This window comes from Syngnathoides biaculeatus, chromosome 10 (assembly GCF_019802595.1).
Source record: "Syngnathoides biaculeatus isolate LvHL_M chromosome 10, ASM1980259v1, whole genome shotgun sequence".
Lineage (NCBI taxonomy): Eukaryota > Metazoa > Chordata > Actinopteri > Syngnathiformes > Syngnathidae > Syngnathoides > Syngnathoides biaculeatus.
This window is the reverse complement of record NC_084649.1, coordinates 8,344,507-8,459,073: the sequence shown is the minus strand read 5'-3', so window position 1 is coordinate 8,459,073 and position 114,567 is coordinate 8,344,507. Positions and strand designations below refer to the sequence as shown.

At 42.2% G+C, this 114,567-nt stretch overlaps 7 protein-coding genes and 1 long non-coding RNA gene across 28 annotated transcripts; 3 read left to right on the top strand and 5 right to left on the bottom strand.

The window, feature by feature from the left end:
• Positions 1–2,923: 2,923 nt before the first annotated feature.
• Positions 2,924–5,359, bottom strand: nudt2 (nudix (nucleoside diphosphate linked moiety X)-type motif 2). Of its 2 annotated transcripts, none has more exons than XM_061833262.1 (3): positions 5,223–5,359; positions 4,604–4,759; positions 2,924–3,724 (listed from the first exon to the last, which is right to left on the bottom strand). In XM_061833262.1, the coding sequence occupies exons 2-3, from the start codon at positions 4,728–4,730 to the stop codon at positions 3,402–3,404; spliced, it is 450 nt and encodes a 149-aa protein (XP_061689246.1). In that variant the 5' UTR covers positions 4,731–4,759; positions 5,223–5,359; the 3' UTR covers positions 2,924–3,401. The 2 variants fall into 2 exon arrangements, with proteins under 2 accessions (XP_061689246.1, XP_061689247.1); XM_061833263.1 differs by having other exon boundaries at positions 4,604–4,730; positions 5,223–5,347.
• Positions 4,768–10,237, top strand: rfesd (Rieske (Fe-S) domain containing). Of its 6 annotated transcripts, none has more exons than XM_061833258.1 (5): positions 5,285–5,342; positions 6,946–7,009; positions 8,516–8,681; positions 8,952–8,986; positions 9,129–10,237. In XM_061833258.1, the coding sequence occupies exons 3-5, from the start codon at positions 8,528–8,530 to the stop codon at positions 9,429–9,431; spliced, it is 492 nt and encodes a 163-aa protein (XP_061689242.1). In that variant the 5' UTR covers positions 5,285–5,342; positions 6,946–7,009; positions 8,516–8,527; the 3' UTR covers positions 9,432–10,237. The 6 variants fall into 6 exon arrangements, with proteins under 6 accessions (XP_061689244.1, XP_061689240.1, XP_061689242.1 ...); XM_061833259.1 differs by lacking the exon at positions 5,285–5,342 and adding an exon at positions 5,349–5,587; XM_061833260.1 differs by lacking the exons at positions 5,285–5,342; positions 6,946–7,009 and adding an exon at positions 4,768–5,281.
• A 4,185-nt stretch (positions 10,238–14,422) lies between these two features.
• Positions 14,423–45,056, top strand: rhobtb3 (Rho related BTB domain containing 3). Its single transcript, XM_061833215.1, has 13 exons — positions 14,423–14,765; positions 15,603–15,834; positions 17,829–18,021; positions 21,095–21,252; positions 21,421–21,529; positions 23,136–23,331; positions 23,426–23,622; positions 36,598–36,707; positions 38,002–38,107; positions 39,028–39,201; positions 43,226–43,392; positions 43,841–43,937; positions 44,938–45,056. Coding segments are annotated over exons 1-13 (1,860 nt in total). The 5' UTR covers positions 14,423–14,763.
• Positions 44,741–54,388, bottom strand: glrx (glutaredoxin (thioltransferase)). Of its 3 annotated transcripts, none has more exons than XM_061833211.1 (4): positions 54,263–54,388; positions 49,658–49,944; positions 47,370–47,501; positions 44,741–45,062 (listed from the first exon to the last, which is right to left on the bottom strand). In XM_061833211.1, exons 2-3 carry the CDS (start codon positions 49,862–49,864, stop codon positions 47,388–47,390), a joined length of 321 nt encoding a protein of 106 aa, XP_061689195.1. In that variant the 5' UTR covers positions 49,865–49,944; positions 54,263–54,388; the 3' UTR covers positions 44,741–45,062; positions 47,370–47,387. The 3 variants fall into 3 exon arrangements, with proteins under 3 accessions (XP_061689195.1, XP_061689198.1, XP_061689196.1); XM_061833214.1 differs by lacking the exon at positions 54,263–54,388 and adding an exon at positions 50,754–50,843; XM_061833212.1 differs by lacking the exon at positions 54,263–54,388 and adding an exon at positions 50,754–50,838 and having other exon boundaries at positions 49,658–49,899.
• A 1,382-nt stretch (positions 54,389–55,770) lies between these two features.
• LOC133507782 (methyltransferase-like protein 27) lies at positions 55,771–72,655 on the bottom strand. Of its 7 annotated transcripts, none has more exons than XM_061833205.1 (8): positions 72,550–72,655; positions 72,259–72,407; positions 68,894–69,095; positions 68,531–68,671; positions 66,025–66,153; positions 65,793–65,928; positions 56,345–56,437; positions 55,771–56,261 (listed from the first exon to the last, which is right to left on the bottom strand). In XM_061833205.1, exons 4-8 carry the CDS (start codon positions 68,651–68,653, stop codon positions 56,059–56,061), a joined length of 684 nt encoding a protein of 227 aa, XP_061689189.1. In that variant the 5' UTR covers positions 68,654–68,671; positions 68,894–69,095; positions 72,259–72,407; positions 72,550–72,655; the 3' UTR covers positions 55,771–56,058. The 7 variants fall into 7 exon arrangements, with proteins under 7 accessions (XP_061689189.1, XP_061689193.1, XP_061689191.1 ...); XM_061833209.1 differs by having other exon boundaries at positions 72,259–72,337; XM_061833207.1 differs by having other exon boundaries at positions 72,259–72,337; positions 72,462–72,640.
• Positions 72,656–84,723: 12,068 nt separating this feature from the next.
• Positions 84,724–104,754, bottom strand: ell2 (elongation factor for RNA polymerase II 2). Its single transcript, XM_061832461.1, has 12 exons — positions 104,509–104,754; positions 101,896–101,943; positions 98,897–99,021; positions 98,648–98,811; positions 94,838–95,097; positions 94,537–94,661; positions 91,962–92,034; positions 91,198–91,885; positions 90,066–90,129; positions 89,594–89,765; positions 89,454–89,498; positions 84,724–86,926 (listed from the first exon to the last, which is right to left on the bottom strand). Exons 1-12 carry the CDS (start codon positions 104,638–104,640, stop codon positions 86,810–86,812), a joined length of 2,013 nt encoding a protein of 670 aa, XP_061688445.1. The 5' UTR covers positions 104,641–104,754; the 3' UTR covers positions 84,724–86,809.
• On the top strand, positions 104,636–112,819 carry LOC133507455 (uncharacterized). Of its 2 annotated transcripts, XR_009796818.1 has the most exons (6): positions 104,636–104,767; positions 105,255–105,340; positions 110,375–110,585; positions 110,673–110,781; positions 112,254–112,319; positions 112,458–112,819. It is a non-coding gene; the product is annotated as an uncharacterized LOC133507455 (long non-coding RNA). The 2 variants fall into 2 exon arrangements; XR_009796817.1 differs by having other exon boundaries at positions 112,254–112,819.
• LOC133507454 (globoside alpha-1,3-N-acetylgalactosaminyltransferase 1-like) lies at positions 109,822–114,337 on the bottom strand. 6 transcript variants are annotated; one of them, XM_061832465.1, is made up of 4 exons: positions 114,228–114,337; positions 113,488–113,746; positions 112,842–112,904; positions 109,822–110,908 (listed from the first exon to the last, which is right to left on the bottom strand). In XM_061832465.1, exons 2-4 carry the CDS (start codon positions 113,519–113,521, stop codon positions 109,950–109,952), a joined length of 1,056 nt encoding a protein of 351 aa, XP_061688449.1. In that variant the 5' UTR covers positions 113,522–113,746; positions 114,228–114,337; the 3' UTR covers positions 109,822–109,949. The 6 variants fall into 6 exon arrangements, with proteins under 6 accessions (XP_061688449.1, XP_061688448.1, XP_061688450.1 ...); XM_061832464.1 differs by lacking the exon at positions 114,228–114,337 and adding an exon at positions 113,900–113,991 and having other exon boundaries at positions 113,488–113,783; XM_061832466.1 differs by lacking the exon at positions 114,228–114,337 and adding an exon at positions 113,900–113,918.
• Positions 114,338–114,567: the final 230 nt, after the last annotated feature.

Sequence of the window (114,567 nt, the reverse complement as noted above, 5' to 3'; positions counted from 1 at the left end):
GCTAAATAAGGTAACCAACGCAGTCAAATGAGCATTTTCTTTTCACCTGAGTATTTTTTAAAATTCAGTTTGTCATCATATTTTGCAGGTGTATTTAACGCGTAAGCTGATGAGTGTGATCAATTTTTGACCATTATCAAAGTTATAAGTTTCTCAAAAGTAATGCCTTGTCTGCCAATATAGTGAATCTTAGTATTTGATAAATGATGAAAATAATGGCCCAGTCATGTTCTCTCCAGCCGCTGTTTGTAGCTGCTTTTCTGTTGAACACCCCCATATCTCTCTATGTCACTTTTAATGTCCTCCTAAGTGTGTGCACGTGTTTATTTTTTTTCCAGGAATGAGCAAATCGACAAACTGATGGCAAACAACTAAGCCACAAACGAGGGCAGCCAGAAAGTTTCTCATAGCAGTATAGCTGCTCATGTGTTTTCGATGCAATCGACTAAACTGTGTTGTTGTGCCCTGTCCACAGCAGCATCCATCACCACTAATCCCTCAGAAGGGGTGAGTAAGATGAAGACTTTCTCTGCAGCTCTCTCTGCCTCTTAAACCTCAGGGCCTCAATGGACTTTCTCTGAGAGAGGAAAAAGCAACAAGAGACTCACAAGCTGGTCACCTCAAGTTTTCATTTTTAAGAGGGCAAATGGTAGCTTTCAATCCCACAATTTAAGTGTTTACAAGTGTTGATGTTAGTGCTAATTAAAGGTTGCTCCCCCTTCCCTACCCCCTCAAAATCAACCAAATCCTGTTATAAGCAGATGATGTTTTTTTCCTCCTGAGGCTGCTCACATGGTGTTATTATTGACATGACATGTTACATGTTTACACCCAAATGCTTTTGTGCTTCGATGCAATTTCAGTTACAATACAGCCAGCACCAGTACTGTGCTGTACTATAGTCCACTAAAACCTGTGAAACAGGACAGGAGTCAAAAAGCAGCGTAGCTTGCATTTCAATGAAAATGACAATGTGTGACATCTGTTCTTACATTTACAGGTTGTATTAAGTGGGTCAACATGATTTTGTCCATACCCCCATAGAACTGGTTCAGAGTTGCATCGCTTGGTAGGGTTTGCGCTCATTTTTTGTGTTTCCAGTGCAGAATATTTCAAGATGCATTCAGAGGCTGAGCATTGGGAGACATTGGGCACATCTGGCTGGATTTTATGCCAAGGAATTAAACTCATTTCATTTCTCAAGAGGAGCAACATATTTATAAGATGTTAAGAGACACATTGATTGAAAAGAGAAGCCAAAGGAGTGAGACTCACTAAGACATGAGGTAATCAAGCCCTAAGGTGGATCATGAATGGAACTGGTATCATGATACAATGGAAAAGAAGTAATACCCACCTGACATTCTGTTCTGTACTCTCCCAATGTGATTATATATACATATATATATTTTTCAATACATGATGAGCACATCTCGTATTTTATGTGGGTCTGTTGAATGTGAAGCTGAACTACCATAACTTGCACAGCCTGCTCCCGTCTTAAAAAGACTAAAGCAACTGTACAACTATGATCAAAGGTCAAGTGACCTATTTGGATGATAGGCTTGGGCTGATGTTTGGCATTTTCTTCGAGCCATAAACACTAACTGGCTCTTGGCAGTTTTTCTTTACTAATAGCCAAATATGTGAGTGGTTCAAGAAGACAGGACAATTTCTCAAAATTACACGAAAATGTTCAAAACTAAGTCAGCAATGCTGTCCTGACTGTATGACCCCATCGTTCTTCTTGTTTTTGTACTGATGTATAATTTAAGGGGCTACACGGTGAATGACTGGTTAGCACATCTGCCTCACACTTCTGAAGAACGGGGTTCAAATCCCGTCCCCGCCTGTGTCTAGTTTGCATTTTCTCCCCATGCCTGTGTCGGTGTTTTTTTTCTGGGTACTCCGGTTTCCCCCAAATCCCAAAAACATCCATGGTCAGCTGACTGTAAATTGTAAGTAGCTGGGATGGGCTCCTGCGTACCCGTGACCCTGGTGAGGACATGTGGTGCGGAAAATGGATGGATGAATGGATAATTAAAGGAATTCCCAAGCTCAATGGAAGAAATGAATCCCAAACTCCTTTTTCACAGAGAACTTAGTAATGAGTTTGGTTTTCCTCAATCTGACACCACACCTCATGATGTCACCTGGTCTCACACACACACACACACACACACACACACACCTATTGGACTGCACCTATTGATATTGAATGCTATATCTTTGGCCTTTTCTTTATTTTGTCCACTACTGTGTTGTTGCTATTGAGGACGCAAGTGTCATTGATAAAATATTTAACTAATCAAAATTCTAATGTTGTGTTTGGGCCATATAGTTCTGCATTAAGTGCACAAGTCATACAAATACACAACAGGAGTTGTTGATTTTTGAGGGGTTAAAATAGGGGTTGACTTGCAAAACGAAGCAGTTAGTGTGCTAACATATGGAATTCATCAATAAATATTTCCTATTGAACACTGTATGTAGTCATACGTAATGGTTTTAGTTTGTGCACTTTTTAAATATAATTAAATGGCTGGTAAACTCGGCAGCATGTAGTATTAGTAGTAGTAGTGGTTATTATGTCTTCCTCAGTGTAAATCTCTTGGGTTTGAATGTTAACTCAGGCACCTGTATGGAGTTTGAAGGTTCTCTCAGTGGTTGAGTAGGTTTTCTCTGGCTGCGCTAGCTTTCTCACACATTCCAATCACATTAAGTTGATTAAAGATGTAAATTGTCTATAACTGTGAATAGTTGTTTACACAGTGGCTGAAATAACTATTTAACAAGTGTCTATTTTTCTTAGGTAGGGTTACGGTTAGGTTAGGGTCCTTACGCTCTTCTTTTTGACCTGAAAATTTCACCAGATGTTGGGAACAACTCAAGTAATCAGTACATACAAAGAAAGTAGGACAAATATGATCAGAAATTAAGTTGTAATCATGTGAAATGACATGGAGGGAAAAGTATTGAACACATGAAGTAAGGGTGACACGGAAAGCCAAGACAACACTTAAAATCTATCAATAATATAATCACAGAATGTGTGCAAAATACTTGACTATTTTGCTTACAATGATCCAGACATATGACATGTCCCCTAAAAATATGTTGTCAAACAGCACAAGGAGGCATGCTCAGTAACCATTGTATTGTATTATGTTTTTCATTTCTTCATATTTATGGCCTTGAAGTGTTTCTCCAACAAATATCTACTGTAATTCTATCTTTATTACTTTGTTAATGTAGGTTAGTGATAAGACTACGGGGGATTCCGACTTACACATAAAATTGCTGTTGGAAACCAAAGACTCCCTCTATACTATTCACCTAACTCATTTCATTGAGAATATTGAGGAGGTACTTGACAATGCAATTCTAGAATTGCCCATGTGTCACTGCTTCTCCTGGCGTGCCTCCAAGTGTCTGCAGGCTGCTCTCAGAGTGTCTTGCATGTCTTTGTGTTGGGCCAAAGTGCAGGCATCCTCCAAGCGAGCCCAGCGATAGTTCTGGTGCTCATCCGACAGGGTGACCTCTGTCCCTGGGTCTCGGAGTTCGGCTAGCCAGTAGAGCACCTCCTTGGGTTGGCCTTTCACCTCATAGCGGAGCTCCTTCAAGAATCCATCGATGACCTGAAGGTCCTCTGCGCTAAGGCCTGCCTCTTCCTTTGTCTCTCTAAGAGCTGTGGTGAGGTCATCTTCCCCTGGGTCCGCATGGCCTGATGGTTGAACAGGTTATTTCAATTCAGGCAATGTGCATATATTCTAAAATTGAAACAATCCATTGGAATTAACTGGAAAATGGCAAATTAATGGAATTAATTTCAATCAGAAATATCAGGAATATTCGATATTGATTCCAGGATGAGGATTCACTGTTGAGTATGGACCGAAACAGTACCGACAATACTTGTGCTTTTGTTACATTTTAATTAACACAATTACCAATAATTGTGAATATCCATCCATCCATTTTCTGAGGTGCTTATCCCCAAAAGGGTCGCGGGATTGCTGGAGCCAATCCCAGCTATCATCAGGCAGGAGTCTTAGTAGTCTTATACCACCGGATGATTATATTTTGTATTCATTGCACGTAAAAGGTAGATTTCTAGTTACCTATCTTGCTAGCTACATTATCTGCATATATTCAAAATATGACGGAATTTCCATTTCACCTACCGAAGTTTGTCTTTGCCATGAACTGATTGCCAGTCAATCACAATTTATATATTTTCTTCGCACAAAATATATTTCAACCATTTTTGGGCGACACCTGGCACTAATATCTATTGAGCGATTCGACACCCGATGACAGCTGGGATAGGCTCCAGCACATCCTCCACTCTTGAGAGGATAAGCGGCTCAGAAAATGGATGGGTGGATGGAAAAAAGACACCTAAGAAGGTAAAAATATGTTCACCTGCAAAGGTTATCCTGCATTTTCGATTTATCCCGAAATTTCAACCTGAAGCTGAATATACAGTACTTTACTTTTGGTGAGAACAGGACATGCCTTGCCTCAATTAAGGTTGGAAAACATCACGACTACAGCACCAGTTCCATTTAAGAGGTTAAAAAAAAAACGCTCTGTTTGCTACCTTTAGGAGGGGTCCAGTGGTGCTGTCCGTATGAAGTCTGCAAGAGGAGGAACTCTATGTTGTCCGGTGGAGCAACACAACTTGCAAGACGTCGAAACACAATGAAACCACAGGCTCGCAGCGCCATCTTGTGTTAGCGAGGACACCCAAATAACGCTAGTAAGGACACGTATTAATTTTAATACTTCAAGCTACAGGGCAATATTACAATAACAACATGAAGCAGAACTGCAATAGAATATTCACACATGTTGAAAATAAAACGTTTTGACAAAGCATTCATTATTCTGTAAATGTATAGGTACAATTGTATTGACATTGGTCGGTCCCTGGAACATTTTGGCTGTGGTTATAGATGGCATGTGACTAGCAGAGCCCTGAAATAGATGAAAGCGTTAAGAGGTGGAATAAAATCACTGGATGATTATATTTTGTATTCGTTGCACGTAAAAGGTAGATTTCTAGTTACCTATCTTGCTAGTCACATTATCTGTAGCTTACAGTATTTAACGAGTTTTGTTTTTGTTTTTTGGGGGGTGGGGGGTTGTTCACATTGTGTATAATTTGTCATTAGTATGTAGCCACTAATATTCAAAATGTGACGGAATTTACAGCTCACCTACGGAAGTTTGTCAAATCGGAGCTTGTTTCCTAACGGCACTAAGACACTGAACACAGGTACCCACCAAAACCAGTCCGGGCTGATGTGAGAACAAACAGACCGTTCCTTAATTAATGGGTAACATTCGTTTAACTTGTTGTCCAATTTACTACTGAGTAAACTACTGCACGACAACATGGCATTAAGTCGGTTCTGTGCATACAGTGGTGTTTTAGGATAAATTTGACCCAGGACTTTTTACCTCTACAAAATATATAGCCTTAGAAATCTAATTAGGGTGATTAAGGCAGTCCACGAACAAGCATCAAGTCACTGACACTTTAACTTTATCATTAACTAAGAGTTCAGTTTGAATTGCAGAGGTAAACTTGATAGACTAACCCAATATCATAAAATATATCATTCTCTGTTATTTTATTTGACCGAGTTGTCTGCCCAGAGAAGCCAGTGTCGTTTCTGGGTGTTCTTGAAAATGACCTTCCCGTGCATGGTAGAGTTTTAACTTGCATTTGTAAATCTAGTGACAAACTACGTTAACTTATAATTGTTTTTTTAAGTGTTCTGGCGCCCACGTGGAAACATCCTTTACACTAATGATGCTAATTTTTAATGCAATCCTGCCTGAGGGATAAAACGTCATGAGGGTTCAGCGTTGGTTTTTGGCCTTGCCGCTTAAATCCAGTGATTTCTGAATCTTTTTATGATATCATGGATCGTAGATGACAAAATCCCATTATTCCTTGCAATTGTAAACATTAATCTTTAAATGTTGGATCATTTGCTTTTGCAGTTGTCGACAAAGTGGTGCACCTTGCCACACTTGTTAATAACTCTGGCTTTTTTGGATGCTCTTTTATACCCAATCATGACACTCATCGGTTTTCATTTAAGGTGTTAACCTGTGGAATGTTCCAAACCGGTGTCTTCTTTTGCTTCCGTCCCAGCTTTTTTGGGGGGAAAATGTTGGAGGCACCAAATATATATATATATATATATATATATATATATATATATATAAGTGAATATTTGCAAAACAGTACAAAAATAAATACATTAAAATGAAATCAAATACATACAATAGACATCAATTTAATGTAGGTTGAAAAGAATCTGCAAACAATTAATTTCCACCAGCATATGTAATGTTAGTCCCAGTAAACCTACAAACAACAATTTCAATGAGGTTGGGGCATTGTGTAAAAGATTAACAATGATAATGAATTTGCAAATATGCTCGCAAGCATGCTGGATCCTATCCCAGCTGACTCTGGAAGAGGGGTGGGATACACTCTGGAGTGGTCACCAGTCAATCGCAGTGCAAATATAAGCATCCAGTCGCACTCACTTTAACGCCTGCAGGCCTTTTATTCGATGAATCTACGATTCAGGTTTTTGGAATGTGGGAGGAAACCAGAATACCCAGAGAAAACAGTTCAGGTACTTGGGATAACGTACACATTCCACACAGTCGAGCCTGGATTAGATTAGATCCCAGGTCCTTGGAACAGTTAGACATATGTGCTAACCAGTCGACCACCGTGGCGCAATAATAGTAAAAATCATCATTATAGTATAACCTTTTGTCTAATTTTCACCTACAAATAAAACCGTGAAAGCAGTTGTGCATGGAGGAATCAAGAGAACGATGCAGTGTTGATAAGAGCCACTGAAAGCAGCTTGTGTTTTATGATAACAAAAATGAGGCCTCCTTCCCACACAGTATGGAGTTGTTAGTCATAAACTTGCTTGACTTGGCAACAGAGGCATAGCTGCTCACGTTAAAGGTAAGATGATGTCTTTTCATTTTCAAGCAATAGAAAAATGATAGATGATTGGTACAAATGTGTCACATATACGACAATGTATCCAGCATTTTTTAATGTATAATTTTCAGAAAAAATAACAGTATTTTCCAGAGATTGAGCCAATGAACTGGTAGTATTTTTTAGATATAATAAAAAGAAACATTATTTGTTCTTACTCTTTCCCTCATCTTGTGTGATTCCTCTCACATTTGGGCTGGAGGCTTCCTTACATCCCACTTTCACTCCTACTACAGTGCTTACTCAGCCTGCAATGAAGTGCTCATTATTCCATTACATGAATAATTTCTGGGGTCAGATTCCCCTGCATCAAGATATTTATTGGATGTAGTCACAAAGGTTGCACATAGAGATGAGTCTGACTGTATTTATGGCAGAAGAATGTAATGTATGTAATGTGGTTTACTTGTCTCTATAATGTGGGTCACAAACTGTGATCTCACTGTAGTCATTTTTTTTTTCTTCAGCAGCTCAGTCCTCCTTCAGTCTCCTCAATTATGTATTACAGTGAAGGTGGTGAACAGTCAGGGCCAGCAAGCCCTTCCATGCCAGAGTCACTGACTTACATTTACGACCCGAATTCTAATATTTGTGGCATTAAATTATATTACTCTCTTACCAACTGTATATTCTCTTCATTCACTTTACTTGTTCAGGGTTGAGGGTTTTCATAGTAATTTCATGGAGGCTTACCCAAAAGCAAGGCAAGGGAGAAGGAATAATATAGTGTAAACAAAATCTTATCTTTTTAAAAAGGCAAATAAGACGTGGAAAAATCAAACAAGTTTTGAAGCAAAGAAATGCCAGGAAACAAAACACTTACCGTTGCAGGCTACTTGTAAACAGGATCTGATGATGCCCACATTCCGTAAGACAAAAATGTAAAAAAACAGTCAATTTCCAGCAATCTTTCCAGGGCCTTTAGAATTAGCATTGTTGATTTGGTGTAACAAATGGCAACGGGACTTTTTCTTCAGCGAGTCAGATTTCATTTAATTTTGTCATCACAGGGTCCGCATCTGCCCCCTCATAAAATTGGCATTTTTCAGTCCACCGATTGGTTGGTCAGGCCAAAAGTTGTACAAACAAACTTCGACTAGCACTATATGCTCACATTAATACATTATATGGTAACGATTGTTCTCTCCAGAGAATACGAGGTATTTTTTTTTCTGGTTTTGTCATGTGAATGAATAAATGTTAATTCTGAACTGCTCCAGATGACATACGTGGGACATTTGCAGGGCCTTTCATTGTGCACTTGTGTAGTAGTAATATGATCTGGAGGCGGTTTTAAGACAATAGACAATTTGAAATCAATTAAGAACATTTTATGAAATATTATTTTGAATGTCAATGCCTCTGTTTTAGCCAACGAAGGCCATGTTAGCTTACACCGCTCACTGATGTAGTAGATGATGAAATGTGTGCAAGTAAATCCTGTTCTAAAATATGACGTTTACAAAGTTTCGCAGTGCCATGGAGCAGAAGGAGCCACCAGAGGGGCATCATTTTGTGGGGAAGAAAGACGCCTTGATCAAAGCAAAGCGCACCTTCAAAACACTGGGGGATCGGGATGTACTGCTCATCTATCATCAGGGACGCTTCTATGCTTTGGACTACTATTGCTATCGTGAGTGCACGTCTTGCAGTGCAGGGGTCTAACAAGTTGCTTGGAGGGATGTCATTCCAAATGAGATAATAAATGTCATTCATGGTCATCAGGCGAACAAAATCACAAATATTCACACTAGACTAGGATTGCTTGTTCTTACCCCGTTCACACACAAACGGTGAACTCTGTCATAGATGGTGTAACAGTGGGCTGATTTTTGTCTTTCCTAATGTGTTCATTTGAAAAACAAACATCTTCAATATACCCATTATGAATTCCCTCTGACAGATGCTGGTAGCAAGCTGGAGACTGGAGATATTGAGGTGAGGCTTGGAACTCATTTCAGAGAAAAGCAGAAAAAATGTTTTTTTTTTCTTTTTACTCCATTTGTCCCTCCGATGTGGATTATATATTACATTATATATTTGATAATTTCTTAGATGATAATGTTTTCTCTCCATACAGGAAATAGGTGGCAAGCTGTGCATAATTTGTCCCAAACACAAGTACAAGATTTCCCTTGCCGAAGGGGAGGGTTTATGCAAGAGTATTGACAAGACCCAAAAAAAAACAGCGCCCATATGGTACTCAAAAGGAGTGAAGCAGCGGGTCCACACAGTGACAGAGAACAACGGTGACGTCTATGTGGAGCTCTCTCACATGCCCCGATGGGTCGAGTCAGATTACTTCCAGGGAGAGGAGGGCAAGGAGAAAAGGGCCAAAGCTGAGGCCACGGCTGAGGCCAACGACGGGATGGACTCTTCCTAATGGATGAGAGAACATTCTAGAAGTTTCTTCTTGCCTCTTCTGACCACCTCTACACAGGGTTTGTGTTTGCATGGAGCGTATATAAAATAGCATCTTTGACCTTTACTTTTATTTCATTGGTCTACAGTATAAGTAGTATTTCACCTCTTGGAATTAAGGGACTTGGAATATAGACTACATTTTATACAGTATTGTACAAATCTCGGCACCATGAGCATTGTTTTTACAGTGACTATTTTGGACAGAACTAGTTTGTTTTGGCCACTGTATACAAAATTAAATATTCTGACATATTTTAGCATTATTCTGCAAAAAAAGGATGATAGATGAGATGAGGAAGAACCAATTAACCTTTGGTGAGAAAGCGGATAATGGTGCAGTTAAAGAAATGGGCTTTTACTATTTGAGTAACTATGGCATCAGTGCAACTGTCCACCCATCAGAATCCTCAGTTGCACTTCCTGTCTGCTTGTCATCTTCATTGAACCAGTTGGTAGTCAAAAGCTAACAGATGAAACAGAAAACATTAGTGAAGTGTTTTTGCTATGCCTTGGCGGGTTCTGCACTCTACTAACATTCTAGTTTTATGCTTATGGCATTGCTAAAACGTCACTAATGGTGGATTTTTCACAGTACAGTACTGTATATACATACGTGATAATGTATACAGTTAATTAATTTCTGATGTTCATGATGAATTGCATGCACTAATCACATTGTATGGTATATATATTACATGTTAAATTGCTTCAATCTCTGCAGACTAAAATTCTAATTAAAGAGTTGGTCAGAAACAACCAATTGATCACTGGCTCACTCGTCAAGGTTTCTGTTGGCGTCTTGGCAAAAATCAGGAAACTTGACACGACAGGGCTAATGTGCAAACCCCCCCCCCCCACCTATGAGGTAATAATCAAACGATTACTGTGTTTGCTTGGTAGATCAGAACTAGAATGATATAAAAAATTGGGTATTCACTATAATCACCTGCTGCTTCTGCTCTTATCCTGTTGTTGCATTGCAGGGTTCTTCACCAGACATTCACATCAATACCATTCTGATTTTCTACACAAATAACATGTTAATTACAGAATGAAAATTGTTGACTGATGATAAAAATAACCACAGTATTAAAGTCTGTTGTCATAGCTCAGTTTAGCCAACTGACTCAGACACAGAACTACATAACACAAACATGGCAACCCCCAGGGTTCAAATATTTCTTGAACTTTTGTATTATGCTAGAAGGTCCCCCCTGGAAAAAAAAGACTTGTGTGGTGTAACAGGTCAAATATAAAACTAATAACTCTTATATGGTTTGCTCTTCGGAACTAATAATGCTCAAAGTTTTAATTAATAATTAAAATACTAAAATATTGGCAGTTATTTTATGTTCGTCCTGTAGAAAATGTGAAGCTTGTCCGAATAATCAGCGTTCTATTTAAAGCACAGAAGCCACAATAGTTCATGCACCTGCAAAATCAAACAAGATCCATGGCAGAAGTTGCATCGAAAATCTGCTTCTATAACAATAATAATCCTCTAACAATGTCTATCATTGCCTGCATATTATTTTTTATATGCCAATTTGCATCAAAGGCCTTGTCTTATGTAACACTTAATAAAATAAAGATTTGTTTGGGCCCTGGGTTGAAAAGGGCATGTAGACGACAACAGTGAAAAAGTTCATGCATATTCAATATTAAAAATCTAATTATTGATTTGAAATTCAGCTATGGCTGTAATGTGTAGGTGGTCTTTTGATGTTAGCCAAGAGAGACATGAAAAGCTCACGTAATTGCAACATTTTGGTGGGCCAACATCATTGTCTCCATGTAGTACAGCAAGGAACACTACCAGGGCCTAATTTGACCTTTATGATTTTCTTCCTTTTTAAAAATGTACCACAAGCCCTGGAACTTATCCAAGAGAGATGTCCAAATATTATTATCACATTTGTAAGGTCCACGGGGCCCATTTTATCATTCCTCCTTTTATCAGATAATGGTCTGCACCCTTGTCATTCCTGTGACATTGTAAGTGTCGCATCTCTTTATTGAGTTTGCCAGGGGAATGTAAGTTAATGTACAGGGGACCATTTTAAAGGGATCATCTACAAACACAAAATTCAGAAATGAACATGTTAGAACATCTGTAATGAAAATATGTCAAATCTATTGAATGATTGTTTTATATTCTTTGTAGGTGGGCTTGGGTGAAGATTTTGGGGTCACCATGTCATTGTGCAACACATTGGCAGCTGATGGCCTCAAATGGATTGTTAATTTGAATTTCATTCAGTGTATTCAACCAGTGTAAGTGTGAGAGAGAAAGAGTTTGTGTGTGTGAGAGAATTGGCAAGTGTGAGGGTTTTTTGTGGAGAAACCTGAGAGGTATTTTTTGTGTGTGTGATGGTCAACATTTTTTGCTTGTGAGGTTTTGTGATTAATGAAAAAGCTGTTTTTGATGAGTGACATTTCGTTGAGTGTGTAAGTTTTTGTTGTTCTTCTTCTTCTTCTTCTTTGAGTCACTCGTGGCGCCTGAGGATGATCCTCAGAAATGGTAGACTCGCATGTAGGAGGCTTCGTAGTTCTCTGAAAGAGAATCCCAGTTGGCGGTGGTATTGGGCAGACTGGAGTGCAGAACATCTTTTTGGTGGGAGCAAAGGCCACATGGTTTGAATTGATGGAGAGGGCGGAGGGGTCTATGGCAGTGCGGTTGTCAAGGGATTGAAGGAGGGACTTACAGTCCGTGATGATGGAGGCTCAGGACTAGTTGTCATTCTGTCTGAGCCAAGTGATGGCCGCATTCAGTGCACCCTTTTCGGCCTGAAAGGAACTGCTAAAAGTCCTGATGGGTGCGTCCCTGGAGTGGATCAAGGAGTCGCCTCTGAAGACTACTAACCCAGCACCTTCGTTCTCCGTGCTGTTAGGGGTGGAGCCATCAGTGAAGACGAACAGGTCTGTTGGGCCGTGTGCCGCATGCGTTTCCATAGTTGCAACTAGTTGTTGGGAGGGGGATGCAGATTTGTGGATGGGCGTGAAATCGATGGGAGGTTCGGGAGGAGGGGGCCATGGAATATTGGGCTTATTTTCAGTTTCCATGTCTGCCAGGGTGAGGGTGAAGTTGGATAGGATAGGGGTGGTGAAACTTCTCCAGTCGCCACGTTTTAGGTGTTTTGGCAAGTGCGTCTGGTATAGTCCCCTTCTGTCATTGTCGTGGGAAAGGTGGGACCAGTCATCTGCCTTTTTAAGACAGGCCAAATTTTACCGGCAGGAGATTGGTGGTAATTGGGCTTTATGCAGGACAGCATCAATAGAAGTTGTTCGAAGTTGGCCCGTTATGGTGCGAGCTGTGTCTGACTGCGCCCTCTCCAGTTTCTGGATGTAGGAGGAGGAAATCCAGGGTGCCCAGGCAGGAGCTGCGTATTCTGCGAGCGATCTGATGGTCACAATGTATATCGTCCCCATATCCTGTGGCTGCCACCCCCAAGACGTACCCGTCAGTTGTCACAGGAGGTTGGAGCGCTGCTTCATGACTTAGCTCAAGTGCCTGACATGTTCGTTGGATCTGAGCTGGCGATCGTATTGAAGAAGAAGAAGAAATATGGGAGTGGGATTTATCTTGAGTCTTGAACCCGCAACGGTGATGTTTGGGCACTATGAGGATTCAGTAACATCCATCGTGAAGAAGACAACTTCCAACTTTGACATGTTGAGAGTGAGATGCTGAACATTGGTGAACTTTGACAGCCTCTGACTCCAGGCTTACCGCCGCTTCTTCCTTATTACGGCCGCTACAGACCAGTGCCAAGTCATCAGCGTAGGCAGAGACAAGGGTGGAGGACTCGAAGGAGTCTAGCAGATCGTTGATGTAAATTGTAAAGAAAAGTGGGACAAAACTGAGCATTGAGGGAGTCCTTCTTTGAAGGTTCGGCAGCGCCCTGTGGTACTACTAACCCTCACTCGCGCCATACGGTTGGTTAACCAGGCCTCGATCCACTCGACAAATCGAAGAGGCACGTCAATCATGTTGTTGTTATTGCATGTGAGAGAGCTCTTTTGTGTGTCTGTTGTTTAAGTGAATGTGAGAAGTTTTTGGTGAGTGTGTACATTTTCTTAGTAAATGTTTTTTCTTGCATGTTGTGTTTCTTGCATTTTTTTTTTGTGAGTCTTTTTTTGTGTGTGTTAGTGATTTTTGAGAGTGTGAAGGATTTTTGTGTGTGTGTGTGATTCTGAAAGTTTTTTGTAAGTGTGATTCTCGAGTGTGTCTACCCTGAGAATTTCTTTTTTGGTGTGGCCTGGATTTTTTTTTGTGGGGGAGTGAGAGTTTGTTTTTTTAATTTCTTGTGTAAGAGGTTTTTATTGAGAGTGAGAGGTTTCCAGTATATGTGAGGGACATTTTGATGAATATAAGTGAGGTATTTTGGTGTCTGTGTGAGTCAGTTGTGTGGGTAATTGACGATATTTGGTGCACGTGATGTTTGTGTGCGTGTGTTTTGCTTGAGAGTTTCTTTTGGGGGGGGGGGGAGTGTGAGACTTTTTGTATTTGTGAGGTGCTTATCAATTTTGGCACATACAACCGCTCATATTCAACAGCTGTGGTGAACCCGACCCTTTTCCCCATTAACCCCCCCCCCCGACTAAACCAGTAAATTAGCGCTCTGCACGTTTACGCCTGCATTTTGCTGAGTCAGGCGAGTCCTTTACGCCCCCCCCCCGCTCTCTCTCTCTCTCTCTCTCTCTCTCCTCCTCTCGTCTCTCTCTCTCTCTCTCTCTCTCTCTCTCTCTCTCTCTCTCGCTCTCTCTCTCTCTCTCTCTCTCTCTCTCTCTCTCTCTCTCTCATCGTCTCTCTCTCTCTCTCTTCTCTCTCTCTATCAGTCTCTCTTGTCTCGTCTCATCTCTCTCAGTCTCTCATCTCTCTCTCCTCTCTCTCTCTCAGTATTTTATTGCCAATAAGATTTTGTTGTAGCGTCCGACGTCATTAATGTGGTCTGGACAGCGGCGCGCGATGCTCCGCGGCGGCTAATTACGTTCACTACCCATCGGCAACTTGTGAATCGAGCTCATTGAGTGTTGTTCGTATTCCAACACGGGTGAGCCGTCTACTCGCGGTCGATCGCGCTCTCACTTTTATGAATGACTAGCGAGGCGGGGGAATGCCAGTTAGCGCGACCCGGCTCCACTGGGACCAGCCGCCGATGAGCGATTCACGGCGGAGCGGAGCCGCGGCTCACTGCGGAAAAAGACGAGCCTGACTGCCGCAGACTGGCGTGCGAACGCACCGTGAGGAGGACACGCTCGCGTAGAGCAGCGACGGCAACGTGACCACAATGTAAGTTGTTGTTGACTGCCTACAACTCATCAGAAAAGCGTCACGTAGTCCATAGGGACACAGACTTTTATACAAACATATTCATCTTTTCTCTTTGATGTGCAATATTAATTGCCTTCTTGTAGGCAAGTGCAACGGAATCAGTCTGAATTAGAGCCAATCTGTCATAATAATCCTCATCCTCATCATCATGGCATTTGTTATTGCTTTGACTCCATCTGAAGCGCCGAGGACATTTGAAGCTGTTTATACTTGCATTTCTCATGTTTAAATGTATGGCTAGCCCTATCGTCTGCTTTGTTAGTGGCTACAGTGTGAAGCGGAACTTTAATATTCAGGAATGGTAATAATCGCTCCACTCTATTACATAAATTACACTGCATTTAGTTATCATAATTCATAGAACTAGTTTTCAAAATTGTCACAAGCGTTCACAGGCCACATAAAATGACACAGGTGTCTGAATCTGGACCGCAGTCCCTAAGTTTGACACCTGTGCTACATTCACATTTGCACATTCCTGTAGTCCACACTCAAGCACACTTCTTTATGCTTGTTAATTTCTTGGTGTGCCTCTCGTGAATTTACACGTCATCAACAACACATGATTTTATTTGGTTTATCTTTGACAATACACCAATATAGGAAATGCTTTGGGACGAGTTGTGGTGATCATGGTTGCCAATAATTTAATTCAGAAAGGACTGTGCATAATACACTTCCCTATATGTGTGTAATAATGTTTCACTGGCATGAAGGATGAGGACAAGAAAAAGAAAGAGTGCCTTTTCTTTCTCAACTACTTCCTCATGGCACCTACTTCTCTCTCCCTCTCAGGTCCATTCACATTGTGGCTCTGGGCAGCGAGTGCCCTGGTGGAGTTGGCCAAGGGGAAGAGATCATGGGCCAGGGCCAGCTGCAGGGAGGCCTGCTGTGGAGCTACCTGGGCCATGGTGCACTGGTGGGCCCCAGTGATTTAGAGAGCAGCTCGCATAACCCAGCCTTCATGGAGTACACCTCACGTGTCTTTGGAGATGTCACCATTGTGGTCCAGGATTGTCCCAGCTGGGTAAGCCAAGTCTGCTTTTGGACTTTATTATGTTGAGGGGTATCATTTAAGTGTACGAGAAACACAGAGTGGAACCTTTTTGACAGAAATAGACTATTCAATTTCAGGGTCAAATGTCCGCCATCACTATAACATTTATAATTGTGCACGGAATCTTTGCAGGGGGCTGCATGTCCAGCAGGATGGCCCAAAGCCCCCTGTTCCATTCGACAAATTGTTTCTGGAAGGACATTTACATACGGTGGTCGTTGGATTTCAAATTATACATAACATTTGAAGAGATGGGCAGCACGGTGAATTGTTGTTGCCACGTCTGCCTCATGTGTACACTATGTAACGTATACACATATGCAGTATGCATAATAAGAAAGCCACTTATAAATGTTGTGGGGGAAAAAAACAAATCAACAATTCTGAATAGGTCATGAGGTGCATGCGTCAACAAAAAAACATTTTAATGCTTTTAAATTACAGAATACAACACTGCTAACTAGAAGGGTGTTCATGGAACACTGACTCCTCCCAAGGCCATAATGTCCTGAAAATGTATCGTCCTAATACTGTATATCCATTTTCATCATGTGCCTGAACTGGATGTGTCAGTAGACATTTGCATACTGTTACCAATGTTAATGTTGGCAAAATTGGAAAACTCAATGACAATCTTTGCAAAATTGGGTTATCAAGTTCGTCCTGCTGTTTTGTGGGGATTTGTTTACGTGCACGATACTGCTAATAAAGAGTGTGATAAAAAGATAATCACGTTTGAGGAAGTAATGCCAGTGTAATGAAACGTGTCGCCAAACTGATAGCTACTTTCAGCTGCTTGTTTGTCATAAGATGTTCAATCATTTTCTATTTTCAAGGCCAGTTTGTCTCCAAGCGCTGATTTCAAGTTTGCTCTTGTAATATCGGTCTGCTGTCCTCAAACTCCCCCCAAAAGAATGGAAGCATACTTGTTCTTAAAAGTAGATGAATTGGAGAATTGTTTTGATTTTGTAGCAATAATGTATGCACTCTATTGTACAGCCGTCTGAGCCTTGCTACTGTCTGTCACTCAACTTAACACTTCTTTGTTTTTATTCAAATGATTCCAAGTACTTTGTAAGTTTCAACAACTTTCGAATTTCAGGGTGTTTTCTCACTCAACACAAGTGGTTAGCATATCTACCTCACAGTTCTGAGGACCGGGGTTCAAATCCTGGTCCTGCTTGTGTGGTTTTTGTATATGCTCCCCGTGCTTGCATGGGTTTTCTCCGGGTTCTCTGGTTTCCTTTCCCATCCCCAAAACATGCGTGGTAGGTTAATTTGAAGAGAATAAATTGTCCATAAGTGTGTATGTGAGTAGAGATGATTTTTTGTTGACATGTGCTGTGCGATTGGCTGGTGACCTATTCGGGGTGTACCCCGGCCCTTGCCTGAAGATAGCTGGGATAGGTTGTAGCAAACCCACGGCCACAGCCCTAGTGAGGATAAGCAGTACATAAAATGTACAGAAGGGTGGATTTTTTTTGTCACTGCTGACATCACATAATGTAGACTGGTGTTCCCCAACCTAAGTCAAGACACATATATTACATTACAAAAAATCTCCCAGTACCAAACAAAAATTTCTCAAAATGTGAATACACGGGTCAATTATGTACCTTCTGCCATCTAATTGAAGAACATTCAATTATTCTTACTGTTAATATACCTTGCTGGTATAGATTGATGAACAAAGATAAGCACATTATTAATTAATAATAATTTTCTGATTATCTGCAAAACTGGATTTTCTGCGACACACCTGATGATCTTTCATGATACATTAATGTGCCATAGCACAGTAGTGGGGAATCACTGGTGTAACCCTTCAAAGACTTAGTAGACTAGGGTTACTGTATATTAATATGTTAAGACAACATTGTAAGGTGAAGGTTTATCCCAGGTTACATCCATGACAGTTGTTACTGCAAACTGTTGAGCAATCGGATCTCCTCTTTCCTCTCCAGGACTTGTTGGACAGTGACTGGGCCAGCGTACGTAAAGTTCTTGAGCAGGCGGACATTCTGGTCATCAAGTATTCAGTGACTGACAAACTGGCGTTCCAGCAAGTCAGGAATGGATATGCCCCGAGACTCCGCCCACTTCTTAGGCACTGGGGAGTGCCTGTTATCTTGGTGGCAGTTGGAGCTAGGCTGAATGGTGAGGACACGTGTGATTTTCTATCTATCTATCTATCTATCTATCTATCTATCTATCTATCTATCTATCTATCTATCTATCTATCTATCTATCTATCTATCTATCTATCTATCTATCTATCTATCTATCTATCTATCTATCTATCTATCTATCTATCTATCTATCTATCTATCTATCTATCTATCTATCTATCTATCTATCTATCTTTGGACTTTTGTGGGAGGGCCTCACAACGTTAGGCACAGCCTAATGCAATTACTAAATCCAGTATCAAATACAAATACAGGAGTACCAAACTTACGAGTTTTCAGATTTTTTTGAATAGCGTTGGTTTCCTAAATTTGGCTTCTGAATGCGCTTCAGATACACCAAGGGTGCCAGTGCCCAATGCCCTTTCAGCTGTTTATTGAATGATACAAAGAGACAAACACACAACTACAAAATGAGAACACTCATGAGCAGCTAAAACTCACATGCAAACGAAGGGAACCGGCCATGTTATGATGACACAATAATCAGGCCACACCCCTGAAAGGCCGCCATACCACACAAGAGCTATCATTGTTGTGACTGAATGATCGTCCTGTATTTAGACTCTCTGAAACTATTTTATTTCTTTACATTCTCCTTCATTAGTTTGTTTTTGGACAAGGGCGAAACAGTGGGTGACTAATTAGCATGTCTGGTTCACAGTTCTGAGGACCTGTGTCCAAATCTGACCCCGCCTGTGAAGAGTTTGCATGGTCCTCTCGTGCCTGCGTGGGTTTTCTCCGGATACTCCAGTTTCCTCCCACATTTCAAAACCACGCATTAATTAAAAAATGTCCATTGGCATGAATGTGAGTGCAACTGGTTGTATATGGCCTATCATAAAAAAGTCACAAACACACTTTTTGTGTGCGTGTGTGCGGGGGGGGGGGGATAATTACAAATTGTGTTCATGGTTACCGCTCCTGTAATACCTCTCTGATTGTGTCAATAAAACTATGCAGAGTATCTTTGTAATGTCAGATCTTTGGAAGGCTCTCTTAATTGTCATTAAATTGTTGTTCTCAATGTTGTGGCAAGCACATGTATATGCACAGCACATTGATCCTCATTCACTGAATTTTGTGCAAAAGAAAAAAGCCAATCAAATCCACATAGTTGTATTTTTAGCTTTTCTGCTCAACAGTCTTTGAAATCCTGTCAGTGCAGCATCGCGGAAAGATCAGAGCGTAAGTCGAGTTGTGCTAGTGGCGTTTGTGCGCGTGTGTTTGCGGTGTTGCATGAGGGCAGACAGAAGGGGGGGTTTGTGTTTTAGTTTGTTGCTGCTCTCGAACGTAGGTTCACGCTATTCCCTCACGACTGCAGAGAATGACGGCTGAGCTCAGATTGCTCGACTTAGCCCATCGCTGCAGTACGTGCATTAACGTGGCCATTAAAGCAGTCCCGAGTGCAGGGCCACACTATTCCGCCAAGGGCACACGCACGCTCTTGTGCACAAAAACACAACACTGATGTGCCAAGTCACTGCCTGACAGACGCTCGCACTCCTATTTTCACTCTGTCTCACCCAAGCACACACGCTCTTGGCTGAATGCCTGTAGGTTATTAGCAGTATGATTTATCAAATGTCTCAGCACTTAGCCGTGTCCCACTCATTCTCTCTTGCTCTGCTCTTTGTTCTGTCTCTCTGTGGCCCTTTTTCTTCCTGCAAGATAATCCCACTAATTTTCTGTCTGATTCTGTCTTTTCCTCCCATGTGCACATAGCTCAGCGTGGCTGGTTCCTGGCAGTATCACACTGCAGACAATGCATGGTTGAAAATTGCAGAGCATGGCAGGTGCCAGTCTTCATTCAATAAATGGAAGAAGCCATTCAATTTTTCTTTTATGCCCCTCCGTCTATGTCTGCATCGGCATTAGGGAAAAAAAAGGATGGGCCTTGCTCTGAGATATAATTGTATTTTTAATGTTGTCTTTTAATATCATAACCAGTAGATGGCATCTGAGTAGTTTTCAAGAGGGTTTTTTTAATTGAAAATATAGTAGGATATTGTGCAAAAATGTAATCACTGTATGAGTTTCAAGTGGTCTAATTTACAAAACAAGGCCAGCACCCATGCAAACTCCTGCAGCAGAAAATTTAAAAATGCTGCTAAAATGCTGTGGAATGCTTACTATACTATAACGTTGCCGCTATTTGTTTTTGCCATTTCTTTACAATGTGTGGAGTAAGGGCATATTTTCAAAATATCAATGAAAACCAAATCTTTTTTTGAGCACCTGCTTAAAAAGCCCTGATTTGTATTAATTCCATTGCGCTGGATTTTGTAAAATCCGAAAAGTCCAGGGTGTCACTTGTCACTCAAAGTCATCTGGGTTAAAGCTCCAATTTCCCCTTGAGGAGGATATGGTGTCTGGAAAATGGACAGATGGAAAAACATTATGAGAATAGGCTGTCAAGGTCATTCCTGTCAGGGCACAGTCTAACCAAACGTGTCAGGATGGTCAACTGGTCCAAGGTATTCTATTCAGGTTGCAGTCTCTACAGAGGTGTGAGTTTCAAATGGCACTTCTGCAAGGATAAAATGCATTTTTGAGCCATGATATTTCGACTATTTCCAAGATCAGACAAGATTAGGCGTTCTCTGAGCAGAATGACTATAAACCACATAGCACAGAGAAGTAAGTCATTGAACCAACCAGAAAAAATAATGATCTAAAGTTGTCATATCAAGCTGATGAAGTGACCCAAAGCAACCAGATGCACTGACTAACTAGTAGTGAATGAGTCCAGCGACCTCACTGATATTTGTGTTGTCAAAAAGGGAATTTGTCGGACATGCCAAAATGGACCTGACATGTCACAGGATTTTAGTTCCTATTTTTGTTTTGTATAAAAATGACATTTTGTTTTGACTATTACTACGTCATCTTTTGTGGCCTGAGTGACAATAAATGGAACTCAACGACCTGCAATGGGGTATGACATGTTATATTGCGCCTCAAATCATGCTTCCATTTGGCATACCACATACACGTTAATGTGATCGTTCTTGGCCACTAAGTGAAATGTCCTCCTTACACAGATGAGGGGCCTCCCTGTACATGTCCGCTGTGTGCGTCTGACTGGAGCAGCTGCGTGCCTCATAGTGAAGGTCTACAGCTGTCCCGGGACCTGGGGGCCACCTACCTGGAGTTACCCTCGCTTAACCATGTGTTCGTGGGTCGCTACTTTGGCAGCGTGGTACACACATGCATGCGCACACACACAGACACACACACCTCAGGCTTATTCATTTTCAAGATTGTACATCTTATGATGGGGGCAATTTGTTCCCAGAGCAAAGAACAGATGATGTAACAACTTATTTTTGTGCCTTGTTTTTGAATAAGTGTATCTTGTATTGTTCAGCTGGAATACTTCATGATCCAGTGTCTGAAACACAAAGCCAAAGAGAAGCCAGAAAAGAGGCGAGGAAATAAAGTGCACGAGCTTCACCCACCTCATTTGGAACAACCAGGTCAGAAGAATAATGTAGAATGTAAAACTAATAATGTAAATGACTAAGTCTGGGAAATGATTTGAGTCTTGGCTGTCACATTTTTTTGTATTATAAAAAATATATATGCTCCGTTCTGAATGTTTTCCCATTTCCAGTTGAATGACTAGATTGTCATCAATCTCACAGTGCTTTAAAAAGATACAATATGTGCTAAGGTTAGACTGGATCAATATTTCCTTTTCTGAATTGGAAATTAGAAGAGAGATGAAGCGTGAGGTAGACTGCATCTGATGTTTAAATCCATTTTGAGTCTGGACTGTTTTTATCACCAGACCGAGAAACAACAATTGAGCGTTTTGCTGTAAAGCTCCTGGAGATTAGGCAGGATTATTCATTCATCTTGTCTTTGACCAAATTGATTTAATCAGTGTTGGAATTTGTTTTGTTGTTGGCGATACACTTACATGTTGGCTTGTGTCTATTATACCTTTCACAGATAATGTTTCTACACCTAATTATGAAATTAATGGTTAGAGTTGGGCCGGATGTATTTGGACACTGGCACTTTTTATGATTAATTTAGGCGTTACACATTATCACCATCGATTTGAAAAAATAAATAAGTAACAGCAAGATGTGACTCACATGTATTGTATGTAGACTTTCAACTGTGCTACACTAGTAGTTTGACACTTTGGCGTATCATCATGAGCGTCAGAAGAAAGGTCTTCATTCACGATTATCTTTCAATGTTCATTGAATTTTTTTGTATTAAATGCCTTAAATTCTAAATACAATTGTATTTAGTGAAATACATATGAAATACTAGTGGTACTGGTACTCAGTATTGGTATTGGTATCGATGAGTACTCAACAGGGAATACTTGTACTCTACTCTTACCAGTCTAAGAAACGTGGTATCCAATAACCCCACTTTTTTACTGAAGACAACAAAAGGGAATTATAGTTGAAAAAATTTATTGCTTATTAATAAATCCTTTTATAAAAACAACAGATACTCTGGAGAAATTTGGCACATACTGTAATTGTCAAAAGTACCATGAATTGTGAGGTCCATAGAGCTATACTCTTCTAACAGTCTTATAAAACAGACTGTAGTTATCTAGTATCAATGCAAGAGAGCATACTTTTCACTGAAAATTAAAGGACTGAAGAAAAAAATGTATTGGATTGCTGCATTGAAGTAATAAACATTTCAATTACTCCACCAGCCATACATACATTTATCTGTCCACTTTGGTGCTGTGTTTGTAAATCTGACACAATAACTGACAGCTTGAAGTTCTTCAGGCTTGATGATTTATTGCTGCTTGTCACCTAAGTCTACATCTTATGGTGTCGGTTTGATTCAATGGATTACTCAAGTAAAGCCAAGAAGACAGTTTACGGAACATGAATTGAGACATAAAAAGGACTTATCAGTAAAATCGTGATCCTGTCCCTCTCATCACGTTCCCATTTTCTGTCCATTATGTTGCTTGGTGACCTTAAATGCACAGACAAAGTCAACAAATGCTATCTGATTCTTTTTCAAAACACATCTTGCTCCTACTCTTCCACTTCCCCACTCTTACCTGTTATGCTTCCACCTCCTTTTGCTCAGCTCGTCTTCCTCCAATTCGAGTGGAGGAGTCAAGCTTCTCCCAAGACATGCAGTGGTTGTTGGAACGTGGCGTGCAGTTTGCCGACGTGGCCTTCTATGCAGGGGACTCTGGCAAAGAACTGGGATGGGCACACGCATCTGTGCTCTGCGCTGTCAGCCCGTATTTCCGGCAGCTGCTCCTGGGGCCCAAGACCAGGTAGGATGTATATTAAGTTATCTAGCTGTTTCGCCATCTGTAGTTACCAGATGCTTACCTCCTTCTTTGTGCTGAATTTTGTCTGGTTTGACAGAGAACGGCCCCAGTCACGGTGTGTCTGTAGGGAGAGGGATGGCGCCCCCCACTCGTTGCTCTCCACCTGGGACGGCGGAATAATTGATGACATGCCTCGATCTGAGGGACATCTGGCTGGTCGGCTCTCTCGTCTGGTTGTGAAGGATCCCCTCTTATGCATGTGCTTATGGGAAACTCTCATGTTCATTTACCGAGGTAAAGTACCAGAATAGTTAAATATTGCTAAACTCTTACAATAACATGCACTGCTGTATAGACACAAAAATTTGGTCATGCAATAGTAGGGAAGGCTTTGACTTTCTTGTGAATTTAGATCACAAATGATGCAATACTAGGTGGAGTGTGGTAAATAAAAACAATATAAACAGAATAGAACACAAACCACAAAAAGTCCATTTCACAGGTTTCGCTTTTTCTTATTCTTTGAACACACTCATACACACGTTCCTGCTGTGTGTGTGAATGTCTTGAGAGGACCACATGCAGAGATGAAGCAGAGCGTAAAAGTGATGTCTTGACTTTATTTTTTCACTTACAGTGGAACCCCATTACTCAAAGGGGCTAGGGACTGGGGCCAGACCAGAAATAGCAAAAGTCTGTGGATAAATGTCACACATTGTTATTGCATTGAAATAAAATGAAAAAAGTTTTAATCCCAGAAATTCTTGCACAAGCGAGGATAAACTGCTAATAACCATTTTGGTGGTTGTTCTCCCTTCCCCCCACAAAAAAGTGACAAAAGGAAAAACAGTGAAGAAAAAAAAGTGAATAGGGGGGTCAATCCACCAATCCATTTTCTTTTGCTGCTTATCCTCACGAGGGTCACGGGGAGTGCTGGAGCCCATCCCAGCTGTCAAACGACTGGAGGCGGGGTACACCCTGAACTGGTTGCCACCCAATCGCAGGGCACATAGAGAGAAACAGTCCCATTCACAATCACACCTAGAAATTTAGAGTGTACAATTCATGTTGCATGTTTTTGGGATGTGACAGGAGACCGGAGTGCCTGGAGAAAACCCACGCAGGCACAGGGTGAACATGCAAACTCCACACAGGTGGGGCCAGGATTGAACCTGGGTCCTCAGAAGTGTGAGGCCAACGCTTTACCAGCTGCTCCACCGTGCCGCCATAGGCGGCCCAATGTGCTTGTTTTGTTTCTTCTTTGCTGTTAATCAGCTTAGCTAATCACAGACATGCTGTGTGTAATTTTTGCACTTCCTTCCATACAGGGATTCATAATCACACTTAGCTATAAATGAACAGAATAGAATGAATAAAATGGTAATTCACATCTTGGCCTCTATTTCCGTAGTTGGTGTACCTGCAGTGGAGCGTACAAACAGGCATTCACTGTATTTTAATTTTCATGTAATTTAGCAGACCATTCTGCCACAAGCCCCACCTGGAACCTGGCACCTTATGGGTAGGTGTCCAATGACGTCACCACCGTCCGAGGATTCCCTTAGACCAATCGGATAAATTGACGATAGAAAAAAACTTCACACTTCCTGTGTTCTCTGACCTCTATGACACACAAGATGGCGTAATTGGAAACCTATCCATTGTGTTGGAGGGAATTGTGTGTCCCGATGATCCTATGAGCTAAATGGTCAGGGGCTTCACGCCCCTGGTAAGCTCATTCATGAGAAGTAGGTCTTTGGTGAGGGACCAGACAAACCATGGATACAAAACTTCTATGATGAAAAACATAAATGGATTGAGGGACCCCACCTCAAGGGCGAGCCCTCGAGGTGGGGCTTGAAGGCAAGCGACAAGGTGGTCATTCCCATAGGCTCATCACCTGTGGGAGGGGCCATAGGGGTTGGGTGCAGTGCAAGATGGGTGGTGGCCGATCGCAGGAACCTTGGCGATCCAATCGCTGGCCGCAGAAGCTGGCTCTCCTTTAGAGAAAAGGTGAGAAGCTCTGTCATCCAACATTGGTTCTGAGTACAGCTGCTGGTCCTCTGCATAAAGAGGAGTCAGATGAGGTGGCCGGGACGTCCAATTCGGATGCCTCCTGGACACTTACCAGGTGAAGTATTCCGGGCACGTCTAGCCGGAAGGAGCACTTTTTCGAAGTGATATATATTTTCATTTTTGAGCCTGGTGCAGAATTTGTCGGTAACGCCCCTTGAGCACTCTGCCTTCTATACGCCTCATGTTGTTCCACCACCTCTGCATTTGCCTATGTATCCAGAGTATTCTCTCATTCTGTAATTTCCTGCCAACTGCCATCATACTTGTTCTGCTCTGTCTGGTCCAATTGGGATTCAAAGGAAACTCATCAGACTTAAAAAGTATGTAAATGAATAATATAATGTACTTTGGCAACAGACGTTACAGTAGTTATTGGGTGTGGTCCAATGTTTAATGTTATGCCAAGGGAACTTTGAGCCGAAGTCCGTCAAATTAGAGGAGTTTAATTGTGTGTTTATGCTTTACTTAGAGACCTAAACGTTTATCCTGTAACATTTTTAGCACCCTGTTCAGCTCGAACCAGGGGTCGGCAACCTTAAATGATCGAAGAACCATTTGGTCTGTTTCCCACAGGAAAAAAAAAAAAAACGAAACAAAAGACCGAGAGCCACAAAACCCATTTGTCATTAAAAGTGAGAATCACACTGGATGTGTCATTTTTAAACTCGTATGTATAAAAAAACCGTTGTAATGTATTTATAAAATCAACAAACTGCTACAGGAAAAACTAAATTAGATTTTTGCCCGTAACAAAAACATTTTGAAATCAGAAAAAAGATCCTTATTTGAATGAAAAAGTCAATGTATTTTTGAGTCCTTCTCTTATTCCCAAAACTAAAGCTAATCTTAAATTTAATTTTTATTTAAACCTGTATCCAAAAAATTAACAATTAATTATTAATTCTGTCTGTTGCTTTGTTCAGTCAACATTTTATAGTACATGGAGCACGTGTCCATATAATTTAAAAAGGACTCTTTCACCTCACTATGCAAAATATATCTTCACAAAATAATAGCCAATTGTCATGCTCCTGGATTCCAGCCCGAGCTGGGCGTTGCCAGCTAATCAGATGGCGCACACCTGTGCCTCATGACCACTGATTAGACCCAGTCCAAATAGGACCCAGGGGACGACTAGTCCTTTGGCAGATCGTTGCCTCTCATGCCTCGTTCCTGCACTACCGTATGGCTGACGTCTACCTTCTGTGTACCGACCTATACCTGTTCCCCGACCAACCTCGTAAGCCTGCCGCCACTGCTACTTCTGCTTGTTTGGACTGACTCACTGATTACCGACCTTGGAACAAATAAAGGCTTCCTCTGTACTGCCTGCTTGCTTCTGGAGTCGTGCATTTGGGTCCACCCTCGAGTCTTGTTCGTGACAGAACGATCTGGCCACAACATGGACCCAGCCGACTCGGAAGCTATCCGCCGTTCGCTGCAAGTTCAGGGGAGACACCTGGTCGAGCAGGAGGCTGCTCTCCAGGTTACTAATCGGAGGCTCAATGAGATTTGTGCCCGGCTGGAATTGTGGCTAGCCTCCCAAGCTAGCGCGGCTGCCACGCCAATGGTGGCCACTCCACCTGTTGTTCCGGTTCTGCCCGTTCCGCCCACCACAGAGTTCCCACGTGCCAGCACAACTGCCCTCTCCCGACCGGAATGTTTCTCAGGCGACTCAGGGAACGTCAAGCCCTTCCTCGCCCAGTGCGACCTCCATTTTGAACTGCAGGCATCCCCCTTCCCCATGGACCGCTTCTCGGATCGCCTTCGTCATTTCCCACATGACGGGAAGGGCGGAGGCATGGGCCACGGCAGAATGGAGTCGTAACTCGGAGACTTGTTGTTCCTGGACGGCATTCGTCTGTGCTCTTACCCAAGTGTTCCAAAGCGGCAGCTTCGCTCATGACGCTTCGCCAAGGCCATCGTCGCATCTCAGAATACGCAATCGAGTTTTGGATCCGGGCCGCCGAGAGCCGATGGAATGAGGAAGCCCTCCACGACGCCTTCTTCCAGGGACTTTCTCCGCAGGTCCGCGGCCTCCTCGTCGCCGTGGACCTCCATCCTTTGCTGGACGACCTCATCATGTTGGCCCTCAAGGTTGACCAGTGACTGGTCATGCAGGGGCAAATGGACGTGATGACCGGGGGAGAGACAGAGGTGCCAAGTCCGACCGCTTCCCGGCCGCCCACTCTTCCCTCCACGGCAGAACCCATGCAGGTGGAGGGTCTCGACGGGCCAGCGGAGGAGTGTCTGCACCGCCGACAGGAGGGGCGCTGTTTCTACTGCGGTCGTCTAGGACACTTAATCGCCCACTGCCTGGTTCGACCGAAGCGGCCCAAACTCAGGATCTCCACTCCGGTGAGTGTTTGGTATACCGTGGCAGAGTCAGGGCGGTCGCTTCTTCACCTCACCTTGGGAACAGACTCCCACTCATGTACTGTGACCGCGTTCGTCGTCTCCGGTTCGGATGCGAACCTGATTAATCCCCGCGTGGTCAAGGCGTTGGGTGCAGCGGCTCTGTAACGCCTACGCCGATAACTGCAAGTTCCTCTGCCGGGTAATGCACCGCACACAGACTTTGCGAATGGGCTTTCCGGACGCTCACACGGAGCGCATTAGCTTTCACGTTTTCAATGCACGTAGCAGTGAGATTTTCTTGGGGAGCCCGTGGCTCAAAGATCACAATCCGCACATTGATTGGGCCATGGGTCAGACAAAGGCATGGGGCGAAGATTGCCGCAAGCGGTGCTTCGCTGCCCGGGAGGATCCAAGTCGCGCCGGTATGGCTAAAAGAACTGAGTACCGTCTCGGAGCTAACCACGGTGCCCTTGAAGGACGTGTTCTCGGAAACTAAGGCGAAATCCCTGCCGCCGCATCGGCCGTATGACTGCGCCTTTGAGCTTCTCCCAGGCACTTCACCTCCGAGGGGCAAATTTATTTTCGTTAACAGGACCAGAGCACCAAGCCATGAGGAAGTATGTCGAGGAGTCGCTGGCTGCCAGTCTCATTCGCCCGTCGTCCTCACCGGCGGTGCGGGGTTCTTCTTCGTCAAGAAAAAGGACACTACGCTACGGCCCTGCATCGACTACCAAGGACTTAATGACATCACAGTTAAAAACAGGTATCCTCTGCCTCTGATCGCTACGGCATTTGAACTTCTTCAGGGAGCCCGGATCTTCCCCAAGTTGGACCTGCGCAGTGCTTACCATCTGGTGCGGATCCGGGAGGGAGATGTATGGAAGACGGCGTTCAACACCCCCACTGGACACTATGAGTATCAGGTGATGCCATTCGGACTAAGGAATGCCCCGGGCGTCTGTCAGAACTTTATCAACGACGTACTTCGGGAGTTTCTGGCTAAAAATGTATTTGTCCACCTCAATGACATCCTGATCTTTTCGTCCGACCTGACCTTCCACATCCGACCGGTTAGAGAGGTGCTCCACCGTCTGTTTTAGCATCAGCTGTTTGTTAAGATGGAAAAATGCGAATTCCATCGAGCTTCCATGTCCTTCATGGGGATTCATCCTGGCGGAGGGGGAGATACGAATGGATCCCGGGAAGGTCGACGCAGTGCTGCGGTGGCCCACTACTGCCAGCAGGAAGAACATGCAGAGGTTCATCGGCTTCGCAAACTTCTACAGGAAGTTTATATGAAACTTTAGCTCCGTTGCATCCCCACACAACACCTTCGAGTGGACCAGGACCTGTCAGGAGGCTTTCAACAAGCTCAAGGCAAGTTTCACCGCTGCGCCTATCCTCATAGTGCCGTACCCGGATCACCAGTTCGTGGTCGAGGTAGACTCATTGGACTTAGGGATTGGAGCCATTTTATCACAAAGGAGCTCCAAGGACGGAAGGATCCAACTGTGCGCCTTCCTGTCAAGGAAGCTGACCCCGGCAGAACGGAACTACGATGTAGGAGACCGCGAGCTGCTGGCGGTCAAGACGGCTATGGAGGAGTGGCGGCACTGGCTGGAGGGTTCGCAAGTCCCGTTTGTGGTCCTCACCAATCATAAGAACCTCGAATACCTGAGGACCGTGAAGCGGCTGAACGCCCATCAGGCCAGGTGGGCCCTATTCCCATTTCCATTTCACCTTGTCTTTCTGCCCAGGCTCCAAGAATGGCAAGCCGGACGCTCCGGCCAAGGGAACCACCCCACCCCTCCCCCCGCATGGTGGATGGCGGCCCGGTGTATACTGTGCGCAGGCTGATGTCTTTCCGCCGCAGAATAAAAAGGTCCAGTACTTGGTAGACTGGGAGGGATATGGCCTGTAGGAGCGCTGGTGGATCCCCTCCCGCTTCATTATGGACCCCTCCCTCATCAAGGACTTCCACGTGGTCCATCCTGACGCTCCTGGGCCGTGGGGAGCCAGCCGTTATGGGGGTGGGGGGGTGGCGTACTGTCATGCTCCTGGATTCCAGCCCGGGCTGGGCGTGGCCAGCTAATCATAAGGCGCACACCTGCACCTCATGACCACTGATTAGACCCAGTACATATAGGACCCGGGGGACGACAAATACTTCACCAGATCGTTGCCTCGTTCCCGCACTACCGTATGCCTGACGTGTACCGACCCACGCCGCAACCTCGTAAGCCTGCCGCTAATGCTATTTGTACTTGTTAGGACTGACTCACTGATTATCAACCTTGGAATGAATAAGGGCTTCCTCTGTACTGCCTGCTTGCCTCTGGAGTCGTGCATTTGGGTCTGCCCTCAAGTCTCGTTCGTGACACCAATAACATATTTATTGTACCCGGCTAATTTGATTTTTGCTCCTGACCCACAGCGCACATCACACAGGAGTGATCGATGTTCTTTTTTTTTTTTTTTTTTGTACAGCAGTTCATGTAGCAAGCAGCATCAAGCATTCAGTTTTCTCATATTTTTTTCTTTTCATGGTTTATCTACTGGGGGTCGAATTGCTCAATAGATTCTGACGTCAGGTGTCAGCCCAAATTGGTTGTGACATATATATAAACTGCGATTGGCTGGAAACCAGTTCAGAGTGTACCCTGCCTCCTGCCCGATGATAGCTGGGATTGGCTCTAGCATTCCTGTGACCCTTGTGAGGATAAGTGGCTCAGAAAATGGATGGATGAATATATATATAAGAATTTATCTTAATATTAGAAGAGCACCACAATCTTCAAATTTGAAATAACATTTAAAAAATGAACAAATTAAAATGATTCATTTTAATTAAATATTATTTTCCCAAAGTTACCAGAGAGGACAGCAAAAAATGAATGAACCAAATATGGCTCTGGTTGCGACCCCTGAGTTAGACAATGGATCTTTTTTTTTTTTCCAACAGGAAACATGCAAACAGCACCATAGTAATGTCTAGAAATATAACGTTTCCAGTACAATGTGCACTGTAATAATCCATTCCTCTTTTATGCATTATGAATGTCGTACTAACAGTTTTTATCTGAAAACACATAACATTGTGACTTTATTCTTATAAAAATCTATATGAAAAAAACCCTTACATACAGTGCATGTAAAAATTCTACATATCCCTGTTCAGTTGTCATGTTTATGTAGTATAAAAAAAAGACATGACATATAACCTGCACAACTCAATTGCAACTTTTCAGTCTTTTCGACAGGGCAAGTAAAAACAGACCACTCAAAGCATGTGGGCAGCACAATTGCGCAACTGGTTAGAGCGTTAGCCTCACAGTTCTGAGGACCGGGGTTCAAATCCCAGGCCTGCCTGTGTCGAGTTTGAATGTTCTCCCCGTGCCTGCATGGGTTTTCTCCAGGCACTCTGGTTTCCTCCCACATCCCAAAAACCTGCATTAATTGGAGACTCTAGGTTGCCTGCAGGTGTGATTGTGAACACGAATGGTTGTTCCTTTCGATGTGTCCTACGAATGGCTGGTAACGTGTTCAGGGTGTCTCCCGCCTTCTACCTGATGATAGGTGGGGAAGTTTCCAGCGCTCCCACGACCCTTGTGAGAATAATCAACTCAGAAATGGATGGATGGATGAAAGCATGTAGCTGCACAAGTGTGCACACCCTCTTATACCTGGGGCTGTATTCAGAATTAACCATTCACAGTGAAACTAATTGAATAGGAGTCAGTACACACCTGACAGTTGCCACTATTTTAACTGCTTATAGTAAGCCAAAATACATTTCGGCTTTCTTTTCCTTCCTTTTATTTTTTTCAAAGTTGCAGATGTGTGCGGAGTCCCATTTAGCATGGGTCTGAATGTGATTGGTTGATTTTGAATACACCCACGTCCCATGTATAAGTGGGTGTGCACACTTGTCTCGCTTGGTTGTTTTTACTTCTTCTTTTAAAATGATTACATTTTTTTAATCATGTTGTGAAGCAAAGAGGCTTATGGTGTAAACAAATTTCAAGTTATTTATATGGGTCTCATTTTTCTCTGTCCTGGCTTTCGGACAAGGGACGGTGGAGACTTTCTACATCCACTATCTAAATCACAAAATGTATTGATTTTTTTTTTGTGTGTGTGCTCAAAGTCATAACAAAGTGAGTTACTGTCACAACTCTTCAAATATACAAACTTTTCCCTGATAAAATACCAACTTAATTCCCAACATTATATCTTTATTATATAATTATGGCTCCTTACACACGAGCCTTGTAAGGTGGCTTTTTAAAATTGCATTTTCCTGACTCACTGTATTGTGTAATGTACCAATGTGGGAGGCTGACCAGTGAATTTACAGGCTTGAAGTAGTAAGTGAGGCATAAATGCAACGGAATGCAGCGGAGAGCGGAAAGTCGTTACCGGAATGTGAAATGTACCATCCGAGACTCACTCCCCGTTTGTGTTGAAAGCAATGTCGCTGTTCTGACACTGGCACCACCACACATCTAATTATTTGAATGCAAGAAGCTGGAACAGCTGAAAGGCACAGGCAACTGTTCCATTTCATGGAAAGACTTTTTTTCTCGTAATATTTCTCTTCTTTCTCATAATATTACAACTTTCATTCATGTCAAATTACAACTTTAGTAACATGTTATTCTTGGCCAATTATCTGTCTTTTCCTGATAAAATTATGTATATATTCTGGTAATACTTCAACTTTATGCTCCTATTTTTATTTATTTTTTACCTTTTGTCCTGTATGACACATTTAATTCATGTAAAATGACACCTTCTCTTGTAACATGACAGCTTTCTTCGCTTTGTTTTCCCTTGATACTCCTTCAAAGTCAATACATACAAATATCACATCTAAAGAGTATGTAAATTGAGCTATGTGCAGCCAAAGACTTCTCCACTGGTGCATTTCCTACAGCACATGAAGCCTCGCTTAACAAGCGTGTGATGTACTATGTGCCTCACGGAAATCTTCTCAGTGCAGCTTAAAGTCTGCAGTGCTGCGCTCACTCCGTTGCAGAGTGTGGTGCACTTCATCAAAGAGTGTCGTGCAAAAAAAAAAAAATCAGACATCTTATTTTCAGCCTTTCATGTGTTTCTCAGCGCAGTTTTGATGAACACGCAAACAAACGCTTACATTTACTATCAGGCTTGCAGGAGAAACACCAACACATAATCTGTGTGAGCGCTCAGCAGATTATAGCGTTAGACTGAGTTTGTTTGAGGGACTGCATAAAGAAGTGTTTTTTTTCCATTAAAGACAGGTGGGGGAGTGTGTGTTGTGGATTTTTCTCATGCGGCAGAGGACAAGGATGGCAGAGGAATGACAGAAAAGTTGTGAAGGCGGTAAGAAAAGAAAGGGGAGTGAGGGTGGAGGTATACATGGAGGATACTGTGATGAGTATGTGCTGTGCAGAATATGAATGTCACATTTCCATCAAACACTGCAAGGAGACAATCTTATGAGTTGTGCAAAACAAAAAAAAAGACTTAATGACTTAACCATTAACATGTTTCTTTCAAATTCAACCTCCACCCTCACATGTATTACTGTTTGTTTTTTGTTTCAATGGATAATGTCATGTACTATTTATGTACTCTGCATTACCCCAGGAAATAAGAAAGCACATGAGGATCTTTTATGTGATGTTCATTTGGTCGAAGGTGATAAACAATATTTCGCTTTTTGACAAGTCATTTTAACAGATTTCCCCCAACCCCGTGGAATAAAGATCATGTGTCTGTAAGGAAAAAAAAATCCCCCTCCCCTGAAATAATTTCACGCTCTGGTTTGTCGGTGTGTGCGTGTGTCTGTGTATGTGTCATAGAGGCCATGATTTTACTAGGTTGATGCTAACACTGTGGGACTGTGTCTCCTTTTGTAGTGTACTGCTGAGTTAACATGATTTGTCAATGGCTTATTTCACAAACATACATACATGGACACATCTATATCTATCTATCTATCTATCCATCTTCTTAACCGCATATCCTCACAAAGATCACGGAAGTGCTGGAAATTATCCCAGCTATCTTCAGGCACCCTGAAATGGTTGACAGCAATCACAGGACATAGGGTGTCCCCACAAAAATGTATACACACTTTAAATAATTGCAAACTAGGTGTTTATTATAATTTGTTTAGTGTTCAACATGTAAAAGAATTGACAAACATCATTGTATTGCTTCATCACCGCCTGTTCTCCAACAGATGGCAGTTCTGGTCCTGGTTCATTATTGCACGTTATCAAACAGTCAAAATATGAATTAAGGCAGTGAACAACAGTGTTGTTATTTTTTTTTAAGAAGCATGTTTGGGGAGTGTGGGAGGAAACTAGCGTACCTGGAGAAAACCCACACAAGCATGTAGAGAACATACAAACTTCACACAAGAGGACTGGAGCTGTGATTCGAATGAGAATCCCTCGACCATTAGCCAGATGTGGAAATCAGTATGTCATGATGCCTTCAAAAGTGTGTAATAATCTATTCCATTCATCCCGTTCCAATATCTAATCTGTCTGTGTTTAGGGGGATAATAAACAGCTAAAGTCAACAGTTTGTCATCCGTACAGGTTAATAGCAGTATAATTTGAATAACTGAAACTAAAATAAGAGAAAATGACTCATCCTCAGAGGACAGGTGACATTGGGGGAGCTCACGGCGCCAGCGCTAATGAATCATACCTTTTAACTTTTTTGACTTTCCTCGGAGTGTATGATGTCGACAATGTCAGAAATGTTCCAGGACTGGTGTCATGAAAGCTATACACTATCTCAAGTCCAAACTGCAAGTTTTCCCCTTCAAATGAATCCCAACCTTTTCTGCCACATCTTCATGCACTCATGCTAGGATTTTGATGTTGTCTACATCGTGAAAACGGGATTACTCGCTGGTTCTTGGGAAATAAGAAAACCACATGCTCCATCCAGCACGGTAATATTTTTCTTGGGCATAGCTTTTGAAAGCTCAGGACCTTTTGAGCAGGTGCACTGTTAATGGTGAAGCGGCCACGAGTTGTCTCGTTACAACTCTCGCTTGGTCTCACACACTGAACAAAGCAATCGCCTCACAACCTCTTTGTCAACGTGCTGGTTGGTCTTCTGACCCACACAGAAGAGAAAAACCCATAGTTTGTAATACTCATTTTGTGACTTTTTCGAAACACCTCAATAAATAAGACAACTGCTGCTGCTTCATCTTCGATGTATGCATTTGGAAATTACTTAGTGATGCAGTGAACGTGAACAGAATGGCACTATTCAACACACAAGCCACAGTCACCTTTTCCTATATAAATTCAGAAAAGCCAAGCTCGCTGGCGTACTCAGATGCACATACTCATAACAATATGGACAGGAACGAATTAAAGTAAAAAGCAACGTTTAGCTTGATGCTCTACAACTACAATACTTAAGTACAAAAGTGCACTGTAAAAAATTCTGGCCAGCCACAGGATCAGCCGGGCCTACTTCCCTTGATGCTTTGCGCTGCCAACAATTCTAAGACAATGAAGAAAAGTGCCTCATGCTTTTGCCAGGATATTGCTGGTTTACACCATATCTGCTTGGATTGTTGTTCATGTCACTCGAGCAGAGCCTTTTATAGGCTTATGCTCGTATAGCCTGTGGATGGTGACCGCAGGAGGATAAATAGAATATCCACACCTCCCTGAACTTCTTAACTACCACTTATTGACAATGAATTACATCTATCATGTATCATAATGCAGTCACTAATTCTTTCCTGCTTCGTAACCCTCACAATGAACAAAGGATTACTGTAAACTGAGATGACTTGACTAACAAATATGTGCTCACATTTTCCTTAAGTGCAAAACCAAACAAGACTTCAACAATTCTCGTGAGATGTGCATGTTAGTAATATATATATATATCAGTATGAACCCATTTGTTCCTCTTTTTAAAATTTATTTTTATTTTGTTTTAAATTTGTGGTTATTTCTTTCTTTTTAATTTAATGTATTATTTTTAAAAATATTCCTCTTAGTTTTCGCTCGCTGTCAAAGAAGAAGTTGCAGCTCTTGTGTAGGACCCCACCTATTATTCTGTGCACCATCGAGCAGATGATCTATGACGACATCCATGACAGGCTTAAGTCAACCTCATCGTGATCTAAAAAAATAATAATAATAAAGAGAGAAGCACTCAAAGGGGATATTTTTTATTCCTATTAACACAAGTCTTCATCTCTATTTGAAACATTACATATTCCTTCACATACTATTTGAAAAACTATGAAACAAGAATGATCGCTACAATGTACTGTTGTAATTGCAAAGACCATTTTTAATGCAGCATTTGGATTTGGATTAATCTGATTACACCAGTGACACTCAAAAGTGTAATAATACTATTTCCACTAGTGGTACACGTTCTCCCTCTAGTGGTATGCAAAAGGATCACTGTTTAAGAACGGTTCAGTTGTGTTTATCTTTTATGTTCAACACATTTGCATTTACTACTGTTCAAGAAGAGTTACGTATGTATTTCACCTTTACGTGTGATGAAAACCTAATTGAAAATTAACAATACAGTAAAGTGTTGATTTGAAACAACATTTCAAACAACATATGAAAGAAAGTAAAAAATAAATAAATAAACTGAAGCGATGATCATGGTCATCGGTCTTTCTGTAACACATTTTGAGTATTTTTTTTTGACAATCGATGTCAGGTATGTGGGTGGCCATTATAAACGCGCCTGCATCTGAGGACTTTGAGATGTATTTCAATAAACTACAGCATGCACTTTTTTTATGTCCACAGAATCAATCCATCTGTTGATGTCTTGTAGGTGCGTGGGAGTGGGAGCACCTCCAGGAGGCCTTAGAAGAGAAGCTGAAGAACTCGCTTGCAGTGGCTCAGCTTATGGAGCGAATACGATCGCTTATTGGCAGAGAAAGGGTGAGTTCAAAGTTTGTCTTTTTCACGTATTTACCTCACACTTACTGTGTAACCAGAACAGCAATATCTCTGCCCTCACCCAAGTTAAGTGTTAAGTACATCAATTCTAATCTGTGATGAGAAACCTGTTTTTAGATTCTATCAACATGTTTTTAACTTGGCCTTCATCAGTGAGATCTTGTTTTGACACAGTGCTGTTATAATTACCATGTTTACATAATTAGTCACCATAATCACCTCTCGGATACTGTGGGAATTTCAAGTAAATAAGTTATCCACTCATGGGAGCAAAAGTAGATTGGGCTTCAGGTCTTCATACAGGACAGGCATGAAGTTCATCAGCAGGATTTCTTCCCCTCAATTTAGAGGGGGATTAGGAGAGGTAGGAGGTAGCCTTTGCACCGGCCCATTTTAAAAACTGTGATTACATAAAGATGGATGTGTTTGGACTAGCTGAGACATTGTTTCAAAATGATGGGTCTCTCTAAATGTCCAGTCATAAAATGAAACCAAGATTCCCATCAAAATATACAAGTGTAATGTAACTCTGTATTTACATTATCGTTGATGTGACTTGTGTTTTTTTTCCTCTCTATTGGCACAATTTGGATATTTATTGTTTTTTTTTATTTACATACTAAATATTTATTTAATATTGTTAACTGCCTGTGTAATCATTGATATGTAATTTAGGCATCTGGACATGCAGATTTTTTTTTCCCCCTGAAATCCATCAGTGTAAGCAGACCTATTTTAGATATGTGTCAGTCCATGGAAATAAAAAGATTGAAAGTAAAGAAGAAGTTAGAACTTTGAAAGAGATTTTAAATCAGACTCGGGGGCTTGGACCGGCCATCTAATTAAATAAAAGCAGGGAGGGGCGTGAGACACCTCTCAGTTTGATGCAGTGCCCCTGCAGTGTTCCAAATTGCAAACTGATTGCTTAATGAATACCTCTCTGACAATGTCGTTTCAAGCTGATCTTGATTTACCTGATGTTGTCAGTGTATCTTTTATATTGCCAGCACTGGCATTTGTTAAACAGCTCAATGGACGGGATTTAAAAATAAGCACCAGGTTTCCAGCGCTATTCTAATGCGCTCGGCATTGCAATTCAACGGTGTCTGGTCAGCGCTACGTGAGACTATCACGAGTGCTATATGTATGCCGGTGGGGAAGTGGGGTAAATGTTCAGAATAGCAATTGCCGAGTAACAACTTGAGATCCAGCTCGAGTGTTAACCCACGGTTCACCTCCTTTGTCTTCATGGGTACATGTTTGTGTGCATGTGCAGGGCACCAGAGACACCCCGAGTGCACGCGTTGCCCAGCTTGGCCCCCAGACTCTCGTCAACCTCTTCAATTCCCCTCTTTATTCGGATGTCATCTTCATGGTGCAGGGTGGGTTGATGCTGTGATTAGCATTCACAAATAAATACACACGGGAGAAGAAGGTCACATTTTATCAGACTCGATTGAATTGTGAGCCTGCCAACAGGCCTGGCTATCCATAAGAAGATAAAAATAAGATAAAGCAGTTCAAAGGACAACTTGTGTTCCGTCCCACTTTGTTGTTTTTAAAAGACCCAAAGATAACAAGATGAGAAAAAGGACAGCAAGGTTCTCTTCTCATCGTACCCGGGAGTTGGAACCAGTTCAGGATTATTCTGTGAGAGTATTCTATTCATTTTTGCACGAATATTGCATGTTGAGTGCTGGCGGAGCTGTCTATGAATGGCACTCAGCAAAAAATGTCACCGCATGTGCGCAGGCGCCGTGGGTCGCTACTTCCCGGTGATTTCAATAACCCATTACGAAACCTCATCACTCAAATCTGAGCGCACTTTAATCTGCCAACCATGCCCATGAAACTCAAGGAAGTGTTTTTTTTTTTTTTTTTTTTTACAACACGGTATATTTAAAGTGCTTTATATAGGCTTAATGAGATTTACATTCCTCCTTTTGGAAGGCCAATCACGATTAAATATTGCAGATTCTCACTTACCCATTTGATATTCTGCAAAAGTTGAACTGAGGCGACTGGACTCTTTTTGTTTATTGAAGACAATTCACCTTTAATCCCAAAGGCGTTTTTCAACTTGTTTGGCTTTAGAACTGAAGAAAGCATTCAGATTCAAGGAGAAACGTCTTCAACAAACAATATGAATTCATTTTCCAAACAATATGAATTCATTTGCCTCGATTTAACCTTTGCGGATGAGCAAATGCTCATTTAAATCCTTGCTCATTATAAAATTCACACCACGGCTTCATAACACTTGGAGTGTATATTTAACGTGTGTATGATGTGTTTATTCAAGGGAGTGTATTGCCAGCCCACCGAGCAGTGCTGGTAGCACGCTGTGACGTCATGGCGGCCATGTTTAGCGGGAAGTATGCAGAGGCCCGGAGTCGCGTGGTGCCCATCCATGGCGTCTCTTCAGATACTTTTCTGTCATTCCTGGAGTACCTCTACACTGACTCTTGCTGTCCCGGTACGTTTACTGCTTGCAAACCACGTTTCTGTGAAAAAAAAAAAGAAAAAATGTCTTACCCGTCTGCCCTAATCAAATCCTCCAATTGCGTATGTATCATGGTCAAACCTTCACCCAATGTTTTATTCATTCAATGTCTCTTGGGCTCTTTGAATTGAAATAAGGGAGCGTAACGCATTTATAACTCAGCACTGATCGAGTCAAGGGCAAACATCCAAGTTGGCCAAATACGAATTTGATTCAGTGACAAATACAATGCCTTTATAAATACACACGTCCTGCATATCCTGAATGTTGCCAATAATATTCATGCAGTCACAAGAAATAAAAATAAAAAATTCCATTAGTTAGTTCGAGAGCAAAATGGGTCCATGCACCACCTCCGAAAAAAGTTCAGTTGGACTTTTTATTTATTTAATTTTTGATTAATTTTCTAATTTTTATTTTTTTTTAATTTTTGCCTTATCCTGCAACTAGACCCCCTGAATTTGTACAATTTTAAAAGCATAAAAAAAAAATCAATTCAAACATTCTTTGTCAAAACTGCAAATATACAGTACATCGTCAAAGTTATGTCAGTCTACAAAGGTATTATAATTTGCCACATACTTAGGTTTCACTTTTTATGAATTCAGCTGTTTGGGGTATTTATTTATGCATGGAATCGGTCTCTTGCTATTTGCTGAAAAACTCACACGTTCGATTTGCTATTTCTGAAACGCCCTGAGATGTCCAATTAGTACAGTAATTAGTGTCAAGCAAGTACTGTATGTTGAAGGGATACCATGCAACTGAGAGACAAGCTCTGTATATCGGGGAGGTGCCCAGTTTAGCCTGGGTTGTTCATGAAAGTTCCAGAGAGTCTTCACCACATGTACATCCATCCATTATCCAAGGCACTTATCCTCACAAGGGTCACAGGAGAGCTGGAGCCTAACCAGACTACATCCTGAACTGGTCGCCTGTCAGTTGCAGGGCACAAATTTACACCATCACTGAGCGGGAAACATCCCACGCTGCCCACACAAAAGTCAGGCGTGTGTACCAGTGCACCATCAGTGACTATTTGCATGTACAGTTCTTGTGCAGAAATGTAGATTAAAAAAACAAATCCAATAAATGTAAAACGTTTTTTAAGATGAATGTAAAGGAGTTTGAAATGGCATGAAACTGTTTGGTGATCATACTTTGTCATATATTTACAGTTTAAATTATCAATATAGGCAGTTCAAAAACATTTTAAGGGGGATGTCAATTACCCTTTCTTTCTTTGCTATTTGCGGACGGGCAAATAGCACATGTCTATCGTACAGTTTTTACACGTGTAATACAGTTAGGTTTATAATTTTTATGGGGTTAATAGTGATTTCATGACAGTGATGCTTTTCCCCTGAAATGGATGAATTCAATTTGTATTATTCCCTGAAGCGAAACAGATCAGAGCATTGTTCAATAACCTCAGAGGTACCATGATACATGGCGATGGGCTCAGATATGTTTGGAACAATTTTGGAAAACCAGCAGCCTATTAATAAGTAGGAAGGGCGGATGACAAATGACTTGAGAGTGCTGCTGCTTTGTTTTCCTGGAGGCTTCGCTGACTGAACGCAGCCTACAAGCCACAAGCACCAATGACAAGTTTTATCAACGGTTTGTGTCACTGCAGCATGCTGCCCGTGTCGCTCCCCAGGGGTGCAAAAAGAACAGCTTTTAATATGAAATTACATTTAGCCATGACAACATCCACCCGCAGCATCGCTACTTCATTTGCGCCATATCACAACTCCAGATGTGTTGTTGTTGTTCCTTTTTTTGGTCCCTCTTTCTCCATCTGCCACACTTTATTTAGCATTTCAAAGTAATTATAAACCATTATGCACTCCAGTGTTGATGCTGAGACCATAACGTGCTTACGATGACTTTAATAGGTTGTGCGCGACCGCTAAGTCATTCTCAACAATGTTACAAAAGCAATTTAACACAGTTGCTGCTGAAATAAAACAGTTAAAGAGGCAGTCAACATATCTCTGGGAACGTGACTTTGTGGTTGACTTGGCTTGGCACATCATTTTGAGTGACGTAAGTATTGTTGTTTAGCATCTGTGTGCTACCACGACTGCTGTCCCCCACCAACCAGACACTATAACAGTTGGGGCTTACCTAAGTTAATGTAAACCATCATATGATAATGCCGTGTGATGATTTGGGGGAGAAGTCAACAAGTATACAACAATCTGTAACTCCAACAGAAGCCAACGAAGATGCAGTTTTGTACAAGGTTAAGAAGGTTGGTTTCCAAATATAGAGTTTCATTATGAGTCATGAGAATTGAAGCGATAAAAAAAAAAAAAACTCCAGAGGCTGCAGCCGATCATAGTGTAACAGCCCTGAATTCAAGGACAAAGCAAGGGTACTTTGACAAGGAAGGGAGGGTACAATTTACATGACTCCCTTGTACCTTAAATTATCATTATTGAGTACATTCTGTGCACGTTGATAGGATAACATACAGTTTATTGATTTGCTATTTTACAATATAATCAGACCTGAAAGAAAAATTGTCTAAGGATACCTCTTGCCCACTGAGGCGCATTAAAATAAAGTAGACCACAGGGGATTTTTGAATGACAGTAGTCGGGTTATGTATATTAGGAGTTATTTTTAACATTGTGACATTATATTTTGGTGCTGCGTGCATGTCCGCGAGGTTGTCTTTTGACATCTTGGTAAGAGCAACAGGATATTTGTTGTCAGTAAATGAGACCTGACCTGCAAGCATAAAGTATGCAGCTATTGATCATTTTAGATATTCACCATTAAATCTGTATGCTTTTATTAAATACAACCCATTAAATGTTTTGACACACTGAGCAAACAAATGTTGTTTCTTCAAATGATTATAAAAGATGGGCATCGTATTTGACACACTTCTCAGCCACTTTACCTGTCTAAATAAAGGTTAAAACATTTGCACCCCCTGCTATTCTCAGATTTTTCTTTCTACTTCATTCTTTGTCGTTTTCTTGAGTAAATTTACATTTTACCTAAGGCCCACAGCCCATGAGGGGATCGAGTCTGGTGCTTGGGGGTCGAGACCACATTAACCATAATTTTTCAATGAAAGTCATTTTGTCCAAGGAATGTCGCACTTAAATGACTAGTTATCCCTCCATCCATTTTCTAAGTCGCTTATCCTCACAAGGGTCACGGGAGTGCTGGAGCCCATCCCAGCTGTCAACAGGCAGGAGGCAGAGTACACCCTGCACTGCTTGCCAGCCAATTGTAGGGCACATAGAGACAGACAACACTTGCACTCAGAATCACACCTACGGGCAATTTAGAGTGTCCAATTAATGTCACATTTTTTGGGATGTGGGAGGAAACTAGAGTGCCTGGAGTAAACCCATGCATGCACAGGGAGAATATGCAAACTCCACACAGGGAGGGCTGGTATTGAACCCGGGTCCTCAGAACTGTGAGGCCAACGTTTTACGGCTGCTCCGCCTTACGACTGTTGTCTGTTTCCATGTGGCCTGTGATTGGCTGGCAACCAGTTCAAGGCGTAGTCTGCCTTTTAGCCAAACTCAGCTTCGATAGGTTTCAGCGCTCTGCGACCCCAACCAGGATAAGCAGTATTGAAAATGGATGGATGGACCATTTGCCATCTTCCTGTCACTATATGTTGGTGACAAAAAATGTTTGGTTTCATCACTAATTCTCAGAATAATTAAATTAAATTTTGCAATTTCCCACGGTGCATTGGCGTACCAGACCACACCATACTGGTTGGGAATCACTATTTTAGTTGACAAAATGTAATGACGATGTATTTGATTACCTGATGTTCAACCTATATGTAAAACTATCGTAAAATGTGCCAATTTCTTCTCAATGACTGCTCCCGATTTGAAGAGAAAGGAACGCATTGGGCTTAATTGTGAGGTGTAAGCACCATGAGCAGTTATCTGCACTGACACTTAGCGTTGTGTTTTTATTCATTGATTTGTTTATTTTTTGTTGATAGCCAGCGTGTTGCAGGCCATGGCCGTGCTGGTGTGTGCAGAGATGTACCAGGTGAAACGGCTGCAGCATCTGTGCGAAGTGTGTGTGTGTGCGTACCTCCAGAGTATGCCCAGTAGAGAGCTGGCATCAACTGGCATCAGCGTCATCCGACTTCTCCGACAGGCAAAGGTCAGTGGTTGAATTTTGGGAGGATCAAAGTAATGGGTGACTTTGTTTTGAAATGCATTTGAAATTAATGTTTTGAAATTTGCTTTGCCGTTGACTTTTTGTAGTTCAACAAGGGTGGCAAAATTGCATGAGGCCCGCACTTGATTTTTAAGATAAACAGACAGGAGAAGGTCATTTGCTAAAGTTCAAATTGAATCATAATTCATTATCATTAAGGATTGTTATTATAAGTTATTTTGTATTCATAATAAATCAATTAACTAAGATCTAAATTTGTAAGAAACTACATGCATTTTAACAACTTTTAGCAGGTAAACCCCAACTAATTTAATACAACAAATATTAGAGGACTGTGTAAATGCTCAGTCGAATGAATTAAAAGGGGACCCCTGGTATGTGCTAAAGCACCATTTGAGGTAAAATTGCTGTTTCATCCGACCACTTACAGTGTCACAATGCAGAGCAGCTGTACGTGTGGCTCCTCCACTTCATCGCCAACAACTACCTGATCTTCAGTCACAAACCCGATTTCCTGGAGCTCTCAGGTCAGTGTGCATTACATGGGCACCAGTCATTTGGGGGGCAGTTGCATATTTCTGTTGATAGAAATGCAATGAGAACACTACAAAGTCGGTTTCAAATAAAAAAAAAAGAAAAATGTATCCTTAATGCTTTACAGAAAGCGAAGGGGAAAAAATAGGCTTTTGCGAAAATAGTAGTCTGCCTTTTTCAATACACAAATACTGTATTTACAGGATAAACACTTTAGCATTTCTCTTCCTGGGAATCATGTTGATACTCGTATTTAGTCAGATAATCGCTGTTCGCAAAAATTCACATGTGTGTTAAATGGAGTCTTCCAACTTCTGTGAAGCCCAGGACGACATTCCACAAATACCCCAGAACCTCTCTTTTGGATTTAGATCCGAGTACTGAGCTAGCCACTGTTAATCTTGCTGCTGTGAAACCAAAATGAGGCATGTAATAGTAAATAATAAATACTAATGCTTAATCATCTCCAAACCATATAATTATCATATTAGGACAAAAGTGAAGACAAAATAAATAAATAAATACTCAACGACCTAAAAGTTGGAAACAGTAGTGTACATACAATACTATATATCTGCTTATACATACTTACAAAAATATGGACATCTTGATTTTTGTACAGTAGTACATATGTATTTTAACATTTTAAGTAAGTTATATTCAAGTAAAAAGTCAAAATATATTATAGTATTAATAAACTACAAAAATGCATTTGTACTAATAAAAGGCTCCTCTTTTGTGGATGCATGAAAGCTCACCTTGAAAGCTGATTAATGAAATTAAAGACAAACTCCACTGTAGTCCCAGCGGTATATTTTATTATCATTCCTTATAGACATGAGGTGCATTTTTTTTTTTTTTTTTTTAATCTTTGGACGGGTACCGAAGGGCCCAAGATAAAGGCCAAGGTCAAGAGAGTGATTGAAGAAGTTCTGATACAGCAACACGGATGTGAGGTTGTATATAGTGTAGTAGTGTATGCGTGTGTTCCAGAAGAGGAGCGAGATCAGGTGGAGAGGCTGCGCTGGCCATCCAGAGGTTATCTGCAGGAGCTCAGCGAGTACCAGCAGCGGCGACGCAAACTACGCAAATCTCGATGCGTTGTCATGTGACGTCGCCTGGATGCGGAAAAAGACCAATCAACACGAAGAAAGGACATAAACACATTTTGAATCCCTTTACCGGAAGGAAGGCATCAGGAAGCGGTGACATTAACTGCTCGGGTTACAGAGGTGTGGGAAATATTGCAGATTGGAATCATTCGGAAATTAATTACAGAGAATTGACTTGAAAGTGAGGTCATTTCACGGAAAGGGAACATTTTGTTTTGTCGTAAGCAGACATCAAAGCAACAGCGATTGCCCTCCTTGCCCACATGTGAAAGTACCCTACTCTAGCCCAATCGGATTTCAGCTTGCGACACAAAGCCCTAAATAAAACAATACAAAATGAAATAAAAAAAAACTATACGATGAAAAAATAAAATATTGGGGCAGTTGAAATTCAAGGTACCACTGTACAGTGGATCCCCACATACTCACAGTTCTGCACCAGAAGATTCACTTACTGATTTTTTTTTTTTTTCCCCCCATTTTTTTCTTTCCCTGAAAATGCTTATTGGTAACGCATCCCTGCAAATGAAACATTTTCTGGGGTTAAACCAAATAAATAAATACTGTAGATTTTTTTTTTAGTACAACTAGGATAGGTTTACTTAGGATGCTAAACTGTATTTCTCCCCACTGTATTTCAGTTCCCCGCTTAAGAGCCAAATTTTTAAAATCCTAGTTTCTTCACATAAATTCCCCTGAAAAATTGAAAGTTTTGCAACCTTAAGCACTACAACATCCCTCTTAAACATGTGACTCCACACCTTTTGCATAAAGACTATTCTCTTCAGGGCAATCAAAAACTGAAGAAAAAAAAAATCCCTAAACAACAGAATGAATATAAAACAAATGCACCGTGGAACATGTATTCTATTTCAGGTCAGTGGATGCCTTGATGTGACACTCAAAACAGTGACATTGAATGGCTCCAAGTTGCGGACAACCAACGAACAAACCATGCAAATACGTACTGGACATCCCATCAGGATCATGTGTTTGCCCTTTTAAACACTTTCGGGTAATGACTTGATTGGACGTTGAACAAGCAGGGTGAAGCTTGTGGTTTCTTTTTGTACTTGACACCTGCCTGTCAGGATGTGTAGCTCCAATGTAGTGGACACAATTAAAACATTTGCATATCATGACTCTATCAGAGATAGAGCATCAACATGTCAACTGTCTCCATTTGAATTTCCTTCGACAGACACTAACATCCTGGAAAGATTGGGGAAGGCAAGGCGGTAAAGCTGCCAATCAGACAGCTGACACGTTCATAACCTAAACCAGGCACAACAAATTTTATCCATTTCATTTTTTGGTGCTCTTAATCATTGGATTATTTCTGATCAGAATTTCTCATATTAAATGATTACATGACATTGGATTCATTCACTTTGTAGTCTGTGTCAGTTGTGAATATTTCAAATTGGCTGAGAAATGTTTGATACACAGACAGCATGGTGGAAACTGCCTCACAGTTATGAGGACTCTGGTTCAAATCTGCCCTCGCCTACGTGGAGTTTGTGTTCTCCTTGTGCCTGCATGGGTTTTCTCTGGGTACTCCAGTTTACTTCCACATCCCAAAAACATACATGGTAGGATGACTCAAGACTCCAAAATTTTCCTTTTAGGTGTGAATGGTCGTTTGTCTACGTGTCCCTTGCAATTGGATAAGCGACTCGATCTGGGTGTACCCCAGCGCTTGCCCAAATGAATGCTCTGCATTTAGAGGGCCATGTGAGGGCATTCTTGTGTAAGCCTTGCAAACATTGTTGCAAATGTTATGCTAGTAGTAAGCAAAAATTGAATAGAGGCAACTGGTGGGAAGAATGTTCCATTTCTTTTCTGATGATATTTGCTACAGGATAGCATGGTGACTTAGTGGTTAACGCGCCTGCCTCAGAGTTCTGAGGCTGGGGTTCAATCCAGTCAAAGGTTCTGGGTTTTCATCTCAGCTCAGAAAGCCCCGTTCTCTCGGTGCTTGCGTGGGTTTTCACAGGCTACTCCAGTTTCCTCCCACATTCCAAAAACATACAAGTGAACTGAATACACTGAATTGTCAAAAGATGTGAACATGAATGTGACTGCTTGTCTATGTGTGTGCTGCGATTGGCTGGCGACCAGTCAATGGTGGACCTCGCCTCTTGCACATTTGAACCTCGGTCCTCAGAACTGTGAGGCTAACGGTCTAACCACTTGCACCACCGTGCCGCGAAAACTGGACATTACAACAATAAACATACAGTATATGATACTAAATATTTACATTATTGCGGGTTGGGAATCTTTTACTCACTTATTCATAGTTTTTATTACCTCATAGTTTAGCGCGGGTCACTGCAGAGCTCCAATGGACTGCAGCATTCCTTCCAGTTTGCCACTTTTATGCAGCGCTGCAACGTCACTGCCACCGCCGACACACTCCTCTCCAACGAACACCCGTGGCACCTAAATTCCAATGAACAGCACAAATGAGACGACAATATGGAAACTTGAAAAAATATATACATCACCTGCAGTTGACTTAACTAAGATATTACCGGTAAGTATACAAGGCTAACAAAACTACTAAAGTGGCCAAATAAACATTGGGTCAAACATGAGACAATGGCGGATTTTTAAAAAAATAATAATGTAACGTATTTCATGTAATTTACTCTTGAATCTCTTGCCATTGCTTTCTTCTTGTTTTACTTTATTTCACAATATTCATTTGGCTTTTATGGAAAGCAATTTAAGCATTTAGTTTATCCTACTACTGTTAAGAAATGCTCAAATGTCTTGATAGCGCAAATGTTTGAGCATTAACTCGATTTCTTGGATATCCAACTTAAAGGTCAAGTGTCATCCCTATAAACATTCTAAAATAGATATTGAAATGAAAAATACGTATAACATTATTCACTTCAATATCTATATGAAAAAATAAATAGCAGAGAGCGCGTTATCCTTGCGCAAAGTTGCGGAAGTGTCATTCAACATCCAAGTGGTCGCCATATTGGCTGCATCTCCTGCCCGTGACGTCACCCCGAACATTCACCATTGAAAACACGCTGTGGACCCTACTGTGGGAGACGAACACTCCTCTTCTGACACAGAAGCTCTTTTCAAAGAAGAGAACATCTCACAACCGTGTGAAGTTACCGGGGCAATATGACCCAATGGTTTCGAGCCATATTTAAATGATATGTGGATCACGGCCAAACCAACTCCCCGCCCGATCCACTTCCGCAACGGAGAAGAGGCACCGCTCGGCCTTGTCGACAAGCCCAATGGCAATTCACAAGGCGTATGGAGGCCGTACTTCAGTGGCTGCTGCGCGGAAGCCTTCCGATGCGCACGGCGACACATTTAGCACCCCTGATTTACAGATTACACCCCCCCAACCATTGTTTTTTTTTTTTTTTTTTTTTTTTTTTTTTAAATAGCTGTATACACACCTACCTGTCATTTGGAACCCACAAAGCTCTCGTCCTTTGCAACCCATTTTTCACGACGAACCGGATCTTTTGGAAGAGTATGAAGAGAGAATCCATTTTCCCAAGTGTTCGAGCAATAACCAGCAATGCAACGAGCTGGCATTTTGGCTAACACGAAGGAACAACGAGCTATCTTCCCGCAGGTAAAACTAATGGAAAGAAACGAGTCCGCTTGAGCGCGCTACTGCCTCCAATCTCACTTCCTGCTTCTTGTCGAAAACAAATCCCTCAAGAGGATTTTCATGGCGGGAGTTACAAAAAGCCATATACGTCAAAATCATGTTTTGTGGTGAATGAACGGATGGGTCCATACCGGCTGACATTTTTTCATTAATAACATACTAGAAATCATCCATTTCCTGACACTTGACCTTTAACATCCATGTACTAGGATGCTCTTTCTCCTCACTCATAGGACATACTAGTAGGACAACTACACGCTACTAATCAAGCATAACTGTGTGCTATTTGGCATCTACGGCTAATAGTTCTACTATCAAGGATATTGACGAAAAATCAAATGTAAAGGAGTCAATTCCTGAAAAAGCCACTGGAAGTGAGCTTTGGCCTCATTGACAAACTCTTGAAAAGCTGATTGAGACAAGAAAGTGGGAACATTTTTCAGAAAGTCACATGAACCCAAAGTGAACTATTAAAACCAGCGACGCAGCGTCAATTTGCATACACGCCACTGCTCTCGGTACCAAATGCGATTTATGATTTCTGGTCAATAACCGCAATTCTAATTTGAATCGAATTTGAAGTAATAAATGTTTTCACAGCGTTTTACGACAGCAAAGCACAAATACGACGTTACCTTTACGGCATGCATTATAGCTCATGTTAAAATTCTACTTTGGTATAAAAAGGGTACAAACCAGAGAGTAAAAAGATGGTGGGTGGGAAACTTACTCGTGTTGTACTGCAGCATCATAAATCGATTGTTGCCTCTCAAGCCACTTGAAAATACTGACTCACATCGTCGAGCGCAAAGGCATATTTTAACAATACAGTATGAGTTGTGCTGGCAAAATGTAGACAGAATTGAAATGCAAACTGCTGGCACGTCACGTATCCTTCGAGGAAGCTTGTCACGGTGCCGACGGAGTTTGAGGTCGTACTCACGGTGCGGGCGCCGGTGAGCTCCAGGAAGTAGTCCTGCATGCTGCCCATGTCTGGCCGAACGCTGATGTCAACACACTCCAGATGGCCCGGCTTGAATTTGTACTTCGACAAAACGTCTTTGGCCGTGACACAGTACGGACATGTGGGCTTGATGAACAAGACCACTTTGTCTCCTTTGATTTTAGCCTGGACGAATTGCTGAGCCATCTTCCGATTAATGGTCGACAGGGAGGGAGAGGAGGCTGTATGTCAGAAACACAAGGAAGGGTCTCCGGTAATTGGAGCCGCTGTAGTACGACATACATGACGACAACACACAGTCAGTCAAGTGAGCCATAAATCATTGTGGTAACAGTCACGTAGCCGATAATCTGGTAATTATGGAATATTTGTATTTATTTATAGCAGTTAGAGTGTCTAATACAAAAACAGTCCAGTGCAATGACCATTGTGCAAAGGGTGTTGAGACTTCAAGGAATGTATGCAGTTTAAAGGACCACTGTCATCAAATGTATGATTTTTAGAATGTTATTAATGAAAAAATGGCAGCCGACATGGACCCATGCGTTATTTCAACACAAAACATGATTTTGACGTATACAGTTTTTTGTAACTCCCGCCATGAAAATCCTCTCGAGGGATTTGTTTTCGAGAAGAAGCAGGAAGTGACGTACAGGACAGGACCTCCCTCAAGTGGACTGTTTGTTTCCATTAATTTTAACTCCGGGAAGGTAGCTCATTGTTCCTTCCTGTTAGCCAAAATGCTGGCTCTTTGCATTGCTGGACTTTGCTTGAACACTCGGGAGGATGGATTTACTCTTCATAAGCTTGCAAGAGACCCGGTTGGTCGTAAAAAATGGATTGCACGGGTGCACAGGACCAGGGCTTTGTAGGTTCCAAATGACAGGTAGGTGTGCATACAGCTACTGAAAAAAAAATAATAGTTTGGGGCGTGTCATGAACGGGGCTCGAGGGTGGACCCAAATGCACGACTCCAGAGACAAGCAGACAGTGCAGAGGAAACCTTTATTCGGTCCAAGGTCTGGGATCAGGCAGACAGTCCAAACAATCAGAAGTAATAGTACGGCATGCTTACGAGGGTGGTCAGTGGACAGGCGTGGGTCGGTACGCGGAGAGCAGAAGTCAGGCAAACACGAGTGCAGGAACGAGGCATCAAGGACGACGATCTGGCAGAGGACAAGTCGTCCCCCGGGTCCTATATATACTGGGTGGCATCAGCTGGGACAAGGTGCAGGTGTGCGCTGACTAATTGGCTAGCCACGCCCAGCCTGGGCAGGAAGCCAGGAGCATGACAGGGCGGACCACGTATTTGGTCTCTCATAACGTAACAAAGATCCGCGTAGATATGACAGGTGTACTAAATGTGTCGAAGTGCGTGTCGGACGGCGTCGGGCTGCTGCGTCGCTTCGCCAGCGAAGGCTGCGCATTGGGCTCATGGACAGCAGCGGCTCTGAACAAAGCTCCAAACAATGCCGAACTAAGTCGTGTGCGACGACAATGCCGTAAGGTGCCGCGGCTCGACGGTGTTGTTCATCGCGGCGGCGGGTATGAACAATGCCCTAAAGCAGCCCAGCTCGGCCCTGTGATAAGCCATCTCGGTGCTGAAAATGAGCCACTCCGGCTGAGGCGCCGCGTTCGCCGGTCATGGCTTCGGCGAAGGCTGCGCGTCAAGCTTGCGGACGGCAGCGGCTCTGAAGAACGCGGCCAACAATGCCTCACTCAGCCGCATTCGACGACAACGCAGTAAAGAGCCCCGGCTCGACAGTGTTGTTCATTGCGTACTGTAGCAGCTATGAACAACCCCCTAAGGCAGCATGGCTCGGCTCTGTGGTAAGCCACCTCGGCGCCGAAAATGAGCCACACCGGCCAGCTGCGATGAGCTGCGATGGCTCATCTCCGCTGCGGAAGTGGATCGGACGGGGAGGCGGTTTGGCCATGATCGCGTACCATCTGAATATGGCTCGAAACAATAATGTAATATTGCCCCAGTAACTTCACTCGGTTTTGTGATGTCTTCTTTTCGAAAAGAGCTTCGTGTCAGAAGGGGCATGTTCACCTCCCATAGTAGGGTCCACCGCGTGTTTTCATTGGAGAATGTCCGGGTGATGTCACGGACGGAGGATAAAGCCAATATGACGACCACTTTGATGTCGTAGAATGACACTTCTGGAACTTTGCGCATGGATGACGTGCTCTCCGCTCATATTTATTTTTTCCTATAAACATTGAAGTGAATAATGTTATATGTATTTTTTATTACAATATCTATTTTAGAATGTTTATAGGGATGACACTTGGCCTTTAAAGGTCTACCGACATCCCTAGATACATTGTAAAATTTATGTTATGAAACTTTCATATAATATTATTCACTTCAATGTCTATACGAGAAAAAAAAATGAGCGAAGAGTGTGTCATTGATGCGAAAAGTTGCGAAAGTCTCACTCAACATCCCAGTTGAAGCTATCTTACCTGCAACGTCATTTACAGATTTCACACTTGGACAGTTGCCATTGAGGAGTCGCTGTGCCTCCTGCTATGGGAGATGAACAAGAGATTTTCAGATTTTTCCGACGCCCCTTTTGACACGGAAGCTCTTTTCAAAGAAGAGAACATCTCAGAATCGAGTGAAGTGACCGGGACAATATTACCCTATTGTTTCGAGCCACATTTAGATGTTATGCGGATCACTTCTAACTAACAACAGACTCCCTGACAGTATGTATGACAGTATGTAACGTACTCAGGAGCACCCATTCTGGGCGAAGTAACTACTTCAGAGGTGGCCAGACACCGATGGTCGTTGAGGAGGTGAGAGCTCCTTTCTCCTGCACGCAGCCAATCCACCTCCCTGCCCGATCCACCTCCGCAGCGGCGATTAACAACGCCGGCCCGGCAGCGATGACGATGAACACTGGCCCGCACACATCAACACATTTACCACCCCTGACTTACAGTACGTACTTCATTACGTTATTATGAGGCGGATCTTTTGTTAGCTTCTGAGAGAAGGATTACATTGCCCCTCCCCCAACTATTATTTTTTCAAATATCTCTATACACACCTACCTGTCATTTAGAACCCACAAAGCTCTCGTCCTTTGCGCCTGTGGAATCCATTTTTCACGACGAACCGGGTCTTTTGGAAAAGTGTGATGAGTGAATCCATCCTCCCGAGTGTTCCAGCAAAATCCAGAAATACAACGAGAAGGCATTTTGGCTAGCACGCAGGAAAATCAGTTACTTTCCCGCCGTTAAAACTGGAATAAACACGAACCCTCCAGTGTGGACGTCTGGATAAACCATCACTTCCTGCTTCTTCTCCAAAACAAATGCCTCGAGAGGATTTTCATGGCAGTAGTTGCAAAAATCCGTATGGGTTGTTTTCACTGACGTCACATTTTTTGCTGAATTACCCATACACCACTGTGCGCCGCAATTTAACCTCTCTACATAATGTATACCAGTGTTGTAGACTCCGGAATGCTCTCCATTACTGTTTGTGTTTTTGTGTTTCGGGACTCGAAGTACACAAGAGAGGACTTGCCAACCATCAGAGAGCCTTCTTCTGACTTTTCTTGTCAACTCTTGCCAATTCGCTGAAGCGTTTCCCAAGTTGGTAGTCAGCGCGCTCTTCAAAGCCTCATGACGAAGAGGTTTGCGATCTGGTACACAAGTCTGGCTGCGTAAGCAGGGACATCGTCTAACGCTTCTGACGAAAGACTTTGGATGTGCTGCGGCTCTGTGCTTCACGCAGACTTGGCTTTGTGCACGAGTGCCCGATGAGTGACTGACGCTGCTATCACGCTGCCTGGCTTCAACCTCAATGTGCTTGTGGTGTCGCTGAGCTAACAAGCTTAATCAATACTCTTTTCAGAAGGCCAACATTACAGTTAAGATCCTTTTTCGAAAGATTCGAGAATTTTGTGAAATACTGGATTTGTTTATGTCATGGTCCTGCCGGTCTAGCCCTGGCTGGGCGGGTTCCAGCACACCGGCGCTGATTAGGAGGCGCACACCTGCGCCTCATCCTCGTTGATTATTCCCTGTATTTATAGGGCCCAGGGGACGACTGGTCTCCGCCAGATCGTCGCAACTCATGCCCCATTCCTGCACTCCCGTATCTCTGATCATAAACCCTTGTGTACCGACCTCCGCCTGTTTTCCGATCAGCCCCGTAAGCCTGACGCCTTTGACACTCCTGCTTTCTCTGATTAATCTCCCGTGTACCGACCCCTGCCTGCCCACAGACCTGCTCTCTACACCCGACGTCCTGACTACCGCTGCTCCACTTGACTTGTCTGCCTGATCCCCGACTTTGGACCGAATAAACACTTTTCCGGTACTACCTTTGCGTCTCTGGAGTCCTGCATTTGGGTCCTCCCTCCGTACCAATGGGTCGTGACAGTTTATTCTTTTGTCTTTCTGCCATTGTCATCAAATTTTAAACAAATAATAATTTAATAATAATCATTTGCTTGTGATGAACTAATATTCAGGTTTTACTTTTTGAAAAAAAAGGAATAAATGGAGTTTGCCTCGATATAAAAACTTAATATTCAAAAAATATATATGGGCACTTACCTGCATGCTAACACGGAAAACGAAAGGCGGTGGAATATCCTTTTATATCAACGAGGAAGGGTGCATGGACGTTACAATTTTCGTTAGCTACAACAACCTAACTATAAAAAATAAGACTGAATTTAACATTTACGAAGTGCCTTGAGCAGCTCCTGCTCCTCCTTTGTGATTTCTGCCACAAAGAGTAAAAGATCAAGGGCACAATACTGCGCCTTTGTTACGCAGTACTGAGTCCCATGATGGGTGTATGCCAGTTAGCCTAGTAGTCAGTCTGGGGTTGATGTGCTGTCGGTCGCGTCTTCAATAAATGCAGTTAGAAACATAATGTTGTCCACCTTGCGTATGTATGAGTAACGGAGCTCAGGGATCAAAAACGTCTGCGGTTCGAGGCAGCACAATGGGTGACGTTACGTGAAAATAACCCATACGACAACATTGTAATGTGTGGTGAAAAAAACGAATGGGTCCATTCCAGCTGGATGGTGAGACTACCAAAGTCAGTGCCCGGGTAATGTATAATACAGAATAATAATTGGCTCAGGAGAAAGTGACAATAAACTCAAAATGGATGACATGAGCCTGTGCCCAGAGTTCTAAAAGTTCTGGATGTTGTAGAGCTGTTCTGGTTGACACGCCTTTCCAGCATCATATGAACTTCGGGGACAGTGCCTCTTGATTGGCAGACCAGGCGGCAGTCCCACTTTAAAGAATGGGCAGTGGATGATGTGTTCCACATCTATTGCTATTCAGAATGGAACACGAGACCGACATGCGGATCAGTACGTGTGCAGTGATGCGGACATTTTATTTATTCCATTGTGATTGAAAAAAAAAGAGAGATAAGCTGAAAAGTGAAGCTTTCAATTTACTGGTCAATCTCCGTTCCGACCCTCGTCTATGATCATGAGCTGTGGGTCATGACTGAAATTACAATATCCCGGATACAAGCAGGCGAAATGAGTTTTCTCAGCAGGGTGTCTGTGTTCTCCCTAGGAGGGGGTGAGAAGCTCGCCTATCTGGGATGGGGTCAGAGCAGAGCGGCTGCTCCTCCACATTGAGAGGAGCTAGATGATGGCTGGGACATCTGATTTGGATTCTTTCTGAACACCTCCCTGCTGGGGTGTTCTGGACATGTCCCACGAGAAAGAGACCCCGGGGACAACCCGGGACACGTTGGAGAGAGTACCTCTCTCGGCTGGCCTGGGAACACCTCAGGATCACCCCTGGAAGAGCTTGATGAAGTGGCTGGGGAAAGGGAAGTCTTAGCATCCCTGCTCAAGTTATTGCCTCTGCCACCCAACCTCAGATAAGCGGCGGAAGATGGATGGATGGAGTTTTTTTGACGGTCTAGTTTGTATTTGATCGTTGGATGGTGGGCATGTAGGGTACAGTACAGTTGAAGACAGTGGGGTAAAGTAGAGTGGAGTAGAGGGGACACTGCCGTGAAGTAAAGATCACCTAAACCTGCATACGTCCTGTCAGTCACACCTTGCTGGTCTCAAAGGGCTGCAACAAGCATTGCACTTTTCCACTCATCAACATTCATCTACATTATGTATGAACATTTCACATTAATATACAGAAAGAACATAAATCATGAAAAGAAGACTTATGAAGACATTGCTCCATTTTACACAAATGCAGGACAACCTGAATTCACTGAAATTAGATTTATTTACGTGCTTCATCATAGTCAGGGTTTCTTCAAGAGACACAGCCCTCAAACAAGTACCATGTAAGTTTAGTGTACTGTCCTGTTCAAGCCAGAATGTACCAGTGCAGTGTACCGGAGTGTTTTAGAGCTTTTGAAATAGATACACACATCCAGGGATGTATCCCCTCTCGTGCTCGGTAAGCCCTAGCTGCCACTCTTTCACGTAGGTCACGTTGACGCAGCGCCAAAGTCCCGCATCCTCCATATGCTTTATCTCGCTCTCCAAGGATGCCCTGTAGTTGATGTTCTCACGGTCACACTTGCCGGTCATGCAGATGAGGCCTCCTGTGCGGTCACAGGTCCAGCTGAGATGTGAACATGACAACCCATAGCGTGAAACATGACAAAGGCGTGAAAGGTACCCTCACCCTGCTTAGCGGCCCGGCACAGTTCCCGGATCACATACGCCGGAAGGTGACTTGAACTCAGCGCACCTGCGATAATCACGATTTCATATTCACCTGGAGGGGGAAACGATCACAAAATGAATAACTACACAAGGTAACCTACTCCATCTCTTTGTCCCTGTTCATTATGGGTAGGGATGGGCGAATTCCGATACTGGCCACCAATACTAGGAGCCCTCGTTAAGTTTTCAAATGACACTTCAAATTAAGGCACAAAAAAGCCAAACCTTTCTGACACTCTGTGGAAAAACAAATGACCCCTTATACCTAACAATGATTTGTACCACCCTTGGCAGCAATAACTGGCTGAGAAAGGCCGTGGGATTTCCAAGAAGGAAGCACGGTGAGGCAACTGGTCAGGCTGTCTGCCTCACACTTCTGAGGACCTGGGTTCAAATCTCGGCCCCGCCTGTGTGGAGCTTGCATGTTCTCCCTGTGCCTACATGGGGTTTCTCAGGGTCCTCTGGTTTTCTCCCACGTCCCAAAAACATGCATTAATTAAAAAGTCTAAATTGCATATGGGAGTGAATGTAAGTGAGAGTGCGTGTTTAATATGTGCCCTGCAATTGGCTGGCAACCAGTTTAGGGTGTACCCCGCCTCCTGCCCGTTGACAGCTGGGATAGGCTCCAGCACTCCCTGCGAACCTCGTGAGAATAAACGGTGAAGAAAATGGATGGATGGATGGATGGATGGATGGATGGATACTGAATACGTTTCATGTCATCATTCGCCAATCTGATTAACAACATCATTGATAGGCTCTGCACAAGACATTTAAATCCGTGTCGCTGTCACGTTTGAATCCAAATGCTAATTTGGCTGGCAACCATTTCAGCGTGTACGCTGCCTCTTAACACTCCTGTGACCCTTGCGAGGATAAGCGGCTCTGAAAATGGATGGATGGATTTCCAAGAACGTCTGGGAAATGGGCCCCTCCCTTTCCGGGTTTCCGCAATTGTCATTTGTTTGTTTTTTTTCTGCTGTTTTCTGAAATGTTAAATATCAACTGACATCCATATATACATTTGAAAATAGATATTATTATGAAAACTACTTTTGATATGATTTATTTCAATTTCTATATGAAAAAAAAATGAGCGCAGAGTGTGACATTCATGCTCAAAGTTCCGAAAGTCTCACTCGACATCCCAGTGGCAGCCATATTGCCTGCAACGTCATTTGCAGATGTCACACTGGGACAGTCGCCATTGAGAAGATGGTGTGCCACCTGCTGTGCCAGATGAAAAAGAGGAGATTTTCGGAATTTTCCGAGGCTCCTTCTGAGACTGAAGCTATTTTTTGAAGAAGAGAACATCTCAGAAGCAAGTGAAGTGACCGGGGCGATTTTACCTTATCGTTTTGAGCCATATTAGACGATATGCGGATCACTTCTCACTGACAACAGACTCCCTGACAGATGGGCTAGGAGGACGAGGAGGACAAGGAATCCGATCAACTATTCAAAATGACTTGTGTATGTAGTGTACTCAGGAGGACCCATGCCGGGCGAAGTAACTACTTCAGGGGTGCCCAGAAACCGGTGCCCGGTGTGGGGGAGAGCTCCTTTCTCCTCCCCGCCATTGATGTGACAGCACAGGTCAGCCAGCCTTCCAGCCCGACCCACCTCTGCGTCGGGGGAAACGGTAGCTAACTGCGGCGACCAGCGATATGATGTGGATATTTTGTTACATTCTGAGAGAAGGATTACGTCGTCGGATGTGGACTAATCTTTTTATTCATCCTGCTGCTATCGGAAAAGTACACAGATACTACCTATATAAGGCGGATATTTTGTTACGTTCTGAGAGAAGGATTGAATCGTTGCACGCGGACGGAGCTTTTTATTATTGCTGCTTTCGAAGAACTTGTTTGAGTTTGGTGACTGTACATCTAGTTAGCTAGTTAGCTCATGTTACACACTACTAAACTGTCTTTATACTTTTATTGTATTGTGTGTGTGTGTGTGTGTGTGTGTGTGTGTGTGTGTGTGTGTGTGATTAAACTTAAACGCAATACAAGTGCTTTGTTATATGTTTCCCGGTTTGACCAAGGGGATTTATTCTAAATTCACACGTAACATAAGCTATAAACTGTGAGAAAAAATTAGTCCCCCCCCAACTAATATTTTTTATCTCCATACAACCCTACCTCTATACACACCTACCTGAACTGGGTGTTTTGGAAAAGTGTGAAGAGTGAATCCATCCTCCTGAGTGTTTGAGCAAAATCCAGCAATACGATGAGCCGGCATTTTAGCTAACACGCTGAAAAATTATTTTTCGCCAGTACAATATGGATAAACCAATGTAAACACGAGACCCCGCTACTGCAAAAAATGTCACTTCCTGGTTGTTCTCCAACACAATTGACCTCTCCGTAGAAAATGCGTCATCCGCGTCGCTGACCAATCAGAGGCCAGAGATCTGCATAAACTACACCCCTTTTTTGCATCCGCTGTTCCCCCAGACAACGTTGCATGGTCCACTATAGCTTTTGTTAGCGTTTTATCGCGTATTTGGGTTCTTTAACAATAGATATGGTTAAGAGGTGTAGTCACGGACTTTGTAATAGTGACGACAGGTATCCTGAAAGGCTAGTTGGTGGAGTTCAATTCATACCCTTTCCAAAACCGAAGACCCAGTACGAAAAATGTCTTCGATGGATCAAACTTTGTGGAAGACCGCATCGTCAACTGAATCCATCTAATATCAACCGGAACAGAAGACCGAGTACGAAAAATGTCTTCAATGGATCAAACTTTGTGGAAGATCGCATGATCAACTGAATCCATCTAAAATCAACCGGAACAGATATGTTTGCACGAAGGTAAGCCCTATATTTGATTTTCAATACGTCTCATATAAATGAATTAGCAGTTCTTCGCTTGCATTACATCGCTACGTGTGAATGATTGACACACTTGATCTGTGTTGAGCGATATTTTGCGATGATCTGACTGCACAAACGTGTCTCTTTGTTGCCGGCTACCAAGCTACCCTAAACCGGACTATGTTTGCACCAAGGTATGCCCTATATTTGATTTTCAATACATGTCTCATATAAATGAATTAGCAGTTCTTCGCTTGCATAATATAGCTACGTGTGAATGATTGACACAATTGATCTGTGTTGAGTGAGATTTTGCGAGGACCTGACTGCACAAACGTGTCTCTTTGTTCGCGGCTAGTGAGCTAAGCTAAACCGGACTTCTTTCTTCTTCTTTTCCTTTCGGCTTGTCCCGTTAGGGGTCGCCACAGCGTGTCATCTTTTGCCATCTTAGCCTATCTCCTGCATCTTCCTCTCGAACCCCAACTGCCCTCATGTCTTCCCTCACCACATCCATAAACCTTCTCTTTGGTCTTCCTCTCGCCCTTTTGCCTGGGAGCTCCATCCTCAGCATCCTTCTCCCAATATACTCACTCTCTCGCCTCTGAACATGTCCAAACCATCGAAGTCTGCTCTCTCGAATCTTGTCTCCAAAACATCCAGCTTTGGCTGTCCCTCGAATGAGCTCATTTCTAATCCTATCCAACCTGGTCACTCCGAGCGAGAACCTCAACATCTTCATTTCTGCCACCTCCAGTTCTGCTTCCTGTTGTTTCTTCAGTGCCACCGTCTCTAATCCGTACATCATGGCCGGCCTCACCACTGTTTTGTAAACTTTGCCCTTCATCCTAGCAGACACTCTTCTGTCACATAACACACCAGACACCTTTCGCCAGCTGTTCCAACCTGCTTGGACCCGTTTCTTCACTTCCTGACCACACTCTCCATGCTCTGTATTGTTGACCCCAAGTATTTGAAGTCGTCCACCCTCGCTATCTCTTCTCCCTGTAGCCTCACTCTTCCCCCTCCACTTTTCTCATTCACGCACATATATTCTGTTTTACTTCGGCTAATCTTCATTCCTCTCCTTTCCAGTGCATGTCTCCATCTTTCCAATTGTTCCTCTGCATGCTCCCTGCTTTCACTGCATATGACAATATCATCTGCGAACATCATGGTCCAAGGGGATTCCAGTCTAACCTCATCTGTCAGCCTATCCATTACCACTGCAAACAGGAAGGGGCTCAGAGCTGATCCCTGATGCAGTCCCACCTCCACCTTAAATTCCTCTGTCACACCTAAGGCACACCTCACCATTGTTCTGCTACCATCATACATGTCCTGTACTATTTTAACATACTTCTCTGCCACACCAGACTTACGCATGCAGTACCACAGTTCCTCTCTTGGTACTCTGTCATAGGCTTTCTCTAGATCCACAAAGACACAATGTAGCTCCTTCTGACCTTCTCTGTACTTTTCCACGAGCATCCTCAAGGCAAATAATGCATCTGTGGTACTCTTTCTAGGCATGAAACCATACTGTTGCTCGCAGATACTTACTTCTGTCCTGAGTCTAGCCTCCACTACTCTTTCCCATAACTTCATTGTGTGGCTCATCAACTTTATTCCTCTATAGTTCCCACAGCTCTGAACATCCCCTTTGTTCTTAAAAATGGGAACTAGAACACTTTTCCTCCATTCTTCAGGCATCTTTTCGCCCGCTAGTATTCTGTTGAATAAGTTGGTCAAAAACTCCACAGCCATCTCTCCAAATTGCTTCCATACCTCTACCGGTATGTCATCAGGACCAACTGCCTTCCCATTTTTCATCCTTTGTAATGCCTTTCTGACTTCCCCCTTAGTAATCATTTCCACTTCCTGGTCCTTCACTCTTGCCTCTTCAACTCTTCCTTCTCTGTCATTTTCTTCATTCATCAACTTCTCAAAGTATTCTTTCCATCTATTTAGCACACTACCGGCACCAGTCAACACATTTCCATCTCTATCCTTAATCACCCTTACCTGCTGCACATCTTTCCCATCTCTATCCCTCTGTCTGGCCACCTGTAGAGATCCTTTTCTCCTTCTTTCGTGTCCAACCTGGTGTACATGTCTTCATATGCCTCTTGTTTAGCCTTTGCCACCTCTACCTTTGCCCTACGTCGCATCTCGATGTACTCCTTTCGCCTCTCCTCAGTCCTCTCAGTATCCCACTTCTTCTTCGCTAATCTCTTTCCTTGTATGACTCCCTGTATTTTGGGGTTCCACCACCAAGTCTCCTTCTCCCCTTTCCTACCAGATGACACACCAAGTACTCTCCTGCCTGTCTCTCTGATCACCTTGGCTGTCGTCGTCCAGTCTTCCGGGAGCTTCGGTTGTCCATCGAGAGCCTGTCTCACCTCTTTCCGGAAGGCCGCACAACATTCTTCCTTTCTCAGCTTCCACCACATGGTTCTCTGCTCTACCTTTGTCTTCTTAATCTTCCTACCCACCACCAGAATCATCCTACAAACTACCATCCTATGCTGTCGAGCTACACTCTCCCCTACCACTACTTTACAGTCAGTAACCTCCTTCAGATTACATCGTCTGCACAAAATATAATCTACCTGCGTGGTTCTACCTCCGCTCTTGTAGGTCACTATATGTTCCTCCCTCTTCTGGAAATAAGTGTTCACTACAGCCATCTCCATCCTTTTTGCAAAGTCCACCACCATCTGCCCTTCAAAGTTCCTTTCATGGATGCCGTACTTACCCATCACTTCTTCATCGCCCCTGTTTCCTTTACCAATATGTCCATTACAATCTGCACCAATCACAACTCTCTCGCTGTCTGGGATGCTCAGAACTACTTCATCTAGTTCCTTCCAGAATTTCTCTTTCAACTCTAGGTCACATCCTACCTGTGGTGCATAGCCGCTAACCACATTATACATAACACCCTCAATTTCAAATTTTAGTCTCATCACTCGATCTGATACTCTTTTCACCTCCAAGACATTCTTAGCCAGCTCTTCCTTTAAAATAACCCCTACTCCATTTCTCTTCCCATCTACTCCGTGGTAGAATAATTTAAACCCTGCTCCCAAACTTCTAGCCTTACTACCTTTCCACCTGCTCTCTTGGATGCACAGAATATCAACCTTTCTCCTAATCATCATGTCAACCAACTCCTGTGCTTTTCCTGTCATAGTCCCAACATTCAAAGTCCCTACACTCAGTTGTAGGCTCTGTGCATTCCTCTTTTTCTTCTGACGCTGGATCCGGTTTCCTCCTCTTCTTTGTCTTCGACCCACAGTAGCTGAATTTCCACCGACGCCCTGCAGGTTAGCAGTGCCGGGGGCGGGCGTTGTTAACCCGGGCCACGACCAATGCGGTATGGGATTCTTTAGATGAACGCTCATATTTCTTTGGCACAGTTTTTATGCCGGATGCCCTTCCTGATGCAACCTTCTGCATTTGTCTGGGCTTGGGACCGTCCTACAGATTGCACTGGTTTGTGCCCCCATAGGGCTGCATTAAGCTAAACCGGACTAGCGAGTCCTAAAAGCCTTCGACGTGCACCGAGACACCAAGACTGAAGGAAGGATGTTTGAGGACACTATAAAGTAGTGATTGTCGTACTCGGTCGGGACTTACGTAGGTTCGGCACTAATTCAAGAATAATTATTGAGGGGCGCGCGTGATATTACACAAAGAAAATGAGAGAAACAACTCAAAAATCAAGCCTCGCCTTCTTTTCCTTCATACAGCGGTTCACGAACGACTATACAGATACACATACAGATTCTGCACACAAGTGTGACAGATAACACGAAAATAGGAAACTGTCAATGACGAATTCGTCTTTGGGTTATAATATATTATATTATGTGGCTTCTTGGTCTTCCTCTGACTTCGGAAAGATCTCACACTAATATCAATGGTTTCTCCGTCGATATGCATGTAAATACCATTGAAATACCCCTCGCTGAAATACTTGAAGCCCTTCTGTCTGCTTTTCAACGATATTTCACTATTCGCTAAGAATGCGAGTGAGAAATCAGCTGGTAAATCGGACAATTTCGCTCTAGTCTTTTCTTCCTGCACCGCCATTTTTGCTAATTGTTTGTCTGAGGTTAGCGCACGTGGGGTGACGTAACTTCAGGAGGCGTGGTTAAGTGCCCTGTACGGAGGGGTCAATTGCCCCGTGGTGAGAGATGGAAAAATCCATATACGACAACATCATGACGTGTGGTGAAAAAACGGATGGGTCCATTCCAGCTGCCTTTTTCTATTAAAAACATACTAAGAATCCTGATTTGTGTGTCAGTAGCCCTTTAAGGTGGTTCATGTTTTGTTTTTGTGTTCTAAAATTTCCAAGTGTTTCGAGTTTTCTTTTTTGTTTTCTGAAATGTTAGTGTTACACAATTTGATAACAAATAATAATGAAATTTATCAAGGCTTTATAAAAACACACTTGAACTTATTAAAAAGACTTAACCTGGAGTGTGTCATAAATCTGTCTACAATTGAACCAGAAAGGAATACTGTATAAACTAATTTGTACTCGTATGCAAGTTGTAAGTGAACAGACCTGAATTAATGCACAGCTGTTATCAATGTGGAAACAATCTGAATTAGAATCAGATTTTATGGCCAAGTATGTAACAACGCAGACGGAATTTATCCCGGCAGTGGTGGGAAGTTGTCAAACAAAGCACTGAACAACTGAAAGTATAGGAAAACTGAACGTATAGGAAAACTAACTAACTAACTAACTAACTGACGCTGCTTTCTCATCTTGCTGTCAATGATTGGGAATTGTATACCATTACTTTGAGGACACGCAAAGAACACAAGCCCGCTCGTACACGTCTCCAGATAAAAGGCAGGTTTATTTGTCACTCCTACTTGCGACTGACTGTAAAATTGATAAGTAACAAGAGGGGCTAAAGAATCATTTACAACAGGGGTGTCATAATGGTTTCTCTCAGAGGGCCATTATGACTGTGAAACGCTAAAAATCTTTGGCCCATCATATTTACACAATCAATACATCAACTAGTTTTGGAATCAGAAACCTAGGGTAATGGGTTTTTCAACTACTGTTGATGTTTGGTAAAACAAAAATGTCTCAACGTCATCATTTATGTTGTGACAATTTTAAATTTTGGTACAGATTTTAACAAAAATCCTGGAGGTTGACACACATGATTTGCCTTTTCGTCATGTGGCGGGCCGGATCTGGCCCCCCCGGGCATTGAGTTTGACACCTGTGATTTACAAAGTGTTACAAATTCCACTGAAGTTGGGACATCTTGTGATACAAATAAAAACAGAATACAATGATTTGCAAATCATTTTCAATGTATAATTAATTGAATACAGGCCCCATAGCTCAGTGGTTAGAGCATTGGTTTGGTAAACCAGGGGTTGTGACTTTGTATCCTGATGGGGCCTCCACTCCCCAAGAGGGGTTGTGTCAGGAAGGGCGTCCGGCATAAAAACTGTGCCAAACAAATATGAGCGTTCATCTGAGATGTCAGGCTGTGGCGACCCCTAACGGGACAAGCGGAAAGAAACTTACTGCACATTACTAATGTTGAAACTGAAAAACTTTGGTTTTAGCAAATAATGTAATTTACTAACTTTTATGGCAGCAACACGTTCCAAAAAAAATGGGACAGTTTCATGTTTACTTCTGTGTTACATCACCTTTTCTTATTCCAACATTCAATAAACGCTTGGGAAGTGAGGAGCCTAATTTTTGAAGGTTTCCCCATTCTTGCTTGATGTACTGCTTCAGCTGTTCAACAGTCTGATGTCTCCATGGTTATATTTTACGCTTCATAATGCGCCACACATTTTTAATGCGAGATAGGTCTGGACTGCAGGCAAACAAACCCATGTTGTTTCAACATATGCAGAATTTGGTTTGGCATTGTCTTGCTGAAATATGATGGGGCATCAATGAAAGAGCAGTTGCTTGGATGGCAGCATATGTTTCACACGCTTGTTCAAAAAAGAGGTGAACCCAGCCCAATGGTGGGGGATTAACATTTTCCGCTGGGAGGGGGAGGGGAATGCTAAGTCTGAAGATTGTAAACAATCTGCACCCCCAGCCCCCAGTTTAAAAACCACTGACCAAGCCCCATCCAATTAACCTGCTCACCTGTGGGATGTTCCCAATAGTTTTTTGATAAGCATTCCTCAACTTTATCAGCCTTTTTTGTCACCTGTCTTAGCTTTTTCGGAATGTCTGCAGCGATAAAAGTTCATGAGTATTTGCAAAGAACAATGAAGTTTCGCAGCTCGAACGTGAAAAATATCTTGTCTTTGTAGTGTATTCAATTAAATATAGGTTGAACATGATATGCACTGCGTACGGATTTTATTTATGTTAAACCAACACCCCAAGTTCATTTTAATGGATAGGTTTCCAATGACGTCGCCACCACGCTTAGACCAATCTGATAAATTAACGATGATGATGCGTCACATCACTGCGCATTGACTTATATTGTACGTGAGAAGTTGACAGATATGAACCACTTTTCGGGTTTTCCCATTTCCCCGGGCATCAGCGAATGTGCATACCTGACGGGACAGGAAGCGGCTGTTCTCCTAGCACGGCCATCTTGAGCTCCCGGTACAGCCCGGTGTGTCGGGCCCGCTGCAGCATCCCCTCGCTGCAGTCCACGCCCACAAAGTGCTGGAATCCCTCCCGCTTCATCTGCACCACACACGTGCTAAGTGTTTAGCCAGCTCACATACAAGCAAGCATGACACTCATTCTGACGGATTGATTTCCTTAAATGCCGGCGCCCACCATCTTGGCCACCCAGCCCGTGCCACAGGCCACGTCCAACACCACTGCTGTTTGCCGCTCGCCGGTGAAGTGAGCAGAGACATGTTCTGCTGCCATAATGGGTGCACGGAACCCAATAAGTTCCATATCCTGTTGAGTGGGCCCGCAAAACAGCGATTAGAGAACCGCTGTGTCATGCAGGACAGTCAAAAATTGTGAGGAACTGACACCCGCATAAAACTTTTTCAGTTTACTTTCAGTCTAAACCAGGGCTGGGCAAGCCATGGCCCACGGACCACATCCGACCTGCCAAAGATAGGTAAAGAATCACTCGAGTCATACTAAAATCGTGACTACATTGGTTGGTCCTTGTCCGAAATGCTTAATAGTTCCACTAGGCATTGGTCCACTGATACATTCAGTTGACTTGTTGGCTCCATCAAGCTGTGATTGTCAACTCTCACTGGAGCGGTTCGCAGCAGAGTTTGAAGCGGCTGGGATGAGAATCAGCGCCTCTAAATCTGAGACCATGGTTTAGAGTGAAGTGCACTCTCCAGGTCGGGGATGAAATCCTGCCCCAAGTGGAGGAGGAGTCTAAATCTTTAGAGAATTGGACTGGGAATAGCATGCTTGTTTATGTTTAGGTGCTTGCTGTACCATGTTGTTGTGTCAATTCTGGATTAAGTTGCTGCTTTAACACTAATATTTCAGTTATTGGTTCATGTTGATGTAACTGTAACTTGTGTGGCATACATTACTAAATAATGGTGGCTATGCTAATGCTTTTTTTGGGGGGGTTTTGTTTTGTAGTGTATAAGTGATATCACTGCCACGTTACAGCTCCATTTCTGAGAATTACCACAACAAAACCAAAACTAGACTTTGATGCACTGGCAAATAAATAAATAAGTAAGTAAGTAAATAAATAAATAAATTAATTAAAATTGATCAACAAAACAACCCAGTACCCATTATGAGTAAATCCAAGTATTCACACCAAAATGCCTTTTTTGTTGTTGTTGTTCATTGTTCATATGTAACCATCTGCTTGTGACTCAGCCAGCCTGTCAAATTTCAAAAGTGATGTGGCCCCTCAGCCAAAAAGTTTGCACACCCCTGTGTTAGAAGGTCTCCCAAAAAGTGACTCATGTGGTGTTATGGGTCAAATATAAGACTACTAACTCTTATATGGTTTGCTCTTTGGAACTAATTAAGCTCAAAGTTTTAATAATTCATCCACCCATCCATTATCCAAGCTACTCATCCTCACAAGGAGCCTATCCCAGCTAGCTTCGGGCGAAAGGCAGACTACACCCTGAAGTGGTCGCAGGGCAGATATCAGCACCATCACTGATCGGGAATCGATCCCACGCTGCCCGCAGCAAAGTCAGGCGTGTAAAACACTACACCATCACTGACTACTTTTAATAATTACGGTGATAAAATATTAAGTGATTTTATTATCACCCAAAAATAGAATGGTCTCTTTTATCATTTAAAAAATGTTAAGCTTGTCAAAACAATCAGGGTTTCAGTTAAAACACGCCAGCCAAAATAGTTTGTGCACCTTCAAAATCAAACAAGAGCCATTACAGAAGTTGTATTGAAATGTCTGCTTCTACAACAAAAATAATTCTCTCCCAATATGTCTATCATTGGGCTTACTGTTTATTGCAGGGTTCGTATTATACGATGCACATTCTATGACCTCATATGCACTAAATAATAAATTATCAATTCAAGATAATAATGTGCCTGCATATTTTTTTTTATTTGATGGGCTAATCTGCATCAAAGGCCTTGGTTTATGCAACATTTAATAAAATGAAGATTTATTTGGGCCCTGTGTTGTAAAGGACAAGTAGTTTATTGCTTCTTCCAGGGTCCATGTTATACTATTTATGATATCGTGCACAAGGGGATATCTTTGCTTGTCGCCTATGACGTGTTCACTTGCGAGCTGCCTCAAGCAACTGACCTGGACATTTACTAAAATGTTCAAAATAATATTTAAATAGGCCATACTTGCTGTATATAAAGGGAAAACATGGTGCTACAGTTGTATTGTAGTAGTTATTCAGCCAATAATATTAATACTGCACATTCTATGGCCTAATTTGCCATAATAAATTATCTTGAAAGGATATAAACGTGCTTGCATATTTTGTTATATTTGATAGGCCAATCTAGATCAAGTGATTTTGCTTATGTAACATCCATCCATCCATTTTCTTTGCCGATTATCCTCATAAGGGTCGTGGGGAGTGAACAAGAGCCTAATTTGACCTTTTCTTCTGTTTGTTTTTGAACAGACTCAGGAGAGCCAAAACATCCACGCGCTGCCAAGACACTCCAGAGGTTCTGCAAACAACCCCGGCTAAAAGTGGCCCTCCCCGATATATACAGTGAAAAGAAAAACCTGACTGGAATCCTGCCCTCATATCAAAAATATGCACAGGGTGTTTGACCAATGTACAAGATCTCATTCAGGACTTTTTCAAGGAAGTGTGATGCCGCTCGTGATGACCTGCTCGTAGTTTTGGGCCCATTGATTGTAGTACTGCATCGTGTCCGTCGGCGTGCCGTCATTACGCATGGACAAGATGGCCTCTTTTGCCATTTCGAACGTGCGGGTCTCCGTGGACGACATGCTGCACGTGCTTGTATGCTGAGACCAGAAGGCAAAGAAACAGAACCAGTGATATCAACTTGAGGACGGAAAGATGCACAACCATGTTCCAACCAACACTTTTTCATAGTCTCGAAATCGATTCCATATGTGACACATTGCTGCAGAGAAAACATGAAAAATACAACAACTACAAAATCTGTCGCAAAGTAATCTTTGTGCAGGGTTGCTTTGACAAAGTCCAAACCTTTTGTCCTTTACCTTGGCAAGGAAAACGAAGAACGTCAAAATTCCAGGGGAGTCACTCCTCGGGATCTGTATTTACTGTGCCGTCAATGCAGCACGAGTTTGAACCCAGCATGAAGAGGCGTAGTCTGCAAGGCCGGCCTCCGGGGGCAGGGGGCAAGAGGCGGTCCCCATCTGTTGCAGAGTCACCTTGCCCTACACCTCAGGGAAGAACATCCTGCAATCAAATCGTAAAACCATTGGTGCCGCCCGCTGGCGCCACCGTTACGTTTCCGTCTTGAAAACAATAAAAACAATCATAACCTCAATCCAAGCGATGAGGTTTTGTCACTTGGCAGGTCACATCACGACAGGGAAGGGATTTGAGTTCCCACTTGTTTCTGTCATCAAAAGAGCCCTCCAGTGCAAAAGAAGGCCAAATATCATGGTAATCCTTTTGTGTAAAGAATGTGTTTGAGCTCACAGGCTTGAATCCAAGTAAGTATATGTACAGTACACTGATGTCGGCTGAGCAGACGCCCTCTTACCCGGACTGGTCCTCTTTTCTCTCCGGCCTAAGTTTCAAACTGCTCAGTGATTCTCCAAGTACATTTGTACTATGACCCCCATTAGGTGTTGCAACAGCAAGTTTCATGCATAACTTGCTTGGTAGTGACGATATAAAATGTCATATTTGAAATTGTGTAGCATTCCATCATATCAATTAAAATCAATATTTATGTATTTATTTTTGCAGGCATATGTAAATGGTTCCGGCCCAGTGGATGACTTGGTTAAAGGACAGGTGTCAAAACTCAAGGCCTGGGGTCCAGATCCAGCCTGTCACATGATTTTATCTGGCCCGCCCCCAAAAATGTATTCACTGAAGACTCTAAATTTCCCTGAGGTGTGATTGTGAGCACGATTAGTTGTTTCTATGTCCCCTGTGAATGGCTGGCAATTTTTGGCATGCACAGCGATGTCATCTTTTTCCTGCTGGGTCCTGTTCAGGTCGGTCACAATGAACGTTTGAGGCCAGGCGAGTGCGAGGAAGTGGGAGTGCAGTAAGGTCAAAAAAGGTCAACTTTCCATCCCTCCATTTTCCAAGTCGCTTATCCTCACGAGGATGTCCAACCAACATCGAGGAGATTGCGCTACATTACCGTAAGCCCGAACATCTGTATAAAAAGTGACTACAGATAGGTAAATGACAGCAAAGCTTCCGAGCTTGCATCAGTCTTCCTGAAGTGTGATAATTGGAAATGCTGCGTCGGAGGTTGTCAAAACACAGGTGTCACTTGACCTATGTAAGCGTCATCATTAAAAAATGTAAAAGTGAAAATGACCAATTACAGTAGTAACTGTGTATAACATGCGTTGACATAATACCCCTCAGGTCACAGTACTTCATACCATGCCGTTCATAATCTCCACATGTACGACGGAGGTGCCAAAAGGTACTGCAGTCTAAGGGGATGAGCATATTTTTGACAATTCTGCTGCAGAATTCTCAAATTGCTTTTCTATCCTTGATCACCCTTACAGGAAGCAGACAAATAAGATTTTCTTTAAGGAATAAAAATTGTCAGCGTTGAGAAATTTAATTAGAATGCTAAACAGTATTTCATGTATATAACACAATGATACAAAGCAGTTTGTTCACACACACACACCACACACACACACACACACACACACACCACACACACACACACACACACACGTTTTTGCTACTTTGTGTGGACTATGACTCTCTGAGTTCATTGTGAGGACCACCACTTCCACTATAGCTGGAATGATGCAACTCACATAGCCATCAGTAGAGGGGTTTAGAGAGCCAGAATATCACTTTAGATTGCAAAACACTCCAACTAAAAACCCAACTAAAAGCCAATCTTATTTTTATGTAGTTGTGTGGACTTGGCCCCTTGTTGCTAGGCAGATTTGATGACACACGTTTGATTTTAAAATTTCTCTCTCAATATTATTCAAACAAAAGACACTGTATTGCTCATATTTTGGAGACTTATTTCAGCAACATATAGTGCAGCTAAATTAAATACCATGTGTTTTTTTTAATTCACCATTGTAAGTTTCCCCTATTTTAAAATGAAAGTGAGATGTAAGACTTGATAGCAGAATACCTTTTTTAATACAAGTGTAGTATTTAGAATCCATTGTTGTTTAAAAAATATATATATGTCTACTTTCCCCTTTTTTGTGACATTATTGAATTGTGAATTTGATTTTGAATATCCCTCCAATCATGATTGCAGAGAATTGGCTCTGCATCTACAGTGCCGTGAAAAACTATTTGCCCCCTCAAGATTTCAGTTTTTTTGTTTTTTTTCAAACACAAAGGTTTAAAATCATGAAACCAATTTTAATATAACTCAGAGACAACCCAAAGAAATACAAAATGCATTTGTCAAATGACATCTTAATTTATTATAACTCTATGCTCCTAGTTGTCACAATCCTTTTGCTTCATAACTACAAGGCTTCTAATGACATTTCTTTCTGGGAAAAAATATGTGATCCGGACCTGAAACAGAAATCAGAAATGAAGAAATGTACTGGCATCCACACTGAAAATTGTTTTGTGTTATATAAACAGTAAAAGTATGAGAATTCTGCTGTGCTATATACATAGGAAAAACAATCTTATAAAGTGAATTTATCCTAATTCGAGTGAAAATATTTTACTCCACTTACTTTTAGTCATTTTGCCATTTTACACCTAAGTTTTCTGAAAAGAAAGATCTTAGTCTTTCTCTTCTGTTTTATGTAGAGAAGTTAAACCTTTCTTAAAATAAGTACTGTAACTATTTTTCCAATAAGAAGTAATGACAAACAATTCATTGAGTAAGATTTTGTGTCTTTTCAGTGACTTCAACTCACGGTTTTTGACACAAATTATTTTCAGGGAGGTTCTAAAGAGACTTGGTAACAGAATTATAGACACACTACTGCGATATCCTCTTGACAGTAGTACAGAACTGCCAACCTCAAAGTTCAATACAAATCACAAAATCACTGGAAAAAAAAAAACCATCCAAATGTCCAGATTTTTTAAATCATGGCAAGCTGTATTAGAACAAAAATAAGTCTGAATACTCTTCAATTGCACAAAACTATTACAGTAAACCTCTCTACTTTGCGCATCACCTATAACGGATTCAATGCATCGCGAATATCTGACACGTTTAATTAACTATTGAAAAATTGTTAAAAAAAAAATTAAAAACTTCACACATTTAGCGTGTTTTATGTCCTCAGAATGAAAGTGGGGGAAAAAATAGAAAGGTTTGCTGACTTTAGCAACAGTTTCATTCTGCCTGAAAATCCCACGGACAATTAAAAACTAACCCTAGTATGATGAAATATCAAATATGTCTTACCTCGATTAGATGTAAGTTGTTTTCATTCGTTTTTCTTCCAGATCGCCACATAAATAGCTTTTCACAAGCCTCGTCGGTTCTGCAGCAAGCATGATTGTGTTTTAGACGATGCATTCATTTCCACCAAGGAATTTCAGAGCACCGCAAACCTCATGTTGAAGGAAAATTTAGATAATTCGACGGTTGAGATTCAAAAATATTACCTCAGGCAAAACAAACATATATAGTTGACACCAACATTACCAACTTGAACAATCGTTCATTTTAGTATAAATAAACATGGTGACTTACATGTCAATCCATGTAGTTCTGTAACTTCCGTACTAATTAAAAGCAACGTCTCATGCAGGTGCATTCCCCACCCCCACAAGTGTCGACCAACTTCCAAAAGCAGTCACAGCAACTCTCCCCTCCCCCACTTTAGTTTGATGACTGCACAGAAATTAACCAACAGGTTGCATGTAACAGAAATATAGTTTGAGCAATGTACTGAACCTCACAGTTTAGTGTCACCCTCATGTGATTAAAAAAATTAATAAAAATAACTCTTTAAGTAGTCATATGAATTCCCGAGAATATTAGTTCAACATTTGAAATCACTCTGCCTCATTTAATTAAAAGCAGGATTGTTAACTGTTTGGCATACATCCACTGTGGTATGACTGATTGTCGTGCTTCGTACCTTTTTTTAAATTTTATTTTATTGTTTTTTTTTTATTTCCAACATTCTACAGTCCTCGAGTCTGAGCTGAAAAGGGGAAAATATTGTTTGGTCAATCTGCTGCTTCCACCTCATCATAAATTATTGCCCCCACTCTCCACCCCCACCGCGCAGTATAACTTTGTATTCCATAACATTTAAATAAATAAAACCTTATTGCTTTGCATCAATGTTAAGCTTAAAATACGATAAATTTATTTAGCTTGCTACTAAGTAGTTTTATTTTAAGGACGAGTATTTATGCTACAGGTGGAGCAGCTGTAATGTGCTGGCCTCACAGTTCTGAGGACCGTGGTTCAGATCCTGGCGTCGCCCTGTGTGGAGTCTGCATGTTCTCTCCATGCCTGCGTGGCTTTTCTCTGGGCGTTACAGTTTCCTCACACATCCCAAAAACATGCATTATGGTAATTTGACAGGTGTGATTATGAGTGCGATTGTTCCGTGTCTCAATGTGCCCTGCGATTGGCTGGAAACCAATTCAGCGTGTACCCTGCCTCCTGCCCAATGGCAGCTGGGATAGGCCCCAGCACTCCCGTGACCCTTGTGAGGATAAGTGGTGAGGAAAATGGATGGATGGATGGATGGATGGATGGATGGATGGATGGATGGATGGATGGATGGATGATGGATGGATGGATGGATATTGCTACATAGCATTTGCGGTTCAGCCACCAGACAACCTAAGCAGCAATTATTCAATTAATCTATAATGATTTTTAAATATTGACCATGAGTAGTGTGATTTCCAATTTCAGTCTGCATCAAGTAGTTTGCAATGGTCTTGAGAGAGCCATTTTCTCTTACATATGAAATGTGTCTTGACTTCCACCTTGGCAAGGAGACCTTTTTGTAGGCCATCATTTAAGACTGAACCAACTAATATTCATTTGCACTGACAAGGGGCTGCATTGCTGTTTGATTATTGGTGGATTTTAGGTGTTGTATTGGGTTTACATGCTTTTTTGCACCTCCTTTTCTTTAATGTGTTCAATAACTTTTGCCTGCATCATTTCACATTATCATACACAACTTCTTTTCTGGTCTTATTCTACTTTCTTTGTATGTATGTATTACTTGGGTTGTTCCAAACAGGTAAAAAAAAAATCTCAGGTCAATAGCACCCTTAGTAGTATATTTTGTGAAGAAAATGGTCAACTTTAATATTTCTTTCAGATGTCTTTCTTTCTCTAAACCCTCGTTTATCTACCTTTTCTTAAAAGACGTCGACGGACGGCCGATGAATGTACTGCTTGATCGATGGCTCGATATCTCGGATGGTTTTGCGCAACGCTCTGGGGCATGAGTCTTGCTTTGTCATCTCGTGATTAGGATGTTCGGCGAGGTAGCACTGAAGCGCGTATTCTTTCTTGAGCATCACATTGTGCTCGCACATCCGGAAGGAGTTTCAGCTATGTTTCGGGTTTCGCCTCGGCGTGTAGGCGATAGATGGAAGCCATTTTGTGGCAGCCTGTGGTGGCTCGAAGGGCAGTGTTATGAGCTGCTTGGAAGGAGTCCCAGGGAGTTGGCTTCAGGTTGGGAGTCCTTAGTCTGGCCCCACTTGGTGCCGGCAAAGCGTATTGAGTTTGGAGCGCATGATTTTTGTGTGTTCATGTAAAAGTCAACGAGGGATCGAAGGTGACGCCAAGGACTTTTGGATTACGGATGGTAGTAATCCGATTGCCTCCAATTTGGATGTTCAGTCTCATTGTCTGTTCGGCGTTCTAGGTGGTGAACAGCTTCTTGAAGCCACACTGGTGACTGGCAGTTGTCAGCGACTCACTCAGGGCGGGGAGGATTAGAAGCTCAAGCGTATTGGCCAGCAGAGACAACGGACTGATTGGTCGATAGAACTTGCCGTCACTGATAGCTGGTTTGGGAAGCGGCATGATACAGCTGACAGCTGTGTTTTCATATGGTTGAAATGTCCAGGGTGGCCAATGTAATTTTGGAGATGTCGGTGAGGTATTGGATAGCCTTCGGTCCAAGGTGGTTCATCATCACCGGGCATATGCCATCAGACCCCAGTGTCTTGGAGTTTTTGGACGCTTTGATGGCCGCTCGGACTTGCGGCGTTGTGAAGCGAGGATGGTTTTCGCACGGCATTCCATGGAGGGAGTGCAACGAATGGAACGGTTGGAAGGTGGATGTTCAACGAATTGTCGATTGAAACGTTGACATGCGTCTCAGTCGTTTTTTTGATTGGACCCCGTTAAATTCGATGGCAGCGTTGTCTGGCCGTTTGGTTGGATTGCTCAAGGTTCTGATGGTAGGCCGGTGCTTTTTAGAACCCTGGAGGCTGGATTTTTCGATTCGTTCAATCCACTGATTTTGCTGGTGCTCGGACACCAGACGGTTAATCTGGCATTTGATGTTAGGAAGTCGAGCATCGGATGGGTCCGCTTGCCAGATGGTCTCATGTTCATCGGCAAGAAAGGCTGTTGAGGCAGGGTAGTTTAGGCGGACCTTTGGTCTACGGCTGGAAGGAACGTATCGTTTGGCCGCTTGATTCACCATGGTACGGAAATGTTTTTCACCGGAAAAACATTGGTAGGGGTATCTTCCAGGCTGGCTTCGATGAAAGCCATAAAATCATCCCATTTCGCCTTTTTTAAAGTTGAGGTAGGTACTTTTTTCCGACACGACGAATTCCTCTGATCTTTCCAGCGTGATCATTATAGGGAAATGATCACAGGCCAGCGAAGTCTTAATTGACCACAAGCAGTTGGCTAAGAGGTCGGAGGTAGCGAGACTAATGTCGAGGGAGCTAACGGAGTGTGCCGTGAGTCGAGTGGCGGAGTCGTTGAGAATTCCGAACGTTGATGAGTCGATTTCATCAGGAAGGTCGTCTCCACGCCGGGTAGTGACCGTTCAGGTCACCAAGGACCAGGTTGTGGTCGCCGGCCGATTGGTGCGGAGAAGCCAGCCGGACAGGAAGATGCCGACGGGACGTAATAGTTAAAAATAGCTACTTTGAACAACCCGGACGGCCAGACATTGTTGATCGATAACGGGGATGTTTGTGGGAGGTGGCTGGACGACACGATAGTTCACGCTACGATGGATGATAAACGCTAGGCCCCCTCCAGCATCCTGGTTGCGGTCGTTTCGTAGAATGGTATAGTCGCTGATCTTGTGTAGATTTGACCGCTGAGTTCGCTTGGTTTCTTGGACAGCGGCAAAGAGGATACCAATACAAATGAAAACAGTATCTCTAAAATCCTCTTCCAGTAACATCCTCAAACACTGACCAAAACAAATGGAACATTGGGTTGAGAATTATTCCCACCTCTACACTAGGGAGGCCATTGTTTCAGATGATGCCCTCAATGCTGTTGATCATCTGCCTATGCAAGAGGAGTTGGACAGCGAACCAATCCTCGAAGAACTGCAAGACAACATGGACTCCCTCACCACTGGTAAAGCCCCAGGGAAAGACACTATCCTAACCAAGGTCCTGATGTGTTACAAAATGCCCTGGCTGAAGAGCTGCACCATCTCCTCTGCCTGTGCTTGGAGGGTGGGGGAAGTTCCACAAGACATGAGGGATGCCAACATCATCACCTAAGACAAAAACAAAGATGACATGTATGACTGTCACAACTACCGTGGCAGCTCTCTCTTGACCATTGTTGGGAAGCTGTTTGTTACAGTTGCTCTGAAGAGTTTCGAGGTACTTGCAGAGCAAATCTACCCCGAATCTCAGTATGGTTTGCGTCCCAACAGATTCATCATCGATGTGGTCTTCTCCCTCAGACAGCTGCAGGAGAAATGCAAAGAGCAAACACTGGCACTCTTTGTACCTTCATAAACCTGATGAAGGCCTTACAGTCAGCAGGGATGGTATCTCAAGATCCTGCCAAAAATATGGTCCCCACCTGGGCTGCTATTAATCATTAAATTCTTCCATAATTACATGAATGTATGACTATAGTCGTCTTCGATAGCTCAATCTCGGAGTTTTAAGATCAAGAGCGGTGCGAAACAGGGCTGTGTCCTCGTTCCAACTCTGTTCAGAATATTTTTGGGTGTCCTGTTGAAGTACGCCTTTGGATAAGCTACTGAGGGCATCTATATTTGAACTAGATCAGACAGCAAACTCTATAACCTCTCTCGGCTCAAGGCCAAATCCAAGGTCCAGTAGAAATGTCTCCGTGATCGTCTTTTTGTGGACGACGCAGCAATCACGACCCACACAGCGGAAGAGCTTCAATTGCTCATGGACTGCCTCATCTACACACACGAGGCTTTTGGGTTGACAATCAGCCGTAAGAAAACGCAAGTCATGGAGCAGGATATAGGCTCTCCACCCGAAATTAGACTCTCTAACAAAGCAATGCTGTTCACGACTTTGAATATCTAGGTCCTTCCATCTCTGACTCTCTCTCTAGACCCAGGGATAGAGAGATGCATCTGCAAAGCTGTTACTACAATGGCTAGACTAAACAAGAGAGCTTGGAGAAACACCAACTTGACAGAGCACACTCAAGTCCAAGCCAGTGTCGTGAGCACTCTCCTCTATGGAAGTGAGGCAGACAATGACAACCAAACAGGAGCACAAGCTTAGTGCCTTCCACATGTCCTGTCTCCAAAGACATCCTGTGCATCACCTGCCAAGACAAGGTGACAAACACCAGTGTACTGGATGGAGCCATGGTTCCCAGCATGTACAATCTGCCTAAGCAGAAGCGCATGGAGGACAGAGGAATTCTAAAGGACCTACTCAATAGCGACCTGGCACAAGAACCCGCCCCTCAGCCAGACCCAAACTCTGCTTCAAGGATGTCTACAAGAGAGACCTGAAACCCCTTGAAATTAATTTAGACACCTGGGAGGCCACTGCCACTGACCTTTAAGACTTAGGAAGGTCACACACAATCGAAATTCAGAACACTAACCAAGCATAATGTGTTGATGAACATTCTCACATTTGAACCCTCTTTCGAAATACGTTAATGAGATATTGGAAATTAAGTCTCAAAATGGGGCCTTACGGGGGTGACCTTTCACACGTAGGAAGGTCATACATCTTTGAAATTTGGAACCCTCACTGCGCGTAACATGTGGATGCACAGCATCAAATTTCAGTCCCTTGCTCAATGCGTTCATGAGTTATTGGAAATTACCCATCAAAATTGGGCCCAGTTGAAATGACCTTTTATACTTGGGAAGGTCACAGGCATTTGAAATCCAAACCCCTTGCCACACATGATATGTCGATGCACAGTCTCAGATTACAACTCTCTAACTGAATGTGTTCATGCGATTTTGGGAAATAAGCGTAAAAATAGGGGCTAGTGGCTAGTTAGCGGCGATCTTTTTGAAGGTCTCAGACATTCAAAGCTTGCCACATTCCGCATCCCTGTTGTTCAATGGAAAGTCTCCAATTTCAACCCTTAAACACAATGTCTTTGTGAGGTATGAGAAGTTAAGCATGAAAATGTGGCCTGGTGCTTATTGGGGGTACCTTTCAAACTCGGAAGATTGCATGAGTTTGAAAAATGCCACACTTGCTGTGCATGGTGTGTGGATGTGAAGTCTCAAATTCCAGCCATCTTGCTCAATCCGTTCATGAGCAACTGGGAATTACATGTCAAAATATGGCATAGCGTCAGTGACCTTTCATACTCGGCAAGGTCACACACGTTCGCAATTCGGAACATTAATCGTGCATGATGTTTCGATGCACAATCTCCATTTTCAGGCCTCTCGCTCAATGCATTCAGAACATATTGAGAATTACGCTTAAAAAGCAGGCCTAGTGACGTTGACCTTCATACTTAGGCAGGTCACACGCATTCGCAATTTGGAACATTAATTGTGGATGATGTGTCAATGCACAATCTCCATTTTCAGGCCTCTTGCTCAATGCGTTCATGAGGTATTGAGAATTACGCTTAAAAAAAGGCCTTCGTGCCGGTGACCTTTCACACTTGACAAGGTTACACACATTTGCCATTCGAAACACTCATTGCGCATGATATGTCGATGCACAATCTCAACTTTCTGGCCTCTAGCTCAATGCGTACATGAGATATTGAGAATTACGCTTAAAAAAAGCCCGAGTGCCGGTGACCTTTCATAGTGGTGACCTTTCACACTTGACAAGGTCATATGCGTTTGCAATTCAGAACAGTCATTGCGCACGATGTGTCGATGCACAATCTCAATTTTCTGTCCTCTCCCTTGATGCGTTCATGAGATATTGAGAATTACGCCTAAAAAAACAGGCCTTGTGATGTTGACCTTTATACTTGGCAAAGTCACACGCATTTGCAATTGGGAACACTCATCGTGCCTGATGTGTCAATGTACAATCTCAATTTTATGGCCTCGAGCTCAATGCGTTCACGAGATATTGAGAATTATGCTTAAAAAAACAGGCCTAGTGACGTTTACCTTCATATTCAGGAAGGTCACGCGCGTTAGCAATTCGGAACACTCAATGCGCATGATGTGTCGATGCACAATCTCCATTTTCAGTCCTCTATCTCAATACATTCGTGAGCTATTGAGAATTAGGCTTAAAAAAGACCTTAGTGCCAGTGACCTTTCATACTTGTCAAGGTCACACGCGTTTGCAATCCGGAACAATCATCGCGCATAATGTATCGATGCACAATCTCAATTTTCTGGCCTCTATCTCAATACGTTCATGAGATATTGAGAATTACGCTTAAAAAAATAGGCCTAGTGATGTTGGCCTTCATACTTGGCAAGGTCACACGCATTTGCAATTCGGACCACTCATCGTGCTTGATTTGTCGATGCACAATCTCAATTTTATGGCCTCTATCTCAATACGTTGATGAGATATTGAGAATTATGCTTAAAAAACAGGCCTAGTGACGTTGACCTTTATACTGAGGAAGGTCACGCGCACTTGCAATTCGGAACACTCAATGCCCATAATGTGTCGATGCCCAATCTCCATTTTCAGGCCTCTACCTCAATACGTTCATGAGATATTGAGAATTACGCTTAAAAAAATAGGCCTAGTGATGTTGGCCTTCATACTTGGCAAGGTCACACGCATTTGAAATTCGGAACACTCATCGTGCTTGATTTGTCAATGCACAATCTCAATTTTATGGCCTCTATCTCAATACATTCATGAGATATTGAGAATTATGCTTAAAAAACAGGCCTCGTGACATTGACCTTCATACTTAGGCAGGTCACACGCTTTCGCAATTCAGAACATTAATTGTTGATGATTGGTCAATGCACAATCTCCATTTTCAGACCTCTATCTCAATACATTCATGAGCTCTTGATAATTCCGCTAAAAAAAAGGCCTTATTGCTGCTGACCTTTCATGGCTGTGACCTTTCATACTTGGCAAAGTCACACGCGTTTGCAATCCGGAACACTCAATGCACATGATGTGTTGATGCACAATCTCAATTTTCTGGCCTCTATCTCAATGCGTACATAAGATATTGAGAATTACGCTTAAAAAAATGGGTACAGATAGCTACCCAAAACATCACAATATGTCCCAAATAATACTGTGTAAAAAATAAGTGCAAATGAGAAAAGTGGAGAAGTGTCAACACCTTTGTCCTCTCTCATCAGAGGTCCTGTTACAAGCAAGTTCATACACAAGTATTACTGAACCACCTTTTTTTTCTTATACTTTAAAAGCCTTTACGATCATAGTGCATCTCCATTTTATTCCAGGCTAACTCAAAGGTGTCTTACTTTTAATAGGAGCTACAGCATCCATGACATTTTACATTTCCTTGTTTGTGATACAGCTGTGGTCTGCATAAATTTAGCGCTGGGCCTCTTATTTTAGTATGTTTAACTTAGACACACAGGGTGGCTGAATATTTGAGAGAATCTGAAATTTAAATTAAAGAACACAAAGAATTATATCATAATAATTTTAATTTAAAAGAAGACAAACGCAAAGAACACAAATGGCAAAGTTTTAAATGTCAACAGATAAATTGGCACCATTCTTAGAGATTACTCGGTCTAATATGTGACTTTGAAAGAGGGTTGTGGTTTTTCCGTCTTCTTCTTCTTCTTTTCCTTTCGGCTTGTCCCGTTAGGGGTCGCCACAGCGTGTCATCTTTTGCCATCTTAGCCTATCTCCTGCATCTTCCTCTCTAACCCCAACTGCCCTCATGTCTTCCCTCACCACATCCATAAACCTTCTCTTTGGTCTTCCTCTCGCTCTTTTGCCTGGGAGCTCCATCCTCAGCATCCTTCTACAATATACTCACTCTCTCGCCTCTGAACATGTCCAAACCATCGAAGTCTGCTCTCTCGAATCTTGTCTCCAAAACATCCAGCTTTGGCTGTCCCTCTAATGAGCTCATTTCTAATCCTATCCAACCTGGTCACTCCGAGCGAGAACATCAACATCTTCATTTCTGCCACCTCCAGTTCAGCTTCCTGTTGTTTCTTCAGTGCCACCGTCTCTAATCCGTACATCATGGCCGGCCTCACCACTGTTTTGTAAACTTTGCCCTTCATCCTAGCAGACACTCTTCTGTCACATAACACACCAGACACCTTTCGCCAGCTGTTCCAACCTCCTTGGACCACGTTTCTTCACTTCCTGACCACACTCTCCATTGCTCTGTATTGTTGACCCCAAGTATTTGAAGTCGTCCACCCTCGCTATCTCTTCTCCCTGTAGCCTCACTCTTCCCCCTCTACTTTTCTCATTCACGCACATATATTCTGTTTTACTTCGGCTAATCTTCATTCCTCTCCTTTCCAGTGCATGTCTCCATCTTTCCAATTGTTCCTCTGCATGCTCCCTGCTTTCACTGCAGATGACAATATCATCTGCGAACATCATGGTCCAAGGGGATTCCAGTCTAACCTCATCTGTCAGCCTATCCATTACCACTGCAAACAGGAAGGGGCTCAGAGCTGATCCCTGATGCAGTCCCACCTCCACCTTAAATTTTTCTGTCACACCTAAGGCACACCTCACCATTGTTCTGCTGCCATCATACATGTCCTGTACTATTTTAACATACTTCTCTGCCACACCAGACTTACGCATGCAGTACCACAGTTCCTCTCTTGGTACTCTGTCATAGGCTTTCTCTAGATCCACAAAGACACAATGTAGCTCCTTCTGACCTTCTCTGTACTTTTCCACGAGCATCCTCAAGGCAAATAATGCATCTGTGGTACTCTTTCTAGGCATGAAACCATACTGTTGCTCGCAGATCCTTACATCTGTCCTGAGTCTAGCCTCCACTACTCTTTCCCATAACTTCATTGTGTGGCTCATCAACTTTATTTCCTTTATAGTTCCCACAGCTCTGAACATCCCCTTTGTTCTTAAAAATGGGAACTAGAACACTTTTCCTCCATTCTTCAGGCATCTTTTCGCCCGCTAGTATTCTGTTGAATAAGTTGGTCAAAAACTCCACAGCCATCTCTCCAAATTGCTTCCATACCTCTACCGGTATGTCATCAGGACCAACTGCCTTCCCATTTTTCATCCTTTGTAATGCCTTTCTGACTTCCCCCTTAGTAATCATTTCCACTTCCTGGTCCTTCACTCTTGCCTCTTCAACTCTTCCTTCTCTCACATTTTCTTCATTCATCAACTTCTCAAAGTATTCTTTCCATCTATTTAGCACACTACCGGTACCAGTCAACACATTTCCATCTCTATCCTTAATCACCCTAACCTTCTGCACATCCTTCCCATCTCTATCCCTCTGTCTGGCCAACCTGTAGAGATCCTTTTCTCCTTCTTTCGTGTCCAACCTGGTGTACATGTCTTCATATGCCTCTTGTTTAGCCTTTGCCACCTCTACCTTTGCCCTACGTCGCATCTCGATGTACTCCTTTCGCCTCTTCTCAGTCCTCTCAGTATCCCACTTCTTCTTCGCTAATCTCTTTCCTTGTATGACTCCCTGTATTTTGGGGTTCCACCACCAAGTCTCCTTCTCCCCTTTCCTACCAGATGACACACCAAGTACTCTCCTGCCTGTCTCTCTGATCACCTTGGCTGTCGTCGTCCAGTCTTCCGGGAACTTCGGTTGTCCATCGAGAGCCTGTCTCACCTCTTTCCGGAAGGCCGCACAACATTCTTCCTTTCTCAGCTTCCACCACATGGTTCTCTGCTCTACCTTTGTCTTCTTAATCTTCCTACCCACCACCAGAATCATCCTACATACTACCATCCTATGCTGTCGAGCTACACTCTCCCCTACCACTACTTTACAGTCACTAACCTCCTTCAGATTACATCGTCTGCACAAAATATAATCTACCTGCGTGGTTCTACCTCCGCTCTTGTAGGTCACTATATGTTCCTCCCTCTTCTGCAAATAAGTGTTCACTACAGCCATCTCCATCCTTTTTGCAAAGTCCACCACCATCTGCCCTTCAAAGTTCCTTTCCTGGATGCCGTACTTACCCATCACTTCTTCATCGCCCCTGTTTCCTTTACCAATATGTCCATTACAATCTGCACCAATCTCAACTCTCTCGCTGTCTGGGATGCTCAGAACTACTTCATCTAGTTCCTTCCAGAATTTCTCTTTCAACTCTAGGTCACATCCTACCTGTGGTGCATAGCCGCTAACCACATTATACATAACACCCTCAATTTCAAATTTTAGTCTCATCACTCGATCTGATACTCTTTTCACCTCCAAGACATTCTTAGCCAGCTCTTCCTTTAAAATAACCCCTACTCCATTTCTCTTCCCATCTATTCCGTGGTAGAATAATTTAAACCCTGCTCCCAAACTTCTAGCCTTACTACCTTTCCACCTGCTCTCTTGGATGCACAGAATATCAACCTTTCTCCTAATCATCATGTCAACCAACTCCTGAGCTTTTCCTGTCATAGTCCCAACATTCAAAGTCCCTACACTCAGTTGTAGGCTCTGTGCATTCCTTTTTTTCTTCTGACGCTGGATCCGGTTTCCTCCTCTTCTTTGTCTTCGACCCACAGTAGCTGAATTTCCACTGACGCCCTGCAGGTTAGCAGTGCCGGGGGCGGGCGTTGTTAACCCGGGCCACGACCGATCCGGTATGGGATTCTTTAGATGAACGCTCATATTTGTTTGGCACAGTTTTTACGCCGGATGCCCTTCCTGACGCAACCCTCTGCATTTATCCGGGCTTGGGACCGGCCTACAGATTGCACTGGTTTGTGCCCCCATAAGGCTGCATTTGTGGTTTTTCCATCTATCTATATTGTATTTAATGACTCACATTAGCAATATTATTATATAGTAATATTATATTAAGTAATAAATCAGTAATATGACTAATTTATAAGATAAATTATATTACTTGACAAATGCTTTATTTACAGCTTTTATTCAGTTGAATTGTGCAGTCTGCCCCATTTCCTCGTTGTGGAGCATCAATTCTATGGGGCTTTGAGGTCACATGACTGAAACAGCCAATCAGAAAATTCCCTTGCCTTGAATTTTCGCCTGTAGTACCCACAAGTGGCACAGGGGACATGTGTGTACTCATAGGTTCTGAGGTTTCTAGCTCCCTGAGGACATTCTTTGAAACTTTTACAAAACATTTATTAGGACTAATGGAGCTAATTTAAGCATTATCTTTGCGAGGACCATCCAAAATGTCCTCACAAAAAAGGTGTTTTGCCAAGGGTTGGTCCACACAAGGAAAGCAATATAAGTGCGCACACACACACACACACACACACACACACACACACACACACACACACACACACACACACACAGAATTTCAAATCATACACGATGGAAGACACTACCTGTTGGTAAAACCAAGTGGAGTTTATTGAAACATCTCATACATTTTCATTTGGGCATGATCAAAGTTTGCATCCAATCCACTTGATTTTTTTGTTTGCAATCCATGGCTGAATACTGCCAGGGCAATTCTGTTATTACTTTTAAGACTTGCTCAATCCCTCTTCAAACAAGAGGTAATGAGAACATTTCAAGCACATTTTTTTTAAATGAGTGACAGCATATTTCTTTGGTTCCTGGGGTGACATAACTGTACAGGATGTAAATGCCCTTGCCTTCTGCATAGTTTCTGGTGTCAAACAAGTCCATATTGACAACTCCAAAATAAAAGTGGCGACTTTGGCCCCTAAAAAATGAACTCGTGAATTGTGACCGCAAACCAACTATTTTATTATTTTATTTTTTTTTGGGGCGGGGGGAAATGGATTTGTCCCAACATGACTTATAATTGGGGTAATGAGCTTGGGGTTAGTTCTAAGAGGGTATTTTGAGTTTGCCTTTATCATCTGCGGCCAGGAGCGGCAGCAGATGGTGTAAATTGATGACAATTCTATGGGGCCATGCTTATAAAATGCTACTTTCAATTTGCAGCACTAAAGGGGGTGCAGCCCAAAAGGATTTTGTTTTTTTTCGTGGGGGTCCAAATCCTTGGCCTGTGACAAAATAACCTCTCCAGCCATCCAATTCCCAATCAGAAATGCTACTCCGTGTAAGTGTACCAGAGAAGTATTTAATTAAGATAACACAGGTTTTGTAAACAATGTTTCCCTTGTTAACATAAAGACTCAAAAATATACTTTTATATTGAATACCACTTTTAAGCATCAATGCTCTGCAGAACTCAAAATGATCAAATACATTTTGATCTAATAAGACATTTGTCCCCTGGTGAATGACCTTGGTGAAGAATGACTACACAGCAGAAGAAGCAAATCAGAACTGACAAACATCTCATTTGGTCGATTCTGAGTGCTCCGGCTGGTCAAACACAATAGCAGCTTTTTTTTCTTATTATTTTCAGTTTGTTTCTTTTTTTTTTTTTTCCTCCAGAATTTTCTTTTTCTCTCAACCTCACACAATCATTCAAACGCACTCCCATACAATTTGTAACACACGTATCACATCTCTGTTTTCTGCTTAAACACACACGCCGCATGCACTGACACACACACACACACACACACACACACACACACACTTTTTTTTCCCCTAGGCAGCTGTTGTTCCTTTGTATAGACTTTGCACCAAAAGGATGGACCTCCACTAAAATCGAGTGGAAACACCTTAAGGCACCATTGACATCAACACTCTTGGTGCAGGGGAAACGCTGGCCCCTAGGAGAGGTTTACATGTAATTCCCTCAACATGACCATTACAACAGTTTACAATCCATCGACACATCGGCTCACTAATTTCCCCTATGGCACAGCCTTGCTGTTGGTTCTCGTGCTCGACCCTGCGTCACGTGGCCTCCACCAGCACGAGAGGTCAGCAATGGTGCAGGAGACATTTTTGCCAAAAGATTTCTGGCTCTTATGTGCAAAATGGCTTGACAATGTCAAAACCCTTAAGGCCAATAAGTTTTTTTATTTTGCGTTGTTTACCGAAAGTTAAACCAACAGCGGACTCTTTTGCACGACAAGTCCCAAAATAAATAGATCTTATTTTTCTTAAATACAATAGTTCCTTTTATGCTCAAAAATACTAATTCCTGCAAGATAAAGTCTTTCAAACGCTAAAATGAGATGTAAAGTCCACCAAAACCAATTTGCTCTTTGTGTAGGCCCCCAGGTATAGAAAAATCCCAAATGCCTTAGAGAGAAAAACGGGGTGGGGAAAAAAAAAAAGTAGGGGTGGTGGAGCCAAAACTGGGGTAAAGTAAGTCAATGCGGGATTCAGAACATTTCAGGCCGTATGCAGCCTGTGGAATAAAAAAAATGGAAAAGGAAGGAATGAAAGAAGGAAGGTGTAATAAGGGCAAATAAGGAAAGGGGTAATCGGCAGCAACTGCAGGGGTGTTGGTAAAGTCTGTTGGACCTGCCCCCACTCCTCGTTGGACAATACTGATCAGTGATGTGGCGGAGGATTCTTAGCACCAGGTATGGGCTTGGCGCTGGTCAAAATCTGCTATCAGCCGCTTGATGTGTGCCAGCTTGTTGTGCAGATACTCACAGCGCTGTTTGTCGCCGTGGTAGTTAGGGCTGTGCTGGAATCACAACAGACACATCATGTTAGACCAGAAGAAGCAGTGCAAGGGAAAACAAGGAAAACTGACAGAATATTGCACTGCACTTCAAAGGAAATGATACTCGACACTACGGATATGTACTGTATGTAAACTTTGGACCTCGAAGAAAATAATTATTGCGGCATTTAACAAAATTAATTTTGGTGATCCTGACAGACCTGAAACATAAGAGGGTTTGTCTGATTTGACGTCAGACAGTGAGTCAAAAAAATGTAATGTGTTCTTGCACAGTGTAAGTACATTTCTGGCTTCAACTGTACATCTAATATTGTAATCTACTGTAACATGATCCAATATTAACATTCACTGACAAAATGAAAAGCCTTAATATGATAATTCATGTCATATGAACTGTAACTTGAAATTGAAATGAATTTGAGGTTAATCTGATATTTAATGGTGTTTTGAGTATATATCTCCCCCCAATCGGCAACTATGAATTTTCATGGGCGCTGCCATTTTGGCAAGTCACATGACCGACTTGCGCAGATGTGACGTATTCTATGGGCAAACAAAGAAATCGAACCCGATTTGTAGTGTCATCACATGTAGTTACGCGCGAATTTAGACTAACGTCTCCTTTGCTCAAACCAGCAAAATGCGACAAGGCAGTTGTATTGCGTTTAACAATTTAATCCCACACACAACCATACAACACAAACAATAAAATAACAAAAACAAAATAGAAGTTCAAAGACAAGAGTAGTCGAGCCAAAATGACGACTAGTCGCCAATGTTGAACGAATGTTCCCAAACAGGCAAACATTCTCTCCAGCGAATATTTCAAGTGAGCGAATGTTCCACAAATGCCCAAACGTTCAAAGACGAAAGACCGCAGGTGTCCGTAGAGTTTGTCCCAACCAGTGTACTTTGTCCCAAAGTAGCAGTGCGGTGTGAATACGCCCCATTGACGGTCTTTCTCGTCCTTATATAGGCACTCGTCGGAACAGTCCAGAATTACGCATAACAAAGGATCCGCGTCATAACTTAAAAGTATTGATTGATTTGCTGAGCAGGACAAAGGGACACAACAGCCACTACTGCCGGAAAGAACACCAGTCAGCGATGCTAGTTTTGCATGTAATAGTAGTAGTTGAAGTACAAAGTGACGTAGGGCAAGTTATGCATCTAAACTGGTTCAACATATCACACACAAATAAGTTGCTCAATACTGAATTTTTTTTATGCCTTCACTATGATCATGTCAACACTCCTGACTTCCACCAAGCCAAAAAGATCACTTCATTATCAGTTGGACCCCACCCACCCTGTTGGCTGGAACAACCTTTCCCACAATATAAGGCCTTCCTCCGTCTTCCCGATCAACCGATGCTGCTATTTCTTCATCAGATGAGGATACATCTGAGAAATCAGCCCTGTGATTGCGTAGGAACTGATCTGTAACCAAGCCTTTGTTTATGCACATGATACATCACTTCCTGTTTTTTTTTTTCAGTAATGTGATCTGGTAAGAATAGTCAAAATGTCGCTGATCATACACAAATGTGATTACTTGGATAAAAGCGCATTTAATAATAAATATAAGCGCCCTGGTGCGCTATTTATTTGCAATTTTTTTACTAGAATTTTTCTGAATATGCTTACATTTATACTGGATTAACAAGATAATCGCCATTTCGTCGAGGTAAGCAATGACCGGAGCTTTCCTTTAGGTATAAATGTGTACAACCCCCCCAACAATAACAACAACAGGCAGCATGGTGGCGCAGCTGGTAAAGTGTTGGCCTCACAGTTCTGAGGTCCCGGGTTTGATCCCGGCCCCACCTATGTGGAGATTGCATGTTCTCCCCGTGCCAGCGTGGGTTTCCTCCGGGCACGCCGGTTTCCTCCCACATCCCAGAAACTTGCAACATTAATTGGACACTCTAAAATTGCCCCTAGGCATTATTGTGAGTGCGGCTGTTTGTCTCCATGTGCCCTGTAATTGGCTGGCAACCAGTTCAGGGTGACCCCCCCCTCTTTCCCGTTGACAGCTGGAATAGACTCCAGCACTCCCCGCAACCCTCGTGAGGATAAGCAGAAAAGAAAATGGATGGATGCATGGATAACAACAACTGCCAAGAATTTAAATAATGTGCAGCAGTACACATAATGCTAAATAGTAAAAGTTGCACCTACAACAAATAGTGTCACATGCTCAATGTACATTATAGTTAAAGTTCTCAGAATGTGTGCTTCCTAGAATATAAAGACACCATCCTGCAATAATGCGGGAACATCTTTAATAATGCGCAGCCAGTACGTTTAGAAAATTTAATTAGCAGCCGGTAAGACGCCATACATTTCTAATATAGCTGAGAGATTTTACGTACTTCGGCTGGTGGAGCCGTATGCTAAGTGTTAGAAAGAAAAAGAGGAGTCTCGTGGTGGTGAGGAGCTTTTTTGTTTTCAGTGGAAAATTATATTGAAAGAACGGAAGGTGATGAAAAATATGACTGAGAGAAGTTACAACGTGGCGGCTTACTTGTTTCATCTTTTTGTACTCTTTCAAGACTTCCTCTTGCACCTTCTAGAAAATGCAATAAAAAGCAACCATGAGCACTCACGTGAGCTAGTTGTATGATTCTGTGTACATCAACCAGTAGTATTTCACAAAAAGATCACCTGATACTCTTTGGTGCCTGGTGCCAGCTTCCGGCACTGTGAATCCAGCTGCGTGAAGCGGCGTGTTATGTTCTCCACACGGGCGTGCAGCAGACGGTATTCGTCGTACTCAGCGTTGAAGTCGTTCTTGTAGTGCTGCCTCTGGTCTGTTGACACCAGTGCTGTGTACTTCCTAAAACCCCCAATAAGATGGGCTGCTGTCATAGTTTCTGTGTTTCACTTGAAGGCAGGGATTCGAATTGCACGGGAGAACTATGTGTATATGTAAAGTAATGTGGAATTAAACGTGGCAAGATTTCTCCTCCTCCTAAATATTCGAGAGATTGGTGGAGACTGAGTCCAGACACCTTGAATTAGTGGTAGCCTGGTGCTGAAAGAAGAAATGGAACTTAAGGCTCCATCTTTCCATTTAGTCCTTAAAACATGCATGCTGCTTTCATCTGAATGGACCATTTTCTGTCAGGGAACTTACGTTTCATAGTCAGGCGCCTCGATTGTGGATGTGAATACAGTAGGAGTCTTCTTTTCTGAGTAATCTGAGAGGGAAGCACACACTGTTAATGTCTTGAACGTGTACTACTTCACACCCGTTTTGTTACAATACTGGCCTGGACTCTTTGTAGTAGTAGGAGAGAAAAGCACGTTTTATTACTTTACACTTGACTTGTTGGCATAAAAGTCTTTGGTTGTCATCATAAATGTGAGCAATGATTATACTTTACTAAATGATCCAACTTCCTAATGAATTAGTATTAAGAAAAAAACAACAACAACAACAAAAAAAAGACTCAGGTGGCTAACCATTAGAATGGTTTCACTTTCCAAACTCTAGTACGACCGTGTTTCTGATCCACACTGGCACTCTCACAACCACATCAATAGCTCAGTTTACCTGGGCTGACCTCAAGCTGGTCTCGTTTATGAGGATCTCATTATTTATCTTTAATTAAATTCACTTGAGAGATTTGGACTGTGGAGGACACGAGAATGACTATTTCAGTGTGTGGATCCAATTTATATGAAGCAGAGTTGTTCATGACAAAATATTTGGGACACATGAGTATATTCGGCGGTACATCTTGGTATCATCCTAATGTAATTATTAAATTTTAAAAAAATGTACGCTTGTATCATCCATCCATAATAGAATGCATGTTAAGAGTCCTTTAACAAATGTTTATAATGAAAAAGTGGTTGAGGGGCAATCAATTATACAGTACTTTGGGTTGCAATTACAATTTTAAATATACATATAAATACAGTATAGATCCATCTAAAATTTTATTTTGACGCAGAATTTGAGGATGTTCATAATTTTGCTTTTTTCATGTTGTTTTACTGGCAAAAGCCTGGGGTTTACAGACCTTTATAAAATGTTAACCTCAGATATTGGCACAAAGGTAGTGTGATTCTGTTATTATTCGTATGCTCTGAGACAGCACTGAGCCACAAGTCAGGATTTTGAACGAAACTTTCCATTTAAGCATAGCGTAAAGAACTTCGAATAAATGTAACTCGGTGGAGAATGCACAGGAAAAGGAGGTCACGGATGAACATTTAAGGTATGGAATGTAATTCAATTTGGAAAGTAATCAGAAACACACCTCCATATGTGTGAGCATTCTTGTCGGTAACTTCTCTTCTATCGTCCTCAACATTCTGCCTTTTTTTAGATTTGCGATTCTCCTTAGCCTGCTCAACTACACTTTGAGTACTGTTGTTGCCCCTTTCTATCTGTTTCCCTTTGTCCCGCTGGCGATCCTTATCTTTGTGCTTTTTGGACTTCTTCTTGAACTTCCTGTTGTCACTGGTGGACAAGGCAGAGTTGCTGATCACAGTGGAGGTAACAGTGACTGACGTACAGGGTGGAGGGCTCGTTGAAGCAACTGGTGTGGCCACTGGGATTGGTCGCTGATAATGCTGCTGCGAGGCTCGATCAGATGACAAGGAACTTGGTGAAGTGTCCCGGCAGGAGGAACTCTGGTCCACGGGCAAGTCCTGGGTGCCGCATCCTTCGGGCGTGCAGGGGGAATTCGAGCTGGAGGCTGGGCTAGGCTGCTGGTGAGAGGGTGCTGGAGGATGAGAGGGAACTGGAAGGTGGCTGGGAGGACCCAAGATGACATTGGAAGGGAGAGAAGAGCATTTTGCGCTGGGGTTTCCATCATCCTCACGGCGGTCTGAGGATGATGACGACAACGATAAAGATGTGGCTGGCCCGCGATTGCTGAGGTGGGAGATGCGGGCTTTCTTTGGCGCCAAAGGATCGATGAAGTCAAAATCTGGCTGGCGCTTCTGCAGGAGGGAAACATGTTTTAGAAGGATGGACGTACGTGTGTGTTTGAGTACCGTGTTTGTATGTAAAAGGTACCCGAGGGGATGAAGGTAAACTGTCTTTGGGAGAGCTGTTAGAGGAGTGCGCCTCAGTAGGAAGACCTAGTTTGCTGTTGAAGAAGGACAATGTCAACATGTGACACACACAAAAAAAAAAAGAATCATCTTGATTGTTATGAACATGCATGCACGCACATGTGTACTCTGCATTTTATCCATCAGGTGTGAACACACACACACACCACACACACACACACACACACACACACCACACACACACACACACCACACACACACACACACACACACACACACACGACCAGTTGAGGCGCCCTTAGACTGGGTATCAGTGTCTTGCTCAAGGACACCACAGCAGTGAGTCCTGAGGATGGTCAAGGTGTTGAACCCAGGCCCCCCACGGTGGCAGGGGATGATCTTAATTGGGCCACGGCTGCCCAAATTTTAGAATACATTTATTACCCCAACAGAGTAACTAGACTACAATTACATGTGGGTCAATAGTTTCCGCAAAAAACATGACTGTATGCTGATGATTCCATGCTTTGCTGTTCAACTATTTGCATACATTGTGCGGATGCTAGTATATGTACTCATGCTGTGAATTTAGAAAAAAAGCACACAAAAAAATATCTTGCAACAAGAAAAAAATAATGCAGAAGCAAATTACCGCAGTAGTTTAATATTACAGAACTGTGAAATGTCCTTAAAATAAAATAACCCCTAACCCTAAGCCCTTTATTCAGCTATTTGCTTATAGAAAAAGCAAATGACAATGAGATGATTCAAATATGTTATTCCCTCAACCATTTTTAAAACAAAACCCACACAAGGAAGAACAGCTTATCAAACAATGTTGTGACAGAAGGCGTGGGTAAGCTTTTGTAAATCATTTGCCATGCACACACCGCAGCCTCGTTGGCACAGCTGGCACCCACACAAACTCATTTCCCTGGGGGGATTATTTACCTCTAGTTCGCTAGAAAAGGTAAAAAGAAGGAATTGTAAAGCTCTCTAGACGAAATTAGGCTTAATGTATGTAACAGTAGTGTCCTAAGTGGACTGAAACCAGCCAAAACTGGGTTTCGAACACACAAAGCCACCGTCCTCATGAGGTAGCAGCAAATGCACTAACAGGAAGGATAAAAGAAAAGCTGCCAGTAGCCTCTTTAACGCATCAGTGAGTGAAAATCGAACTCATCCAACACTTTATAGCATGCCTCAGTTTCATGTCAGTGGGGGTGTGGCTTTGGTCAAACACTCTCACGGGGGAGCAGGCAGTGAAATGAGGCGACATTTAATACTTGCTAGCAGTTTGCAAACTGCAAACTACACCTCTAACATGATACAATGAGTCGTCAAAATGTATGGTTTGCTTGGTTGACGTGTCTGTTGTTGAAAGTGTAACATTACACGCCCTCCAGTTTTCTCACAAACTTCACTCAAAGATGATTAGACGGACATGACAAAATATTTGCAGCTTTTAAGCATATGTCAGGGTCACAAGTGTCCAATTTGTTGAGAAATCCATGCGTTTGCACAGCATATGCAGCATGGGCACCATCTTGCAAATGGTACCTCCATAATTGCCTTCCACTGGGATCCTTACTTCTCCCACGTGTAAAAAGATTTCATGTTGTTCATATCTTTGAGAGAATTAAAGACACTAGTCCATTTTATAGCTGAGTACATTAGTTTAAACATGTTGCTGTGGGCACCCTAAGTTTGTCCTTTTCAATGTACCCGTAGCTCACCACTTCTCTCCCCGTCCCCAAGTAGGATCTGTTGCATTCATCCACGGCATCTTCTTTTCCTTTCGGCTTGTCCCGTAAGGGGTTGCCACAGCGTGTCATCTTTTTCCATCTAAGTCTATCTCGTGAATCCTGCTCTTTAACACCCACTGTCCTCATGTCCTTCCTCACAACATCCATCAACCTTTTCTTTGGTCTTCCTCTCGCTCTTTTGGCTGGCAGCTCCATCCTCAGCACCCTTCTACCAGTATACTGACTCTCTCGCCTCTGAACATGTCCAAACCATCTAAGTTTGCTCTCTCTCACCTTGTCTCCAAAACATCCAACATTCATCCACGGCATACTATACATGAAATGCAGGCGACGCATTGTTTCCAGTGTCCTCAATGATAGTTATCATAAACAAAGATAATTATATAACACTCAACTGCTCCATGTGCTGTATAGTTTACCGTAACGTCATCGCTAATCTTATTAGCATGTCTGGTTTATAACCCTATGCTAGCACTTCGGTAGCAGACAGCATTCATTCAATTATCTGTTTTTACATAAGAGTTTTACAGTAAATTACAGCTAGGCGTGTCACTTCAGACTTTATGTTCTTATTTGGAGAATGTGAGGCTATCTTTCAAACTATTCACAGTACAATTGTGATGAGCGGAGTGATGTGCGTAGTCCATGTTGGTTACCTTTTGTCTTTTACATCGTAGGACCTTGTGATGTGACTAATACACATATATCGAATGTCTCGATCATGGTCAAACAATATAGTGCAGCCTGATTTCAGTTTACAACTAGTTTAAATTGGTCCTTGTTCTTAAGTGTAAATGTGCAAGAAATTACCGGGCCATGATACGCTCCACTTGGGTCTTCTCATCTTCAGAGTAGCCAGGCCAGTCTCTCTGGACATCGCGGTAAACAAAGTCCTTCAGTGAATATGTATTGTCTTTGGGGTTAAGGTTTGCCACCTGTTTTGAAAAGACAGAGACAGTTTCAAGTTCAGCTATGACTGACTTGTAAACTGTGCAAACTGTTAAATTGCTCATATCCTGTGGTGTACACACATCTGTGCATGCAAAATACTGTTCAAATAACTGAGGTAAAAGTAAAAGAGTGGTTCAAAAACCATGACACTTTTCAACACCTGTTGCAGAGTGGTCCCCAGGGAGTTGCGGTCCTTGTGGTTTATTCCATCTCGCTGCAAACGGCCAAGGACTTCCAGCTTTTTGTAGGGCCTTAGCGCCAACAGGTGAACGACACGGTCCCGAAATGGCCGCTGAGATACAGGGTTGTTGGAAAGGCACTTGCGGATAGTATTGGCTGGGTTGATAGGTGTTGATCGCTTGCGCTCCGGGACAACCTCAGGTGTGGACAGTGCTGGTTTACGGACATGTACTTGCTTTCCTAGAGACAGAGGGAGGTTAATGTTAACCACAAACAGTAGCAAGCTGCTCTACATGTTATGTATGACATTGGCTATTTATGGTTATGGATGACCTTTCTCGGTTATTAGCTTGTCTCCATTACTGTAGCTGTGAAAGTATATAGTCAAAATCCAAAACTTATTTACTGAAACCAGCAAATCTTTCAACTTCCATCAAGCCTAAAACCTGGAATTAAGAAAAAGATCTTCTGTCAGCCGTTTAATCCCAAGGTCCAAATAAATCACCAATCCATTTTATCAACCTTTTCTTTCCCCGTTTCTCTTACCTAATTATTGCAAATCTATCATGACCACCCCAACAAAAAACCCAGAGCAGTTTAACCTTAACAGATTGCATTAACTGTTTTTTAAAGTGTAATTCCAATGAAGTTGGGATGTTGGGTAAAATGTAAATAAAAACATTTACAAATACTTAAAGCTATTTTCAATTCAATACACTACAAAGATAAGACAGTCAATATACAAATGATTTTTTTTTTTCTTGCAAATATCACATTTTGTATTTGAAGCCTGGAGCACGTTCCCAAAAAGTTGGGACCGGAGCAACAAAATAATGAGAAAGTTCAGGAATGCTAATTTAAAAAAACAAAAACAAAAAACACTGTTTGGAAAATTATTTTTAAAAGTTCTATTCGTGCCCATCGGCAATCTGTGAAGGCCGAGTTAACTCTGAAAAGGTACATATCCTGTAGATTTTCAAACAACATATGCTACCATCCAATGAACCCCTTTTTCAGGAACATGCCTGCTTATGGCAGCTAAACTAAGCCAAGTCACACTGTGCATATGTTGAAAAACAGCATAGTGTCGTAGTAAAAGTACAAGTGCAGCCATGTCTCCCATCAAAGAGTTGCAGCACATTATGGAGCAAAAAATATGACAATGGAGATCCCTGATTGTTGAGCAAGTGAAGTTGTACATAAAGAAAGAACAGGAAAGAATTTCACCAACTTAAACAATTATTGTCTTCAGTTCCCAGACGCTTGAGTGTTGTTAAAAGGAAAGACGATGTAAAACAGTGGTAAACATGTCCCAGTGCTAGCTTTTTTGGAATGTGTTGCAAGCATCAAATCCAAAATGTATTTACAATACAAAAAAATAAATAAAATCCATTTGAAAATGAAATGTCTTTGCATTCTATTCGACAGAATATAGGTTGAAAGGTATTGGCAAAAGCATCGCAATTTTATTGGAATTGGAGTTTGTAATTTGGAAGTAAATAATGAGCTTCACTTAGTGTATTAATGTAGGCACGGTCATTTTTGTTATTTAGGCCTGCTCGAAGTCATTTGATTCAACCCGCAAAGAAAACTGAAGACAAATCCTGTACAACGTCAACAAAATATTTTCATGCTTTCGTTTTCTATTCCACAATTGTTATTGTGCATACAAACGTCACATGCATTTGTTACCATCAAACGGCAAACTCACTCCTGGTGTTTCAGTCCGTGTTATTAGTCATTATTGTCGACCACAACATATAACATAACTAACAGTCACAGAAATATACACCCTACACATGAGGGTTGTTAGAGTGTTGTCAGTGCACAATACTCATGTCGTCGGATCTGCTGTAATGTAATAGACGGAATTAACTTATATTAAAAGTGACCAGCAGAGGGACCTGCTGGGACATGCACAAAAGATCGAAAGATTGTACACATGCTGCACTTCCTATTTCGCTCTTCAGAATGAAACTAGGCAGGCACACGCAGCTGTGGAAGTGTTTGAGATGAGTCAGGGATACAGTAAATGAGAGTGACTGTGTTTGCAAGCAATGCAGTTCTTGATTGTAAAAATTGATTACTAGGACAATTATTTGATCAGAATACTTTCATTAAAACACTGTACAACCACATTATGATAATATGGAATATATTTGTTTTGAAATATGCAAAGAGATACATTATTTTGTTAATATACTAAGAGCTGCAAGGGACACATAGTTATAAATGTCCTTTCATCAGCATTCCTGTCATTTTATTTTGTGTTTTTGTCTGGACATTGAGAAAAGTCCTGTATTTGTTTTATTTACTCATTAAAAAAAATAACACCATCCAAGCAACAAGGTTTCCCTCATGTTTTCGAGATTTTGAGGTGAAAGCTGTAGCTGGCTAGTAGTGCGGCCTGAATGGGGGGCAACATGGTGAAGTTAAATTCCAATATTTTAAGGGAACTACCACTAGTTCCTTTTTAGACCAGTAAACACAGTTCAAAATTCCAAATTATAAACTCTGAACTGTAGTAGTTCATTTTACGAACTATGAACTCTGTAGCAGTTAACGTAGAAAATGAACTTTCCCAACACCGATCCTGTACCACTATCATACAAACTACATTATAGGTTAAAAAAAAAAATCCAATATTGTGCAGCCATACTACTACACACAGTAGGTTTACACTGTGTGTGCAGATGACAATGTGTCAATCTGCATCTTAAAGCACGTCGACGGAACAGCCTTTAAATGATTAAGATTGACCTTAATTTCATTGGCTATGATTGTTTACTGTTAACATGCCTGAGACTGTAATGTCAAGAATGTGATGAGGAAAAGCGACGCCAATCACACCTGCACAACCAGCCAAACTCTGTACGAGTTGAATGTCTTCTAAAAGGTTAACACAATGTTGGTCCCTTTGCTCACTGGCAACTATTTCGAGTTTTGCTCAGAATTTTGAAAACTTTCAAAACTATCACTGATGGCAACCAGTGATACAATGTAATGGGTATGAGAATTTTTTGACAGTGGAAATTGCCTTTTGTGGAAATTGTATGATTCACGCGCAACATACTGTAGCGTCAATGTCTTCTTTAGTGTATACCGGTGAAGTTATTCTTTATAAATGGCAGCGAAGAGTGCGTAATTGCAAAGGATGAAGCTTTAAGTAAAACTAGAGGTTAAAATTATTGAGTTAATTGATTATAATGTCTTTGGTAAGATGTACACGTGAATGCCTCAACAAGGGTCAGTGGCAAGACAAAAAAACGTTTCACTGTTATGTTAAAATTCTGGATATATGAATAGAAAAGGAAACTGAATTAACTTTGAGCAATATGTTATTTGCACTACCTGTGCCAAAGTCAAATGACTAGGGTTTACGAGAGCAACACGCAAAGTAAGACTATAAAAATTAATCTATTCATCTTTAATCAGGTAAACAGAACACTTGCTGGGACAGGGTTGAAGCCTTGGAGAGAACCATTAAGAATATACTTTGTTTATAATGGATAAGTTCTTTAAAAAAAATAAAAAATAAAAACGAAAAGTGGCATTTGGCCGGTGTTGTCGGTAAAACACAAATGGCTTCATTTAACTTTGGCCCTCATCAGTCTGATTGTTAATCGGGAAAAGACTGAGATGATAGAATGGCTGAGTCAAGAGCCATAAGGGCTTTGAATGGCATCAGGTGGTCAGCTTACCTATTCAGTCCCTAAAAAGGGGCGGTTTTAAACATAGTGGAGAGCAGATAATTGGCTGTGGAGTCAATCTGACATCTGAAGGACCTTACCTCTGTACTGGCCACCAGGTTTGATGACTTTGGTCCCACGTTCACGTGTATCCTCCACAGCCTGTGTCATCCGTTCCCGGGTCACCTGGTAGGAGTCATTCGTCGCGCATATTGTGACCTTGTCCTGTACCGTCGCTAACAATGCCAAGTGAGAGGCCCCTGAGCTGGAGACAATGAGGCACACAAGGTAAATGGGAACGAGCCACTGGCAAAGTGCTGTTGGACAAGAAGAGTCAATTCTGCAGTTACCTGGAAACATACTGACGGATGCAATCAAAGCTTCCCTGAGGGTTGTCTTTGCCAACATTGGACAGATAGAAATCAAAATTGTGGGTGGCATCAGCGGAAGAATCTGTCCGGGGTATTTTAATGCGCTGAAAGAATACACACGGACGAAAACACACAATATATAATCAGAAAGTCTAACATGATCTAGAACAGTGGTTTTCAACCTTTATTGAGCCAAGGCACATATTTTATATTTGAAAAATCTCACAGAACACCTAGAAAATTAAAATGCTACGGAAAAATGGATACAGCCTTGAATTATGTACTTTCTGCCATCTAATTGAAGAGCATTTATTTGTTCTGCCCATCACTTAACAGCGCTGGCATGGACAGATGAACAAAGATCCATTATATTTCATAAAAAATAATTTTCTGACCAATTCAGTGATTTTTCCCACAGCACACCTAAACTGTTCTCAAAACAGACTAACTTGAGACGACAGACTGGTTAAGAATCACTGATCTTGAGTGCCTATGACTATTCTCATTCATACAAGTTATTTCATTCTCTGGGGATTGAATTGATCAAAATGGACTGCCCAGTTGTGATTGAATCAGTGCCTCGAGAATGATACAGTGTCGTATGGAGGATTGCAATTTATTTGTAAGAAGACATTGAAAAAATACGCAAAATGATGTTTACTCTGCCTGGGAAAGGTTACTGAATGGCTGTTTCTGTTGCCCTTCTTGTTACTCCACCTAGTCAAGAATTTAAGGATGCACCCACTCTTGGCCAGTTTTCCTATCATACTGAAGCACGGTTACGCCAGCCTGTACTCACACTGAGTTGCACTCATCCATGCCGAAGCCCATTAACGTCAGTCATGACTCATCACTTTGTGATACACCCTAACATTACTGAAACTTTCGCAGTAAGTGGTTATTAATAACTGGGAGGAGAATTGACTATACAACAGTGGGCGTAAAAGTGTTAAGTTCACCAGTTCCAATAGTGCAGGAGCCAGAGAACTTTACCATGCTTCAGCATTGTATCAAGAGCTCACAATAAAAATGGGAAGAGCCCATCTAGAATCATGAAAGGTTATAATGCACACTTCAATTCCTGTTAGCTCAACATTGTATTGTTTTGATTGGGAATGGTGAATTTCAAGGATAATTGTATTTTTATTGTTAAAATATCAGCCAAATGTCTAATTTAGCAAAAAAGAAAAAAATAATTTTATATTTAATATATATTCATTCAAAATTGCATTTGCTCGTGGGGACTGAGGCCAATTGCTGCTTTCTCCAAAACAAATTTGGGTGTTTTGGTATATGTTAAAAAAAAAAAAAAAAAAAAAAAAACCACTCACATTGTCACAGTGTATTCGGTGCAGATGATTTATGTCAACATCTGAAAGTTGTTAGCTGTGTGGCTCAGTGATTTCAACGTCTGTTTATCTTGTTTTTTGGGAGCTAATTCATTTTCTATGAAAGTTTAAAAGACACGTCTCTGCAACATCGCATGGACATAGGAGACTGTGCCTTTGGACTGGCAGACCGAGGTGATGGTTCCGCTTTTTAAGGAGGACCTGAGGGTGTGGTCCAACTACTGGAGGATCACATGCATCAGTGTTCCCGGTAAAGTCCATTCGTGGGTGCTAGAGAGGAGGGTCTGTCAGAAAGTTAAAGCTCAGATTCAGGAGGAGAATTGTGGTTTTAGTCCTGGATAAGGCAAAGTGGACTAGCTCTACATTCTCATCAAGGTCCACAATAGTGCATGGAAGTTTGCCCAACCAGTCTACATGTGCTTTGTGGACTTTGAGAAGACATTTGACCCAAGTTCCTTGGGGGAGTCCTGTGGGGGGTTCGGGAGTATCCGGTGATCCCTGATATGGGCTGTTTCGTACCTGTACTACCGGCAGTAAGTGGGAGTAGTTTCCGGTAACGATTGGACTCTGCCAAGACTCCCCTTTCTCACACATTCTGTTGTTCATAGCTTTTATGGACAGAATTTTTAGGTACATCCAAGATGTTGAAGGGGATCAGGCTAGGTGAACTCAGTATTCTCTGCTTTTTGCAGATGATGTGATTCTGATGGCCTCATCAATCGACAATCTCAAACTCAAACTCTTGCTGAAACAATTTGCAAACATGTGTGAAGCCGGTGAGACAGGAACCAGTACCTTCGAATCTGAAACCATGGCTCTCGATCAGATAAGGGTGGAGTGCCCTCTCCACGTTGGGAATGAGCTCTTGTTCCTAGTGGAGGAGTTCAAGTATATGTCTCAGGGTCATGTGAGGGAAGAATGGCGGTGTAGATCGACAGGCAAATTTGTGCAGCGTCTGCAGTGTATTGGTCTATTATGGTGAAGGAGCTGAGATGAAAGACAAAGCTCTCTATTTACTGCTCAATCTACGTTCCTTTCCTCACCTACAGTATGTTCATGAGTTGTGGGTCATGACAGAAAGAACAAGAACACAGCTACAAGCCAATAAAATGAGTTTCCTCTGCAGGGTGTCCAGGCTCCTAATTTTTGCTAGGTTGAGAATTATTGTCATCAGAGAGAGGCTCAGAGTCAAATTGCTCCTGCTCCGCATAGAGTGGAACCAGATGATGTGGCTCGGGTATCTCAAAAGTATGGGTATTGGACACTTTCCTGTTGAAGGCTTGTGGGAACGTTTCCCCGGGAGGAGGCCCAGGGGACAATGCAGGAGGAAGAGACTAACACCTCGGGATCTCTCCGGAAATTGAGAGACTACTGAAGATCTGAAGTATGATCTAATTTTTAGGGTATTCATCCCACAAAGTTTCTTAAAAAGATGCTGTATGAATACTTCATGAGTACAAACTTCTTAAATTACTGACCACTAAAATAGCATAGATAGTGCAGAAACAGACGAAGTTAAAGTACCCGATTAACTTGACTAGGTAAGAGAATAAATTACAAGAAGTGCTGTCTCTGGTTCTACAAATTACTTCAAAATACAATGTACTCTAAATGCCAATATATTCTTACCCCTTGGACTCCTTTGAATTGTATTGTTGGCTGCAAAGAGGATACATTCTGCAAAATGAAGAAAAAAAAAGCACTTTAATACAGTGCACCATCACACAAATATAAAATATAGTTGGCAGAGCCTTTCGAGTCAGGTTAATTTGGGACCCCTTGTCACAAATGTAAAAATCTAGGAAAACCTGCAACAGATTTGAATGACACGAAGGAATGAAAATATCTTGACGCAGCAGCAGAACCTCAGGGGCCTGTTGCACCAAGAAGACCATGTAGACTGGCCAAACAGCAATGAAACTTATTTGTGGATATTCTGCATTTTAGAGAATAAACCACGATACCGATTGCTTTAGGGTGTCAAAGCAAGGAGCTGTACTGACTTGACAGGGGCTATTTTTGAAAAGCTTGTTGTTTTATGTAGGTTTTCATGTGTAATTGGACTGGCGTCGACTGCCACAAATATGCAGAGGCTTTACTGCTGCATTATAGTAGGGGTTAGGACAAAGACACATTGGTCCAATGCTCTCTCAGAGCTGAGCAAAGACTTCTAAAATGGTTATGTCAGCCAATTTGAGTGGCATCTGCATTTTATTATAAACCATACAATGGGATAAGTAAAGACAAAAGAATTCTTTAAGTGGGACAGAATGATCCCTGTCATGGTTCTTAAACTTATTCTCCCTACCCACTGAATGACTCTCTTCCTCTCACCTTTCCCCAATATTAAACACACCAACCAGTACTGATCACATTTGAGATCACCACAGAAAGGCAAAGATAGCCAGCCTCCGCAGCACGGAGACTAGTTCAGCTACAACGCACATTGCCCAGAGGGCAAAAAACAAAAAGCAGGCAGGTTTGGCTGCTCAGTCAGCAAGAGATGGCAACCTTCTCCAACACAGTATGCACCCCAACGTCACAACATCCATTTAGCTTGAAAAGAAATCCTTCAACTTAATGACGTTGTTTGCCATTTTCTCACATCTGAATGCATGTTCAGTTGTTTCACCTCCAATGTTTGGCCAAGAGTACAAAATCCATCTTGTGTCTCGTGTGACATTCATGAGTGCCATAAAGATCACTAGTGAGATCTCTGAACACTATACTCACCTTGGGCCCATCGGCCGTGAGGGGGACGAGGCTGTGTCAGTGTTATGTAACAATTGTTGTTGGCAAATGTGAGGTCATGAAGACTCCAGGCATTTACAACTCTGATTCTCCAGCTTAGATCACCTCCCGTACCTTGGTGAGGTAACACCATGGGTGCATGGTTCAAGATTAGTAAGTTAAATATATCTAGTTATGCAGTCTCCTAATAGCACACCAAGTTTTCCCAAAATAGCACACCAAATTAACAGACTCGTACATCTGCCAAAATCCAGGGTGATACCAAGTACACCAGCTAAATATTCATTCATATCCAGAACTGCTTATCCTCAGAAGGGTCACCTGCATGCTGGAGTCTATCCCAGCTGTCTTTGGGCGAGAGGCAGAGTACACCCTGAACTGGATGCCAGGCAATCGCAACCATTATAACCATTTGTATTTAGATACACAGCTACAGGCAATTTAGATTATTCAATTAACCTACCATGCATATTTGTGTGACGTGGGAGGGAACCGGAGTACCTGGAGAAAAGCCACACAGGCAAAGGGAGGACAAACACGCAAACCCCCCCCCACCCCCCCACAGGTCAGGCCAGATTTGAACCTGGGTCCTGAGAACTATGAGGCGGACATGCTAAAAATATGCACCTTATTGTGAACTAAATGTTCAATAAGACAGGTGGAGAGCTAATGGTAACATACAAATATTAGTATTCTCCTGACATGCAAAGGAATTTCAATGACTCAGCACACACAGCAAAATGAAACAGTTTTCCAAGTAAACACCAGCAGCACTTGCTCATACATGTTCGTAATCTTCCCCCCCAAAAAAAATAATAATAAATGGTAGCTTGTCAGATTGTACTATTTGAAAAAAATATGGTGGATATGTTGGCAATGAGCAGCTTGGCTCTCCAGTTTATTACGCTTTTTTTTTTTTAATCTTAACTATATAAACATAGTGTTCGGTTAAAACTTTGGCCCCTACGAAAAACTGGTTTGACACAGTCATGATTGAAAGAGCAGTAATTTACATTTTACCTTAATTAATCGACATATTTTAACCTCTGCACACCAATAAGTAAACTAAATGAACGGGTAGTCTTCTTTTCAAGCGACGTTTAATGGTGACGCCCTTGTGTTAATGACATTCTACCTTTTCTAAGCTAATAAAGGCACATTATGAGAAAATGGAGCACACAGCAGTAAAACGTCTCACTAACAGACTGCTATCGAAAGTTTTTCGGAATGTCATCGTTTACAACAGATTTACTCGGTTATGCAACGTTTGTCAGTTCATAAAACGCATTCGGCACAAACGTATAAAGCCCGAATCCTCGTCCCCTGCTATTTAATTTATCGACAGTCGCCCAAAAATGTCGAATTTGGAGCGTTTTTTTCCTGGTTGCCAGCAAGTGAGCTAACGTAAGCTTTAGCAATGCGTGGCAGTTGGGCTTCCCAGCTAAGTGTCATTTCAGTGCCATTTTCAGTCGAAGCGGAGACTCTACTCACCGTACAATTTTGGTAACTCTCAATAGCTCTCAGTGCTGTCTCGGTCAATTTGACGTGCAGAACGGTGACTCTGTCTGCGCTGTGTTGGCCACAGTTTAATCCGTACCTCCCATCCTCGGAGAGCGCCGCCATGTTTACCAGCCCTCCACCATCGTCCCTCTGAGGCACCAGCTTTCAGCAGCACCGGCTCCCCTCTCAGCCCTTAGCGGCCCGGGGAGGGACTACAATAGCTCCTCACAGGCCTGGCTCCTCTCGATTGGTTAGTTCTTCGCTCTTGCAGCCAGACTAGCGCTTGTGCTTTTCCCGATTCTGTTCTGTATTATTAATGTGAGCACTTGGTGAACAAAACCGTCATTTACTGTATGTGTGATAGGTCACCTGTCTTTGGAGCCTATTTCAAATAGATTGAAATGGAAACGAAATCATTTCCATGTCCAGTACCAGTGTATACATTCATTCCAAAATATACATACAGTACATCTTGGTAAACCTGGCTCTGCCTGCAGTGTTTTGCTGACATGGCAGAACTGTTTATAGCCTATTGGGGCTGCTTCATTGTAGCCTCTGCACTCAATAGGCCAGACTGCTATTTGTCTAGCAGCCTTTGTAAAAAAGAGCAATTATTGAAATACCCTGCCATTGAAATATGCACTATATTGGATTTTGTTTTCACTATACTGTATAACAAGTCAAGCATTAGTTGGACTAATTTGATGTGATATTTGTACACCCACTATGCTTCACAGATGATGCGATATGATGATGTGCTTTCCATTAGTGACATGTCATAATATGAGGTATGCACAATGGGCACCAGACCGCTCCCAGGCAAGTGAGTTGCAACTTCATTATCTGCTAGTAGCAGCCCCCCAATGCGAGAGATTAGGGGAGCATGTTTTGGTGTGTCATAGCTTCAGGCAGGGTGTGGAAAGACCTCTGAGAATCCAACAGATTAACATGGATCTTCACCCCACCCAACCCAAAACTAGTAACACACACACACACACACACACGTTTATTTCCATCACTCAAAGGATTTCACTTACATGGACTCATACCTACAGTGTAACCCAATCACACTCCCTGTGGTATTTGAAGATTTAGACCTGCACACTGTTCTTAAAGCCAGTGTTGCAATGTTAGTAGTTTGTAAATGTGTTGATTGTATAGTCTTATTGAATGGCAAAATCTTACAGAGTAAACAATTAATTAATGAAACCAATTTAAACACTGCTAATGTGCACAAATCTCGTACTGTATCACTTTATTCACTTCAGCAAATCCTTCATCAAGCATCCACTAAACTGACGTGAATACGTCCTAATTTGAAATGTTTAATTCCAGGGGTCTTTTGTTTTGTCTCAGAGGTTGCCTGCTTTGCAAACCATTAAATTGGTCTCATTGATTTTAAAGTGTTTATATTTACAGAAGCCCGAGGTGTCACCTGATAGAAGCTTAGCAGTACAGCAGAAGTTAAAATGACTCTGTTTAAGGTTAAGCATGAAGAAGAGAAAGGGTATTGGTAATTTCGCTGTGATGTTGAGCATTTAACAAAGAGTGAGTCCTTTGGTTTCAAATGTAGCTCAAGTATTTGTTCAAAAGCTCTGTATGTCAGGATTTTATGATTCATAATGCAAACTTACCCTGGCTCAGCACAAGCAGATTTTTCAGTGTTGCTATTCAAACAGAACTAAGAAGCCATTGGTCTTTCTTTTGAAATATGCATCAGTGCAAGTCCTTAGCTTTCATGTAAAATGTGTATTTGTATACAAAAATGCGAATGGACAAACTTCTCTAATAATGAACACTGGTGGTTGCTCTAGGTAAACACTCATCTTTTGTCAACGCTTACTGTGTGAAGGAACGAAAATACATATTCCCTAAATATAAATACTTGACTAGTTTTCACATTACATTTTCTGTTCAAAGTACAAGAATAATATATTGTATATTTTCTCCTTAACGGAATTTGTTTTTTAAACAAAAAGTTATATACAATACTTATCACGAACAATATTAGGTTCACCTGCATAATCTATTAAGAGTAAATAAAAGTGGTGTATCAATTTTCATTTATAAAGGCTGCAATGCTCAGTTTTTGTTTAAATAAAGTTTTGTTCTTGTGGTGTATTTAAAATAGTAACCCAAATAAAAGAAACACCACTCAGTATCATGCAGTGCAATTTTAACTAGATTGATAATTACTGTTCAGATAATTTCTCTCATCACCAGCTAATTACAACTTACTATGGTAGATCTTTTTTGAAAAACTGTTGCCTGCTCGAACCTTTGCGACTGCTAGAAGTGCTGTGAGTGTGAACCAGTCGGGAAGGTAAACAATAAGCTGAACCTTCCTTAAAAGCAGTAAGAAAGACAAGAAAATCCAACAAGGAGTTCTCAGAAACTGTAGGGTAAAATATTCACATCGTCATAATTCCAGGATTCAAAGGGAAGACTCAATGTTTTGATCCTTGTTTCCATAGTAGGTGTGTGATTTCAGCTCCTGCAACTGTGTCAGGCACATGTTTTTGGTTACAATGGATTAAAAAAAAAAAAAAACTAAACTAAACACCTATGTTAAAATGCAAGCTTTTTGTGAAATAAAAAAAAGGTACACCAAGATAAACCAGTTATTTTTTTTTTAATTCACGTGAATGATTATATAACCTGTTTAACTCAATAGAATGTTTTTTTAAGCTTATCAAGAGGGGAAGTTCAAATAAACACCGGTAATAATGTGGTTGTACAAGTGTTGATGGCTTCCTATAGCTGGGATGTGACTTAAAAATTAACCAAGACAATCCAAACTTATATGATTGTCAGCACACACCTGCCACCATATTAAGTGCCTCTTATTAGCCCCAAATAAAGTTTAGCTGTTGTAGCATGCTTTTGAACTTTTTTTTTTTTTTTGCTTAGAAGCCCAAAGGTTTTGTGTAACAAAATCCCCCATAAACACGTGGGAAAATGTGTTATGGTCTGGTGAAACCAAAGTTGAACTTTTTGGTCATAACTCCTATAGGTAAGTTTGCCACAAACACGATGTTGCTCGTTACCAAAACAACGCTGTACCGACATTGTACCGTAGTGGTGACAGCATCATGCATTGGCACTGTTTTTCTTCAGCTGGTACTGTGGCATGAGAGAAGTTGGAAGGAGCTATGAACCCTTCGAAATAGTGTTCAGTGTGATTACAAAACCTTCAAACTTCAGTTATCAAGCAAAGCAAATGTCAGGAAAAGCCAACTAGAACCACTAAACCTTGTTTGGGTTAATCGGGAGGCACTTAAAGTAGTGTGAGGTCTCTGCTGACTCCTAAAAAACATCACTGAAGTTTTAATGTGATTCTCAGGTTTATGAGGGTGTGCACTGTTGTGAAAGCGCATTAATTTTATTTCCACTGTCGAAACTATATATTTTTTAAAAATCAAGTGAGTTGGTCAGGTTAAATGTCATATGTGTGCTAAAATAAGTTTGGATTTTATTTTTTACATCACAAAAAGCCTGGTGTGTAGGGGTGTGTAGACTTCGTGTCCAGTGTGGCTCTAGATTTGGGCAGGCATTTGTTATGTATTTGGAAATGTACAGATAGGGTTTTCTTTTTATTTTATTCTTTTTATTTAGATTAAATTATTCATCTTTCTAGGAGCCCTGGTGGCGCACCTTCTTAGAGCGATGGCCTCACAGTTCTCAGGACAAGGGTTCAAATCCTGACCCTGAATTTGGATGGATAGTCATCTTTTGTAATGTAACACTGAACTCATTCATACATTCTTTTTCAGTATTTCATATCCATTCAGCTGGATCCTATCTACCAGCTGACCTCAGTTGAAAAGGTATATCTTGGACTGGTTACCAGTGAAATGCGGGGAACATATACAAAAATAACCACAGTCCATTAACACCGTTAACTGACTCCAACATCTATATTTTTGATTGTGCCAGGAATCTGGAGTGCTCATAGACAACCCACGCAAGCACAAATGCCACACAGAAAGGTCTTAGACAAGATTTGAACACAAAACCTCAGAACTGTGAGGGAGACTTATTAACTATATGCACAAATTTATCTTTTTATTGTTTGCTCCATTTATTTCAGTCAAGCCTAGTTATTTATATGCGCGCCTTTCCGTTTTTGTCTTGAATGAATGAAGTGTATTTGCAATCATGATTTGTGTCAAATAGCCTCACTCTGCATTGTGTCATAAGCTACTGCCAATTGGTTCTTTGAGCACAGGAAAAGCACACGACATGGATTAAATCAATAATTCTTTAAACTGCTTTGCATTATGTCATGAAAGGGTGTACTCAGTATGGATCAGGTAGTCTGAAAGGCATAAAACACCCAGTGTGTGACAAATGGGAATCAGGTTCTTAGAGTGATCTGAAGTTCACCTCTAACTTCACTCCACGTGGCGATCTGGCCCCGAGGACACATTCTCTTGGCAGTGAGAAGGAGCCATCTGCTCTGTTTAAACCCTCCCATTATGACTGTAACACACATGGAAACAAATGCAGATAGGATGGATGTGTGTGGGGGAGAAAGAAGAGAATGTATTTCTCTATCAACAGCATTTGCCTTTTTCTTCAGTTTCAACAAAAGGGCGAACATAGTTTAATGAAAAATTCCTCACCAGTAACACCATCATAGCAAATAGTTTTTGCTGCAGTCAAAATACAGCAGCTGATAAGCGCGTGTAGCCTGGAAGATCGGCATCGCAGCGTGTCTATTCCCCCCGTCTGCCTCCCACTTTGTATTTAAAGACCTTGAAACAGCACTGCTTCTAGTTAATGATTGTCCATTGAGGGGAAAAGTGTGCACTGACACTGTTGACTCTTATCGCTGCTTGCCACAAAGCCAGGAGAAGAGTACCTGCAAGGCTAACATTAATAGGGTTAGATAGAGCGCAATCCTTATTCAAAGGGGCATTCCTCTTTTCCCCCTTTTTTACTTTGCTGAATGTAAGATTCAAGTCAGACACTGTCCATACAAATAAGTTTCTAATTGAAAATCAGTTGTGTTTTTCATTTGTTAACTTACAACTCACAATAATGAGTTCAGTAAAGACAATATAAATATGTGATTTCCTTTTTTTACAATGTTATATGGTGCGGTAGTGAACATTTGGAGGTCAGACTTACAACCTGGGAAAGTTGGAGTTCCCCCTGAAAAGTTTACAAAATTGATTACCTTATCGATATGTCTGATGTCACACAGCAATAATAGTTCCCATTTCAAAAACATACATATACTGTACATATCTCTTTTTATTGGTTTTATTAGAAATTGCAATATAACACTTTAAAAAGTGTAAAAATACTGGGTTTGCTCACAGAAATGCCTTTACAAAACAAAACACAAGCTTATCCTTATTTCCACTGTATTTTCAAGCAGCTGTCAAAAGAGAATACAGAACTCAAACAAATGAGAACACATCAGGTCAACATCGGTGCTTCTCTCTTTTCTTGGCATCGAATGCCTCACATTGCCTCCCTAAAGAGACCAGCCTCTTCTCAGGCACATCTATAGCCAGGCCTGAATCCCACCAACTGTACTCTGGTGAAAGCACACAGGTTGGCCGGTGAGTGATCAAGTAGCGATTCAGGTAGCTCTCCTCACGGCCGCTGGCCGTAATGCCATTTGCCTGGTCCTTCAAAATGAGGAAAGAACAACCGAGAGCCATTCTGTACACATTGTGAACCAGCCCACCATAGAGCTCAGAGGTGTAGTAGTAGTCACCTTCATTTTCCTTAACGTAGGCTGATGAGTTTTCATCGTTTTCATAAGGAAGCGCCTTCCGTGGCTTGCCATAGAGTTCAGGGTGCAAGGTAGCAACCAGGTCACCAAGTATTTCTTCTTCCACAGGAGCCATAAACTCTTGGTCAATGTCAGCACAGAAAATGTACTCAACCTCCCTACCAATTTGGTTTTTGATGGCATCAGCCAATAGCGGCATACGACGATAGGCCAACTTGTCCCAGCCTGGGAACTCCGCAACAGGAAGCACCTTCAGCTGCCGTCCAGGCCCCAACTTGATGGGAGGATCCAATGTGCGAGGATTATCAATGAGAATGTAGTAAGTGACCATCTGGCTGGGTATGAAGTAGATTTCTGCTGAAGAGATGAAACGTCTGACGTGTTGGGCATATGTTCCCACCACTAGGGTTAGCAGGCCTATCCGGACTTCTTGCTGTGCAAATTCAGTTCTTCGCCTGACAGAGTTGCGGTTGTCGCCCCAAACTAAAGGGACGCCCCAAGGAGTCTGCGCAGGGGTTTGTAGTGATGCTGCATTGCTGTTCTCCATATCTGTCTTTTGTCTTCCTATGCCCAGTTCCATGGCCTGAAAGTAAGGATGGGGGGACCTCACATTTCCACCAGTCTTACGTCCATGGAGGAAATCTAAAGAAATAAAATGTGTTTTACAACTTACGTCAATCTGGAAGAAAAATTACTGAGTCATTACATACTCAACATTTTATCTTCTTCAAACAAATACTTAAAAATTATTGCACTTTTTTTGCTGAAAGGAGAACTAAACCCAGATGTTATAGTTTATATGTGGATATCATCTTTGTCAGCTGGGGTTTACATAATGCTACAAAGTATTTTAAAAAATGCATTTAAATGCATTTTTGCATCTTCTCGCTTATGGTGGCTGCTTTTTTAGTTCCTCATTCTTGCGAGAGTGCATATTTGGGAGAGTGTGACAGAACAGTCCATTTTTCCCCACTTTATTTACGAAGAAACCTTTACAGTTAGTAAATATTAAGCAGCAATGGGCCACATATTCCAATTCATTAGATATACAAAAGTGACATAATAAAGTGATCACAATAATAAACCATGATCATAAAGGTCACCATCTATGTCCTTAAAGAGCTGATCCGGATTTTCTCTTTGTCAATCTCCTGAACATAAAGTTGATATACAACACTTGAGTGGTTCACTACACCTCCTCTAATGGCTACTGCATGTTTTCCTTCTCATCCAGAATCCAATTATTACCTGTAAATCCATTGCTCCGAACAATCCCTGAGCCGAAACAATTCACTTCCGGTCTTCATCTGATGATGATTTTGCCCAACGTCAGTCCTACTCTGTTTAATTCTTATTCCACAAACAATATTATTCAGAGTAAGGGTCTGTGTTTTGAGTGGTGCTGGCACAGAAAATGTATTCTTGCTTAAAAATTTAGTTGCTTTTTAAGACACTAAAATGCAGTATCCATCCATCCATTTTCTAAGCCACTTAATTCTCACAAGTGTCACGGGAGTGTTGGAGCCTCTCCCAGCTGTCAACGGGCAGGAGGCAGGGTACACCCTGAACAGGTCCCAGCCAATCGTAGGGCACATGGAGACAAACAGCAGTCACACTCACAATCACACCTAGGAGCAATTTAGAGTATCCAATTAATCTTGCATGTTTTTGGGACGTGGGAGGAAACTGGGGTGCCTGGAGGAAACCCACACAGGCACGGGAGAATGCAAACTCATCACAGGCAGGGCCGGGATTTGAACCGCGGTCCTCAGAAATGGAAGGCCAACGCTTTACAACTGCACTACCGTGCCGCCTAAAAAGCAGTATACATTCGTTTCATAATTTTACATTACCGGGATTACAAATTAAACCCCAAAATCAAATCTGTTTAGTGGTTGATGACAAAGCTGTTACACGAGACAGCAATGCACAATGATGATATGAACTTTTTTTTTTTTTTACAATGCTTTTTTTTCCCCCAAAAAAGGTTAGGTTGAGCTCCAAATTTGATGACAACTTTTTGAGCAAGACATCCCCCACCTTCACCAGAAAGGTTACATTGTTTGCATGCCCCTTCGTACTGATATTTCTCCTTGCATGCCTGCATGTGTGTGATTTTATCTCTGGTGAGCAACACAAAATATATCGCAAAACAAATCCATCCATCTGCAATAACATTTGCTCCTATTAGGATCTGAGGTGTGCTGGACCCTATCTCAGCTGACTTTGGGAGGGAGGCGGGCTACAGCCTGGACATCTTTCCAGGCAATCGCAGGGCACATTGAACAACCATTCACAATCCCCTCCACACTAATGTACAATTTAGAGTATTCAATTAACCAAGCATGCATATTTCAGGAATGTGGGAGGACCCTGGAGCACAAAGTGAAAACACCCGAGCTTGGAGAGAACACGCAAACTCAATAAAGGAAAGTCTGAACTTCTGAACTGCAGATGTGATAAACAGATCAGATGCCCAAGTCCAATTTCCCCTTGAGGAATTACAACGGGGATGTATTAGAGCAGTTCTGATAAGCATACAACATTAGTACAGCAAACTCCCCTGTGCACTTACATACGATAAGGGACAGTAGAACACAATACAGGACCAGCTGTAGCCTGGACACTCTGATGGCTCCTGTTTTGAGGATAAACACCCCCCCCCCCAAAAAAAAAGGAACATTTTATTTAGGAGCCGCCTGCAGATGATATACAAAGTGCAATGAAAGCAGCCATAGTTTCTGGGTTGTTCACTCTGGTCTTCAATGGAATGAAAAGAATGCACTACTCAAGAAATGGCTCCCCATGGTAATGTGGCATGCTGCATCAAACCATAGAACCATTGGAGCACATGCACATGCACCGCTTTTGATTTAATCAGTATGCATGTTTGTCTCGTGACGTATGACATCATAAACCATTATTTAAGGTATTCATTCAGTGCAGTCCATGTAATTTAGTTTTTGCAGGGTGCCTGAGAACCCAACGAAGCACAGTTAAGTGAATGCAGACGAGTCACTGAGCAGTCAAATGATTGAATGCGCAAACGGTCTTGAACTAATCAAACATCTAATTAGATTTCTTGACACGTTTCCAGTGTTCGTGCTGTCTGGCATTAACACGCGTGCAGGGTCAAGCAAGTCGGCGAGAAGCTGAGGAGGTGGGGCAGAGCGGACGGAGCAGACCCGAGCAGTGGCAGTGACGGCTCAGGTTGAACTGACCTGTGGGTGTCTTGCAGAATGGGAACAGCGCCATGCTGTGATCCGCTGCTGGAGAAACACAAACGCGTTGCCAGAATATCTCTCTCTTTATACTCACTCTGGGTTCCCCTGACGCTCTATAAAACTTGCAGCTTTCTGGTGATTTTCCTTAACTTTTGCCCCCTCTCGTTCGTCGACTCAGTTCTTTTTTTTTTCTTTTTTCAAAATCGCTCCCTAAGTTTCCCCTCCCCCATTTCTTCAAGACTCACAGTTTCCAGTTCTGTGGGGAAAGCAAAGAAACCAGATGTATGTGGAATCTGCAATGAAAAAAATAAAAGCAACCAGAGTCATCTGAGGCAAAACGTATTTGAAAGTTGAATGTACAGAGAATGAGCAAAACACAGACTTAACTGGAGTGGTAAATACTGCTTACATATTTTGTATGACCACTAGGTGGTAGGAGACACCAAAAGCCTTGCTGTGGTCCTGGGTGGTGAGACTGAGACAGTTCAGCATGATTTAAACCCCCACTGACGTGAAAAGCATGATTTTTTGGGGTATGTTTTTAATTTTTAAAAAAGGTAGCCAGAATGGACCCATCAGTTTTATTTCACCACATAACATGATTTTGACGTATACGGCTTTTTGCAACTCTTGCCATGAAAATCCTTTCGAGGGATTTTGTTTTAGAGAAGAAGCTGGAAGTGAGGTTATTAGCAGATGCCCACTCAGGCGGTCTCATGTGTTTGTACTAGTTTTACCTGCTGGAAGGGAGCTCTTTGTTCCTTCGTGTCAGCCAAAATGCCAGCTAGTTGTATTGCTGGATATTGTTCGAACAGTCGGGAGGATGGATTTACACTTCATACTTTTAAAAAAGACCCGGCTCGTCATGATAAATGGATTGCACAGGTGCAAAGGACGAGAGCTTCGTGGGTTCCAGATGACAGCTATGTGTGAATAGAGCTACTAATAACCCTAACCCAAGGATGACCCAGGACACGCTGGAGAGACAATGTCTGTCGGCTCACCTGGGAACGCCTCGGGATCCCTCCGGAAGACTTGGAAGAAGTGGCTGGGGAAAGGGAAATCTGGGTATCTCTG

Coding starts and splice junctions, on each gene's coding strand:
- nudt2 (XM_061833262.1), bottom strand. CDS start 4,730: ATGGCGCTGCGAGCCTGTGGTTTCATTGTGTTTCGACGTCTTGCAAGT. Junction 3,725..4,603: donor CCACTGGACCCCTCCTAAAG/GTAGCAAACAGA, acceptor TTCAACCATCAG/GCCATGCGGACCCAGGGGAA.
- rfesd (XM_061833255.1), top strand. Junction 8,682..8,951: donor TTTGGACTACTATTGCTATC/GTGAGTGCACGT, acceptor TCCCTCTGACAG/ATGCTGGTAGCAAGCTGGAG. Junction 8,987..9,128: donor TGGAGACTGGAGATATTGAG/GTGAGGCTTGGA, acceptor CTCTCCATACAG/GAAATAGGTGGCAAGCTGTG.
- rhobtb3 (XM_061833215.1), top strand. Junction 15,835..17,828: donor TCCAGGATTGTCCCAGCTGG/GTAAGCCAAGTC, acceptor TTTCCTCTCCAG/GACTTGTTGGACAGTGACTG. Junction 43,393..43,840: donor GACTTCTCCGACAGGCAAAG/GTCAGTGGTTGA, acceptor GACCACTTACAG/TGTCACAATGCAGAGCAGCT.
- glrx (XM_061833211.1), bottom strand. CDS start 49,864: ATGGCTCAGCAATTCGTCCAGGCTAAAATCAAAGGAGACAAAGTGGTC. Junction 47,502..49,657: donor AGCTCACCGGCGCCCGCACC/GTGAGTACGACC, acceptor ATTGGAATTTAG/GTGCCACGGGTGTTCGTTGG.
- LOC133507782 (XM_061833205.1), bottom strand. CDS start 68,653: ATGTCGTCCACGGAGACCCGCACGTTCGAAATGGCAAAAGAGGCCATC. Junction 65,929..66,024: donor CGGGCTGGGTGGCCAAGATG/GTGGGCGCCGGC, acceptor TGTGTGGTGCAG/ATGAAGCGGGAGGGATTCCA. Junction 56,262..56,344: donor GTGCCGGGCCGCTAAGCAGG/GTGAGGGTACCT, acceptor GTGACCGCACAG/GAGGCCTCATCTGCATGACC.
- ell2 (XM_061832461.1), bottom strand. CDS start 104,640: ATGGCGGCGCTCTCCGAGGATGGGAGGTACGGATTAAACTGTGGCCAA. Junction 94,662..94,837: donor TGGGGACCACTCTGCAACAG/GTGTTGAAAAGT, acceptor TTTTCAAAACAG/GTGGCAAACCTTAACCCCAA. Junction 90,130..91,197: donor GAATGCTCACACATATGGAG/GTGTGTTTCTGA, acceptor CTTCCCTCTCAG/ATTACTCAGAAAAGAAGACT.
- LOC133507454 (XM_061832465.1), bottom strand. CDS start 113,521: ATGGCGCTGTTCCCATTCTGCAAGACACCCACAG. Junction 112,905..113,487: donor ATTCTGCAAGACACCCACAG/GTCAGTTCAACC, acceptor TCCTCAAAACAG/GAGCCATCAGAGTGTCCAGG. Junction 110,909..112,841: donor TCTACTGTCCCTTATCGTAT/GTAAGTGCACAG, acceptor TTATTTCTTTAG/ATTTCCTCCATGGACGTAAG.